The following is a 121,896-nucleotide window of genomic DNA, read 5'->3' on the forward strand; positions in this document are numbered from 1 at the left end:
TCATCCAGACAGAAAATCAATATGGAAACACTGGACTTAAACTACACTTTAGATAGTAATGAACCTAACAGACATACACAGAACGTTCCATCCAACAGCAGCAGACTACACATTCTTCCCAAGCACACAAAAACATTCTCCAGGATAGATCATATGTTAGGTCATAAAACAAGTCTTAACAAATTTAAGAAGAGTGAAATCATATCAAGGATATTTTCCAACCATAATGATATGAAACTAGTAATAAATAACAGGAGGAAAACTAGAAAATTCACAAATATGTGGAAATGAAACAACACGCTTCTAAAAAACTGATGGGTCAAAGAAGAAACCAAAAGGAAAATTTTTTAAATCTCAAAACAAATGAAAGTGAAACACAACATACCAAAACTTATGGGATGCAGCAAAAGCAGTTCTAAGAGGGAAGTTCACAGAGGTAAATATCTACTTAAGAAAAAAGAAGGACCTCAAATAAACAATGCAACTTTATACCTCAAGGAAATAGGGGGAAAAATAAGTCCAAAGTTAGCAGAAGGAAGGAAATAACAAAGATCAGAGCAGAAATAAATGAAATAAAGATGAGAAAATCAACAGAAAATATAAATAAAACTCAGAGCTGGTTTTTTGAAAAGATAAAACTGACAAACCTTTAGCTAGACAAAAGAAAAAAGAAAGAAGACTCAAATAAAACCAGAAATGAAAGAGGAGACTTTAATACTTTTGTATACCACAGAAGTACAAAGGATCATAAGAGACTATGATCAACAATTATATACCAGCAAAACCCTAAAGACTCCACCAAAAAACTGTTAGAACTAATAAAGAAATTCAGTAAAGTTGCAGAATAAAAAGTCAATATACAAAAATCAGTTGTCTTTCTACACACAACAAACTATTGGAAAGAAAAATTAAGAAAACAATCCCATTTATAATGGCATCAAAACAATAAAATACTTAGGAATAAATTTAACCAAGGTAGGTAAAAGGACTATACATTGAAAACTATAAGAGACTGAGGGAAGAAATTAAGAGGGATGCAAATAATCGTATAAATATCCCATGTTAATGGATTGGAAGAATTAATATTCTTAAAATGTCCAACTACCCAAAGCCATCTACACATTTAGTGCAAAATTCCATTGGCATTTCTCACAGAAATAGAAAAAAACAATCCTAAAATTCATATGGAACCACAAAAGACCCCAAACAGTCATAGCAATCTTGAGAAAGAACAAAGCTGGAAGCATCTTACTTCCTGATTTCAAACTATATTATAAAGTAATCAGAATGGTATGATACTAGCATAAAAACAGACACATAGACCAATGGAAGAGAATTGAGAACCCGAAATAAACCTAATTTATGTATATGCTTATAAAATATGTTCAACTAATATTTGACATGGGAGCCAAGAATACTTAATGGGGAAAAGATAGTCTCTTCAACAAATGGTGCTGGGAAAACTGGATACCCACATGTAGAAAAAAGAAATTGGACCCTTATTTTATACCACTCACAAAAATTAACTCAAAATGGATTAAAGACTTAAATATAAAAGCTGATACCATAAAATTCCTAGATGAAAATATAGGTAAGAAACTCCATGGTATTGTTCTTTGCAGTGATTTCTTGGATATGACACCAAAAGCACAGGCAAAAAAACCAAATAAACAAGAGGGACTAAAACTAGGAAGTTTCTGCACAGCAAAGGAAACAACCAACAAAATGAAAAGGAAACCCATGTAATGAAAGGAAATATTTGCAAACCATATATCTGATAAGGAATTAATAGTCAAAATATGTAAGGAACCTATACAACTCAATAGCAAACAATAAATAAGTAACCTGATTAAATAATGGGCAAACGACCTAAATGGACATTTTTCCAAGGAAGATATACAAATGGCCAACAGGTACATGAAAAAGTGCCCAACATCACTAATCTTCAAGGAAATGCAAATTAGAACCACGAGATTTCACCTCATACCTGTTAGGATAACTATTCTTAAAAAGAAAGAGAAAAAAAAAAAAAAAGAAAGAGATATCAAGTGTTTGTGAAGGTATGGAGAAGTGGGAACCCTTGTACACTGTTGATGGGAATGTAAATTGGTGCAGCCACTATGGAGAACAGTATGGTGGTTCCTCAAAAAATTAAAAATAGAGCTACCACATGATCCAGCAATCCCACTTCTGGGTATATATCTGAAGGAAACAAAATCAGTATCTCAGAGAGATACTAGCACTCCCACATTCACTGCAGCCTTATTCACAATAGCCAAGATACGGAAACAACATTAGTGTCTAGAGATGGATGAATGGATAAAGAAGATGTGGACAATATACACAATGAAATATTATTCAGCCAAGAGAAAGAAGGAAATCCTGTCATCTGCAACAACATGGAATGAACCTGAGGGCATTATGCTGAGTGAAATAAGTCAGACAAAGAAAGACAAACACTGTATGATCTTAGATGTGGAATCAAAAAAAAAGTCAAACTCCTAGAAACACAAAGTAGAACGATGGTTACCAGGGGCTGGGGGGCATGGAAGATGGGAAGACTCTGGTCAAAGGTTACAAGACTTCAACTCACACCTGGTAGAATGGTTATCATTGAAAAGACAAGAAGTAACAAATGTTGGAGAAGATGTAGAGAAAAGGGAACTCAATAGTTGGTGAGACCGTAAACTGATGCAGCTACTATGGAAAACAGTATGGAGATTCCTCAAAAAATTAAGAATAGAACTACCATAGGATTCAGCTATTCCATTTCTGAGTATTTACCCAAAGAACACAAAAACTCTAATTAGAAAAGATGCACGCACCCACTATGTTCACTGCAGTATTATATATAATAGCCAACATACGGAAACAACCAAAGTGTCCACCAAAGGATGAATGAATAAAGAAGATGTGAGATATATATATATATAAAGAAACGAAATTGAGTTATTTGTAGTGAGATAGATGGACCTAGAGTCTGTCATACAGAGTGAAGTAAGTCAAAAAGAGAAAAACAAATACCATATGCTAACACATATATATGGAATCTAAAAAAAGTGATTCTCATGAACCTAGGGGCAGGACAGGAATAATAAAGACACAGACATACAGAATGGACTTGAGGACACAGGGAGGGGGAAGGGTAAGCTGGGATGAAGTGAGAGAGTAGCAATGACATATATACACTACCAAATGTCAAATAGCTAGCTAGTGGGAAGCAGCTGCATAGCACAGGGAGATCAGCTCTGTGCTCTGTGATGACCTAGATGGATGGGATAGGGAGGGTGGGAGGGAGACGTGAGAGGGAGGGGATATGGGGATATATGTATACATATAGCTGATTCACTTTGTTATAGAGCAGAAACTAACACAACATTGTAAAGCAATTACACTCTTATAAAGATGTTAAAATAAATAAAAGAAGATGTGATATATATACACAATGTGGTACACACACACACATACACAATGGAACACTACTCGGCCATAAAAGAGAATGAAATCCTGCCATTTGCAACAACATGGATGGACCCTGAAGGTATTACGCTAAGTGAAGTAAGTGAGACAGAGAAAGCACATACTATTGATACATGATTCACAATACGTGGAATCTAAAAAAACAAAACAATCAAAATAAAACAAAAACAAACTCATAGGTACAGAGATCAGATCAGTGGTTACTAGAGGGGAAGAAGGTTGGCAGGTGGGTGAAATGGGTGAAGGGGCAACTGGATGGTGATGGGTGGTCACTAGACTTGCAGTGGTGACCACTTTGCAGTGTATGCAGATGTTGAATTGTAATGCTGGACACCTGAAACATACAATTTTTTAAGAAGTGTACAAGCCTTCAGTTATGAGATGAGTAAGTTTTGGGGATCTAACGTACAGGGTGGTGACTATAGTTAATAATTTTGTATCATGTATGTGAAATTTTCTAAGAGTAGAAGCAAGCATTCTTACCAAAAAAACAAAAAAACAAAACAAAACAAAGATGGTACCTACATGAGATGGTGAGAAGGGAGAAGGGAACCAGAGTTGTAAGCAACAGAAGTAAGAGAAAGAGAAGGTGCAGGTGCCACTGTGTGATGCTCAACAGGCAGGCGTCTCCTCCAGGCCTCGGTGAGCTCAAACCCGGGGCCCCAACGGCATTTCACGCACAGCGGTGCGCACATAGACACATAGAACGGAGGCAGCAGAGGGAACAATGGCTGTGATTGCCCCAGGAGGACAGTCATCTGCTAAAGGAGCAGAGGGGACGATGTGGCTGTGGAGGTGACGAGCTTGCTTAGTGGCTGCTGTCCTCCTAAGGCTGGCACCCCTGAGCTGGGGGAGCGAGCCCGCCGAGACACAGGCCGACCAGCCTCCACTTGCCCTGCCTGCTCCTGAGGCCCAGGGTTCCTTCCTGTGAAGGAAGCCTGGAACGCATCTGTAGATCAGTGCTGTCCTTAGAACTTCCTGCAATGATGGAAATGTTCTCTAAGGGCCCTGCCGATACAGCTGCCACCAGGCACACGTGGCTACTGAAATGTGCCTGCTGAACAAGGGCCTGGATTTGTATTTGAATTAATTCGGTACATGTGGCCAGGTGGTCACTGTACAGGACAGTGCAGTTCTAAAGTTCTGACACTCTGGGTAGAAACCAAGAGGCTTGGCATTGCCATCTCTTCCTTTAGCTGAAGGTACTCTTTGGGAGAGGAAGGCGGCCCTGGGCTCCGGCCTGCAACATTAGGACTGCACGGCCGGGACCACGGGACCTCCACCCGGGACTTAAAGGTAAAGGGGGTCAGGGGGCCAGAGAAAGCTGTGACACAACAGATGTGACACAGAAAGAACAACATAGGAGAAAAAGCCCCAGAATTTTCCAAGGAAATTAACTGGGAGCGGGCCACGGTCCTCATGACTTCATGCCTCCCACTGCTGGTCACCATTAGGCTGCGGAGATTAGGAGGAGCGGGCCGGGGTGGGGGGAGAAGCGCCCAGAGCCACAACGAGGGGGACTCACACCTGCCCTCGTCACCGGGTCCTTGGACCACCCACAGACACCTCCTTTGTCCAAACCCAACAGCAGTCAGCCTCCGGGAAGAGCAGGGTGGACAGAGCGGAGAGGGCAGGGAGGGGGTCTGTCTGGGAGGCGTCACCAGGCCCGGCGGGTCACCTGGGGATGGGGTTCGGGGGCCGGCAGAGGCTGACGCCAGCTTCCACTACTGCTCGCTTTTTACTGTAAATGGGGTGAGATCTATACCCTTCACAGCTCTGGCCAGCTACCTCGCCTCTCCAAGCCTCAGTCTGCTCATCTGTAAAATGGGAAAATAAAGGGCTCTGGTGATTACAAGGGGTGACGCACGAAGGGCTTAGAATAGCTTTGGTCATGGCTAAGTGCTCACTTTAAGTTAGTTATTTGTTTCAAACTCAAAAAAGGCAAAATAAACATTGGAAAAGGGGATATGGGGCCCTGCGGGAGGTGAGACACAGACTAGGTTCTCTGAATGAAATGAAGTTTCAAAATTCTGAAACAAGTTAAATATGCAATTAAGGAACAGACTTACCACTGATAACTTTGAAAAAGATTCTGAAAAGAAGAGAGGGGACAGAAAACCAAACACGTCCAAAATCCCAGTTTCAAAAAGATGGATTCCAGACACATCGGGCCAGCTAGATGTATACTCCTGAAAATATTCTAGAACCGATGATGAAACAGATCGTTTGTGAGCCTGTGGAAAAGAACACAGCGATCATCGGAAGCCAGCATGAGTTCACAAGTAACAGGCTGTGCTGTACTAATATTTTTTGACAGGATCATTGGATTAATCACCAAAATACTGTGAAAATAGTGTAGTTTGATTTCGGCAAGAGCGGCGACATGAGGAGGAGTGTGGGGTGAGTGAGAACATAACTGATGCATCTACTGATCTGTAAGAAGATCTCGAACAGGGTGCCAACTCCGCGCTATGCAGCGCATTTAGCCAAGACCTGAGTAAAGACAGAGAACTCATCTGAAGATGACGCAAAGCTGGAGGAATAGCCGGGATGACACTGGGACCCAAGAGGCCTGCACCCAACAGGAATACAATTAAGTTCTTCATTGGGGATCTTTCACTGGCCAGTGATTACATGGGATACACGTGGGGTTTTAGACGTCTGCAGGCCTGGTGTGAGCCAAAGAAGGGATGCAACCACTGCAAGAAAGCAGCTTCCATCACGTGGGGCTGAGTCATCTCAGGGACCTGCCTGGCGTGCCTGGGGGCGCCACCGGGAGGCCCCGCGCTGAGCGCCTGGCGTACTCTCTCCTTTAACCCTACGGCCATGCGCCAAGTGAACAGATGGGGGATGGAGCTCAGAGAACAAATCACGTGTAACTCCAAAACCAGAGAGGGAAGCTTTCTGATTTGTCAGATTTCTGCCCTTTTTCAGCCAGGCACTTTCGGAATTCTTAATTTGCAATTCATTGCTGATTTAGGTCTTTTAAAAAATAGAGTTAAAGCACCTCATCTCAGAAGACATGGACTAAATATCAAAGGTAGAGCCTCCCATTGATGGTATCAGAGATGAAGATGGAAAATCAGTTTTGAAGGGAGTAGGTCTCCGGCCGCTGCCATTCATGTTTTGGTTCTCTCCTGGGGTATAGAGTTTTTAGTGTGTTAAATTTTTAGAGGTTCTGGTAAACAGAACCTTAAATTCTCATTAGCAAAATATCTTCTAGTGATGGTATTTCAGATTTGTTAAACTCTTTTTTTTTTTTTTTAAAGATTTATTTTTTTATTGATTGATTGATTGATTGATTGATTGCCACGTTGGGTCTTCGCCTCTGTGCTAGGGCTTTCTCCAGTTGCGGCAAGCGGGGGCCACTCTTCATCGCGGTGCGCGGGCCTCTCACTATCGCGGCCTCTCTTGTTGTGGAGCACAGGCTCCAGACGCGCAGGCTCAGTAATTGTGGCTCACGGGCCCAGTTGCTCCACGGCATGTGGGATCCTCCCAGACCAGGGCGCGAACCCGCGTCCCCTGCATTAGCAGGCAGATTCCCAACCACTGTGCCACCAGGGAAGCCCCTAAACTCATTTTTGATAATATATTCCATACTTGTAGGGGGCCTTGAAATAACTTTTCTGGTTTTGACTCTTGCCCGAGGGGCGGTGGGTTAGAGGCTCCGCCATGGAGCTGGCAGTGTACTGGGGCGTCTGTTGGAGGGGCTGCAGCTAACAGCCCCTCCGCAGCAGGGGGGTGGGCTCGGCCCACCTTCCAGAGGAGCTGAGACGCTCAGGACGAGGTGGGGCTGGCCAGGGGGAGGGGGAGAGCAGGGGAGGGCCAAACAACCGCCAGCAGGTGGGCAGCCTGGACTCAGGGAGGGGGCATGAGGGGGGGCACAGGCAGAAGGAGGCTGAGCAGGGATAGGCCCCTCGGGGGCAGGTGAGCCGGCCACTGCCACGCGTTCAGGCCTCATCACTCTCCGTCTTCTCCAGGACGATTTGTTCTAGATCTTCAGCAGTTTCTCACACGATGTGGCCTTGAGAGTGAGTGCAGCTCTGCCCACTGGGGAGACAAGGCCTCTGGGCAGTGGTGTCCTGGTCTCAACAGACCTGGGATGGATGGAGTCCCGGCTGCACTGCTGACCCTCCACGTGACCTCGGCACGGCTCCTCCGTTCTCTCTGCCAGTCGGCAACCAACTCCACTCAGGATGCCACCCGGCAGAGAAGATGCCTTCGCGAGGACCGCCGAGGTGCAGTGATACTGTGGAGTGTCCAGCCCTGGAAGGCGCCTTTATTTGGTCTATGTTTCGGGTCGACAGAAGAGCTTGGTCTCCTCTAAAGTAAACCATGAAAGGCAAGATTAAACAGCCCCCGCTAGCCAGGGTCATCAGGCAGTGCTCTGTTTAAAGTCCCAGGCCTGTGGTCTGCCAAGACCTCTCAGGAAAGCCATACATGGTACGATTCTCTCCCATCCTCATTCGAGCAATGTTTTAATGGACAATAAACAGCAAGCTTTATAAATAAGCAGAAAGGAGGAGTTGGAGATGTTGGGAGGGACATGAAGACTGGGAGTTCTACACTCTGCAAGCAGAACTGCACCCAAAATCTAATTTTAGCCATTTGTCCCACAGCAAGAGTTGGAAATGATCTTCAGAAGGAGAGTGAAGGGAGCTGGGGGAAGGGAGACATTAAGGACCTCTTTGAGGCAGCTGTGGATGTCATGGGGTTTCTTCCTGAGCTTTCATTTTTTCCTTCATAACCTTGCCTTGTGGTTAGATCTGACCCTCGCCAGCCGGTCTTTAGTGTGTACACGCTGCTTCTCTGTGGCTAGGAGTCGAAAGTGACCTTCAGGATGATGCAAAAGCCTCCTTCCACCCAATGCTACAAAAGTAGACATCTACCATCTTTCCTGCATACTGTGAGGGAGGGAAGATTTTTAAAATACAGTCAGCCCTCCATATCCGCGGACACCAAACTGCCGATACAGAGGGCCGAGTGTCCCACATCATTTTACATAAAGGACTTGAGCACCTGCGAACTTCGGTGTCTGCAGGGGGTCGTGGAACTCTGATGAAAATAAGTAAAAGCTCCCGCCACACATAAGTAGGCTCAGGACTTCTGCTCCAGTGCTCTCAACATCGTCACCCCCTGTTGAATTGCGTTGTTTCATTTATCAAGCCAGCGTCCGTGTTAATGACACTTACACCCATGGCTCCCAGTTTTGTTTCTAACCCAGCGTCTCCTCCACGTCCTTCAGATCTTCAGAGTTCTGGTTTTTTCTCCTTGTCTTCCCTTATCTTTTTCGGACCTTTCAGCAAGTTGACCACACGCCGCTGCTCACACTCCGATGTGTCTGAGTCCCTCTGAAGTGGGATTTGCGAGCCGGGTTGTGAGCGACGAGGGTCGTGTTTCACCACCATCCACACGTCGAGCATGCGGGCTCTTCTCTCTGTGCGGTCCTCTCGCCCATCACCCCACGACAGGTTGCATCTACTCACTGAGCCTGAGCTGCTCTGGTGATCAAACGTTGTGGCAGGAAAACGTCTGACAAATCTGTTCAGCAAGTCCACCACCCTACAGCTGAGTTTACAACACTGGAGCTTCAAGTAACTTTAGCGTGAATCTGAATTCACTCTGTAAAAGCCAACAGAGACCACGGAAATGGGAGAGCTTCCCGGACCTAAGTGCCCGTGAGCTGGGGGAGCTGACCAGGCTCTGCATCCGGGACGGCATGATTTCACACCGAGAGGTTTACGCCGTCGAGGATTCTACTGGACCATCTGCATCGGGTCAGAATAAGGCAATTTGGCAAACCCCTTTCCAGGTCTATGTTCCAAGTACTTGAATGTACACTGGAGATGTGATTTGAGTTTTTGTCCCCTCATGTTTTCTAGCTGTGTTCTTATCTGAAGCAGACAACTGGGTCAGAGGAGAGGGACTCAGACGTTATTACAAAGTCACAGATCAAGTGTCAGCATTGCCACCCTGAACACGCCCCACCTCGTCTGGTCTCAGAAGCTAAGCAGGGTCGGGCCTGGTTAGTACTTATATGGGAGACTGGCTGGGAATAGCCGGTGCTGTAGGTTTTTAAAAAAGTTTCAGCATTACCAAAATGCCAAATAAGGACGTCTCTTCTATAGCTAGGCAAGAAGTATTTCAAGAGAGGATAACTATATAAGCATTAGTATATTATAGATATGTTATATAAATGTATATTATGTATGGCAATAGATATATTACTGTTGACATCCCATAATGTCTAAAAATGATCACTATCGTTGTACCACTAGATCAAAACTAACCGAGCAACTCTTTGCTAGAATGTGGTTCTTTCTTCATGTTACTGTGGGGACTTGGATACACGGACAACCATGCAGCTCCTGGAAAAAGGGCAGCTGTGTGGTCTGACATGGTGAAGCCTCTCCCCCACGTCCCAAAGGTAGACAAATCAGATGTGGAGCTGCACGCACGTGGTATCAGTCATCTGGCCTTTCTGAAACAGGATTCCCTTCCCACATACACTCCCCGTTCCTGCTGTCTTGTGTCCAAGGAAAAGGGCATCAGCTATACATCACCACAGACAGGCTCTCACCATAGAACAAGGGGCCTGTGTGCACCACTCAGGGAAGCCCTCTTGCATAAGAATTATTTGGAAAGAAGTACATACATACAGAGAAGGGTCAGACACATTGTATCTCTACAGACAAAATCCTTAAAAAGAAACATAGCAGGATTTGTTTAAGAATAAAGTAGTCTGTTGAGCTTTGGAGTTTATTTCTGTTTAGAAAAAACAGATAAAATTTACAAGATGCAAAGGTCTCACATAATACATTATCATTGATGACTATTCTCTTTACACCCTAACAGGAGCCCTGGCTTAGCCAGTGATGGGAAAAACACAGACAGCAGGAATGCATTTGGGACCCACCATGGAAATGCGGAAATACACCACAGTGTGAAAGGGGGACTCGATGACAAGTGATGTTGGGCCAGCCTGTTCCGAGAGCAAGCTGAGACATCAGAGGGACCAACACAGCCGTTCTGAGGGGGACGCTTGGGTGTATTCCTTGCCTGCCCTGTGCACGGGGCACCTTCCCCACACTGGCAGCACCCCCTCCTCTACTAAATCACAGCAGCAACAGAAAACGGTAACGCTACTTTGGTGGGTTCATTTTGTTTTGTTTTTGTTTTTTCAGGGCTATTCAGGTTCCCAGTTTCTTATTTCCATCTTCCTTTTCAGGATTCAGTTCCAAATCCTTAAAGTAGTAGGTGCCTAGCATCTTTCATGAGTTTTTCAGGATCCAGTTCTGCCCAGTGATAATGCACTAAAAAGAACAAAGATAAGACACATTACTCAGAAGAGTCCCAAAATTTGCCTTCAATTCATATTAAAATACATGACCAAGCACAACAAAATAGCTGGAGATATCCTTTCAAGTTCTTACAATGACAAGAGAATGACAGTGTTTCACTTTACTGTGAAAAATCTGCTGTGTTGTCATGTATAAATCCAAATACCTTCTCACCAAAGAGACGCCAATTTATTAGAACTTCACCTTTAGAGTTCAAAAAGCCACCAACCAAATATCTGGGAATTAAACAACACACTTCTAAGTGGACTCTGCATCAAAAAGAAGTCACATGGAAAATTAGAAAATATTTTAAGGTGAATGAAAATTGAAATACAACAATCAAAATTTGTGGCATTCGCCTATAGCAGTGTTTAGAGGAAAATTCATAGCTTTCAATGCATACATTAGAAAATAAGAAAGCTTTTAAGTCAATAATCTGAGTTTCCACCTTAAGGAATTAAAAGAATAAAAGCAAAGTAAACCCAAAACAAGCAGGAGGAGGGGAATAACAAGAGCAGGAAGGAATGAAGTTTCAAACAGAAAAACAAAAGAGAAAATAAATGAAAAGGTCAATAAAATTGATACACTTCTTGTCAGACTTACCAAGAAAAAAGAGAAAAAACAAGTTAGGAATATCAGGAATCAAAGAGACAACGTCAATACAGATTTTACACACATTAGAAGAATAAAAAGGGTATATCACAACTTTATGCCCACAAATTAGACATGGATAAGATGGACAAATCCCTTGAAAAAAATACAAAAGTCTCATTTCCACATCCTTTTAACAATGAGGGAGGCAGAGGGGTGGGGAGCCTAAAGAAAGCGTAGGGACAGTGTACAAACTAAATGCTTGTTCTTGGAATATCTTTAATACTGCTCAAAGGAGGGTAGGTTCTTCGGTATAAAATGTCCAAGCGTCCTGCGTTTCCTTTTGCGATTCTGAACCCACAACAAAAGCCAGCTGGTTGTGCCAAGATTTGTGTGGCAGGCGTTTGTCATCCAAGTTTAACTAAATCCCACACTTCACACAGCAGTTTCTATTCCCTCAGACCTAAATTCTAATTGGATGAACTCCAGTAAACTCAAAAGATTACAGTCATTTGCACGTGGTGATGCCACATCTGTGAACATGCTTCCAGATGTACTCAACACAGGTCACGTTCTCAAGAAAGGGTCACGTTATGAGCAGACACCTCCATGGAATGACCAGCCTTCCATTCTTGAGCCCAGCTTGACACCGAGGCTCACAGGCCCACACGGGAAAGGCTGGTTGGAACTGCAGCTTGTCCATGTTCTTCAGGTCTATCTGGACCCACACAAGGGATCAAAATTTCCCCCAGGCCTACCCTCGTGCTCTGAACCCCGGCTGCCAAAGTACAACACTACTTCCTAGGAGATATCTGAAAAACCACAAGGGGAATACACAACCTAATTCCTGGAGACCGTAATACTCCCATTTTAAAGTCAAGAAAAGCAACCCACTTGCTCCTATATTTTAATCAAGATGTTAACCCAAACTTAAGAACCTGGGGCCTTTTAATACCTCTTTCCTCACCTGCAATACTAGTAACCACAATCCTGAAATGAGTTCCCACATTCCACCTTTGGGGAACTCTATCTTCTTGGCACAGATTAAAACCTTTGCTTTTGAACTTAAACTGAGCTTTGGGATCCTGCTTGAATACATTATTCTTTTACATTTGCACCAATTAAATACTCTACATGTTTTAATGAACTGCGGTAGTAAACTTATGCCTCAAATGTTTGCTGTGCAGATGGAGATGGTATGGTTTACTACAGAAGAATGAATGATCGAGAAGATGTCCATGATAGTCTGTTCTATGACAAAAGCAGGTACCATTATGCAGACAGTATGTCTCTAACTTTGTAAAATTAGAGAGACATAGAATCACCTGCTTAGAGAAAATGTTACAGACACATTAAGAAGTGTCTAATAGCCTGGCACCACCATTTCATGGCCTTATGAAAGAAGCTGCTGGGGTGGTTCTCTTTCACTGCATTCAACCGTTGGGGGCAGCAGGGAATAGACCAGGATCAGGAGCAAGGGATCCCTCAACAGCTTGTTTAAACACAGAGTCTCTCAAAGATGCTGACTTCCAGCTGATCTGTTTCTGGCTTCAGGCCATTCGAGCAACCAGAAGACGTGAGTGCTAGTCAGGATACGCACACACCACAGACCAGCTCTCCAAACCACGGTCAAAAGAACCCAGCCCAAGTTTTATTGATTTATTTACTTCCAGTCACAGGTGGGAATCTAATATGAGCTCAGTTACACAGAAAAGGCAGGCTGTTCCATGGAAAAACATGAGTTGTTGGGAATTCGATGTTATCAATGAAGGACTCACGCAGCCCTTGTAGCATGTTAGGAAACCCAGTGAGGCCTCCGCTGAACTGTCAGAGCAGACACTCCTCTGGCGCGTGAGTGCTGCATGCGGGTCCTGACTTGGCGGTGAGAACATGGGGACAGTGATGCCATTTTTAACTGAGAAAGGAAAGCTTGGTGTGAACTAATAAAGCAAGCAGGAAAAAAAAAAAAAAAAAAAACCAACTGATGTCACCTGATTGTGGAAGGAACAAACTCTGACAGCAGTTAGTTTTTGTTTTTTGGATTAAATTCTACCCCATGTAGAATTTGTAACGTATATTGTATATATTTAACCATGTCTGTCTTACCGAACTTACAGTGGTTCAGATGACAGTCTCAAACCTTACTTGGATCCCTCTAGGCTGGTGCCGCCCAAGCAAACTTTCTGCAGTGACTGACTGTCCTGTATCAGCTCTGTGCCACATGGCAGCCACCAGCCGTATGTGCTACTGAGCACTTGAGATGTGGCTACTGTGACTAAGGAAATTAAACTTTATTTAATTTTAATTCATTTACATTTAAATATCCACATACAGGTAGCGCCTACTCTATTAGCACACTCTAGGTTATCACCAAGCTTAGCTCTGCACTTGAGCAGTAAACAGAATCAATTATTATGGCCAGATTCTTGCCAATTTATTTCTAATAAATAAGGCAACTGAGGAGCAAGCCTGGGCATGAAGTAAATCCAACCCCCCCGCCAGGAAAGTGACATAATATGCCTGCTCCGTACCAGCGAGCAAGCAGAACAACATCCTGTATAACAAAGGCCAGAACAACACTTACGGTTTGGGAACAGTAATCTCCTCCCAGTAAGACGAGGGAAAATAGGGCAAAATATAACGTTGGAAGAAATACTGCTTAAAATTCCCCAAATGTATTGAAAGACATACATTTATAGATTCCAGAAGCTCAGAAAACCCAAAGCAATCATCAGAATGAGACTTAGATGTTTAACACAGATGCTGGAATTATCAGACAAGGAAGAATAACTATGATTAATATGTTAAGGGCTCTACTGGGAAAAGTAGACAACGTGCGAGAACAGATGGGTTATGTAAGCGGAGACATGGAAGCTCCAGAAAGAATCAAAAGGAAATGCAGAGCGCTTTTGACAGGCTCATCAGCCAAGGGAGGAATCAGTGGGCCTGAAGACAGGTCATTATAAACTTCCCAAACCAAACTGCAAAGAGAGGAAGGAACGGAAAAAGGAACAGACCATCCAAGAACTGTGGGGCAGTTGCAAAAGGGGTAACGTACACACACCAGAAGGAGAAGGCAGAGAGAACAGAGAAGTAACAATGGCCAAGAACGGCCCAAACCTAATGACAGGAGACACTGAATCACAGATCCATGAAGCAGAGAACACCAACCAGCAAGCACACCTAGGCAAATCCTATGCAAACTGCAAAAAAACAAAGAGAAAAATCTTGAAAGAAGCTGAGGGCGGAGTGGGAGGAGGGGGCACATGGCTGCGGATTACAGAGGACGTCTCAGAAGAAACTATGCCAGCAAGGGGAGAGTGGAATAAAATATTTAAAGTGTTCAACCAAAAAAACCACCAAACCAGAATTCTATACCAGCAAAACTATCCCTCAAAAGTGAAGGAGAAACAAAGACTCTCTCTGACCTGCAAGAAATGCTCAAAGAAGTTCTTCAGGCAGAAGGAACGCGATACGGCTCCGAAACTTGGACTGACATAACGAAAGGGACAGCATCAGAGATGAAATTAAGGTAAAATAAGATCTGTTCTTTTTCTTATTCTTAGTTCATCTAAAAAACTACTTATGAAATGATAACAGTAACAATGCATTGGGTTGTGGAGCACATGAAAGTGACGTGAGTGACACGAGGTCACGAGGAACACGAGGGAGGGAACACTGGGAGATGCTGCCATGAGGCACCTGCACAGGTGAGGAGGCCAGGCTGTTTGCAGGTGGGCTCAGATTTGTTAAAAAATGTATACCGCAAACTCTGTTATATCCTATAAATGACATAATTGTGAATAACTCATTGACCTCACAATGGAAGGTATCATTTCTCTTTGATTGATATGTCACATAAGATAGATTATTGTTTTCCACTAATTGCATATGCTATCCAGGCATTGTTGGGCATCCTAGAATTCTGTAAAAATTTCCAATTATCCTCACATTATTTTTCAAATATTCCAGATCTTAGTAAATATAAACATCATGGATTTTAGAAAGCATAGGCCCATATAACAGTGAATTTGGATTAAATAATATTTTGCCACTGTGTTCTTTGAGAATCTTATTGTATGTTCCTTCAATATCATGAAGTAACACCATGAGTGTTTTGGGGATTTCAGTATTAGCTTATGCCTATGAAAGAAGAAAAAAAAATGTATACTGCAAACTCTAGGGCAGCCACTGAGAAAAAGTTGTTTAAAGTTAAAAAAAATAAAAACACTACCTCAGAGGCATAGTGTGTTTTATACCATGAAATACGCAGGGACTGGAAAAGTGGTATGAATGTTGACACAGGGAAGCAAAGTGAAGCTCTGGGAATAAAAGATCCCACCTTCTACAGGGAAAAAAACAGTGAAAAGTGATGGAATAGCCTTTTACAGAGCGCGCGCACACACACAAACACACACACCCCTGCTCTAGCTCATCAGGAAGAAACGTGCTCGGCCAGGACATGTCTCACTATACAGACAAAGGTCAAGTTGGAAAAGCAAACAGACGGCAGCTTCCAAAACGCTTTCCTTGCTTGGTTTCGAGGGCTGACATCTGAGGACAGAAACACGGGGTGCTGGCCCGAAGTGCGCCCCTCTCGTGCACACACTCACGATGGCAGTTAAGTCAATACTCAAACGAGTGGATACTGCAGCCTGTGATCACAGGCAGAAACCACACTCTTTTCATGAGAAGTAGCCCTCGTTCCTTTAGATGTGGGCCAGAAAGGGGGGAAAACTGAGCTGCAGCCTCACAGAAAACCGTGAATCCTCCCAGCAAGATGAGGAGCCCGAAGGAATGAGACAGAGGACAAAGGACAAGTTAATTTTAGCAGTTTCACGTCCATTTGGTAAAATAAGAAATGTCTGCAATGTGACAGAGAGATGGTGGCACCCTGGGGAGGTCCTCTGAACCAAGGAGGTTTGAGCTCATTTTCAAAGCAGCATACACCCAAGATCATGCAGCTTCTCATTCCATTTTCTCTCGCCTCTTCTTTCTCCCTCGTGCCTCAAAAACTCATAGCTGCTCCCCTTCGGGCCTGTGAGGCTCCCCAGGGCTCTTTCCGTTTTTAAACAAAAGTAAATGAAACCTGCAGCAAATGAAAACTGCAGCTCCCCTCACTGGGGGCGGGCGGGCTGCTGTTTTTCGGTGGAACAGGGCCAATGCCAAGGTTACCTTCTGTCTGTCACCATGTAACTCAGCTCTTACAGACATCTGAATACTGGGTGGTGGTTCTGGGGGTCGACTGGGATGACAAAGTCCAGCAGAAGGGGCAACAAAAGTCCACGGGCAGCAAAACCCCCAATATATCCGTGGAGTACCAGCTGTCGCTTAGCCTAACCCCTTTAAGGTCTGCAAATCCGGGAGCATGGCTAAAACCCGGGTGCTCTGCCGGGCATGGTGGCTCGTACCCGCCTGCATCTCCCCACGTCGCTGACGGGATGGGCTTCACCCACTAAGTTCACAGAAGAAAAACCAAGGAAGCAGAAATTACATAACTTACTCACTGTCACACAGAAATTGGTAGGATGCAAATAAGCACCTGACGAGGTTCTGAATCGCCGCTGGGCCCACTTTATTAATTAGCATAATTAGAACCGCCCTGTGCACTGTCTTTATGTGGCACGTTTCACCCCCCGATTTCGGATTTCTGGATGGACCGTAAATCAGAAGCACTGGTGGTATTTCTGACGACAAAACTGACCACGTCAACGATGAGCAAATCCTCATGATCTTGGAGGGGAAGTTTTACGTAACATAAATGCCCCATAAAAGGTTACTGTGTGTTCATGAATATTTAACATTATTTATACACCGAATTCCACATTCAGAAGACTCTCCCTAACTTATAACAACTGTTTCAGTTCACGAATGAAAACCAACGGCTTGAGGCCAGAGCATCAAGGTCCAGAACAAGGTGGGGCTTGTGAACAAGGTGGGGCGACAAATGAGGCCGAGTGTGAAGGGCTGCCCTGTGACTCCGGCTTCACGCTCACCTGAGTGTGTGACACGTGTGAGCCCAGACCCGCGAGCACGGCTGTCACCTCCCCGGAGTTACACTCGGACAGAACATGGTGACTGGGGAAAGTCAACAGGGCCTTCCAGGACTGACAATCCCACACGGCCCCCCATAAAACTACGATTCAGCAACCCCTCCTTTCCAAGATCTCCACCCGGCCCGTCTGCTCTACTCACGTCTGCCGGCCGGTCCGCCGTGGGCTCAGCAATCTCTCTCAGCACCGGCAGCAGACATCCTGGGGACATTCCACAGGAGACTCCTGGCCCCCACCCCCTTCAGAAGGCAGAAGCCATCTCACGGGTGTTCTCTCTCGCCATGTGGCACCTCCAGGGCGAACCCAAGGCTGACTTGATTTGAACCACAGTCCACAAGCCGAAGGCTCCAGACCGCACGCCCGGCCTGGCTCCTTTGGTTTCTGCAACTGCCCTGTCGCCTCCAGCCTGCTCCCCACGGCTGCTGGGGTCACCTTTCGAAACCCGGGATCTGACTGTGTCACTTGTGCACTTGACAGCTTTCAAAAGGTTCCCCATGATCCCAGGACAAAACCCACATTTCTCCGAGTTGCACACCGGACCCTGTATGGCCCGGGCCCTTCCTCCGCCCCTGCCTTCAGACAAGCTCCCGAAAACAGCCCCACGTCCCTTCCCTGCCGCCTCTGCCCGAACCCACGACTCGCGCTCCTTCTCTCCTCTCCGCTGGGCCACTCCCCGCCCTCGGCGCCCGTCGCCCCATCTCTACCAGCCCTTCCAGGTCCTGCCCTGGACCCCTGGTTCCCTGGAGCCACGGCCACGTCCCTGTCCGCCCAGCCCACAGTGCTGGCACCGGCGCACTGCCCGGCGCTCTGGCGGGACTGTCCCCTCGCTGCTCCCTGCTCCTGTGAACGCTGCCATGTGATGTGTTCACGGGGAAGGAACTTGAGCCGAGGGCCATCGGGCGGCTGGGACAAGCTCCAGAGGCCTGTGACCTCCAGGCAGGGAGGTGGACCCGAGCCACAGGGAACCGTGAGGCACTCCCGTCTCGGGAAAGTGAACGGGCAGTGCCGTGCGGGGGACGTGAAGGATGCAGGCTGTGAGGGGAGGCCTCCCGCAGCTGCTGAGAGCGCAGAGGCAGGAGCTCGCGTCTGGAACACTCTAGAAGCGCCAGGAGCCACAGTCGTTGCCTGAGGCGGGCGCGTCTCAACCCTTCTCTCTGCCCCGGAGGCAGCCGATCTCAGGAAGCCACGAGGAGCCGCCATAAAACAAGCTCTGCCTCCAAAGCCACCCTATCCTCTACCCCGACTGGTGCCCCCGACGTGAGGCGCCGACGCAGCTCCAGGGGGGCCCTACCTGCGCCCCGGCCCCCTACGGCTCCCGCTCCGAGGACACGTCCCCCTCGGCCCCGCTGCTGGCGCTGCGGTCTTCCTTGCGAGGAGCGCTTCTTTCCTTGCTTGATTCAGAAGGCCCTTTGGCTCTGGTTTTTTCTTTCCTCTGCTGTTGCTTTTCAAGCTTCGACAGCTGGTTATGAAAAAGAAAAAGATTATTTTACAAATGTAAACTCGTGCCTGTATGTCCAAAGCACCAATTACTTCACAGGCAGCAACCACTAAAAACGCTTTCTGTCTGATAACACGGGGCATCGCAGTGGCTCCGACGTGCCAGATCCCACACCAAGTGTCTGTCTGCCAGACGCCAGCACCCTTAACACAGACTCATCAGACGTATGACGTCCGTCAGATTTCCCCACCACTCAGCCTGTCTCGGGGTTTTGGGGAGGGTCCACTAACAGCCTTCTTTGACAGGCTGAGCAGAGCCTGTAAATGAAAAGGCTTTTAGTCTGTTATTTTTTTCTTTGATGTCTCTATAGCTTTTTCTCACCACTTTGTCTTCCCACTCACTGTTTTGTCCACCATTTGCTGAAGGTGAGAGAAGGCTGTGAATAAAGTACATCAGGCACATGGGACATCGTCTCGGCCCTCGGTTTGTCCTGAGACTGAAGCCTGACTCATCCACAGCCCAAACCCTGGGTGCTCCCGGCGAGCTGCGTGGTGGCTACACGGGGACACTGCCACAGGGCACACGTCCCACAGGCCACCCGGGGCCACTTCTGCCCTGGGTGTCTCCCCAGCTTGTTCAGAGACCACAGACCGGACAGCGGAAAGACAGATCCGCAGACACTCTGCACAATGGTTCGGCCACCCCAGAAAGACCTGCCAAGAAACTCATCCAAGGAGATGGGCCAAGCCATGGCCACGGGATTTTCTTGGACCATAAAAACCATCTGTAACAAAGCTTGACACACAGCAACACCCAGGTTCATGGGCCTCCCAGGCCAAGTCTGCAAACATTTTCCCATTCACGTGGAAAGGGGAAAACAGGGAGGGGCCAGCTGCTCCCCGCTGGTCTCTGCCCCGTAAAGACGCAAAGAAAAGTTACTGTAACCAACCTGCCAGATCATCGCTTTATTATTCTCAGACTCTGAATTAAACCTTTAGGTAGATCAACAATCAGCGGCTCTCAATTTGGCCCAGAAAACCAGGTTTATTAATGGTGGGCTTATGATATTATCTCCCCCACCTCCCAACCCCAGGTGCCTGAACAGCTGTAGTAAACAACTGGCTTGGTTAACAAGCTAATTCAATTTTGTGAATGAAGGCTTCACTTCCCCTTTGACCCAGGACTCCCTTCCCAGAAAGCTCGCCTGGATAAATTCCCTCTCGTGTTGCAGGAAAGGCTCCTGTGAATGTGCACCGTGGTATTGCTGGTATTTAGCAAGAACCTAGAAACAACCTTGAGTGTCCACTGTAGGAGGACAGGTAACTAGAATGTGGCAGTCACACAGAGCGATATCTAGAGCAGGTGGACATGTACCAAAACAGATACGTCTCTAAACCCACGTTAGACAAACGAAGGTAAGCTTCAGAGGCCGTAACAGTAGGATCCCATTTTCACAAAGCGCTACGTGCCGCTAACGGGCAGATGGAGGACGGACTGGGAGCGTACAAACCAAGTTCAGTTAACTTTGGGGAGAAAGAGAAGAGAATGGGATCATAGTGGGATGAATATATATGGCCTCCAACTGTAAGTGTCAGCTTTCACTTCTATAACAACAAAACCAGCTCTAGAACAGAGCTGCTGACCGCTGTCAGACGTGGACTGCTTGCTACTGGCCCTCGGACCACTGACGGTAAGACTCGTGCCAGGATCTAAACCAACACACAGCTTCCTTCGTCAACAAAGTCTTGCTGTGAAAAAGTATCACTGCTAAACTGTGCACTCAGTGGCAAAGCTGAGCTCCTCTGGCCACGGCCTGGTAAAAAACAGCTCAGGTACAGGCACAGTGAACAGGATGATCTTGAGCAAAGATGACAACAGGCTAGCATTTTTTAATCGAGATAAAATTGACAGACAACATTATATGAGTTTCAGGTGTACAATGTAATGATTCGACACTTGTATACACTGCTAAACGAAAAGGTTAGCATTTTAAAAATCTGAGTAATGGCTACACAGAGTTCTTTGCTATATATTTCCCTCTGCACTATTATTTTTCCACGAACGATTATTTTTCCATGAACAATTATTTTTCTCTGTGCCATTCTACCGCAGATGTGGGAGGAATTTCCTTCATCAAGATGCCAGCCTTCCTTTCTTGTTTCCCTTTTGGTGTTAAATGCTCTTTCTTCTAAGAAATGATTAGGATGGTAAATGGGGGCCCTTCTGTCTTGCTCTTTTTCTTGCAAAATGATCTTGGATGCACAACGTGAATGTACTTAACCGTACTGAGCTGTACAATTAAAAATGAGTGGGATGGTAAATTTTATGTTATATTTTACAACTAAAAAGAATTTTTATAGTGATATGATTGACATATAACATTATATTAGTTTCAGGTGTACAACATAACGATTCCATAGCTGTACATACTGCAAAATGATCACCTCCGTAAGTCTAGTTAGCGTCCATCACCACAAAAACTTTTTAATGACCTTAGAAAACATGAAGTTGGCAACTCGTGCTGGCCCCCTTCCTTTTTTATATTTCATGTCCCTAGTTCATGAAATCCAAACATCTGGGAATCAGTGTTCGGCAGGGAACTGTGATGGTCTCCTTCTGCTGTCAGCAGTTTACATTCACATCAGTGTCTATATGTGTGTTTACACGTGTGTGTTATACGTGTACATATCTGTAGGTGGATGGATACGTCTACGAATACACATATATAACCGTGAACATGTTCCAAGTTAGACGCTTAGAAAGCATGATCTTTATTTCCAAAAGAGGCCCTCTCAGTTTTGTTTCCCCTCTTTAGAGGTAAATATAAAAAAAATGTTGACTATCGCCAGTGACACAACCAAACCAAGGCTCCCGCAATGCTGAGATTCCATCTCATGCAAAGGCTTGTTTGTGATCCAACCTGTTATTCGCTTTCTACTCTTTAATGCTGCGGAGAAGCCAGATCCTGGCAGGGTGATGGGGAATAATTCCCAATGGAAGCAGCCTTCCCAGAGGCTGCTCAGGGCCCCACGGCACCGTCTTGACTCTGCACTGGCCCAGAGGCGCCATCAACGCCGAGCCAAACTGCAGAAACATTAGCGCGACCTTACACCCCAGTTCCATCCCTACCGCCCTGGACCAAGCTTGTGAATCACTGAATCACGAGTGACAATTACCGAAGGGACAGGCACAGCCCGAGTTTCTGTAAACGATGTAATGCTGATTCTCTTTCATTATTTATCTTAAAACAACCCAACCACATATGGCTCCACGCCTCAAAGTAAAAGTTCTCTGAGGGAACATTGTGAACTAACCTAATAAATTTAAGCCTTTTCTCGGAAAACTTGGAATCCAATGCAGCCAAAATGTGGAATTTACATCTTAAGGCAAGAAAGCAATTGGATTTTCCTTTTTTTGAGGAAACAAATGAGAAAGAAAGAAAAAGAAGAGAAGAAATTGGGGCTGCACACGGATTCCTGTAGCATGTCCACGGCTTTCAAGTTAACGAGCACACTTACGTCAAGGAGAATAAAAACCGCACAGGCCTGTGAACACAGGACCTAGACACCAAAATGGAGGACTTTTGTTTCTTTGTTTGTTTGCTTTTTAATCATCTGAGAGTGTTCATATTGCAAAGGAGACACTGTCCAAACCATACAGGCTCTAGCGCCTTAAAGAGAAACCCAAACCTTCCAAAGGCAACTCCAGGCACAAGCCACCGCCAGCGGCCAGGTAACCGTCCCAAGGCCAGCCCATGCCTCTCACGGCGGATCTCTGAAGAGGGGGGGCCAGAGGAGGGCGGGCTGGAATATCTAGACCCAAACCTCCCTGACTCATGCCTAAATCCACTGAGAAAATAAAGAACCTTCTTTTTAATTAAGATGACCATGCTCTGATTGCCTAATGTACAAATAAACTAGTTGAACAATGCTCTATCACGGGGCCTGCAAATGTAATAATGCCCTGAGGGACCAGGCAGAAGCAAAATAAGTGAAGTAACTATAAGACTTCAGGGCAGGATGGAGACTGCGGCCACACTGCAGAGGACAAGCCCCGCCCACCCACCCCCCCAAGCCCTACCAGGGCATTCACATTTTCTTTTTAAACAAGCATCTGCACAAAGGTATAAAGTCAATGGGGTAGATAGAGTCCCCCATAGGTACCCCGCTTTGCACCTCCGCCCAGCTGATCCCGACTGCTCTGAACAACCCAGGAACAGCTGTATTCTCATCAGCGTCCCCTGGAGAAGCCACTGTCGGCTGCCTACACTACAGCCATCCTCCAGCTCCCTCCTCTCTCCCTGCTGGCATGAGCAGCCTTCTACGCAGAAGTAGCAGTCTGAGCCTGCTGTCACATGGGCAGGGGACAGCACTCACAGCCACCAGGACCTGAGGACCGCCAGGGGGCTTCAGAGAAAGGTTTCTCTCTCAAATAAACAGAGGTGCATGGAGACCTGGGGGCGGACAAGGAGCTCTGGAGCGGTGGCAGCTCTTGGAAGGAAGATGGGGTGTCCAGGGGTACAGAGAAGCCTCTGGGGAGGGGTGGAGCCGAGCCGGAGGAATCAGGCATCCTCTTGGGGGGGGGGGTCACTAAGCTCCTCCCTGTTTCAGCCACACTCGGCCAGGTTTGGAGCACGTGCAGCTGAAAGCAAAGCATCTCATCACACACTCATCGAAGTAAAGGAGAAATGGGCCTTCAAAAGGGTGGGGGGCTTGCTCAGGTGTCATGCACAGTGTGCAAAAGGCAGAGATGGGACCAGGCCTCTAGACGCCAAACTCCGTGGGCAGCGGAGGACGGGCTCTGAGACATGTGAGTTACTCCCACCTGCCCCGGTCTTGCTCATAGAACAGCGCTGCTGAAGCATCTCCAAAGGCAGATCCCTTCACCCTGTGGGCTGGTCCAGCGGATGATGACATAGAACATTAAATGAAGGAGCACCTCCAGGCTGCCGTGCACACCACAAGCTCCCAGGACGCGCTCCGCGTACAGTCAGACTCTGGGCGTCCCCGAGATTCCACGTGTTCAGGGGAAGCTCAGCCAAGGGCTCTGCTCTGCAGCTGGGGACACCCATCCAGGCTGGAAGGGTTCAAAGGAGCTGGCAGAGAGATCTGTGTCTGCAGTTGCCACCACCCGCCTGCCTCTTTCGGGAACATCCAAACCACCCAGCTGCCAGGCACTAGAAGTGGTTTTGGAGGGGTTCAAGAAAGATGGTTTCTTTGCAAATCATTTCCAAACAAAACAGGTGCCCAGGAACCCCTGATGGAAGGGTAATTCTCTGAGCGAGACGATGTCTCAGACTTGCTTCCAACACGATTTGGGGAAATGATGTGAAAAATTACAGCTTCTTGTAGATGCTTTTGTATGTTCACATAAGTCCCACAAAAACTATTTCAGGTCTTCCTCTTCTTCTTTTTTAGACTACAGTTGACTAAAAGGAGCAACTCCTTCCTCAAAGGGCCCAAGAATATAACCTGAAATTTTAATTTCATCCCTTTAAAGTCTGTCTTCACACTAGGGAAATAAATGGCCCCTTAGATTGTGACAACCAATTTGTCACCTTGAGCATTCCGAGAAGTCAAGAGCAGATATTATCACTCCCAGATTGCTTCTGAGCGCAAGGGAAGTGGAGTCAGTTGAGAGAGCAAGCTCAAGGCTATGGCCAGGCAGTGGCCAGGCTGGGAGGAGCCTCAGGCCACCAGACTCCCAGCCGAGCCTCCAGTCGACCTGGCTCCTTTGGGGCCGAAGCTCACCTGGACAGGGGCTTCTGAGGTTAGCCCCAGGTCCAGGGCAGCCAACCCTGCTCTGATCTTGCTAGGGCGATGCCAGGTACAGCCCTGCCTTTGAGTTATTTTAATGCTGGTTATTTCCTGCCAGACTGTTCTGTCCCGTGAATGAGCAAAATCTAATTAGAGAGTGAAGAAAGTAACAAAAGAAAAGCGCAAGCCCCATGAAGTCAGTTACTAGGATTTTTACAGACCGTGATGTAGATGGAAAGGTTCTGTTCCAACCAACCCTTTGCAAAGATTCCAAGAAAGTCATAAAGATCAAATGTCCCCTCTGCAATTACGTTGTAAAATACCACAAGGTATGATGGCTCCGTGGGCGCTGGCCCACACCTGTGGCCCTGCTGACGTCAGAAGGCACGAGCGGGTGACCACAGGAAGCTGCAGAAGAAGGACATGGCTGGCATGTCCCCTTAGAAGGACAGGAGCTAAAGGACAAAATGCCCCAAACCCACCAGCCCGTGAACCCTTTCCAACAGCACTAGAACCTTCACTCCACGAGGCTCGCTGTCTTTCCTGTGTCCACCAAGTCCTACCGCCAGGAAAAGATGCCCTGACTGTGCCGAGTCATTGAAACCAGTGTGTTGACCATTCTCTCACCCTGCAGAGCACGCTGACACCAGAGAATTGTTTTGCTGAATAACTAACACGTTCGAGGCAGTAAGCAAGACGCACCGTGGAGTGGAGCAATCCTCCGCCTCCACGGGCCTCCTGGGGTCAGGTGGAATCCCGGTGCTCCGCTCGACCACACACACCGGAGGCGGCCTGCCAGCACCGCCTGGAGATGCAGGAAAGCCCAAGAGGCCCCGCACAGCGACCAGAGCAGCCCACAGCCCCTCCACGTCAGGCGGGGACCCCTTCAGGGGTGGACCCTTCAGGGAATGACGGAGGTCGGCGCTCAAGGCCGGGAAAGGGCGCCTCCACCCGAGCCCGATGCCCACGTGCCACGGGCGGGACATCTCCTGAGCTACTGGACACCCCTGGGTCCATGACCTTTTGCTTCTCCCTGCTTCTTTGCGCTGCCTACAGGCCAGAGGGCAGAGAGTGGGAAGGGGGAAGAAGAAAAGGCAAATTCCCATCAGCCTGTGAGACTCGCAAAACTCCAAGAAGACAGAAGTGTGAATCTACGGTAGAATTTTGAACAATCTGTAGAAACCTACTTCCACAGATTAGCTCTAGTTGACTAAGCCATTTTTTAAAAAGCAGTTGGAATTTATATTTGGGCAACTTTGTTTTATCGAATTGTAACTTGATATAATTTCATATCATGTGATAAGTCTGAAAGCTTCTTTTTTAAAAATGTCCTTGTGTAATGGAAAATCTGACAGAACACTCAAAGAGGATGTTTCCATACACTCCGAAGCATCTGCCATTATGTCAACTGTCATGTTGTGTTATTTTTAAATCAACTGGCTGCTTAATAAAAACATTACAAAGCAAAGTGCACACATGGTACCTAATTTTCATACATTATTAACTCTGCTTGAGGTTTTCGTGGGAATTAAAAAAGGAAAAAGTCAGGCAAGGAGGCATCCGCGCAATCTAATTTTATTTTCTAATTCCCCATTGTTTACAAAAACCCTCTTAGGCATGCGAAGTGGCAGTGAGGGTGGGGTGCCCAGCTGCCTTTCGCATTATCCTTACTCTCCTCTCCTCCCGTCCACGCCCACGCTGGGGCGGCTTCAGCCTTCAGGACCCGGGGCGGCTTGTTTCGGGCCATCATGGGATCAAGGTCAGTAAAGGCGTGGGTTTCTCGATCACCGCGGCAGAGGCTGTCAGGGCCTGCATGTCCCCCAGCCCAGAGGTCCCGGCAGTGTCAGCCCACGACTTCTGACCTCCTCCAGCCTGAGCACCTGCACCTTCGGCCTGAAGATGCCCCCGGGCCCAGGGGGGGCACCTGGCCTGAGTGTGGGTGGCAGACACGTCTGGAGGCAAGCACTTCTGGACGTGATCTCGGCCAGGGGGAAATGAGAGCTAGGGGTCCACCTCCAGCCCCCTCAGGCCGCACGGCACCCACCCTGAGATGTGTTCCATGCGGCCCCCCAGGGGGTGCCCAGGGGTCACCGACACGCAGGTCCACCTCCCCGTCTCGCTTCCACCCCTCACCATGCTTCCTGTACCGGGAAGACCTGTAGCAAAAGCCTTTCACTTCGGGGTGCATCCAAACCAGAAGCATTTTACATGCTTTGAAATGAGCCACATTTTAACGTGATCATTTGTTATGTGTTACAGGCCCTGTGTTAACCAGTGTTCTCCACTGGTGGGCACCCCAGACACAGGAGGGCCATGGGGGTGATGAGGATTCCACCCCCACTGAAGGCACTGAGGGATGCAGTACAGTCCTGTGACATCTCACTATATACGTGAATCCTCTGAAAACTGGTCACCCATATACATGGCAAACGATACATTCTAGCAGCCAGGATTTTTATTATGTTGCCCTCCGTTCCCTAACCCCACTGGGGACAAGGTATCAACTGCACTTCTAACATGACACAACCCACTCCTGTGGCCTGGGCTCTTCCTTCGATGGGGGCTAATTATAAAATTTCGAGAGTAATGGGCGAGAAGTTAACTATTTCCCCGCCACTGAGGAAGCAGCAGTGGCTGTGGCACTCGGAGGCTGGAGTCCGGCTTCTCCTGCCCCACGGCCGAGCTATCAGCTCCCCCTCCTCTCTAGGCCGCTGCTCTTTGCGGGCAGAAATAACAGGCACCTACTTCATCAACATCTGCATTAACATTATCAACACATATATGTGGACCCTAGAAAAATGGTACAGATGAACCAGTTTGCAGGGCAGAAATAGAGACACAGACGTAGAGAACAAACGTATGGACACCAAAGGGGGAAAGTCGCGGGGGGGAGGGTGGTGGGATGAAGTGGGAGATTGGGATTGACATATGCACACTAATATGTATAAAATAGATAACTAATAAGAACCTGCTGTATAAAAACATAAATAAAATTCTAAAATTCAAAAAAAAAAAACAAACCAAAAAACCATCTGCCTCAGGCTGGAGTCTCTCTTGGCACGTGTCTGCTTAATAATCACGGGCTGTAGCGAAGTTTCAGGAGACACTAAAACAATTTCAGCTTTGGTATTCCAATGCATAATTGGTACCAGAAAACTGTTCACGAGCATTTTAAGCTAGTAGTGTTCCTTAAATGATTCAAAATGTTTCTTCAATTTGCAAGAATCTTAAAAAAGAGGGGAGACCTTTTCTCTGCCCCACTGGGTCTTACATGTTGTACAAATGCCAACAGAACAGATCTGGAACAATGAAGAATTATTGTGCAAAATAATGAAGACGTGGGACCCAGAAAAACAGTGCACACAACCTGAAGAGAAGTCAAGGCCAGGGTGCTCGGCAGCCGGACCGGGGGGCAGGGCAGGGGGTGGCCACCCGTCCGCAGGGCAGGGGAGTGGGGCGAGCGCTCCGGAGGACGGGGCTCCCGCAGGAAGGGCCTCGAAAGAGAACGCCTGGGCTCAGAGGTCTGGGAGCAGGAGGAGAAAACACAGTGCTTCCAACAAGATTTCAAGAAGAGAAGAAAGACAAGTACATACTCCCAGAAAAGCAAAAGGCTGAACAAGAAAAAAAACGATAGGGTACGACTTGGGCCCTGTGGTGACCCACAGTCACAGGGTCATGGCAACATAAACACTATTTTTTGATTCCATTAAAATGATATCAAAACGCTGGCAAGATGGGAGGGTGTGAGGCATGAGCAGTGCTGGCTCCCCCTCTACAGTAGCATGAAATAAATGATGTCAGAACTTAATACATCAAGAAGCAGTAGAAGTTTGGGCCTCCCTGGTGGCACAGTGGTTAAGAATCCGCCTGTCAGTGCAGGGGACACGGGTTCGAACCCTGGCCCCGGAAGATCCCACACGCCGCGGGGCAACTAAGCCCGTGCGCAGTGACTACCGAGCCTGCGCTCTAGAGCCCGCGTGCCACATCTACTGAAGCCCGCCTGCCTAGAGCCCGTGCTCCGTAACAAGAGAAGCCACCGCAATGGGAAGCCCGCACACTGCAACGAAGAGCAGCCCCTGCTCACCCGCAACTAGAGAAAGCCCGCGCACGACAATGAGGACCCAACGCAGCCAAAAATAAATAAATAAAATAAATAAATTTATTTTAAAAAAAAAAGAAACAGTAAAAGTTTATTATTTAGGGACAGAGGGGGAAGCACCCAAAGAAATAGCTTAAAATATGTTAAAGGCACTTGCTTATGGGGAAGAGGACAAGGATGAGGGAAAACAGGCAGAAAAGGTTATTTTTCATTACAAGCCTTTATGTACTAAATGATTTTTAGTTATGCACATAATTGCTTTAACAAGCAATTTAAAATTTGTTTAAGAAAGAAAACACATACAGTAGATATAGTTAACAACAGATCCAAGACTATGGAAAAAAATTAATGACTCAGAAAAATGAATTCATGTAATCCTTCCAATACTCAGAGGAAAAGACAATAAGCAAAGACAACAGAAACTTATAAGTCATATGTAGGATGGGAGACAAGGAGAGATCAGAGCAGATACCAAAAAAGCAATAAGCAAAGACATTACAGAAGAACATCCCATGAGCTCCAGTATATCCTGGAGGTAACAACAGGGAAATTTAGGTAAAGAAATCCACACGGAGGGCACACCACTAAATGCCAGCAGGGAGCCAGGATGCAGTAAAACACTGGTGACACGTGTGTTGGATGAACGAAGGGATGACTGCATGATGACAGACAGATGCGTAGACAGAGGGAAGGAAGGAGGCCAGCCAACCATCGGGATGACACCTGTAGAACCTGAAGGTAAAAGCTGGCGACCCAAACATTCCCGGATCAACCAGGACGTTCCCAAACTTGCAAGTATCCAGAATGTTTTATGGCCATTCCCACCCTTAAAAAATAACTGCATAAATAAATTACAGAAGAACTCCAGCCTCTTGAGAGAGTAATAAAGAAATTGTATTAAGTAATATAACCAATAAAATTGAGTGACAAGTCCCAAAACTAACTGGTGAAGAAGAAAATATAAAATATAAATGAGAAATTAAACTTATCGGGATCTAAAATTCAGATTCACAAGCAACTTTTTAAATGGGATGAAACACAAATGCCTAATAAGCTTATGAGAAAGAGTGCCACTTCACTAGCAATTGATGCAAATAAAAACAACGAGATAATTTATGAGTCATCAAGCTGACAAGGATTAAACAATGATAACACAGCCTTCGCAAGGGTTTAAGGAAAGGAACACTGAATGCTGGTGATGGAGAGTACATGTGGACCTCAGGGGTGCAATGTGGCATGGCAACGCACATCTCAAACACTAAGTGTCTGCACATTTTGACCCAATAATTTCACCTCCTGGAATTTATCTCGTGGAAAATAAGTGGCTTCGTGCACAAAGACACATCCAAAAGGGTGTTCACTGAATTGCTTTTTACAACAGTAAAAACTGTGGAGCAATCTAAATGTCCACAGAAAGAGGATTTAAATAAATTATGAGACATTCTGTACGGACTGATTTACCATTTGAGGTGTTGCTACGGAAAATTTATGGCTGCAGCCATCAAACCCTAGAATTCCCCTCTCTTCACCAATTAAAAAAAGCCGCTCTTTGAGAACAGTACAAATGCAGCTCCGAGGGCCTGTCTGGTGGCGGAGGGTGTTGAAACGAGAGGGTCCCACCACTAGGCCGAGCCCGACAGAAAAGAACGACGTGCAGCAGACAAGCCCCAACAAGAAAGCCAGGGACACACACGTGGGCTGAAGCCGCTCGGGACAAAGGGGTGGGGGGACCAGCACAAAACACAGCACCGGGGTGTCTCAGGGGGAGGCAGGGGGTTGTGAGGGGAGGGCCCGGGACGGCCCTGGGTGGCAGAGGCTGGGGCTCCCATCTGAAAGTGGGGGGCGGTCACCCTAACGGTAGGCTTTGTACACACGCACGTTACATACGTCCTTTTTCAGCGACCACAGATTATGCAATAAATGTTTCTAGAACACACACGAGCGACAGCACCTCATCTTCAGCCACTGCTCTGCCCAAGCGGCTCCAACAACCTGACTGGCCTCCAAACAGAACAGGTAAGGAGAAAACACTACTGAGCACAAACTTCTCGAGTACGCAGCCTGTCAGAGAAAACGGCACTTCTGCGAATTCAACTGAAACCTCGGCTCCAGGCGCCCCGAGCAGGGGCGGAGCTCCCGGTCCTGGGATCCAGATGGAGATCCCCCGCTAGGAGCCAGGGATACAGCAGGCAAACTGTCTCAGAAATCTAACGTTTGTTATCACTATTTTCTTTATGAATGCCATTTGTGTGGGAGAAAACGTATTCATAAAAGCGCCCACTATAGTTTTGGTATAAACAAAGGCTGCTCCACCCCGCCCAGAGATACCTTTGTCATCAGCCACAAGTCCCTTTTCAGGAAGCCACCAGGAAGTCTTGCCTTCTGCGAGGAAGTTTGCTAACAATGAAATCAGAGAACAGAAGTAATGCTCAGAGCCACCTTACTTTCGAGATTCTCCTTCCTCAAAAGACACGTATTTCTAGACAGACCCAGGAACAGTGCAGGTGCTTTTCCTAACACATCAGCACCGCCCTGCACTATGAGAAAGACCTGTTTCACCCCAAATGGGCACTGCTGTCAAGGTTCTTATGTGAAGAAGGTCCATCCTTCACCCTGCCCTGACTGCCCTATGAAAGGGCTACACTCTCCGTGATCAGTGTTTCTTGACTGCAGCAGTAGTGAGATTTGAAGCCAGATGGATGCTCTGTCGTGAGGGCCGTTCCGTGGACTTTGGGGTGTTCGGCAGCATCCCTGGTCTCTGCTCACTAGAAGCCAGTGGCGCTTCCCCTCCCCCAGCTGTGACAACCAAATATGTCTCTAGACACTGCCAAATGTCCTTGGGGTGCAAAATGGTTGAGAAATAAAAATAACTTTTAAAAACAAACACAAACAAATAAGAACAAAAACGCCGTTCTTAGAATTGCTGTAAGTCTCTCATGTTTGCCGTTGGTTAAGTGCCCTTTTTTCCACTTCTTGTACAGACCCTTTCAAAACCTGAGTCAAGCAGGGCTCCTGCACTGTTTTTCTGAGGTTCCTGCCCACATATGCAGGTAGGCTGAGTGCCCCGCTGTCCTCCTGTTCAGGGAAGAGACCCACTGGAGACCAAAACGACCAACCTGTAAAACTACCTACCTACCAACTACCTAACCTACTCCGGTCAGCATTCTTAGGTACGGACAGACAGCCAGAAACATCCAGATACTTGAGGGGGCATCCACAGCTCAAAAGAGAAGGATCACGTAGAATAAACAGAACAACTGACTCTGAGCAGAGATAATTCGGCAAATAGAAATGAACATTTAAAAATCCAATCAGAAAGCATTAAGAAGATATGATACCCCCCAGAGGACCTAAAGAGCCATTTTTCTAAAGAAGACATACATACAGATGGCCAACAGGCACATGAAAAGATGCTCAACATCACTAATCATCAGGGAAATGCAAATCAAAACCACAATGAGGTATCAATGAGATGAAACAATTCTGAAGTGAGTACTGAGATTTGCTTCAAAATAAAACCAAAGGTGAGAGGGTTGATGGTATCAGAGGTGCCATAACTGGGTGATGATGACCTGGACGCTGGGTCCATTGGGTTCTATCTGCTATATTTGTCTAAGCTGTTGAAATGTTTCCATAATAAAAAGTTAAGGTCATTTCTCATTAACAATATAGAACTAAGCTATGTAATTATTGTTAAAAACAAATGCATCAGCAGATTCTAGAAAAGCCTAACAGAACAGTAAAATTCAATGTGTGCTTTGATGAAGTTTTACTGACTTGCTTATATATATGAGCCATAAATGTGTTCATACCCATTTCTCTTACATCAAAAAAAAAAAACATTATCAGAATAAAGATGTTCACTTTGGCATTGCTTACAATTGTGAAAAAATTAAAAATAATCTAGATGTCCAACCATAAAGGAAAGATAGTAAGTTATAGTACACTGACTTAATAACTAATATACAAACATAAAAATGCTAAATATAAAAATCAGTCATCCTCACCAAAGATATTTAAGAAAAGATTTAACTGGAAGAAGTCCGTGGTGATTACACCAAAACAAAGATTATGTGAATATTTGGAAAAGACTATAAAGAAGAAATTAAAATTGTTGCATTAAGAAGAGTACATTGGCTCAATGGTTTTTTTGTAATGTTGTTTAATCATTTTTAAAAGATATGCTCTGTCTTGAGTACAGGATTTTCCTCTAGGGCTTCCCTGGTGGCGCAGTGGTTGAGAATCTGCCTGCCAATGCAGGGGACACGGGTTCGAGCCCTGGTCTGGGAAGATCCCACATGCCGCGGAGCAACTGGGCCCGTGAGCCACAATTACTGAGCCTGCGTGTCTGGAGCCTGTGCTCCGCAACAAGAGAGACCGCGATAGTGAGAGGCCCGCGCACCGCAATGAAGAGTGGCCCCCGCTTGCCGCAACTAGAGAAAGCCCTCGCACAGAAACGAAGACCCAAGACAGCCAAAAATAAATAAATAAATAAATAAATAAATAAATTTATTTAAAAAAAAAATCTATAAAAACACGGACAGAACAGGAGTCTGCACAGCACCCCCTTTACACCAGGGATTCACTGGGAGCATCCTCTCGGCCAAGTGGCATCCCTCGCGGATGCTGGGATGGAGCGAGGCAGCTGCACCTGACCCCGCGGTTCCTGTTCCCAGAAAGGGCCACCCCTCCCCCTGCCTCCAGCTGAAGTTGCTTTTCAAGCTTCTAAACCATTTCTGTGATGGAAGAGATTAGAGTAGTACGAGTCTCTATCTAATGCTGGGTGCTGAGCACTGGGTTTTACAAACACCTCTTTTCTCTGCGCCTCTACCGCTGCTCCGCAGGACAGGTGCTAAAAGCCCCACTCTCCAGATGGAAGAAAATGGAGCTCAGAACACTGACGAAACCGATGCCAAGGATGTGCTGGGCTGTTTCTCTGCAGCACTAGCCACTCTCCCCTTTGGTAAAACATGCTGTCCCTGGACGAGAGGGACCGTCCCCAGGAGCACCCGGGGCCCCAGGCAGCAGTGGGCACAGATGTCCTGATGTTTATTACACAGGGGTCTCCGTGAGTGCCAGGCCTTCCCTGTTTCTCACGGTGGCCCTGCGGTCAGAACAGGGCCTGACAAGGAGACACTCAGCAATACCTGCTGGCTGGATAAATAAAGCTCATCCCCAAAATGCCTTCCACAGCCCTTCTGCTAGGATTTGCTCTGTGACAGAAATGTCCTGGTCTCTGCTAATACGGCAGCCACTAGACACATGTGGCCACTGAGCACTTGAAATGTGGCCTGTGGGGCTAAGGAAAAAAACATTTGTTGTACTACCATCCTCATTTAATTTTATTTTTAAAGTGAAGTAACATTGGTTTATAACATTATATAAGTTTCACATATACAACATTATATTTCCACTTCTATACACCCTACAGCATACTCACCACCACTATGGAAACCAGTGAGGAGATTCCTCAAAAAATTAAGAACAGAACTACCATATGATCCAGCCATCCCACTTCTGAGTATTTACCCAAAGAATACAAAAAGACTAACTGCACCCCCTGTTCACTGCAGCGTCATTTACAATAGCCAAGATATGGAAACAACCTGAGTGCCCATCATCAGATGACTGGATAAGGAAGATGTGGGGTGTATGTGTGTATACACACACACACACACACACACACACAATGGAATACTACTCAGCCATAAAGAAGGAAAGTGTTTTTATTTTATTTACTTTTCGTGAATTTAAACTTCCACAGCCAGATGTGGCTGGTGCCTGCCCCCGGGTCAGCCGGGTCTAACCTATCCTGTTCTAACGCAGCGCCATGCCTTCCCAACGATGCTGCAGACCTCTGCTCCCACATCACCCTGCACAAGTCTGCTCCCATGTGGACACCACACTGGCACTGAACACACAGTGGGTGTGAAGGTTGGTACCTTCAAGGTGTTTAGTTAAGGAGCAAGAAGAGAAGCTAAAGGAAATAAGCATGACTCATGCTGAAGATGCAGTTTTTGGACAAAAGCTGGTAGAAAACAACAACATTATTCACTGACCACTTTCTCTTCATTGATATAAGTGAGTCTTGAGAACAAGCAGCCCCTCCCTTCCCACCCACCCCCAACTACCACAAGGAAGAGGCACAGAAGGTCAGAAAGAAAAGCAAAGAATAATTCTGTTACCAAATTTACCAGTTATCAAAAATTTGAGTCATGGTTACTCAGGTGCCAATTAAAAGCAGAAAAGATGAATCTATATCCATGTCATGTTTCCAGAAAATGTGCAAATGTACAAGCAGCATATATCAAATTAAAAGAGTTCAAGGTATGAGGTATTTTAAGGAGGAGGGCTGATTAATTCATCCGCAGCTCTATCCTGTTGGCAGGAAGACCATCAGGCAGACTTTATAAAAGTAAGTGGAACTCCTAGCCGGGTGGTGTCAGCTGCTACGACCCCAGTTTGGAGCCACAGTTCTCTCTTCCAGCCTGATGAGCCTGCCTCCAGGACGTCCCTTTAGGCCACTGGCCTCACGGACAACCAGACCAATGGTTGGCAGAACACCTGTCCTCTTCCCTCAACGACCCTATCTACTAGTCCGGCTAGTCCTTGCTCTGGCGAAATCAGTCAACTTTGTGACAAAGGCAGAGGAGACGACCTCTTCTTCCTTGATGAGCCCCAGACACCCCCAAGTGCCCCAGACGCATGGCATTCCCACTGGAAAACAGCCAGAGGAAGCAAAGATACAGAGAGCGTGTAGCTGATATTAATACCAACACACCACATGCCAGAGACTTACCCCTACGAAGTCAGAAACCATTTCATTACCTCCATCTCTGACAAAGAAAGCCTCCAATCTGCAAACATCATGTTACTATCTAATCACACACGGAAGAGGGGAACCTCCTTCAGTCCTTGCACTGGCCATGGGCACGCCGAGTGAGGAATAAACTACAGAGAAGGGCACGGTTCCGACATGGCGCACACATCTTTGGAATACAGTAGGCACTCAATAAGAGTATGCTCTTTTATACACTCGGCGCTGCACCTTAAGTTGCAAGCGAGGTGGTCATGTTTGTCACAGGCACACTTTGTCTGTCTTCTGCCTCTATTCGTGGCACTGACACCAAAAGGTGAGGGGCAGCCTGAGAGCTGGCTTGATGGTCACCAGGCATGAGGTCCTCCAAGCAGTAGGGCCAAGGGTGCAGGCAACAGGCGGGCAGTGCCTCGCCCTGCACTCGTCCACGACAGTCACCACCAGCCACACAGGGGTATTTAAATTGAAACTTAGTGAAATTAAATGTCGAGCTCCTCACTCACACCAGCCACATCTGAAGTGCTCACTAGTCACAAGTTGCCGGCGGCTAACGTGCTGGACAGCGCAGACGCAATACACTCCCAACATCACAGAAAACTCTACTGGACGGTGCTAGTCTAGATGGTTTTAAACAATCATAAAACTGACTAAAAGTCACCCTGGTCCTCACTGTCAACGTGCACTGGCAGTTGTAAACACTATTAGTGACGAAAGACTCCTCCCTGCCCCCTGACGCCCCCGCACACGCCGCTGTCCAAATAAATCTCCCTGGGGATAGGGGGTCACTCATCCACAAGCAGACGAAAATCTCAGCGCATCACTGCTCACATGAATGCTAAAAAGGGGGGGCGGGTGGGACGGCTAATGTGTATTCTACCCCCTTTTTCTGTCCCTAACAGAACTACCCTAAAGAAAGTCTACAACTGATTCTACAAAAATCTGGAGAGAAAACTGGTAAAAGAAGTTATAAATACCGAATTGTGTATAACCCCTGAAAACGGCACATAACATATATACAAGGGGGTGGGGTGCGTAACACAGAGCAAACTACTTTTCCTCTATCAGACGGACCCATTCATAGGGGAGAGAAAAGGCAACTCAGATCTCAAGGGTCTCGCTACACGGTGGGATCCAGGTCCCAAAGACAGGTCTAAAATAGAACCCGACTTCTTTCCTCTGGACCAGGCTGGAACCCACAGGGCCAGGGAGAGCTGCTCAGCTCTCTATTATGATCCAGGCATTAAACATTGATGGGCTACGGGCCTTTTCCTAGCAGAATATTAAAAATGCACACACTGCTTCTAATTTCAACCCATGATGGTCTGTAATGCTTTCAGAGGGTTCTGCATTTTTGATTTCTTCTTCAGTCCTCCCCTCCTGGCCACTGGGGCTCCATCTCCCTCCCCCACCCCCATCGTGGGTGAGCGGGGGGCCAGGACTTCCGAGCTCCCCAGCACAGGGCTCTGCAGGATCCAGCGCTGTTTCCCCAAGAAGGAAGTCTTCGCTCAGGGAATTTCTGTGAATGCATCGTAGCTAGAAGTCCAAACACTAGGAAATAAAATGAGAGCAGAAAACAAAAATAGCATTCAGCTACCTATTGTAGGAAAGTAAACTGTTCCGGAAAAGGGTCCTTCCAGATGCTCAAAGGGTGACTGTTTACACACCGAGTGTATTTAAATGCATCTAAAAACTGTGATGCATTTCCCTGCCATTTCAGAAGAACACCCCAGAGTCACCTGCTCTCTTTCTTGGGGCCTTTTTGCACACGTGGCTTCTGCCCCCGGGATGCTCTTCCCATCCCACTTCACCTCATTCATGCTCCTCATTCTTTAGCTCAACTCTACTTCCTCAGGGAAGCTTTCCTGACACCCCTGTTGAGTCCAGGACCCCAGATTCACATTCACATGACCCCTTGTATTTACACCTCATGGCATTTACCGCAGTTGACAATTATGTACTTATTTGTAGGACTATTTGGAGAACGCCTCCCTCACCCCCACAAGTCTGAACCACCAGTGAGGAATGGCTCTGTTTTGTCCCAGTACCGTGCATGGGACAGCAGGTAATCAATCAATAAATATTTGAAAGACGAACAAATCAACTACTGAATGAACAAATATCTTTTGAGAGTCAAGGAAATGTGTTCTTGTCCTGAGATGTAACTTCAGCTTTGAACACAGATGGCGGGGGTATGGGTTTTACTAACTCAGAGGGATAACCAGCCCCTGGCATGAGACTGTTCTTCTGGGAAATGGCCCTCTGCCTAAAGGTAGAAACGACTAACTGAACGACCTCAGAAGTAGGAGGAGAGGAGGTCAGGAAGACTTGCATAAAGATTAAGGAGGAATTAAGATTAAACAGCCTTCTGCAAACAAGTTTTCTCAAATTCTAGAAAACTGCCTTCTTCGTTGCTGTCAGAAGACTGTGAACCCATCATTCAAAACACTATATTTATTTACTACAAACATAATGAACCTCCTTTTTCTTCTCTATTTCACTGAGTCCGGCCTGGGTTGCCAGCATGGGGAAGTGCTTGCTTCCTGATCAGAAGCTCCTTCTGTAATAATCCACAGTCCTAAATTCTAAAGCAGTTCCGATTTGAGGCCTCACATCCCCGGCCTGGCACCCCTCACCTCCTTCCCACCAGCACCACCACCCTTACATCCCATGTGCCCTGCTAGACACACTTTTCTTTGGCTGTTTCTCAAACGCACCCAGCACTGCCCCTCTCTGGGATCCACACTGGCTGTTCCCTCCACCTGGAACGCCTGTCCCAAGACACTGCTCCTCCCTCCCTCAGGCCTTGATGCAAACGGTTCCCTAAAAACGCGGCCCACCAGGACCCCCCCACCCCATCCTTCCCGGCCTTACTCTCCTCCATCACATTCATCACCACCTGACACATCTGTCTATGTGTGTACTGTTTCCCAGAGCTCCACACACACACCCCCAACACACCAAGCATGATACACACTCTGTGCATATCCTGTTTTGCTCACTGCCATATCGCAGTGTCTAGAAGCACCTGGCACAAAGCAGGTGCTGGATAAATATCTGTAGAAAAACTGAGAGAGTCAGCTTCTCATGAAATCTCTTTCACAAGAACATCTGCTCTAACCTGGTTTATGAGTAGTCCAAGCCACCGCCCCCTGCAAGGAAGGACAGGCTGGAGACAAGGCAAGACAAAATCACTAGGAAAAAGAACACTTTGATTTTAAAAAAAGAAGAAATAAGAAACAGGCAATTCACACACACACACAAAATACAGATAGCCAGTAAATGTATTTTTTTTAATATTTGTTTATCCATTTATTTATTTGGCTGCATCGGGTCTTAGTTGAGGCACACGGGCTCTTCGTTGCAGCACGCAGGCTTTTCTCTAGATATGGCACGCAGGCTTAGCTGCCCCGCGGCATGTGAGATCTTAGTTCCCCCACCAGGGATTGAACCCACGTCCCCTGCACTGGAAGGTGGATTCTTAACCACTGGACCACCAGGGAAGTCCCTGGTAAATATTTTAAAAGAGTCAATCTCACATATAAGAAAAGATATGTAAGTTACACTGAGATCACTTATCACCTACAAAATTGACAAAGATTTTAAAAGCATACACAAATATTGGCAAGAACACCCTGCTGTTAGGAATGTAAATTATAAGCCTTATGAGGGCCAACTGGTAATATCTAACAAAAATATATAAGGAAATATAATAGAAATTCCACTTCTAGAACTTTACCCTACAGAAAGTACCAGAGGTGTATGCAGAAATATACGTACAGACACACACTACAGCATTGCACCCCCTGCCCCCCAAAAAAGGAAACAACTAAATACCCAACTATAGATTCTTTTTTTAAGTTGTTATAGTCACATCATGGACTACTCTGTGGCCATTTACAATCATGATAGAGAGGAATAGTTAAAATGGGGAAATGTTTATATAATAACTGAGTGTGCACAGAACACAAACTATGGCTACTCTGTTATCTTGATACAGATAAATAACATGTAATTTATACACGTAACTATGTGTCTCAGCCTGGGTCCCGGCCCCCCGCACGACGCTGACCCTGTGCTCGGGAGGTACAGACCCAGGTGGCAGAAGTGCAGCCCCAGAGAGAGGAGGTGAGACCCAGAAGCGCCCAGCAGGCTCCTGGTTACCAGGAGCCCCCAGAGGCCGCGGGGCTTTGCTGGGAGGAGGGGGCCCAGGGCGGCCTGAGCGGGGGAAGCGGCGGCTCCTCTGCCAGGCTCTGTTGCATCTCCTGCCCCCAGTGTCAGTGTCCCTGCCCCACACTCCGGGCGGCATCACCCGGCGCCCCCATTAGTCCTCAGTGACGCGGTATCAAAGCACAAGCTCTTATGTAGCTTTGCGAAAAGCCAAGGCAAAGCGCTAGGTATCAACTACCCTGTTTCTCTGTCCTCTAAATTTGCTAAGTGAACTGGGTGAGTGCGGCCACCACAGGCGCCACGCGCCCTCGAGCCATGGTCACCCAGGCCGGAGGAGGCAGCCGCCTGTCCCCGATGGCCCCTCTGCCCCTGCACCGTCCCCTGTCACCCGAGGCCACGGACCCACAGCAGGAGCCGCTGTCTCTCTCACACGCTCCTCCCGCAGACCCCTATGGCCCCCAGCTTCCAGCGCCTTTGCCCCGCCCCGCTTCCCCTCCTTCAGTGCCGCGAGGCGGGAACTGGCTCTGGCCCTCAGCTGCCCTCCATCTAGACCCCCTCCCTCCTTCCAGAAGCCTCTGTGGGGACCCGTTCTCAGGCCCCATCACTTAGACAGGGGTTTGAGAGACTCTGGCTTCAGCTCTGACACGTGCAGACCCTGGGCACCACTCCCATCCAAAGAGAGAAAGCAGAAGACACTGAAAACCAACCACTCTGGTTGAACCGAGGTCGCAGAGTGAACCACCACCCGCGACATGAGAGACGGGCGCCCAAAGACAGACACAGCGAGGCCTGCCTGCGGGAGCCGGAGCCACGGGACCGGGGGCGCCGACGGGCTGCTGGGCACGGAGCGTGGAGCCCGGTGCGCGCTGGGGTCCTCACACTTCCATGTGACCGACCACCAGGAGCTGCGCCGCCGGCTTCCACGGGGAAGACCCCGCCCACAGCAAAGCCCCCTCCTCCTCCTCCTCCCGGGGGAGCTGGCCCTGCGGAGCCTGACCTCAGCTCTGGAAAGGGAACTGCTCCCACTCCAGCCTCTCCAGGCTCCCCGTCTAAGTGCGGCCGAAAAACAGAGCCACAGGGCTCAGGGCTTCAGCGAAACAGACCAGGAAGGAGGCGGGGAAGGGAGCCGGGTGTGGAGGGGGAAGCGGTGCCACAGCCCAAGACACAGGCTCGCTTAGGGCCTGACACTCACGGGGAGACGGCCGGACGCTCCTCCTCGCACTCACCCCTCACCGCCCGGCACGGGCTCCGGCAACCACGAGGGCTCACAGCGCCAAGGGCTGGAGACGGACCTTCTCCAAGGAGGAGAAGGGAGACAACGATGAAGACACCTCGGGGCCGGGGCCTCTGGCGCCTCCAGCTACAGCAACTGTTTCGCGGAGACGACTCCAGGCTCACGAACGTAAATCCTCACGTCCAAGGTCTCTCGACCTCAGCACCTATGCCTTCATCGACACGCCTGGCCTTCAACAAAAAAATTACAAGGTGTGCAGGCCTGGGCTTCTCAAACCTGGCACACATCTGAGAAAGGCCCATTTTCATGACCGGCCTGGGGAGGCTCCGGGGAACTGAGCCCTTGGAACCTTCTGAACGATGAAGAGTTCTGCCAGCTTGAGGCCCTGTGTCACTCTGTCCAGACAGTTTACTTAACAAGGTGATTGTGGGGAACAGCTGGAGCTTCAGTAACTGAGGTCAGCCATGCACGTACCTGTGCCCACGTGACCCACCTGCAGGACAAGGCCGGGCCACTCAGGACAGAGCAGAGTTCCCCGGTTGGCAGCATTTTGCACGTATGGTCACACAACGTCCCTGGGGAATGAAGCACCTGGGGGACACCTGGAGGCTTGCACCTGGTTTCCTGACTTTACTCTGTATCCTTTCACTGTAATAAACCATAACCACAAGTATAACAACTTCTGAGCCCTGGGGGTCCTCCTAGCAAATCACTGAGCCTGAGGGTGGTCCTGGAGACCCCAAGACAGAAGTGAGACATGTCAGAAGTGGGATTCCCTAGAACAACTGACTCACAGAACCTTTGATGTCTGGTGGCTAATGAGTCATCACGGTACAGACGGCAGCAGTGCTGTGATCACTGCTGGGGGTGAGTTACCACTGGAATTTAGAAATGATGGATCTAACTCCCAAGGAATTGGCTCACTGGACATATAAACAATGCAAGATGATGAGAAACAGCCTACATGAACAATCCTTTGATTACTGTTAGCTGGGATAACTAAAATGAAAGTAACGGACCGTGCTGGCTCAGATCCCAGCCCTGCATCAAGCTTGGATTTCGGGCAGTCTGAGCTCTGGCCACTAGCCTCATGGTCACTACCAAATGGAAAAACTGTGCCGGAATAACAGATAGCACCTCTGTGACTTGCGGTCAGTCACCAAGAAGGTAGTCCAAGTGGCCAGGGGTCAGGGCAAAACCAAGAAAACTACTGAAACTGAAACCAAGGGGTGTACAGTGAAGGAGCTATCTCATCTTACAGGTCAATATTGCCAGATTCCTGAAGAATTTAGCTAAAATCAGTTGCCCCTTGGTTCTGAATACCGCAGAGCAGAGGTGCACGTCTGGGTCACTGCTGGGCCCACAGCTCACGACTGAACAGTCACTGATGCTCTGACATGACGAAAACACACAGCGGCCTGCTCCCAAGGGGACAGCCAGCCTGACAGACTGGACTTGGGCCACTGTAAAGTTTGCTGACAAGAAGAAGGAGAATTATCCTGCCCCTCCTTTAAATGCAAAATAGAACACCCCAGATGAAGTGGCTGATATACTGCATGCGAAGCCGTTCTGGACTGGCTCTATGATAACTGGGATGTACATCCACATGTGTGCCCTTTACTGAGGTTGTGAAAACTGCTGTGATGAAAAGGCCCCTTAACCTGCGGCCCATGTAACCTCACTGCTACAAAGTCGAGAACAGTTTGAGACACTGTATCAGATTTGCTGTCTCAGCTTCCTCTTAAGGGTCCTTAAGATGCTAAAAAGTATTAGAGCGATTCACAAGATAACAGGGAAAGACTAAAGGGGTGGCCAAGAGACCCCTCCCAACAGCATGGAGTCTCTAAATGGTTATTAAGAAATAGGTGAATAAGCTGGACATTGACGGCGTCGATGCAAAGGTCTCAATGTGACGTTACCGATGGCGGGTCAACAGACAGACACCCCCGCTGGGCCTCCGACACTGACAGGACCCAAATAAGTCTGCTCTGCTTCCTACAGCCTGGAGGAATTGTAAAAGCCAGAAGGCAAGGGTGGTGATGAGAAGGCTGACCCCCGATCACTGGGGTGATATTGTGACCGATTAGTCAGGAGGAGAGTTGATGAAGGAGCCAGTCTCTCAGCCTGAGCCCCGGCTGAGGACCCAAGGCCACACGCACGTGGGTGGGTAAAGGGCCCGCGAGTGGAGAAGCCTTTCTGAGGCCCCCTGATATGGAGCCCAGTGCCCTGTGACTCCAGGACCCACTGGTGAGGCCCTGACTGGGAGGATACGGGGGTGCAGTCTGGGTGAGAAGTAGAATGTCTGGACAGACTTCATGTGAACTGGCCGCACCCCCCTTAGCTGAATGTACTGTGGAGGTGGATATTACGTCTGACTGGGGACACGTTGCCTACCTCGTACCATTAACGTGAAACAACACAGAATACCTGGTGGACAAAAAGAAATCACCGCCTTAATTAACGACACGTTAGAAGTACCAGCATGTTCTCTGTGTAACAGCTCCTGTGTGGCCTGAGAAAGACACGGGTGGCTCGTGGAGATGAACTGCAGGGGATCAAGGCTTGAATAAAGTAGTAACGCTTACAGCATCAGCAGTCTGACAGGATTCTGACAAAGAAAAAGTGCAAACTACAGGAGACATTCAGTCGTTGATCTTGTAAATTGCATTCTTCTCAATACCTACCCCAAAAGAGTCAACTGTGCTTCGCCTTCACATGGAAAGAATCCCAATTCACATGCACTGTGTTGCCACCGTTATGTGAATTCACCAGCTACTGCTGTAATCTGGTTAGGAAGGGTCTGTACCGAATGCAGGTCCTGAGCGTGATAACACTACACGTTGATGATATAATATCAGAAATTGAAGTGCAAGCTAGGCCTGAATAAGGCAGTGGTGACACACATGACTCACAGAGTCTGGCCGATAAACCCAGCAAGTGCTCAAGGGCCCAAAGGAACAGTCAAGTTCTTAGGAAGAACTTGGGCAGGAGCCACCCGTGCTATTCCTCAGGGAACTAAAGTAAACGGCCGCCCTTGCCAACCCTGGGAAGCAAGCGGGAGGCACAGCACCTGGTCAGGGTGCTCAGGTTTGGGGGACATATAGCCCACATCTGGGGACACTGCTAGCTCCAAACCGTAAAACTACCGCAAAGACGGTCACGCTACAGCACGCAGTGTCCAACAATGGGCAAAGACACGTCACATCAAACAGACACACATAACACAAACATAACACACAGACATCAGACATCACACATATCACACACCACCCTCAGAGGAGGAGTCTGATCGAGGATTGAAATGGGCAACTGAAACATCTGTTATCTAACATAGGAGATAAACACGTCTCCACGAACGTGTGCTCAGTCTCTCAGCGGACCAACTACACTTCTTTTTAAAACTTTTTGTGACCACCCTAGAGCTTACAATATGCATTTTGTAGCTAATCTAAGTCCACCTTCGAATAACACTGCAGTGTTAACGCCTGGAGTGCAGGTCCCATGTAAGGGCATCCCAATTCCTCCTGCCCATCCCTGGTGACACAGCTGCCCTGCAGCTCACCCACCCACATGCTAGCATCACCCGGGGCATCATTACTATTACAGATTTAAACACACACAGCTAACTTTTGGATCAATTAAGAATAAAAAAAGTTAAACATTTATCTCGCCTTACTCTATTCCTTCTCTGATACTCTTCTTTATGGAGATCCAAGTTTCTGACCTGTATCATTTTCCTTCTGCCCTGAACAACTTCTTTTAACGTCTCCTACAACACAGGTCTGCTGGTGATGAACTGTCTCACTTTTTGTTTGTCTGAGAAAGTTCTTATTTCGCCTTTACTTTTGAAGGGTAACTTCACTGAATGTAGAATTCTAGATTGGTGGGATTCTCTTTCACCACTTGAAATATTTTTCTCTACTCTCTTCTTGCGTGCATGGTTTCTCACAAGAAGCCCCTCTAATTCCTATTCTTTTTTCTTTTTTTTAAATATTTATTTATTTATGGCTGTGTTGGGTCTTCGTTTCTGTGTGAGGGCTTTCTCTAGTTGCGGCAAGCGGGGGCCACTCTTCATCGCGGTGCGTGGGCCTCTCATCATCGCGGCCTCTCTTGTTGCGGGGCACAGGCTCCAGACGCGCAAGCTCAGTAATTGTGGCTCACGGGCCCAGTTGCTCCGCGGCATGTGGGATCCTCCCAGACCAGGGCTCGAACCCGTGTCCCCTGCATTGGCAGGCAGATTCTCAACCACTGCGCCACCAGGGAAGCCCTAATTCCTATTCTTATTCCTCTCTAGGTAGTGATGTTTTGTTTCCATATTGAAAACTTTCCAGTAAAACACCTTCCTCCAAAAACAGACACCCTCTGATGGAGCCCATAAAATTCCCAGTGAGGTAAACCTTGAACAATATGTGCAATCCAAATTAATGGGGCTCAAGTAGATGACCTCTAGTCATAAAGGCATCTGTGAAAGGCCTCACGTGACTGTTGCATTGTAATGCTTAAAAGAATTCCACACCTTGCAAGCAAACCAGGCTGTAAATGAATCTGATTGCTGATAAGATGCCCCAAACTGACACACAGCTCAGTATGTCCAGCTGGTATCTGACCCAGAGATAACGAACTCCCATCCCCCTCAGGAGGCTCCTGTGGGATGGTGTGTGGCTCGGGACTCAGGATCACTTAACCACCAAGCACTTGCCAGACCGAAAAAAAAAAAATCACTGGGATAAAGAGTAGACAATGCTTACTTCTTGCAGCTGGCTATTTGTCAACGTCACGGAAACAATGGTTAAAAACTATATGAGCCCAATAAATTATCGACACACATTCAAAACAGAAGCCTATCCATGGTGGTTTTAGGGACAAGGAACCAACTGGGAGACTTTTATAGTGTAGAAAACTGTCCTTGTGATCAACTCACTAATTCAGGGAACCATTTTAAGATGATGTTGCCAGGAATTCCCTGGCCGTCCCGTGGTTAGGACTCCGCGCTTTGGCACCACGCAGCCAAAAAAAAGAAGATGATGTTGCCAAAGTTTAACCCACCATCCACTCTGAACGGGATTCACTCTATACTTTGAGCCCCTGCAGGACGGGCTCCCACTTGCTCCAGGTCGCCTTGTGAAAGGCCACTGTCTCTGCTGCAGAAAGTAGCTGCGTGGTTGGTCTGCTGTCTCCCCAAGCCTGAGGCCTTGGCCACATGGCCTGTCAGGAACCGACACAGCAGGAGGGGCGGCCTGTGTTCTAATCAGGACCCAGTTCCAGAGGCAGCGGTGCCGGGGGCTTCGTTATCCACCCCTTGGCAACGGGCCGTGCTCCAATAAATGAATGTCACAAGTAGGTGCTCAGGGGACTTCCCTGGTGGCGCAGTGGTTAAGAATCCGCCTGCCAGCTCTATTTACAATAGCCAGGACATGGAAGCAACCTAAATGTCCATCATTGGATGAATGGATAAAGAAGATGTGGCACATATATACAGTGGAATATTACTCAGCCATAAAAAGAAACGAAATGGAGTTATTTGTAGTGAGGTGGATGGAGTTAGAGTCTGTCATACGGAGTGAAGTAAGTCAGAAAGAGAAAAACAAATACAGTATGCTAACACATATATATGGAATCTAAGGAAAAAAAAAAAAGGTCATGAAGAACCTAGTGGCAAGACGGGAATAAAGACACAGACCTACTAGAGAATGGACTTGAGGATATGGGGAGGGGGAAGGGTAAGATGTGACAAAGTGAGAGAGTGGCATGGACATATATACACTACCAAAAGTAAAATAGATAGCTAGTGGGAAGCAACCGCATAGCACAGGGAGATCAGCTCTGTGCTTTGTGACCACCTAGAGGGGTGGGACAGGGAGGGTGGGAGGGAGGGAGATGCAAGAGGGAAGAGATATGGGAGCATATGTATATGTATAACTGATTCACTTTGTTATAAAGCAGAAACTAACACACCATTGTAAAGCAGTTATACTCCAATAAAGATGTTAAAAAAAAAAAAAAAAAGAATCTGCCTGCCAATGCAGGGGACACGGGTTCAAGCCCTGGTCCGGGAAGATCCCACATGCCGCGGAGCAACTAAGCCTGTGCATCACAACTACTGAGCCTGAGCTCTAAAGCCTGCGAGCCACAACTACTGAGCCCACGAGCCACAACTACTGAAGCCTGCACGCCTAGAGCCCGTGCTCCACAACAAGAGAAGCCACCACAATGAGAAGCCCACGCACTGCAACGAAGAGTAGCCCCCGCTCGCCGCAACTAGAGAAAGCCCGTGTGCAGCAACAAAGACCCAACACAGCCAAAAATAAAATATAAATTAAAAAAATTTTAAAAAGTGGACGCTCAATAGCAAATTAGTGATTTGTTAATCTGCATAAGAGGTTCTCACCAATGACATAAATGGTGTGCATGAAATGTGGAGTGGCTACAATATTTGAGGCAAACTCCCCAACCCTGCATAAATAGAGTGTAAGAATCTGCCTAGGTGTGTAGTTCTCCGTGCCTGGAAAAGGTGCCCCAGGTTCCTTCGCCCGTGAGCAATGCTACGTAGTCTGGTCCTGCACCAGGATCCTAATGCAGACCCAGGGACCCAGTGCAGACCCTACAGGTAACAGTTCCTGCCTCTAAGTCTAGAAGATGCAGCGACTGCTTGAGCATGGGGGCTTCAGCAAGCTGACAGGACAGGGGGAGAAGCTGTTTCGTACCTGCTTGTTAACACATGTCTCTAATCAATCCTGTGGAGAATCTGGTTTGATGACTATTTCCATCTCATCTTGCAGAGAGGTCATGGGGGAAATAACTAACCCTCACCCACCTCAAACATTCTGGTAGTGATTATTACCCACCAAAAAGAATATGAGCGTTGCCATGGCCAGGTGATTAGGTCGGTCCCAGCAGCGGTTTATCCATCTTCCCTCCTGTCCATCAGACAGGTCAGTGTCACATATAAATCAGAGGGTAATTATTTAAAATCTCATCTTAATATCTGTTCTTCAAAAAACGGACCTCAAGTTCCAGACTCCCTAGAAAATTACAGACAGCAGAGGCCAATGACAATCACTACCACAGATGGGATGTGCGTCACATGGCTCCCAGAGTATCATCAGAGAGCAGAGAGCAAGGCGGGGATGAGTCACTGTCAGGCACTGTGTAACAGGACCTCGTTCCACACCGTGAACAAAGAGGCACCTGCCCAGAAGCACGAACCACAAGTATCATCGCCATAGCAACTGTTGTCAGGCCAACAGGCCTTTTCAGTTGCAATCAAAGAAAATGTAAATCAGGAAAGCTTTCAAAACTCAAAAGTGTGGCCTCAGGAAAACCAGGCTCACTCTTGGATTGACTTCAGGAGGACGTGGCTCTTGTGAGACTTAACTCTGACAGCAAATTTGACATTTCTTTAATATTCAAATGACTTAAAGCCTGGGGTCTCGCCAGCATTTCCTTCCATTCCTCATGAGCCATCCTACAGATGGTAAAGCCTAACATGGAGAAAAGCGCTCTCCTAGAAAGTCAAGGGACAGGAGAGCAAGGAGAAGACCTGTGTCTGGAAGAGTTTACTGATTCTAAGTCCAAAGTACACTGAAAAGAAATGAAATCAATTCTCTATGGGGAGCCGGGGTGAACAGGGGAGGGACGGGATGACACAAGTGGGGAGGCTGGGGAGGTGACAAGGGGCAGGACAGAGGCAGGTCGAGACAGAAAATGAGCATGACACCGAAAAGGTAAAATGTTGTCTTCCTGGATGGTAAATGGTTCATCCCAACATCAAGCATTTAGACAATATTCATTTTAAATCCTGAAAGTTTCACACATGTTTCAGATCTCTTCTTTCACAACAGATCACAGTTACAATATGGCCTCACCTGTAATCAAGTTTCAAAATACAAATTCCTTGAAGTGTATTACCGTGAGTGTGCAGAAAACGGCAAGCGAGTTATCAGAACTGCAGAGACACCACATCTCCAGCGAGAGGTGGTGAGAGGCAGGCAGCGGGTTAAACTAGGAAGACTCAGTTCCAAAGAAAGAACAATTTCCAGGCGGGAAAACTGAATTACCACTGGGGGTGTTAACAGTCCACCCCGAACCTGGAAACCTCTTACAATCAGCTCTAGTTCCTCCCGTCAGGTGACTGGGCTTGGGGTGCCTGCAGATGCCGGCCGAGGTGGGGCTCCCGGCCCTCCCAAGACGCCTCCGACCCGAGGCCGTCAGCGCCAGATTCCTCCCGCGCACAAGCAATCTCTCTCTACTGCCTCCTTTGCTGCCCTATCTTGGCGCCACGGACATATGGGTCTTGACTGCCTCTTGGTTTCAAATTCTTTTCTATGCCTTTCTTTTATATTTCCACCCATAAGGCTCTCCTGTCATCTCGAAAACCTCGGGAAAACCTGCATTTAGCACTTACTACCCAAGAGACCAGAGCATCAAGGATGCAGTGTTGTAGAATCAAGCCCCCCTCCGCCCTCTCACCACCCGTGTTTTAGGAAGATCACACTTGTGTGTCCAGTATGGAGAGTAGAGGTGTAATTTTTAAAAAGAAGCAACTCTATTTCTCAAATCACTGCTTAAGACTTTGGTAGAGCAGATGCTCCTGAATTGTGCCTTTGTTTGTGGATGTATTTGGATAAGAGTTTAGCAAAGTCAAGGAAAGGGAGGAAAATAGGGCGTTTGGGGTCTCGTTCTCACCAGACTCAGCCCCCCAGTTCTCTGCCCTCCCCGCAGTAAAGCTGAAGCAGGTCTCCTTTGAGCTGTGGCGATGTGTGTCTGCGGAAGGTTCTGACATTTGGGGGAGTAAGACGTCTTCATTAAGCGGTGCTGGCTGAACACCTGGAGCACAGGGTGGACACTGGGAGCCACTGAGCCGGTCTCAGCCTCCCGCCCCCAACGCCCTGTGTCCAGTATCCTGGATGATAGAAAACAGCTCCCCAGAGAAAAACAAAACAAAACAGTAAAATAAACCAGGAATGACTCTTCACTGAAATGTTCCCTGAGTCATCAGTGCTGCAGAGACAACACGGGTTCTTCAGCATCAGGTTCAAAAGTCAGGGCTCCGGGTCACAAAAAATGCAGCCCCTTCTCACCTCCTCGATGGAAAGAGCTCTGTGTGTTTTCTTTAGGGTGACAGAAACAGCACACTGAAGCTGCGAACATTTAAATGCACACAGGCTGTGAAGGGTTGTAAAGTTCTTGAACCCAGGCAGAGAAAACAAAAGCCCCGAAGAAGAAAATATTTACTCCCCCATAAAGGTCACGTGCAAGGGAAGTTTTTCAGTTGTACATTACTTATGACTGGGATTAACTACTTGGTCACCTGAATAAAAGAATGTATACGAAATGCCTGTTTCTGCTTTTTTGGAGAGGGGAGGGGCAGTTAGTAGGAATAAGAACAAGAGAAATATGCTGGGAAACAGGAGCTGGAGTTGAGTAAACGGCAACTCCCGGCGCCTACCGAGTCCTGCTCTTTCGGGGCCTGGGCCGGAATTCTTCAAAGGACCAGCAGGTCTCTGTCCAGGACACACGAGCATTGGGCACCAGGCTGGGATCCAAAGGTCTGTCCATCCCTGAGCCCTAAGTCACACAGCACAGAAGCCGAGAGCAGGTGTGACCAAAATGCCCTCCGAGGAGCCAGCAAAGGGGTACAGGACGTCGCTGCCCCCCGTGCTCTGAAGCTACGCCCATCACCCTGGGGATCGGCACCCCCGTGCTGTGCTCTCTGCTCTTCAGCTGGACAGAACCTGCAGGCTGGGGTGGGCAGAGAGAAGTGAGGGATGAAACGTAACAGTCAGTTTTCCGATTTCTTGGCTCCATCGTTGGTGGAGGAGTTGGCTTCTCGCAGGGCAGGCTGCGTGGGTTTCCGCTTGAACGGCGTGGCCGTGCCTTCCACGCGGCCAGGCTCCTCCCTTCCCTCTGCTGCCTCAGCACAACTTCTTTGGGCAATTAGGAATTAACTGACATTTTTTTCAGTGAGGCATACTCCGAATAAACAAAATTTCTGTCTTTTTCCACTTTTTAACCTATCAAATTGGCAAAAAATTCACATTGATGTGAAGAGCCCAATGCCCGGGAAGGGGCGCCTGCTACAGACATGACAGAGGAGGCTCTTGATAAAAGCATCACACCCTGAGTGTGTGTCCAGTGGCTGCAGGTCTGGGAACTATGCCAAGAATCAACCCGGGGTGCGGGGCGAGACTTAGGACACGATGCACCTCACCGCAGCACCGCCCCTAAGAGGAGAGGCTAGTACGTGACTTAAATGTCCAACAAGTGTGAGTTAGTTAAATAGACTAGGATTCATCTCACGGCAGGATAGTAGGCACCCATGAAAACTGAGGTTGAAAAGATTATTTGAAGATGTGCAAAAATGTCCACGATATCATCAGTGGAAAAATTAGGTTATAAAACAGTACAGAGTGATCCCATTTTGCAAATTTGGGATCAAAATAGAGGGCATGTGGGAAAGCGCTACACAGAAAACAAGACTGAAAGTGTATTTTGGTGCTGTGGAGGGTAGAATTAAAAGGTGATTTAATTTTCTTCTTTGTAAAGACAAGATTAAGTATTATCACTGATTTTAAAAGAACCACGTTTGAATAAAATGCTTCTGCCACGCACTCAGCAAGGATGAAGCTTTCCTCTATGATGTCTGGGCAGCCACCCTGCAAGCTTCCAGGTTATGATTCATTATGTGGTACCCGCACTCAGTAAGCATTCTGTTCATCTTTAAGTTCATGATGGGGAGACAGGATGGATTTTACCGACTGGAAGGTACATTTGGGATGGTGTGGCGGCCAGTCTTCAAGATTCTTCAGGACCTTGTGACCCTGTGTAGCCACACTGCACAGGGCTGGCCAGTGTACCCACAGGACACTGCACAGATGACAGCGTGTGATTTAGAGGGAGGGCTCTAGGGAAAACCAGCTGCCATGTTGGGAGGACACCGGAGCAGCCCTGTGGCAAAGTCCCCATGGCAAGAAACTGAGGCCTCCTGCCAACAGCCAGCGCCAGCTCTGCAGCCCCGAGGGCCACGTAGGAAACAGGCCCTGCCAACATGGTGACTGTAACCTAACAGGACATCCCTCCCTGGCAGAACCACCCAGCTACACAGTCCAAATTCCTGACCCACAGAAACTGTGTGGAAAACGTTTACTATTGTGTTGAGCCGCTCAGTTTGGGGTAGTTGGCTACGCAGTGCTAGCTAACTAACACAGATGGTCTGACTTAAAGCACGATCCACATGACCCAGGCAGGCTTCACTTCTCAGGGGCGGGGGGGTCCTCACCCGCATGGCTGCAGGGAGGTCTCTGCACAGGCGGCGGCTCTGCAGGGAGCTCCCCAGGGAACAGGGGCGGGGACGCGTTTCTGTCACTGTGGTCCAGGGCTCCTCCGGTGACACCTGGGAGGCCGGCTAGCTTCCAGCAGTGCTTGCTGAACACTCTCAATGGGACAGCAGCGGAGGGGCACCAACCCCCCCAGAGGAGACAGCACCTGAGCTTATCAACAGACAGCGCTCTGAATCAACCTGGGGTCATAAGATCACACGTGCGGCCCCAAACTACAGGCCAGCCCACAGCACGGATGACCTTCTACAAAGAAACACTCGAAATTGTGCCCGCCGCCCAAAAGTGTCTCTGATGAACTTTTAACTCATCTGGACTTTTTGATTTGTGCTCCTAGTTCTTCTACAATCAAAATTATTTTTAACTCTCAATGTTATGACCATATTTTAAGTGACATGGGTTAACTGCCCTCCCTATGTAACTGCTACAAGCAGTTTGTAATTTAAACAGCATTTTTTCCATTCCCCACCCTACCCCTTCCTTTTTTTCTTTTTTTTTGTCACAAACTTTTGGTAAGGTTCTCAGAGTTGTCAGTTACTTTAAACACTGCAATGCAAGCAAACACTGGAAATCAAGACAACTCAGGTTTCCAAGTCAATAAAATTATTATTGCTCAGAATAGTTCAATTGCAACAGTTTCCATGTATATTTATATCATCAAATCAGTAAATTGGAAAAAAAAAAAAAAGAAAGTAGGAGAGAAGTACCTCTGATATAAATCTACGTGGAAAAATAAATTGAGCAATGCAAATACAGGGGAAAATGTAAACTTGAGAAATTTAATTTGGTAACTTAGGAAGAGAAAAGAGGCATCTTCTCCCCTTTATTACCAATATTTTTGAAAAAGTGATTCTGAAATGGTTGGTATCAGAATAGAATATAACAAAATGTTTTAACTGTGAATTCTAAACAGAAAACTATCTCAATGTAGGGTTTTATTTCATTTTGGATACTTTGTTTTTTTTGGAGAAAAAGGATCAGATAAATGTTGCCAGAACAGGTTAGCAGGACACTTGGCTGAAAAATACTCAAGCCCACGCAGCCATCAAAGACTCCTGTGCTTGCTTCCCCAGGCATAAGCTAGAAAAGCCACTTCTCCTACCCTGCAGAAGTGAGGCTTTTAGTGTCAATTTAGACATGACCCAGGTTTTAAAGGGTTGAAGTTCTTCTGAAGACGATGAGTGACGGTATTTCAAAGAAACTGCACTCCCACCTTCCTCATCAACTGGCACGGACGTTATTCTGTAAAGGGCAAGAATCATAAACTTGACAAGAATAATTTCCATCACTCTAGACCTTTCCCTTTTTACTACATAAGAGTAGGACCATTTCAAGAGTTAAGTCCCTCCCACTGCCTTCCCCAATAAATGAATAACAACCCCAAAATAAAATATGACTCATAGACATGTTCTACCATGTTCGCTTCGATTTGTAGCATTTTTCACACCAGAAAAGGTTTGACGTTTTATTAACCATAAGGTGCTTAGGTGAGTTCAAAAAAAAAAAAAAAAAAAAAAGTTGATCAATTGATCTCAAATGGTTTAAAACATCACGTAAAAACAAAAATCACACTAACATCCAAGAAAACCTCAGAATTTCAATTTAAGACTTGAATATCCTGGGCAGATTAATCAGCGTGGCTATCAATTAACACTCACAGATGATGACAACACCATGGAGACCAGGTGGCACTCCACCAACAAGCTACTCCCTAGGGACAAATGACATCTGGTCACTTGTACACTCTGTGGCAATTCATTCATCAGACAAGCAGTTACTGAGTGAGTAAGACAGGACCCAGCTGGACGACAGCAGATGCTCATCCCCTGGCTCAGAAGCAGGAGACGTCCGTCTACACCGAGGGAGCCTGATGATGGGTTGAGCAGCATCTGCCTGTCTTCCCATAACAGACATTTTCTGTACAATCGTAACCACACAGCCCCAAATCAGCCAACGTATCGATTAGCCAGAAGGAAACTGCCGGACCACAGGACTCATCATGACCACTTCCACTGATGACGCGATGCTGAATTACTAGGTTTAACCAACAAGTTCCCCCAGCTATCCAAAAATTTTTAAAGGCAGGGAAGACGATTCAAATAATATAAAAGAATAAAGAACCTTTAAAAGAATTCTTTTATCCTTAGAGGCTTTTTCTGAATGTAAAATTCTTTAAAATACAGAGTTACAATATTATTTTACAAACATTGCTATGAAATACCAATTTAGGAAGTATATTTTGGCACAAACACGGAAGCAAATCTTTTTTTCGCAAGTTAGTATTGATAAGCTTTTCTATGAGCGCCCAAATTCAAAGAACCAAAAATAATCACTGGATTATTTAGCTGTGGCATGTAAACCAAACTCACGTCCAAGTCTGAAGTCAGCTTGGTACTTTACAAAGGGATCAAAGTTGCAAAAGCCTTAACTGGCTAATAAGGTCTCTCTAAACAGGATGACGATTTTCTTTTTAATTTTGCTGATGTTAAAACAGTGGTAACTTGGCTTCTGCATTCTTAAAAGCCATTCTGCAAGGTGGTTTGGTATTGGGATAGTTCTGGAATGTCCTACTGACTGTAAATGGAGAGCTTTCTGCCTGCTGGCCGAGCTCTTCAAGTTTACGTTTCCTCCCCAGCAACCTCATTATTCTCCAGGACCAGGTCTGGAAAGGGCCAACGGGTTGCTCTGCTCCCATGGCCCACAGCTCTTTTTTTTTTAATGTAGAAATAAATGTCCTGCAAATCATCAGAAATTAAATAAGCAAATACAGTCATGCCAAAATCTTCCTTTTAAAACATCTGTTCTAACAACAACCAATTAAAGTGATGACAGAGCCTATAAAAAATAGAACAGATGACCACACTGATGCCGTTTTTAATGCCTGTTGCAACGAACAGCACTGGAGTGAGGGGTCCAGCTTACTCTGGTGCAGCCTCTCGGTTATGAAGTCGAGGCTTTGAAAACAGTATAACCCACAGTGCAATTGGCCAAAAACATGACGCTGCTCCGCGCTGATCGAGATGGGATGAAGGCCTTGGGAAATAATGGAAGGGAGACCATTTACAGGATACTCTTTCATTCATCATAAGGATCAATTAAAACCTCTGTGGGACCCCAGATCCTTTACAACTGCTATGTTTTAAACGTTTTTTCATCAGATGTTCTCAATTAAATAAGCCACGAAAGTAAGAGAACAAAATTTACACTGTAATCAGACCAAAGTCTCAGAATGACATAAATGCTGCAGAAGGAGAGAGGAGCCCCCCTAAACGCCCCCCCCCCGGCCTGAGGACAGCTGTGCAGGGCGGCCCCTCCCTCCCGCCAACGACACAGGCCCCCCACGCTCCGCGGGTTCAAGCGCATCTACACCTTGGAGACGTTTCGAAGAAGGCTGACCAAGGAGGGACAAAGCAACCCTCATCCCCACTTCCGCGAGGCTGTCACCGCGGGCAGCCGAGACTCGCGGAGCCAGGCCGCGTCCTGAGCGTCAGGAGCACGTGGATGCCCCCCCAGGGCACCGGACCCACAGCGGCCTGTGAACAGACAACACTGAGATGAGGTCCCGACACACAGAAACCTGAGCGAGTTTCACCCCACTGGCTTCTTTGTTCTGCTCGGCATGAAGCTCCCGGGGACGGATGGAGAATGAGGCAGGGGCCCAGGAACCCCGCATCCTCGTGCAGGGACACAGAGCAGTGACCGTCTTCAGGTCTAACAGACAGTGAGTGCTTGTCGACTGCCTGTTCTGTGATCGGTGATGGGCGCTCTGGTTCTCTTGTGAAAGAGAGTTTATAATTTAATTCAGAACAGGGCACGAGCTCTAGAGAAGTCAAATGGAAATAACGTGCATCTCAGGGCAACGAGAGTGGACACACGGCCGTGCGGGGGGAAGGGGCTCGAGCCCCATCCTGGGGGTGAGGAAACCAGTGAGCTTCTGCTGACGCTGTCGGCCTCCCTGACGCAGGGAGGCCGTGGGAGATGGGCCCGGTGACCCAGGCGGGGACGGGCCGAGGTCCCATCTTCCCCGAGGGCAGGGGAGCCAGCGGACATGTGGCGGGATGGCTGTGATCAAAGATTTGAGAAAGATCAAGCAAGCCCGGGATGCGAGGCGTGGCAGAGGAACCCTTCGTGCAGACCCTCGGGGGGCAGTTACAATCACTCCAGCCTGCGGTGAGCAGCCCGCACGTTCAGCGAGGACACGGGAAGGACGGGTCACCCGGGCGACGGTGAGGGTGAGAACACAGCGAGGGCCCCGTCACCACCGGCCACTAGTGCTGTTACAATTACACCCGAGATGCTAAGGAACAGGCCCTGGTCATCCGTGAGAAGCAGGAGGCCGAGGAAGACGGGCAGGTCCCAGGGGCCCGGCCAACAACAGAGGCTGAATGTGACCTGGAAAAGGAACACGGCCAAGGAAACACTGGGGCTGACGTGCTTCTGAGCAGGACCGTCTGGCCCAAAGGTCAGAGGGAGCCGCTGGCCCGCAGGAGGTGGCAGCACCAAGGACAGACCCCGAGGAGTGTGGCGTCCCTGCCCACGGACGCCCGAGTCCAGAGGGGCGGCTTCCGTGCCCTGTGGCCTGGGAGGCTCCTGGGAGGTGGCCTCAGGGACAGCGCTCCCCACCGCCTCCTGCAGGTGCAGCGCTAAGCCCCCGCGGGCTTGCTCTCGCCCGGTCCCCACAGTCTTGAGGATGCAATCATATGTATACAAAGGGGTCCCCGCTAAGGCAGTCTGCAAACAAGTGGTCCACGGTGTCCCCTTCCCTAACCGCTAAAGAGGATGGAGCCAGACACCGGGGGGCTGCACCCCACAGAGAACCCTCTTCTAGGGAGACTCTCCCCATGTCCGAGATGCTCGTTAGCCAGAACCAAGGGAAACAAATATCTGAAAACAAGGCGCCACAGCTGCAAAAATGTTCAATTCAGTAACATTAAAGCTGAAAAGAAAACCTTCTGGTGACCTCATATTCAGCTATAAAAAGCAGCAGAAAAATCTGGAAGAGGGCAAGTAAAGCTATTTAAGTTTCCTCATAAAAGGACAGTGGGCCGCTCAGAAGAGATCGTGGTCTGTGTAAAAATGAGAGCTGTGTGGCTCACTTCGCTCGTCAGTTCCACCGTGGCTCCAGACCCGGAAGGACACCAGCCCAGAGTCACACCTCATAACCATCACGGGAGGGCTGTTTCTGCGACAGTGACCACGTTCACACCACGAGCTCCCTGCCGGGCCACACTCAGGATGGGGCCCTGCGACAAGCAGGGGGTCAAGCTGACTTGACCCGACACAGGGGCTGCTGCCCCAGGGCCCAGCCCCCCGCATCCTCACCTCCAAATAATGCAGAATGTGGCTGTCACTCTTCAGGGCTTACGCTCTCACTCCAGAGTCCTCACCGAAAACACAGCTGCCTGCTCTTTCTCAGAGCTGGTTAGGAATTGACCTCACTGTTTTACAATTTGTGTATTTAACACACTGGCATCCCATAAACAGAAATCCAAGAAAATTCAGAACTCAAAACAGCTTGCCAAAACAAATCGCACAGTCAGGTAGCATGGAGCACTCCTTTCCACAGCAATATCCCAAAATGTGTTTTTAAGTTTCAAAACATAATTCAAAAATAGATAATAAAAACTTGTACTACAGACAGCTGGTATCTGAAAAAACGTAAACACATCGACAAACATATGTTGTTCTGTTCAACAGGATTGCAAGAGCCAAACACAGACATGTGCAACACCTTCGGGAAGCTATATGAAAAACGACGCTCCTTGTTTCCTTATGAAAAAAGCATTGGCAGCCTCAGACTAAATTTATTACCTGTACGCATGTGCAGGTATTTTAATAAGTTGCCCTGTGCATCTTTGCACCTGTAAGCGTTTCTCATTCGGGCCATGCAAGCAATCCCAGCCTGATGAGGGCGGGTCAAGGACTGGGCCGGTGCCAGAGACAGGGCAGCAAAGGGACCCTCCAGAAGCAGAGGTACAAGCAGCCGCATCCTCGTAGGGAAACGGGGAGGGCGCTCGGATCAAAGGGCACCAGAGCCCCGGGACTGCTGGAGGCTTTCTGAGCAGACCTGGCAGGAGTCAGCCCCCACAGTTCAAGAAAACTGATGTTAAGCAAAGACAAGTGACCGGCAGTGTTAACACAGAAAAGGGAGTCGGTTTAGGTAGGGCAGGTAGATCCTTGTCACAGTTACTGACGATGACCCGAAAACGTGGCCAGGCAAAGAATGATGCCCTCGTTCCATGGACAACATTTACTAAAGCTCCTCCTATGTGCCAGGCAGCTCTCACCTCCAAGGGACATTCAACCAGTCCAGTGCATCCTTTCCAATGAACTCGGAAGGCAACTGTCGGCAGGGAGGAGCCACGTCCCGTTCACCGAGCCCCAAACCCCCTCTGCCTGCCCCTCAGCGACTTCAGCTCTGGGGAGGCCCCCCTGGGCCCCTGGGACCGCAGCGGCCTTCTGTCCAGGGGGAGCTGGGGCGCCTTTGAACGGGCAGTCCCCGCGGCATCCTGGAACACCTGCTACTGAGGAGAAGACAGCCCTGATCTGATGGGTACCAGCTGCGGGGAACAGAACACCAAGTCCACGGCGCCGCAGAACCGCGGCTTCAGTGCAACGCAGCACCAGCTGAGGGGCGAGGCGACTGCCAGGAAGCAGGAAGTCCCCGCCGCCCCAGCCCTCCACACTTGCACATCCTCTCCCGCACCTGCCCGAGGTCAGGGAGCTGAGGCAACCACACCTGCCACGCATGGTCAAGTCCAGTGGAATCCACGTGCCCGCTACTGCTTAAGGAGCATGGACGTCCTGCTCCCCTGCCCCGCCCACGATCCACACTTGCAAATTCAGCACAAATCTTGTTTCCTTCAATTCTGGGTTTCATTTATAGGGGCTGGAAACTAATGTGCTTTTTGGCTCATGTAATGAGAAAGATCCTTTGATTAAACACACACACACTCACGCTAATTCATCTTGTGAGGCAAACAAAACAAAACTATTTTCCATGTTGTTTTAAAAGAAAATTAAGTAGACAAAGTGTAATCACTAAAATACATCAAACTCTGCTAAAGATGACAGAAAGTGGGAAGAAAACTATATAATAGGAAGGTGGTGCAATGAAACTAAAAATCAAATGTAGGGAGGAAGAAACCAATTTTTCTTACAGAAGAATTCCAAATAATTAGGGTTACCAGATTTAACAAAATACAGGACGCCCAGTTAAATCTGAAGTTCAGATGTCACAAGGGACATACTAACACCAAAAAATTATTCACTGTTTATCTAAAAATCAAAGTCATCTGCGTGTCCTGCAACCCTACAAATAATACATGTAGATATTTCCGCCCCCAGGAGGTGGAGCTCACTCTTCCCTGAACCCCTTCAAGGTGGGCTGTGCTTAGGGATTCACTTCCAAAAACAGAGTAGGGAAACGGAAAAACAGCAGCCCTGCAGCCGAGAGACCAGCCAAGACAACACCAGCCAGGAGACCAAAGCTCATGTCACGTGGATGTCACACAACCCCGATACGATGAGACACAAAAGGGCACTTCATGTCAGTGGTGCTCATTCCAAAAGCCCATAACCCCAGTCTAATCACAAGACACGTGGGACAAACCCAGATGTGGGGGCATTCTGCAGGGTACCCGGCCAGAACGCCTCAAGACTTCAGGGTCATGAAAAATGCTGCGTTTTCCCTCTGTTAACTGAGAAAGATGGAGAAACTGTCCCAGACAAAGAAAGGTAATGGGGTGCCCTGGACTGGGTCCTAGAACGTAGAGAGGGCGTGAATGGAAGACGGGTGAGATCCAAACAAAGCCTGGAGTTTGATCGGCAGTCACGCACTAATGTCAGTTTCTAATTTTTACAGACGTGCCGTGGAAATGCAAGAGGGTGACAATGATATACATGGGTGGGAGGTATCTGGGAACTCTCTGTGCTCCTGGCAACACTTCTGTAAATCTAAAATTACTCCAAAATAAAATTTTACTTTAAAAAAATCAGATGTAATGGAATGAAAGGGTATCAGGGAACTGCTTCAAAATTCTCCAGCAAAACATAGGGAGGAAGTTGATAAAACAAGACTAATGAAGTGCTGATAATCTTAATTTTTAAAAGAGTTTTTTAAATAAGAATTTCTTTAAAAAGAGACATGAGCCAATGGCAGAAGACGATGACTAGAAACTTCACACGGGAGATCTCTCAGGTCTCACCATCCCTATCACTTTCTGCCCCAAGTAGGTCCTTTGCAGTTTGCTGGGACTGTCCCAGGGTCAACGCTTCAAGTCCCGTGTCCCAGAGAAGCCCTAGGTGCTGGGCAAACCCGGGCCTCTTGATCTCTGACTCTCTGCGTGTGTGTGAATATGTGTCTGTCTCATAAGCACAGGCACACAGAGACACACACGTGCACACACGTACACACGCACACACATGCATACACGCACAGACACGCGATCGTACACGCGTACACACACAGCGTGCACGAACACATGCGTGTACACATGCGCACATGCACACAGGCACATGTGTACACACTTGCACATGCGTGCACACACGTGTACCCGCACGCACATGTGCACACACACGCACATGCACACACACTGGGACTCTTGAACTGAATACACAAAAAGCTGGGCACACCTCCAGAGTCCAGGTAACTCACTTTTACAGAAAACTCTAGAATAAAACAGCCCTCCCTCCACTCTGCCATCCACCTACCACAACAGGTTTGTGCCCAATATCACGCCCGGTCTGTAAACACAGAGCCACCTTTGTATACATCCTTCCACAGCCTCAGGGAGGTTTCTAGGGCACCCCAAAGTCCTGGGAAAGGCCACCCTATAAGCAGTCTGCTACCCAGAGGAAGTGTGGTTTACTGAGCACAAACCTGAACAGTGAGATCTGGGCTTTTTCGGGCTTGGCCTGCATTGGCCTGAGCACGGATGTCTGTAACAGAGAAGCGGGCTGGCCCCGCCATGGCCTCTGGCGTCCTGACTGGAAACAGATGCTCCTGGCACACAGTCTGGGGCGCTTGCCCATCTCACACCTGAACTGAACTGGAGACCTGAACTGGAGAAAACTGAAATCATTTGCCCACAGGGGCCAGGTAAGGAGACCGATGACCAGCTTCTCCATGAGGGAGTGAGGAATGCGGCACGGCAGTGACCATGCCTCGTTTACATGCCGACCATGGCTGCCGTTTACTGAGCCGTTATTACGTGCCAGGCACACACCGCTGGGACCCAGCAGAAAACGCCAGGTCGTAGCTGGGGGCACAGGGGCTTCAAGAAGAAAACAAAATTATGGTCAAAGGATTTCTACCAACTCAGATTTACACATTTCCAAATATATAACATGAAGATATAAATATAAACATGACTGAGGCAGTGTCCAGATTGGAGGAAACCAAAGAGACATGACAAATGCAACATGGGTCCTGGAACAGAAAAGTGGGGAAACTGGAGAAATTCACATAAGGGTTGAGGATTAGTAATCGTATTGTACCAATGTTAATTCCTTACTTTGATAACTGTGTCGTGCTCAGGTAAGATGTCAACACAGAAGGAGCTTGACGAAGAAACTTATTACTATTTTGGCAACTTTTCTCTAAGTCTAAGACCATTTCAAAATAAAAAGTTTGAAAAGATACATTATGCAAGGAATATTCAAGGGATTAAAAAAATAAACCCTGCAGATCAGATGCATTCTTTTGTAAAGATATTCCAAGGTTACTGCAAAGACTATGAAAATTGACTTTCATTTCCTTTTTAGACTTCAGACTACAAAGTAACCCTTGCAAACAAAGGCAGCAAAGGATGTTTGAGCCTTAGTGTTTGTAGTTCGTCAAACGCTAAGGACATTTCACTTTGTTATCAAAGCCACTTGTCACATTCTGAACTCAGGGGCACCATCCAAATGGACTGTGGGCCAGGCTGGGTGAGCCAGGATCTTCCTGGAACTCAGTGTGTTAGGGGAACCCTGGGCCTTAATGAGGGGACAGTGGTAGTCCCCTGGGGTCCTGGCTTTGGACACCGTCAGGAAGGAGTCTGCGGTCTGTGCTGGCCCCTGTGTGTGCGACAGGGTGTGGGGACACCACGTGCCGGGCCCTGCATGAGGCCCTTCCACTGGAGCGCCCTGCACAAGAGGCCCGCCTTGTTTTACAAACCAGGAGAGGTCCCCGGAAAATCTGAATGGCCTGCCCCAGGCAGAACTACCACCACTTCCAGGGCCTGATGGGAATGCAGGTCTGACCCTGCAGCCAGCGTCCAGCTCACAGCAGAGGATGCCTGAGGATGGCTTCCCAACCATGACCTGGGTCACCAGGGGCAGTCACTGGTGGCATGTGGGCAGGTCAGCCGCCACCAGAGGGCTGAGTGGACACCTTGCCAGCACAGGCCTTCTGAGGACACTGCTGCAGACAACGCCAGGGCCCTAGTAGAGCAACCAGTCATGGGAAGGGACTCTGGGCACAACTGCCAACACCCCTACCCCAGCCCCCCAAGGACCGGCACCCCCCAGCAATGGTCTCCACCCTCGGGAAGCATCCAGCCCACTGGTAAAAGGCACGGGGCGTGTGCCCCCAGTGATGCACATTCACTTACGTATAACGTACATACATCTTCTGTGGAACTCGCACACTAAGAACGTTATAAATGCCCTAAAAATAGAATGTTTTAAAAATCAGATGCATATAAATAGGAGTGGTGATATTTACTTCCCATTCTCCAAATGGCGTTTCTTCCCCACAGCCCACTCTGGAGGCCACTGGTGTATTAAGCCTGTAGCCCCTGCAGCCTGTGTGTCCGAGTCCCCCTCCTGGAGGAGGGGGAGGGAGGAGGTGGGATTTGAGGCTGGTGGGGGCTCTAACCCAGCTCCAGATGCCCTGTCGGGGAGAGGCCCACAGGCCTCCAAACAGACCAGCTGCTGGCCTTGGATCACACACCTGCCTCCCACCCCAAGGCACTCCACATGACTACCAGACGTAGAATGAGAAAGCAGCTGAGCATGTCATTTCCCTGCTTAAAATCCTTCCAGGGCCCCCCAAGACTTTGAAGATAAAATACAAAGTGCTTAAAATGGTGTCCAGAGCCTGACCCAAGATCCTCAATCAAATCAACTCCCCCAGTCACAGCCACCCCCAGGTACAGGACCAGCTTGGAGGGTGGCTCCACCTTGAAGCCACTGCAGGGCCAGAAGAAGATGCAGAATGATGGGTAGGACTGCTCAAAGGTGGTCTAAGCTGCCCTTATTGCTCTAAGCAGGACTTAAACAGCCTGGCCATGCCTGGGACAGAGCCCTACGACAGGAAATGCTCAAAGAACACTGAATCAATGAAGGACTGCCAAGAGGGATGGACGGATGGATGGATGGATGGATGAACAGATGAAGGAGTGGATGGATGGAGGGATGGACAGATGGGGAGGTAGTGAAGCAGGAGGGGGAAAGGGACCAGATTTGGACTCCTGCACTGCCTCACCGGCTCACCCAAGAGTGCCAGTATTGCAATAGCCTTGGCAAGAGCAGGGGAACAGCTTCCTATAAACCCTGTATTAAATACTAAAATTCATCTACAGAGAAATCACAAGAAGCCATTTCCTGAGTCTGCTCCCCCAGTGTTGCATTGCTGCAGAATCTGAGCTGTGCTGGAGGATCTCCCATCACAGGGGACAGTACAAGAAGCAGCAAGGAGCTGGCCCCAGACACCAACATTCAATCAGAAGGCGTTAGCACAAGGGGCATTAAAATGGCCACCCCCCCCCCCCCCCCCCCTTCACTGGAATGTCTTCAAGAATCTACAAGTAAGGACTTCCCTGGTGGTCCAGTGCTTAAGACTCCATGCTTCCACTGCAGGGGGCGCGGGTTAAATCCCTGGTCAGGGAACTAAGATCCCACATGTCATGAGGTGCGGCCAAAAAAAAAAAAGAGTCTACAAGTAAGAAGAACACTTTGTTATGCTGGGGAGTGGATATACCAGTGTCTACTATCTTACTCCTTCTTATTTGTCTTAAATAATTCACAGTAAAGTATTTTTACTTGGAAAACAACGTACAGAAAATGAGCTCGGCTCAGAGAAGCAATTCTGTTCTGAAATTTCTTTGAAAAAAATAAATATTTTGATTTACTAAATTAAATGCACAATCCATTTTGAAAGGAGCATAGATCAAGGTACTTAGTCAACTATTGTCAAATACTTTTTATGAAACTTTTCTCCCAAACTGGATCATGAAAACAAGAGTTCTTCAGGATACCAGCCCTATTAAAACCTTGTCAAAGGAAAAGCCATTTCTCAGAGGGGTTAGCAATGCCCTTCTGACCCAAGTAGGATGACAAGGGGCCGGGGAACTGGGAGGGCCAGACCACTGGGCAAAGCCAGAGACACATCGTTCCTGCCGAGGCACGAGCCCTCCCCCCCAGCCCTGGACCTTTATTCCCCATTCCTGGTACATAATGAAGGCAATAAAAATGATTTCGAAATAAGAGCCATAAAAAGAAAGTTAATTTATCAGTAATTCAGCCTCCCTGAGCCACAATGGAATTATCTGAAGCAGCTGTATCTGTTCAACAATGTGACAAGAAAGTCAGTAGTGACCAGATGGCTGTTTTATATCTGTTTAAAAGGAAAGCAGAACCAAAAGAGGGGGAGGGGTATAATCTGACCTCTATTCTTATCTAATTTGAGATGTCAGTACATACAGGTGGCCATTCTTATCTAATTTGAGATGTCAGTGCATACAGGTGGGCCTCAGTCTTTTAACTAGTGCACAGTACCCTACACTATGAACGAGGTGTAATTTGTCCAGCCTTTCCTCTACTGACTAGCATTTTGGTTGTTCCCATAATACTGTACGGAGCATCCTTGTACCAACATCTTCGTGCACAGGTGCACAGACTTCTGAAGGAGATGCTCAAAGCAGTGGAACTGCTCAGTCAAGTTCTATCTGCTACTAATTTTGATTAACATTGCTAAGTGTCTTCTAAAACGCTTCACCCGCTTGCTGCCACCAGCAGCGTATCACAGCCCCACTTCCTTGTACTCTCATCAAATGACGCCATCAACTTTTAATTTTTACCAGACAAAACAACGGGATCTTCTAATCTGCACTTCCTGCATCATGGGTGAGATTAAGCCTCTATTCAGACCTTGGTTACCATTTGTCTTTTTTCTGGGAACTGCCTAATAATAGCCTTTTCCCAGTTTCCTATGTGTTCTGGCCTCTTGTTTGTTATGAATTTGTAGGTGCTCTTTATAGACTCTAAGAATTAGTTCGTTATTTTTTAAAAAAGAAAATGTTTCATAAACGGAGAGACATACCATGTTTATGGATTAGATGCCACAACACAGTAAAAAAGAGAAGTTTCTGCAAATTGATTCAGAGCGTTAATGCAATTCCTATCCAAATGCCAGCATGGTTTTCATAGACATAACAAGCTTATTCTAAAATTAATGTGGAATGGCTCAGGGTCTAGAAGAGCTAAAACAAGTCTGACAACGGAGAATAAAGTGGGAGGAGTCGCTGTGCTCAACATCAAGGCTTACTGTATAAACACCAGAGCAAAGCAGACAGTGTGGTGATGGGGGAGCGGCAGACACATGGAGACCCCAGAAACAGACCCACACAAATAAGTCCAACCGATTTTTGACAAAAGCGTAAAAATGGGGGAAAGACAGTCTTTTCAACAAATGACGCTGGATCTACTAGCCAGCCATAGGCAAAAAAAGAACAACCTAAAGATGGATGGATTACATCAGTCTCAATGTCCTGATTGTACCATACTTCGCAAGGCTCTGCCATTAGGGGAAACTGGGTGAAGGTTCACAGTATCTCACTATTATTTCTTACAACTGCATGTGAACCTATAATTACCTCAATAAAAAACTCAATCAAAAATGTTGAAAATATTTTCTCCTAGTCTAACATTTATCTTCTGAATTTCTTTACGTTATAGGAGGGTTAATTTTTATCTAGTCAAATTTAATTTTCTCTTAAATGTCTCCTGGATTTATTGAATTTTTTTACATTTTTCAATTTTCTCTAAGTTGCTAAAATGAGCAACTAGTACATCTATTTAAGTCTTTTTTATACTAAATAAACGTATTTTTTTTGCAGGTTCTCATTAGTTATCTATTTTACACATATTAGTGTACACATGTCAATCCCAATCTCCCAATTCATTCCCTCACCCCCCACCCCCCGCTTTCCCCCCTTGGTGTCCATACGTTTGTTCTCCACATCTGTGTCTCAATTTCTGCCCTGCAAACTGGTTCATCTGTATCATTTTTCTAGATTCCACATATATGTGTTAATATACGATATTTGTTTTTCTCTTTCTGACTTACTTCACTCTGTATGACAGTCTCTAGGTCCATCCACGTCTCTACAAATGACCCAATTTCGGTCCCTTTTATGGCTGAGTAATATTCCATTGTATATATGTACCACAACTTCTTTATCCATTCATCTGTCGATGGACATTTAGGTTGCTTCAATAGCTTTGTGTAGACAGACATAATTCTAATGAACAAACCTTATTTCAAAATAATGGATATCAAATACCTACGATAATTCAAGCTTTTCCCACCTATGAAGTGAATTTTCAGAAATCTTGGCCTGATGTGAAGCTCACTTTGTAGCCATTTCTCCAGGTCTGCCGCTCGTGGTCCAGGGATCCAGTCCCGGACCACGTAAACCACCATTAGGCTGAGAACCCTGAGTCAGTTCTCACATCCACACCACGGGAGAGGCAGAAGGGGATCCTTGGACTGAAATACTCACCTATGACAAGGAGCTGAGGCAATAATTCAGGACTGGCCAAAGGGAGAGGGCAACAGGGCCAAGGCCCAGACGGAAAGGCTGCGAGGAGACCCCAGACGCAGGTGCGGCCTGTGTCTCAACCTCCTTACGGAACCGGGAAGGCTCCTGCCACCAACCCAGGGCTTTCACCTCACAGCTCCTTGTAATAAAGATGCTTAGTCACCAATGCTTTTATCCAGCAAACAAAAAAATAATAATAATCCTAAGATACTGGGTCTGAACAACATAATCAGTTGCTTCCAGGTTTAAGTACTGAATAAATATCAGTGCATTTTAATTTTTTAATATTTATTTATTTATTTGTTTGTTTGTTTAGGCTGCTCCAGGTCTTAGTTGCGGCATGCAGGATCTTTAGTTGCAGCATTCAGGATCTTAGTTGTGGCATGCAGACTCTTAGTTGCGGCCTGTGGGATCCAGTTCCCCAACCAGAGATTGAGCCCAGGCCCCCTGCATTGGGAGCACGGAGTCCTACCCACTGGAACAGCAGGGAAGTCCCTCTCAGTGCATTTCAAAAATCTTCCTCATTATCATAATTAATATTCCCACAACACACCGTACAATTCACGCATCCCCTCGCACTGGACTTCACTCTTCATGACAGCCTGTGAGACCTGCAGGGCAGGGATCGTCCCCACCGTGTCTGAGGAGACTCGGAGCCCCTGCAGGAAGCAGAGGTCGGAGCTGGGTCCACGCCTTCTGACCACGGCTCCACTTCCACCACCAAACCTCAGTGCAACCAGGCCCACCTTCTGCTGATGGTTCTTGATTCTGTTCTGTTTTTCATTAAAATCCAGTAGAGGTTACCCAACCTCTACAATGAGGGAACGGTAACTAAGACGACCGCCCTGTCACTTCTGCTCCATCTCCCACCGCGGTCGTCAGCCTCCAAGACGGCCCGGGAGCCTCACCTCCTGGAATTCAGGCCATGTGTGCCCGTCCCCCTCCCCCACAGAATAGGGTCAACGTGCGTCACCAACGGGATCCTGAGGAAACGGTGCTGGGTAGCTTGAGAGGCCAGGTCCTGAAGGACACTGTGGCCTCCACCTCGCTCTCCTGGGCGGCTCACTCGGAGAAGCCAGTGGTCACGTCAAGCAGCTCTACGGGGAGGCCCGTGTGGACAGGGGCCAAGGCCTCCTGCCAACAGCCAGCCTCAAACGGGCCGTCTTGAAAGTGGGTCCTCTGATAACTGAGTGATAACTGAGTCATTCTGCTCTGTACACCTGAAACTAACACAGCATCGTAAATCAACTAGACTCCACTATAAAATAAAAATTAAATTAAAATAATAATAAAAGAAAGCAGATCTTCCAGTCACAGTTCATATCTGAACTACAGCCTCACAAGAGACCCCGCGTCAGAACTGCCCACTAATGAATTCCTGACTCGCAGAAAATGTATGACATAATACAAGTTCATGGTTGTTTTAAGCCACTAAGGTTTGGGTAATTTGTTACACAGCAATAGATGACTAATATACCCGTATTTCTTTACCAGAGTCCAGGCATTCAGTAGACTTGAATTAAGGCAGCAGTGAGAATGATTTTCTGCTGATTCATCTTAGATGCCCTCATTCTGATCCTTTGTGTCCAAGCCCATATTTGGATAACTCAATTAATTAAGGTTAGCAGTGCTATCTGTGGCCTTGGAGGAGATTATGGAAAAGTGTTGATCTAAGAAGAGTTTTAGGTCATATTTATCTTAAAAGTCTCCAAGACTATTGAAGGTTCTTTGTTATCGTCTAATAAATAAGAAAGGCTTTCCTTCTTGTTTTTCTGGCATCCTGTCAATAGAGCAGTAATGCATAAACTACTGGGTTACAGGTTAGTCAGCAGTGTGGGGCCCAGACTGGGGTCTTTGGGTGATTCTCAGTTCATCCTGTTCATTTGTAAAGAAGGGGTACCTGGAATTCCCTGGCGGTCCAGTGGTTAGGACTCCATGCTTCCACTGCAGGGGGTACAGGTTCTATCCCTGGTCGGGGAACTAAGATGCCACAAGCCACGCAGTACGGCCAAAAAATAGAATAAAATTAAAATTAAAATTAAAAAAAAAAGGAGTACCTGTGAGCAAAGAGAGACCACCCATCGGTGTTGGGGATGTGCAAACAGGAACCTGAGAGCAACTCTGGTTTTACTTGTCAAAGTATCTCCTTTGACAAAATACAAATAAGATCTGTGGATTGGAATTTATCCAGGGGAAGCTGGGTGAAGGTATACAGGTCCCCTGGGTACTATTTTTTGCAACTTTTCAAGATAACAAAGTTTAAAAAATAAAATACATTTAAGGCAACAAAAAAAAGAATATTGCCATTAGAATATAAATGACGCTAAATCCATTCCTCGGGCTCAGATGCCAGTTTTCCAGAACACATTTGGAAAGACTATTCTAACACAGCCATAGTTAAGGAGGGGACTGAGACACAAGGAATCTAAGCTTGATTTCAAACCTCCTTTCCCTTGGGTGGGCAAAGACTTTAAGTGTTTGGACAGGCAAACATGGGGCTGGAGGTCAAGGGCGGTCAAGTATACAATGTCCCCTTCCTTGCCAGCTGAGGACAGGCACAGCCACGGTGCTTACCCAACATCCAAGCACACCCCCACGCCCCCCATGAAGTTAGTGACCCTGACAGAAACGTGAACAGAGGTGATGCATCAGAGCTGGTCAGGTGCCTCCACCCCTCTCTCCTTCTGCCGGGGAGGCCAGTGTTACGAGCTGGAGGGAGCCTGGATCCCTGAGTCAGCAAATGGAGCAGACCCCTACCAACCCAGGCGGTACTTCGGTGATACTAACTTTTGTCGTGTTAAGCCATGGAGATTTCTGAGTGTCTGCTGTGGCAGCTAGCATTTCTTAAGATAGTCCCAATAAAGATAATTCCATTCAGAGAATAACTAACCTAGAACTTCTAAGAAAAGAGCAAAAGTGCTAAAATTTAGCAGGTCATAATATCTTCATAGGGAAGAATGAAAATATCCAAGCCTCCTTCATATGTAGATGTTCCCTCCATAATCCTACAGAAATACTCACGTGAGTACGAAAAAATTTACATACAAGCATGTTTACTGCCACACTGCCTATTCGTGTTAGCAAAAAAAAAAAAAAATTAAACTAAATGCCCATCAAACAGGGAAAGAATACAGCCATTCAACAACCTATTCTCTGTGGTCCCCACACACCTCTCTGATGTGTGCTCTGCTAGACTCAATCAGCAGTGCCCACAGCCCGGCCACGCACAGGGACACCCATAAGATGTGAATTTTCTGTGACGGATGATAGTCACTGATACAGGATGCTGAGTACACGGGGATTTGTTACACTACCCATCCTCTCTGTGTATGTGAGTTCGAAGTTTTCTATAATACAAAGTTTTAAAAATGTAAATTTTAGAAAAACTGCCATAATTAAAGCTGACTAACCCTTGCAATAATCAGAAATGATTATGTTCACTAAAAGAGGCAAGAAAACTAACCCAGGCAGATAAAGCAATTGCTCTAGTGCCTCAGTGGTTAGAATGGGCTGCTGATTAACTCATTAGTCTACGAAAATCACTCACATAAATTCAGTGGTAATCGAAGCTATTTAGATCTAGATTAACTTAAGAGAGCTCATGACCTTGTTTGAAAAACAAATATATTGAGTAGGAAGCATTCCCAATGGACCCACATTTTCTAGACTATATTGTAGACCCTAAGATTCAGTTCTTGTTTTGTTGTTACTAAAATTAAATTTAAATGGAATATCAAAACATAGTGAAACAAATTAATAACCAAAAATACTCTTTGAAATAACTTTATATTTTACAGATAAAATACAGAAGCATGATCCATAAACATTTATTCATTTTCCAACTCAATGATTACCTTTCAAAATAATAATGTGCCAAAACTAGTTATTTGTTGTCTTCTTGATGACAGCCATTCTGACAGGTGTGAGGTGGTATCTCATTGATGTTTTGATTTGCATTTCCCTCATGATTAGTGATGTTGAGCATCTTTTCATGTGTCTATTGGCTGTTTATATGTCTTCTTTGGAGAAATGTCAATTCAGGGTCTCTGCCCATTTTTCAATTGGATTGTTTGTTTCGTTGCTATTGAGCTGTATGGTTTCTGTATATAATCTGGATATTAACCCCTTATCAGAGATATCATTTGCAAATATCTTCTCCCATTCAGTAGGTGGCCTTTTCATTTTGCTGATAGTTTCCTTCACTATGCAAAAGCTTTTTAGTTTGATGTAGTCCAATTTGTTTATTTTTGCTTTTGTTGCCCTTGCCTGAGGAGACATATCCAAAAATATACTGCTAAGATCAATGTCAAAGCATGTTCTGCCTATTTTCTTCTAGTTTTATGGTTTATGATAAAGACTTATGATTAAGTCTTTAATCCATTTTGAGTTTGTTTTTGTATATGGCGTAAGAAAATGGTCTAGTTTCATTCTTTTACGTGTAGCTGTCCAGTTTCCCTAATACCATTTATTGAAGAGGCTGTCTTTTCCCCATTGTATATTCTTGCCTCCTTTGTCATAGATGAACTGACCATACAAGTGTGGCCAGGGTGTGGAGAAAAGGGAACCCTCCTGCACTGTTGGTGGGAATGTAAACTGATGCAGCCACTATGGAAAACAGTATGGAGAGTCCTCAAAAAATTAAAACTAGAACTACCGTAAGATGCAGCAATTCCACTTAGGGGTGTTTACCCAAAGAAAACAAAAACACTAATTGAAAGAGATATATGCACCCCTATGTTCATTGCAGCACTATTTATAATAGCCAACATATGGAAGCAACCCAAGTGCCCATCAATATATGAATGGATAAAGAAGATACAGTATGTGTATATATATATATATATATATATATATATACACACAGACACACACACAATGGAATATTAAACCGCCATAAAAAAGAATGAAATCTTGCCATTTGCAACAACATGGATGGTTCTAGATGGTATCATGCTAAGTGAAGTAAGTCAGGCAGAGAAAGACAAACACCATATGATTTAATTTACATGTGGAATCTAAAAAACAAACAAACAAAGCAAAACAGAAACAGACTCATAGATACAGAGAACAAACTGGTAGTTGAGGAGGGAGGGAGGAGGTGGGAAAAGATGAATAAGACTGAGGTACAAACTTCCAGTTACAAAATAAATAAGTTACAGGAACAAAATACACAGCGTAAGGAATAACAGTCAATAATACCATAGTAATTTTGTACGCTGACAGATGGTTACTAGACTTATCATGATGATCATTTAGTAATGTATTTAAACGTCGAATCACTATGTTGTATACCTGAAACTAACATAGTATTATACGTTAACTATCCCTCAGTAAAATAGATAGATAGATAATGGTGATCTTACCAAAAAGAACACTGTTAATACCGATTAATGCTCAAAAAAGGAGGTTCTTTTAACTTTGTAAGGCACTTTCATTTGCATATGATTCCCTTATTAACCTAAACTTTTACTCAACAAAATTGTTTACAGCCTGTCAAACATAGACAATACTTCTAACTGTGACATACAGAGGCTCTGGAGATGGGCCAGTGATTCCCAGAACCTGGAGAAATACAACAGAATAAGTAAGCCCTGAAAGACGGCTTTGCAAGCAGCTACTGAGGATTCTGGTCAACACCATCCAACTTTTGGGGAGAAAAGGAACAAACAGACCTGTAAACCTCAGTGCAACTACAAGTGAACTGAAGGTCAATGGCAAGGACATGAATCCACTTCTAGATCAGCTGACTCCTGAAGGACCAAACGTCACCCACTGGTCTGTTTGAACAGACCATGTTATAAATCAGAAAGATGGTAGTTAAGGAAGCTCAGTCAGAAGAAGCCTGAGGCAGGATGACCTAAAAGACTGTCTTCTGTTGGAACCCAGCTCACTCACTTAGTGGCCGCGTCCCATGACCTTGAACAAGTTAATCAAGGAGAGAATTGAGCTTCTCCCCTCTCACGGTGGTTGTGAGGATCATACGCATGGATGCAAAGCTTAGAAACTGTTAGTTCTCAACTTTGTTTTTATTAACAATGACAGTCTGCTATTTATTATAATCCTCCTTCATGTATAATAACTTCATTTTTCAAAAGCAAGGTTTACTTTTAGAGTTATACATTTCTCCACCCCTCCCCCTCAAAAAATTCTCAACACTTTTATTTTTAATTTTTATTGGAGTATCGTTGATTTACAATGTTGTGTTAGTTTCAGGTGTACAGCAAAGTGATTCAGTTATACATATACATATATCCACTCTTTTTTTTTTTTTACATTCTTTTCCCATTGGGCTATTACAGAGAATTGAGTAGAGTTCCCTGTGCTATACAGCAGGTTCTTATTAGTTATCTATTTTAGATATAGTTCAACACTTCTTTTTTTTTTAAGCATTTTATTTTATTTTTTAAATTTTATTTATTTTTTTAACATCTTTATTGGAGTATAATTGCTTTACAATGGTGTGTTAGTTTCTGCTTTATAACAAAGTGAATCAGCTATACATATACATATATCCCCATATCTCTTCCTTCTTGCGTCTCCCTCCCTCCCACCCTCCCTATCCCACCCCTCTAGGTGGTCACAAAGCACCAAGCTGATCTCCCTGTGCTATGCGGCTGCTTCCCACTAGCTATCAGTTTTACATTTGGTCAACACTTCTTTTTTAAAAAAAGAAACTTCTGGAAAGAACAGCAAAGCTACTATGCAAAGAGAGAAGAGAGTTTAGAAGTTGATGACTCCGTGTCTGGCTAACTTGTAAACAAGCAGACTGGCTGTCTGTTGAGCTGATTTACCTCTCATATTATTATACGCCCCTGGTAAGTAAAATTACTTGTATTTCATAAGCTGCTTTCATTTTTTAGCATATTTTTATTTCACACTCAAAACACCAAACTCAACTTTCAAACATTCGTATACATTAGATCAGTATTTAAGTTCAAGCAAAGATAATTCATGAATCTGGTCACTATTCTTCAATTAATATTAGGTGACATGGTACTCAGGCACAATATATTTGTTAAATGCCGCATCCGCAAAAATTACATTTCTGCTCAATATTACGTAACAACCTAAACGCGAAAAGAATTTGAAAAAGAACAGATACATGTATATGTATAACTGATTCACTTTGCTGTACACCTGAAACTAACACATCATTGTTAATCAACTATACTCCAATATAAAATAAAAAGTTTAAAAAAATTACATTTCTGGGCTTCCCTGGTGGCGCAGTGGTTGAGAATCTGCCTGCCAATGCAGGGGACACGGGTTCGAGCCCTGGTCTGGGAAGATCCCACATGCCACGGAGCAACTGGGCCCATGAGCCACAACTACTGAGCCTGCGCGTCTGGAGCCTGTGCTCCACAAGAGAGGCTGCGATAGTGAGAGGCCCGCGCACCGCGATGAAGAGTGGTCCCCACTTGCCGCAACTAGAGAAAGCCCTCACACAGAAACGAAGACTCAACACAGTCATAAATAAATAAATAAAAGAACGTGAATTTCTTTAAAAAAAAAAAAAAAAATTACATTTCTAAAGCAAGTCAGCCAACACCTGCTCCGAGCACCTGTCCTCCAACCCTGGTGCCACTGTCCCTCCCACCTGGGGGTGCCCACAGCTGAAGGGGCCAGTGCACTCCCCAAAGAGACCCAGGTGCCCGAGGGGGCTGGGAAGGTTGACCCTGTGAGGGGCCCTCTACCTGGCATCCTTGACCCCATGTCCTTCAAGACTATACCCAAGGTGAGGTACCCGCACAGCGACACATTTCACAGAGCTGGGCCCAGGAAGTCACCGCATGCATCCCCAGAAGGGTCCCCTCACCCCTCACCACCTGCCGAGGCCTCCAGGCTGCACCTGGCTTGGTCCAAAGGCTGGATGGGCCCCTCCAGGCTCAGCCCGCTGGTTCCCAAACAGGAGCCAAGCAGGAACCAGAAAGAAAAAGCATTGCCTAAGGATCTGATTGACTTATTCTTCCTAGGAGCTCCTCTACCAGACTGAAAACATAAAACATAAAACATAAATGAGACTTTTCCCTCACCGCTTTAAAGAATATTTCACTCTTACAACTATTATTTTCCAGGTAACATTTAATGAGAATCCCCCAAAATGCCTAGAAGTGCACTTAATGTTAAGGATGGGGATATGGGGATATATATCCTTATACATGCACATAAGGATATGCAACGACTTGAACACAGAATCACTCTATCTGAGTGCCCGCACGCCGTCCCCTTGGCCACAGCTGCTGATGGTACCACGCAAGTTCCAGCTCAGCTGACAGCCAGGACTCCCCCCCTCAAGCAAGCACTGAGGGTCTTTTTGGCCCGGGGCCTTCTCAGAAGTCACGGGAACCTGCTGGCCTGCCTGGAAAGCCAACAGGGGTGGGCACCAGTAGTTAAAGGCCCCATCTCCATCCTCTGGACAGACAACCCCGGAGGGCATTCTGCACCCTTTAATAAGTGGGCTGGGCAGAAGTACCGCAGATGCACATCTGTCTCTGTATAACTGTAAGAATCTGCTGAGCCCCATGCCCTAACCCTTTGGAGTGGCTCTTGGTCTCGATCTTGTGATGCCTCAGAAGGAGGATTTCTTACCAGATCCAACAAGAACAGTGGTTTTCAGCATTAGCTGCATGTTGGCTTCTCCTGGGGAGCTTTGAGAAGCTCTGATGCTCAGATTACCCCCCAGAAACATCACACTGACCTGTCTCAGGTGGGGCAGGCTGCCTAGGGCTCACCCTATACCAGGACCCAGGAGTTCCAACCTAACCAGGAATACAGTCGGCGGAGCCCCGCAGGGAGGGCCAGAAGATGCAGAGACTCTCAAAGGGACCAGTCTTGAGAGGTTTAAGATAAATCCTCTCTTAACAGACTGGCGGCTGCCAGAAACGTGGGGTGGGGGATGGGCAGAGTGGATAAAAGGGGTGAAAAGGTACACATTTTCGGTAATAAAATAAATAAGTCCTGGGATGTAATGTACACCATGGTGACTATAGTTAATAATACTGTACTGCATAGTTGAAAGTTGCTAAGAGAACACATCTTAAGAGTTCTTATCACAAGAAAAAAGAAATGTGTAACGATATATGGAGATGGATGTTAACTGGACTTGTGATCATTTCACAATATATACAAATATTGAGTCATTATGTTGTACATCTGAAACTAATATAATGTCATGTGACAATTATATCTCAATTTTTTAAAAAAGATAAATCCTCTCTTTACCAGAATGTATGAGAGATGGCAGGTCCCTGAGAGTGGGAGGCAGATAAATGAACTACATACCAACAGACAGTCTTTGCTTTTATATAAATGGAATCACACTACATGTATTCTTTGGAGATGTGCTTGCTTCATACAATAACAGAGCTGCTATGTTTTTCACACAAGTTCATAGATTGCTACTGCGTTCAATTTTTAAAACGAACCAGCCAGTTGTCATAACACCTTTGATGAAAACCCACCTCGTGCACGCTATCTTTATTACAAACCAAACTTCTCATAGACAATTGGTCTCCCTTTCAGGCCTCTCATCTCCTTGGTGATAGGTTTCTTGCTCAGCCAGCACCATCTGTTTTTATTAACTGTAACGTTGTAATACATTTTATACTTAGGAAGGCCAGTACACTCAGTGAGATGTTTTTTAAATTACATTTATCTCTTTAATTCCACTGGAATTTATTTTAAGGTATAGTAAAATGTAAGGATGTTGGGCTTCCCTGGTGGTGCAGTGGTTGAGAGTCTGCCTGCCAATGCAGGGGACACGGGTTCGAGCCCTGGTCTGGGAAGATCCCACATGCCGCGGAGCAACTAGGCCCGTGAGCCACAGCTACTGAGCCTGCGCGTCTGGAGCCTGTGCTCCGCAACAGGAGAGGCCGCGACAGTTAGAGGCCTGCGCACCGCGATGAAGAGGGGCCCCCACTTGCCGCAACTAGAGAAAGCCCTCGCACAGAAACGAAGACCCAACACAGCCAAATAAATAAATAAATAAAAGAACTGTCTAAAAAAAAAAAAAAAGTAAGGATGTAAAATGATTAATTTTTCCACAATTGCCAACCAGTTGCCCAATTACTGCTTATTGTGAAATCCCTCCTCTGCCCTTAATGTGTAATGCCTACTTTATAACATGTCATATTCTTACACAGTAAATATCAAATATTCAATTCTGAACTGCCTTCCCTTATTCGGTGGAAGATCCCTGCCCTTTGGGAACTTATATTCTAGCAGGGGAAATAAACGATAATTTTTTTAGGTAACCGAAAGTTACAGTTATAATATTTTAGAAGGTGATAAATCTTAAAAAAAGAGCAAGAAGTGGGGCGGGTAGGAGGCCCTGGAAGTACATAGCAGGCTGGGGTCAGGGGTAGGCTGCAGTACGATGCTGGGTGATCAGGGTGGGGGCCGGGAGCGTGGGCGCTGGGGGGAGGAAGAAGAGGAGCAGACTGCAATATGACAGAGGGCGCAGGGCTGACTTCACGGGCGTGTGATCACAGCAGGCACACGGGGTCTTGTGCTCAGAGGACCTGCACTTGGTCCACTGCTCTGCCACTGCCATCGTGAAATTCTTAATCATTTTATCTCCGACTCCTGTGTTTTGCAGCAGAGTCCAGTGGGACGAGGGAGCATGCGCGTGAGCAGAGCAGATGTGCACACGACGTGTGTCTGCCGCCCCATCCACACACAGCATCCTGGAGCACACGGTGTCAGGCAGCAGGTGTCAGGTGAGCGTGTCAGGTCCAGGACTGAGGAAGCGGGGTGCTGACAGCCCGGAGAGGCCACGATTCCCACTGAACCAGAACTTGCTTTGAATGCAGAAAGCAGGCGATAGTGTTTAGGGTGAAGGTCTGACGTGGCCACTCCGCTCTCACCCTTGTCCAGAGAGGGCTCACTTCCGCCCTGGTCTCTTTCAGGGCCCTGGGGACAAATGTGAGTAGGTACCCATTACACTGGCACTTCCCGGCCTACAGACCCGCAGCAGCAGCCTGAGGTCCCAGACGGCATCACTTCAAAGGCCGAATACTCTGCATCCCTAGAAAGGATGCAGAAAAAACCCTCAGGATTACTATCCACACCGGAATCCTCATGTGATGACTGAAACACGTGATGTCCACTCTGCTGTATGCTAAAATGCTGACACAGAACTTCAAACACACGGACGATGAATCCCCGGGAGCCCCAGATGAGCTTCCTGGTTGTGGTTACTATTGCTGCCACTGTCTTTCAGGATGTAAGCCTTTTTCTCCTTTTTCTACCCACAATGCAGGTATCAGGACTTAAAAAGTGAAAGCCACATTCCCACCAAACACAACTTTAGCCAGGAACAGGAGTCCAAAGCAGTTTAAATGTTAAGAAACCTCCGTGGTTCCTTTTACTCCACTATTAATAGACAGGCCAGGAGGAATGTTATTTAGCATTAAAAGCAAAACCCAGGAAACACCCACCAACAGAACACAGAGACTTCACTTCTAGGTACTGAGACCATGTCTCTCTCCTAAACTTGTAGGAGCTGGTGTTTGAGTGGATCACGCTTTTCTACTCCTGGGGAGAAGACACAGCCGGCCACACGCTTGCTTCCGGCCGAGGCTGTAAACAGTCGAGGACTCTGCAGTCCAGGGTGGCCCGCAGAGCTCTCCCTGCAGGTGTGGGTGGGGATCAGGAGACAGCGCGTTTCCATTCCCACAGGTGAAAAACGAGACGCTTCAACAAAACTCAAGAGGCTGCCTGTCACTGCCGCGTCTCTCTAAGCCCTGAATTTACGGACTTATTTATCTTCGGAGAATTCTGTTTCCCGTGGCTTGTGAAGCCAGCTGGGCTCTGACCTGATTCCCTCCCTCTCCTTCCCTTGATTTGCCAAACGTCACGCGTGAGCACAGAGCTGATTTATCACAGGTCTATGCTGGGGCCTGAAGCTGGCTCGGAATGAACTCCTGAAGGCACTTTTCACGTCACCTGACGCCAGAGCCAAGGAACGGACCCAGCTGAGAGGTGAGTCTCCCCAGGGGCCAAGCAAGTCTTTCAGGTCCATTATCCTTAACCTTCGGTGATTCCTCCTCCTGTCTTGTTTCATTAAATTCTATTAAGAGAGACATGAAGAAAGACTAAAAGGAAAGCTGGCTGCGCCTATGTGGTAGTTTATTCCCAGTTCACATCTGGGTGGTAGGCCCACATTTTCTGCTTTGTAAATCTGACTGGTTTTCCCAAAATACCTCTCTCTTAATAAAGCTACACACTTTTTTTTTTCGGCCGCACTGCACGGCATGTGGGATCTTAGTTCCCCAACCAGGGATGGAACCCTCACCCCCTGCATTGGAAGCTCGGAGTCTTAACCACTGGACCTCCAGGGAAGTCCCTAAAGCTACACACTTTTGAGGCAATTTCATCATTAACAATAATTCTCACTCAGTGAGACAGTAACGTTGAGCAAGTGTCAGTAAAACTCCCATTTACTGACTGGGATGACAACTTTACCAACTTAAAGATTCTAGACCCAACATTCACACTGGCTAAAGTTGAGTGTTGTTATATTACTCTCCATACATTCAGCATGTTTGAAATATTTCAAATTTTAAAAATAATAATAAAAGTCTGTTGCCTCGAAAATCTACATCCACAAAAGAAATGTAAACAAGGATGATTTTTTTTTTTAAAGAGATTGGAGTTTGTTTATTTATTTATTTATTTATTTATTTATTTTTGGCTGTGTTGGGTCTTCGTTTCTGTGCGAGGGCTTTCTCTAGTTGCGGCGAGCGGGGGCCACTCTTCATCGCGGTGCGCAGGCCTCTCACTATCGCGGCTTCTCTTGTTGCGGAGCACAGGCTTCAGAAGCGCAGGCTCAGTAGTTGTGGCTCACGGGCCTAGCTGCTCCGCGGCATGTGGGATCTTCCCAGACCAGGGCTCAAACCCGTGTCCCCTGCATTAGCAGGCAGATTCCCAACCACTGCGCCACCAGGGAAGCCCCAAGGATGATTTTTGCATCATTGTTAGTAACAGCAAAAAACTGCCAACAACCCCTAAGTCCATCAAAAGGAGAACAGCTAATCAAAGGCAGTGTATTCACATGACAGAATCCTGTCTTGCAGTTAAAATGAATGAACTAGCTGTAGACATAACAACACAAACAACATTGCTGGTGGGAAAAGCAGCCTGTTTCAGGACAGTAAATGTAGAACAATACCAACAATACCATGGAGGTCAAGGGCATGTGCACACACACATGTGCATGTATGTACACACATCCATCCTGAATGTAATCCTAAGGAAACCCAAATTGAGAGACATTTTCAAAATAACTGACCTGTACTCTTCCAAAGAGTCAAGGTTATGAAAGTCAAGGAGAGACCAAGGAACTAACGTAGAATGAAGGAAACTAAAGACGTATGACAATTGAATGCAACATGATTCTGAACAACTGCAAAAGACCAGCTATTGGGATAACCGCTAAAACATGAATGGGGTCTGAGGACTGGATGGTACTAAAATGCCAATGATAGTTTTTCTGATTTTTTTTTTCAGCCACACTACGCAGCTCATGGGGTCTCAGTTCCCCAACCAGGGATCAAACCCGTGCCCCCTGCAATAGAAATGTGGAGTCTTAACCACTGGACCGCCAGGAAATTCCTTAGTTTTTCTGATTTTAATGGATGTTTGGTGGTTCTATAAGAGAATGTCTTTGCTTGCAGGAAATACAAACTAACATGTTCAGGGGTGATGGGGTATCAGGTCAGCAACTTACTCTCACGTGGCTCAAGGAAAGTCACTGGTACTGTTCTTCCAACTTGCCTGCAACTAAAACCTTATGACATTTACTTTACACCATATATAAAAATTAAGTGAAAATAAACATGAAAGGCTAAATTATAAATCTCTTACAAGAAAATATAGGAGGAAACCTTCATGACACTGGATTTGGCAACAATTCCTTGGATATGATACCAACAGCACTGTCCACAAAAGAAAAAATAAATTGGACTTCATCAAAATGTAAAACTTTTGTGCATCAAAGGATACTATTAAGAGTGAAAAGGCAACTCACAGAATGGGAGAAAATATTTTCAAATCATATACCTGATAAAGGGTTAATATCTAGAATAGATTAAAAAAAAAAAACTCCTACAACTCAACAAAAAAACAGCCCAATTCAAAAACGGGCAAAGCACTTGAGTAGATATTTCCCCAAGCAAGACACACAAATAGTTATTAAGCACATGAAAAGATGCTCAACATCCCTGGGCATTAGGAAAATGCAAATCAAAAACCACAATGAGATATCACCTCATACCCATTAGGGTGACTATTATTTAAAAAAAAAAAAAAACAGGAAATAACAAGTGTTAGGGAGGATGTGGAGGAATTGGAACCCTTGGGCACTGTTGGTGGGAATATTAAATGGTGCAGCCACTGTGGAAAATGATAGGGCAAATCCTCAAAAAATTAAACAAAGAATTATGAATATGATCCAGCAATCCCATTTCTAAGTATATACCAAAAAAAAATTGAAAGCAGGGTCTCAAACACGTATTTGTACACCCATGTTCATAGCAGCACTATTCACAATAGCCAAAAGTGGAAATAACCCAAATGTCCATCAACAGACAAATGAATAAACAAAATGTGGTCTATACATACAATGCAATATTATTCAGCCTTAAAAAGGAATGAAATTATGATACGTGCAACAACACAGATGAACTCTGAATACATTATGCTAAGTGAAATAAGCCAGGCACAAAGACAAATATTGCACAATTCTACTTACGGTGGGTCTCTAGTAGTCAAAATCAGAGACAGAAAGTAGAATACTGGTTACCAGGGGCCGGGGGCAGGGGAGAATGGGGAGTTAGTGTTTAATCAGTAGAGGATAGTTTAGGAAGATGAAAAAGTCCTGGAGATGGATGGAGGTGACGACAGCAAAACAATGTTAATGTTCTTAATAGCAATGAACTGTACACCCAAAAATGGTAAAATGATTAAAATGGTAAGTTTTATGTATATTTTACTATAATTTTTTAAAAAACCATATGACATACACACACCAACAGATACCATGTATTTTCTATGAGTGTGTGTAAAATGTGCGTAAACATATTTTTATTAAGTCTAGAAGAAAACATATGGAGCTTATTAATGGTGTTACCTCTGGGAATGAAAGATTATAGTCAAAAGCAACATTAATGTATCTTAAACTTCTGGTTAAACTTCTAATTTTTTAAAAGATATTGATTTTATATATTATATATAACAAAAAATGATAATAAAGATGTTATTTTATGGGCTCATGAGAAAAACAGAAGACAGGAAAAGAAATGTTTCCAAAAAAATATCTTTCTACCCAGGAATACTATAAAAACTTACTAATAAAAAAAAATAACATTTCTGGGCTTCCCTGGTGGCTCAGTGGTTAAGAATCTGCCTGCTAATGCAGGGGACACGGGTTCAAGCCCTGGTGTGGGAAGATCCCACAAGCCGTGGAGCAACTAAGCCCACGCGTCACAACTACTGAGCCTGCGCTCTAGAGCCCGCAAGCCACAACTACTGAAGCCCGCGCACCACAACTACTGAACAGGAGAAGCCACCGCAATGAGAAGCCCGTGCACCACAATGAAGAGTAGCCCCCACTCGCCACAACTAGAGAAAGCCTGCACACAGCAACGAAGACCCAACGCAGCCAAAAATAAAAAATAAATAAAAATTTTTTAAAATAATAATGATCACATTTCTAACCTGGTACTTTCCAGTCAATACACTGCTGGCACGAAATTTTTTTAATGACAATAAGAGACTCTTCCCCGTAGAAAATGAAGGGGGCAAAGGGACAACATGAAATGAAAAAAAAAAAGGAATCCACAGGGCATAAGGCCAGATGAAGTCTGGATTTTGAAATGAAATCTTATAGAAACTGTCCTTATCCCCCAAGGTTTCATGAGCCAGCAACGACACCGACAGTTAACAGCGGCCTCTGCCCTCCGAGCTGTCAAAGCGCCTTGGCTCCCTGACAGACCCTGGCTCGGCCCCCACGTGGACACCGCGACCCCATGGGGTAGGAGGGGTGGAAATGCAAACAAGGCCACAAATTAGCTCTTCCTGTCCCACAGAAACGGAAGCTGCAGGCTGCACTTTCACGGTTAAAAATGGAAAAAGAAACTGACTTCACATTTTACGGAAAGTCGTCAAAGGAATACATTTTCTGTGAAGAATCTTCATGGAAGAGCTATTCTTCTGCGTTTCATATTGATAAAAATAACGAAGGCTGGGGAACAAGGCAGGCAAAAGCAGCCGCTGTGAGATTCTGGATCTGTCACCAGGGAGGGGTACCCGGTATCCAGGCTGGACCACCTCCTCCAGCCCTGGAGCTGCTGCGCCCTCCTGACAATTACTCCCCATAATTCCTAAGAGCAGTGAACACCGGGAGACACACTCTTCCAAAAATAAACCCTTTCTTTTCTCTGACAAGCTCTGAACACTTAGAAACTGCCCTGACAATATAAGCTAAAATGGTACATAAAAATCAAATTCAATATAAATGTTGATTCTTGGAGTTTTCACAATTTCTTCTTATAATTAAAGTTTTTTGCATTAAGGGGAAAGCTGGGCCATAGTGAAGCATCACGCTGACCTGAAGACAGGGAACTGAATCCCTAAAATCTGCTCTTTTTGAACCACATCAAAAAGAGGTTCTGGTTTAGCGTCCAGCCTGTGCGCCGGGTCACTCAGGACCAGGGCAAGTGTCACACCCCTTGATGACGAAATGTCTGATCTTAACCTAGAAACTCAAAGAAGCTCGGAATCCCCTCACCGTCCTGCACGGAAGGCAGGAATAGGGTCCTTCCTGTAGTGACCGGTGGGGGCTGGACTTTGCAGAGTGTCCTGACGCTCACACCACGAAATAGAAGATTTCCAACACGAGTCTCTTCTAGGGAAGCTCCACTGGGGGTGGCAGAGCGCCAGGGCGGCCAAGACCCTCCAGGGGAGTCCAGATCCTGTCCACAGCTCTTGGCCACCTGCTGCAGGACCTCCTAAGTTCCCCCCACCTCTGCCCCGGCCAGCTCTACAATCCAGTCTCAGCCAGCTCTGTGAACACACACACACACATGTAACCCTCTAGTAACCCTCCAGCTTGCTGCCAGTAAAACCCACACTACTCACCCTGGCCGTGAGGCCGGGGTCATGGCTCTGCCTTCGCGTCCACTCTCTCCCTGCACCCCTGACCTCCCCCTACCACTCCCGGGGCTCTGCACCCGCCAGCCCCTCCATCCAGCACACTCCTCCCCATCTCCACGTGGCGGCCCCCCCAGCTCAGCATCCGCACCCCCAGCTCCTGTGCTGGAGGTGGCCCCTCCCAGCAGCCCTCTCTACACTTCTCCCGGCTTTGATTTCTTTATAATATTACAGTTTTAAATTATACCTGCTTGTGTATGTTTCCCACTAGAATGCAAGCACCATGAGGGCACAACTTTGCCCAGCGCTGTTCCCGATGCCAGGCCAGCAGCAGCGCACACCCTGTGAGTACCTGCTGGGTGGGCAGATGAGTGGGTGGTAGGTCGGGGAGTGGACAGATGGATGGACACAAGGGTGGAAGGACAGATGGAGAAATGAACAAACAAACTAACAAAGGAGAAACATGGCTGGTATTCAGTCCGTGGACCACACCACGCACTGAGGGCTCAGAGGCAGGAAGGCCTTGCCTGGATGGCACTGAGGTGAGCGCCTTGGATGAAGCCCTGTCTGAAACAGACCTTAAAGATGGGGAAGACAGCAACAGGTAAAGAGCGAGGGCATTCATTTCAGGGGGATGAACAGAAGCACAATATTCAAGAAACAGTAAATAACCTGCAGGAAACGAGTCCTACAGCTCAACGCGAAAAGCCTTTACCATAAACCCAACAAGGAATGCACCGTAAAAGATGAACGTTTAACAATGTCCCACGTGTGTTTAAACAAAAGTGATTACTCAACTGCCCATGAGGCCTCGACATCATGCATCTCATTAAACTGCAATTCTCCAAGCAAAGACTGAGGTGCTGATCGTCCCGGGTTTTTATTCTAGTCCAATCAATAAGCCGACCAGTGAGTAAGGCATTCCATGTCTGGTACCCAAAAAACCAAGAGAACTATAAATTGCTTTTCAACTAAAAACTCTAAGAGGCTACAGCACTACAATCTCGCCCACACTGAGGGTTCATCTCTCTTAAGAAACAAGTTATTCCACTAGCACAGGCCTCGGTGCCGCTCAGCAGAGGGCCTGTCATCCGTCACGAACGTGCTGAGCCGCTGTCACTCTACTGGCTTTTCCTGACACATCTGTAATTGCGTCGAGAAGGCCCCGTGCCCTGGGAATATTTCCATCACCGCTGGGGGGTGGGGGATGGGTACTGAGGGGCAGTGATGAATGACAACGGCCTCATATGTGACCTCAATAATCAAGCCCAGCCAGCCTGCTTCCTGGCAGCTGCAGTAACACAGGTTGTAAAGTATTTTTAGACATTTCAGCTGGGGATGGAGCGTGGTGCAGAAGAGACCAATGCCTGGAGCAGATTAAAATGGCAACGTCCGACTGTCCAGTTGCCTCCGGCCCAGCAGTTCTTCTACATCAGTGTCCTTGCGGGGCACAGGAAGAACTGGTTAAAAACACAAACCTGCTACTCTTCTGCCTTCCACGTCCAGACACGCCAGGAACTCGGATGCAGAAAACCTGGGGGCGGGGGGTGGGGTGGGGTGGTGTCCAAGACTCCTCCCTTTAATACAAACCCTCAGCGGCTTAAAGTCGGTGGTCCTGAGTGACTCTGGTGGAGAGAGAATAGTAATCCTTGAACCCAACTGCCCCTGGCCCCCCAAGCATCTTCACTTCCTTGGGGCCTTCGGAGGGTCTGATGAAAGCCCTGGAACCCCCCAGCAAAAGCACTGGCGCGCACAGACACAAAGAAAACCTGGGTGAGCCCAGGGTGGTTCATGAACCCCTAAAAGCCCACTTGACCCAATTCACACCCCACCCTCCCATCTTGACCTTATCTTAAAGAGCAATCAGATTCAAAAAAAGATAAACCCTTGGTCAGTCAGGCTGACAAATGTTGGCAAAACACCTCTGGGTAGTTAAGGGTTTTATTTATTGAGCAGTCCTTTTTAAAAAAATTATAGGAAGAGCTTCACTTTTTATTTCTTTGACTTCCAGATCATTCTTCTCTCTCTGTTAGTAACGCAGATGTTTGAACAAGGCTTTCTACAAAATACCGCTGACTGGCCGAACGTTTTTCTACAATTACCCGGGACTATGAAGCTCCTAATAAATTAGCTAAAAAGCTAAGAATTCCCAATTATAATCCTGAGTCTGGATGATTACATTACTGCTGTGCTCAATGTATAATCCCTGGCAGGATAAACTTTACCTCCCTCCCTTGGGAATAAAGAAAGCTGCTAGTTAATCTTCAGTAGGCCAACTCAGTAAAGTAAGGAGTTTGTTTTTCTAACACATCCCCAAATGAGATTAGAAGATTAAAATAACTAAGAATCTGCCCAAAACACATACACAGGAACAAACAAAGCCCTTAAGCCTTAAATGCACTAACCCATTAGTGCCCTGAGAGAGTTATTTTAAGCAAAACAGATGTTTTTCTCTAGTTGGAGATTAAGAAATGTTTCATGTGTCGAAGGTGGAAGAGGAGAAGATTGCAGTTTTTAATTTACCAGCCATATTCCAATAGCAGGAAACAAACTCTTTTCAGTTTTCACAATTTCGGTGACCCATTATGGACTGAAGAAGCAAAGATGAAGGTGAGTCGACTGATCAATTCATCAATGGGTCTCCAGGCAGAGCCAGTCATGTATCTCTTGGAAAGGCTTCTTTTTAACTCTATGGTATATACTGAGTTTGGACAACCATCTATATAAAAACAAATTAAAATGCTAAAACAAAAGCAAGCCCTTGCAGCTCCCCAACTCGGAAGAAGCCAGCCTGGGTGGAAACTTCTACGAGGCTCCCAACCCTTCCGACCAGCCAGACACGCATGCCCCGGGCAGGGCGCCCGTGCACCGATGGCACCCAGCAGGGGCCCTGGCTGCTCGAGCAGAGAAGCCCCCCAGCCTCCATACCCGGCCCCTGGCCAGACGGTTATGCAGGAAAGTGGATGTTCGCGCTGAAAGGATGAGAAAACCAGCGGTGATGCCCGCAGCCCCAGCGGTCTGGCAGGTGCCAGCCCTGCCCCGTCGGGAAGGCTTCCGTACAAGGTGAGGTCCCGGGACTCAAGGTCGCCAGCAAACCCACGGTGACACGGTGACAAAGATGAACACAAGCAGCAACAAAAACTCTGTGATGAAGCTCTTGCTAAGTTCCCGCTTTTGTCTTAGTAACACTTCAGTATAAACAAGGCAGGACCCTCGGTCATCATTTGTCCAATAAATCAACGTGACACAATGAACCAGCGCCTGGAGTGAAGGACAGGATCCAGCGCCACTGTGGCAACCAGACCCAGAAGCTCGCTCTGTGGCCCGGCTCGGGCCACGCAAAACCTCACGCTGACACCAACAGAGACCGGGGAGTTCGCACCAGAGTTCAAGCCTAAAACAGGACGAAAAAGGGAGTACGTACATTTAAGTAAACGTTCTTCCATGAAGAAATGCAAACGTACGGGCATCAGTATAACTCTTCCTTATATTCAGAACACTTCTCGTCAGACCGTCCCTCATACTGAACTGTGCCGTAACTCAGACCCACCTTTGTGCACCTGCGGTGGGGCTGCCACTTGTGTCCTGGCCTGTCCTCCGCTTCACCTTCTGCATTCTGCAGCACGTGTTACTGAAAAGTACGGGTAAATGAGGCTGACCGGCGTTCCCTCTGCACCCCCTCTCTAGCCCACACATTTCCTCCTGACCCCACAGATGACCCTACAGAAGCCACCAGTGTCTCAATCTCGACGTCCCAAGGTTTCAGGGCAAAGGGATGGGTGCTTGCCGATAAGACGAGTGCAGAGAAAGTTACAGACCAAGTGAGGGTGATAATCAGAGAAGCATGAAATGAAAAGCTCTGGCACCATTCTTCACTGGTCAACTTATCCCAGAGATCTGTCAATAAACACATGAGCCAGTTCAAGGATGTGTATTTGAAAGTTCATTTTTTCATCTCCTTCCAGCCTTTCGATTCAGTGAGGTTTACAAGCCCACTAAATCAATGAAAATATAAATACTTAATGGCAACACTGTGAACTAGGTGGGCCCTGGGCCCCAGGAAAGAGCCCTCCAATTACGAAATGCCCTCCTGGCGGGGAGAAGCCCCCACCTGCTCTCACCATGTGCAATCCCAACCCCGTGAGACTCAGGAAACCTCCCCCCTCCAAGGGAAAGCAATTAAGATGAAAACAAGGGCAACAGTAAGCTTCTCCCCTCGGGCGGACTGGCAAGGGTGTTGAAATTTCCCTGTATCTAGCCACCCACGGAAGAACTCACGCACTAGCCGATCTTCTCTACGTTATAATCAGGATGTTCCTGCCAGAACCGTGTTCTTCCACAGAAGTGCCACGGGGAAGACGGCCTCCGTCTGGTGGCTCTGCTACTGCTTCCACCGCCTGTTCTTGGAGGGCTGTCCCTCAGAGCGAGCACTACCCCTCTTCTTCCACTTTCTCTCCGTCGGGAACATCAGGGGACCCACGCTGCAGCCCCTACTGCGCTGGGCACGGTGCCCATGCAGCCATGGGAAATATGCCGGGGCCGCCACTTCCAGACACGAGCAGAGACCTGGTTAAGGCGGGCACACAACTAGTTGCCTTTACCAGCCCAGTCTTCACCAGCAGTAGCTGCATCACCCATAAATAGAGCTCTGGGACTCTTAAAAACAGGATGGGACTCTTAAAAACAGGAATTTAGCCCTATTTCAAGTGCAAGTTTGGAAACAACAACTGAGAATGCCTCCTCCCCCCACCTCACATCCTTAAAGGTCAGCAAAACCACCAGTCCCCTGGGAGTCCAGGCCAGCTCTGTGGCGACGGCACTGCCAGAAGGACATTCACAGACACACAGCTCATGGGCCCAGGACACACAACTCCAGAACAAACTGCACCCCAGGCTCAGCCCCAGGCAGTGAAAAAGACTCAGAGCAATGGGACAAGTGGCTGACGGGGGCTCACTGGGGTTGAGGGGTCAGAGGATACCCTCCGAGGAGGAGACAAACGCTGAGACAGAGTCCAGAGGCAGGGGAAGCAGGGGTCTTGAGGGGGCTGGTGCAGAGCAGGCCGTGAGCCACAGCAGCCAGGCACGTGGCTCAGGTTGGAACCCAGATGTCTCTGGAAGGCACTGAGGGGTTTAAGGCAGAGCATGAAGTGGTGTGCCTGTGATGTGTCCCAAGTTGTCAGACACTGTCCTTTACCCCCATCACTGTCAAGAACCTTCCAGGTTTATGCTGCCCTGAATCTGTCCCCGGAGCAGGGACCGGGTCACGGCACTTCCTCCCCCCCCAACACACTGTCACACACTAAAAAGACACCTGATGCCTAAATACACACACACACACACACACACACACACACACACAAAAGGACCTACTGTAGAGCAGGGAGCTATATTCAATATCCTATAATGAACCATAATGGAAAAGAATATGACAAAGAATAGATATATGTATATGTATAACTGAATCACTCTTCTATACGGCAGAAACTAACACAACATTGCAAATCAACTATACTTTGATTAGGAAAAAAAAAAGCACACACACACGTTGTTCATTTGTTCAGGTTTAAAGAACCTGTATTTTAAAACACAACACAAAAGTGAACAAATCAGCTATAAGCCCGAAGAGGAAACCTGTTCTTACTGAGAGCGGAAAGGCAGACAGGCCACCCCCGGAGCCCCCTGTGCCTGCCTATCGGTACCTCCTGACAGCTCGGGGACAGAGATCTGGGCAGTTTATAGGGTCTGAGGCTTCTGGAGTCCATTAACTAGAACAAGTAATTGAAATTGACTCAGGACAATTCCTGCATTTGAAGAGAAAGCTCCTAAAAGATTCAGAACTAACGAAACTAACTTTCTTATCGTTAACAAGTTAGCATGGCCTGTTAATAAGTTTAAATGGTGTCTTTTTCTTTACGGTAAAGAAGAAAAGAGGGGGTGCTTGCTCAAGAAGGTTGAAGAGCCTAAAGATTTCATGTATTGTTCTATCACTTCCAGAAAAATATTTAGAATGAAAAAAACTTGACTAAATTTTCTCTCCAAATACAGTTGAAGCAGAATAATAAATCAAAACAACAAAACAGTGATCAAATAAAAGCAGAGGGAGAACAGCCGGGGGCAAGAGGAAACCGGGAGAGGCCGGTATCCTGCGAAACCAGGTAAAGATGAACCTGTCAAGTGCACAACTTCAGTGTAACCACAGGGAAGGAAACCGAGGAACATTCTACAGAACCAGCAGACCAAAGACACGAGGACCGGGAAAGGCCGTAAACACCACGTGGGATCCCAGACTATCCTGAAACAGATGAAGGACACTAGAGAAAACTAGTGAAACTTAAGTAAGGTTGTAGCGTAGCCAACAGCATCGTATCAATATTAACGTCAACATTTTGATGAGCAGACTGTGATTACATAAGACGGGAAATTTAGGGGATGCCAGGTAAAGGGCGTATGGAAACTCTGACTCTTTTCAACTTGCCTGTAAGTCTCAAGTTACATCCAAATAAAAAGTTTAATTTTTCATGTGGACTTTTCACTTGTGATTTTCTTTCATGTTATCAGTAATTCCAGGAACCTCAATTATCACCTTTCAAGCCCAGCACTACTGCGCCAGATGTGTTCCTGCTTCTCTATCAAACCAAAGAATCAGTAACATAAAAGAAAAGGTCTGTTCCCCTTGGAAATGATGACTTTGAACAGGTCACGGAGCTTTACGTTTCCATAATGCTCCCCGCCACCCCTGCATCCTTCCACTTCAGTGTCCCAGAAGGCGGGGGCGGGGGGAGAACAGGGCTGCCCGCCCCCAGCTCTCACTCCTCCTGCCCTCCTGCCTCTCGAAGGCCATTGAGCAGCTGCATTAATTAAAGCCTTCAGAAGTGCTAAGCACCTATGAGAAGCACACAGCTCACGAGGACTAGCACAGATTTCCTTTCTCTATTTTAATTAAATTTTTTCTGAAAGCTTACAGAGTTGGCAGCAAATCCAGGTCAGACGTCGCTTTAGAAAAATAAGGATTTACAAAGACCCTCAGGTGGCACATCTACCCACACCTGGGATAAACCCACTCCACGCAAGCATTCCGCACTCGGGAACCGGGTCCGGCCGAGGCGAGCCGTGCCGCTCCTCTGCTGCCACCCAGCGGCCTGTGGGCGCCCAGGCACCTCGCCCGGGACCGGCCTGGAGGAAGACTGAGCTCTGGAATGGAGTCGGGAGGAGGCAAGGCCGAGGCACAGAGGAGACCCCGGGCGACAGGTGCATTCTCCGGAAGGGATGTGGCAAATAAACTCTGGGTTACTACAATGAGGCGTTTTCTCCACCTCAGACTCAGAAGTGCTCCAGGAACTAAATCAAGGCCAAAAGATGTTACCGGCTCCCAGGGGACAGACCCGACCCTTGACTCTGGGCTTACCTGCTTTGGGTCGGAGGTAGCAGCACCAGGAGCCGGAGATTCCAGTTCTATGGTCACAGGCCCATCGTTCTGAATGTGAACTTGCATGTAGGCACCAAACTTGCCGTCTGTAAGAGCAATTCCAACGGTCACAAGAGTTGGAGACCTCACATTAAAGCTGACCTCGATCAGTGTAATCAGAAACCCGGGAGCAGGACCACCCAACTCCCCCCTCTGTGCCCCCAAGTAAGGAAAACACAAAACCACATGGCAGAGGTGCCTCCGCATGCCCTGCAGACCTGGCAAGAGGGCAGGGTCAGGGAAAACGTGGGTTAACAGGCCTGTGAGACACTGAGAAGGTAAAGTGTACAACCACCGTGGAGGTCAAGTTCAAGCTGAACAAACCCTGCAAGCCTGGAATTCCACTTTGGGGCGTCTGCTCTAGACTCTCGTATCCAAAATGAGACAGCCAAGGGTGTTCACTCTGGCAGTGTTTATAAGACAGAAAGTGGACCCAGTGTGACTGTCCCGGAGGGGAACCAATGCAGAATCTCAGCCTGAATTCTCCCACAGAATACCATTCGGCGGCCACACCTGTCAATGCAGCAAATCTCAAACCCACAATGTGATCTTTTTTTTTTTTTTTTTTTTTAAATTTATTTATTTATTTATGGCTGTGTTGGGTCTTCGTTTCTGTGCGAGGGCTTTCTCCAGCTGTGGCAAGCGGGGGCCACTCTTCATCGCGGTGCGCGGGCCTCTCACTATCGTGGCCTGTCTTGTTGCGGAGCACAGGCTCCAGACGCGCAGGCTCAGTAGTTGTGGCTCACGGGCCCAGCCGCTCCGCGGCATGCGGGATCCTCCCAGACCAGGGCTCGAACCCATGTCCCCCGCATCAGCAGGCAGATTCCCAACCACTGCGCCACCGGGGAAGCCCCACAATGTGATCTTTAAACAGCGGCGAGGACACATCAGTGCGACACCATTTAGATGGTATGTTCAAACACCAAAACAAATTCTATCACTTGTGGAGAGAGATGCATGAAGAAACAAACACGGCAGGAAGACGAACGGCAAAGGCAGGGCGGTAGTGACATCCACACGGGCGGGGCGGTTGAGAGACACGTGAAGCACGAGACTGCCTGGCCGGTGAGCCCCCGGTGTCTGTTCTCTGCATGTTTCCTAACGAACGTTTTTAAACAAATCGAACACTGTAGGCAAAAAGCTTAGGAGGCTCCCCCAGAACAACCTCATACACGGCCCTGTGAGCGGCCCGCGGGCCCCTCTGTGTAAGATGCGGAGGGGGGGTCCCTCACCGTGAGGCCAAAAGGCAGGTCAACCTACAGAAGGTCCCACAGGCCAGAGAACCGAGGGGACACCTCGGTCCTCGCAGGACAGGACTGCCCAGAGCTGGGGGCCACTCGGCTCCCCTGGCCCCACATCCCGCCTCGCCCCAGCGAGGCTGCAGCGCCATCCTGCTCCCCGGGGTGCGTCCCCAAAGTGGCCACGGACCGCCCCAGAAATGAGCGCCTCTCCATGTCCTATTCCGAACCTTCTAACCCAAACCCACTCCGACTGTGTCTGATCAATCAAACTGTGTCTGATCAACCCCCGAATGCGGAACGACGTTCTTCGCAAACGACGCTTGTAAAGAAAGCCCAGCACACGCTCTGAGAGCTGGTGCCGCGCAATCATCCGAACGTTGCCTCCACCCACCCGAGAACTTCTGATGTGCACTGGGTCCAAACGCAGCCGACGACACATGCGGACACCTGCTCGAGTGACTGCACACCGTTCCTGATCAACCCAACAGGGAGAAGGTGCCGGGTCCACAGAGTAAAGACAGTGTGAGCCCTCGGAGTCCGAGAACCATCAGGAGCCCTTCTGCTCCCTCCCACCATGAAGGAGCAGAGAGAGGGTGAGATCCATGCCCCGCTGAAAATGAACTCACAGCAATGAAGCGCCAGGCTCGGTGCTGGAGACCAGAAGACCCTGCTCAGCTCAGGGGCGCGGACAGCCCGGCACTCGTGACCCAGGGTCTCACAGGGGACAGATGGGTGCAGGGTGGTGATGATGCGGCACCGTTCAACCCTGAGGAATCCCGACCCTGGAGGTCAGAGTCCCCCCCTTAGGAGATGGGGAGGGAATCAGAGGGGCTCCCTGGAGGAGGCTCCACCAGGTTCAGGATGTGAAGGGCAACAGGACTTGGGCCCAGCCCCCAACCAGCTCCGAGGCCTCGGCATCCCACCTGTACCACAGGGAGACCAACCAGAACCCCTGGGTCATGGTGCAAGTTCAAGGGGACCGAGCACAGAAGCGCTCAGGGCCACGGCCGGCACGGGCCTGTGCAGAAGCAGGGTCTGCTCTCAGCATCACACTCGGGGACCACCCCTGCATGCCGGCCCTGGGGGTCACCATGCACCACAGCAAGGACAGGCTCTCAGGACCTGGAGGAGGGAAACCTGTTTCATTCTGGTGCTCCCCACACTCCCCTGGGCAGGGAGTCCTCGCTTCATGGGGTGGACGACCTCTGGGAGACAGGCTGACCTCCGGGGAGATGGCTGACCCCTGGGCAGACAGGCCGACCTCCAGAGAGACAGGCCAACCTCCAGGGAGACAGGCTGACCTCTGGGGAGACAGGCTGACCTCTGGGGAGACAGGCTGACCTCTGGAGGACAGGTCAATCTCTGGGGGACAGGCCGAGGAGAAGAGCAGCCCAGGACGGGCCTGGACCAGGAGCCCCTCCAGCTCCCTCCCCAGAGCAGCTCTGCTCCGGGGCTCTGGATACCAGACCCGCTGCAGCAGCAAGGGACTCCCACCAGCTCAACTCCGCCCCACCTGCTGGCACTCGCTCCGATGACCCTTGACCTCACAGAGGGTCTCAGCAGAACAGGCACAGACAGTAGCCCTGGAAACCGAGAGAAGACGAGCTGTGTGCCCTTTTTAGAGGCAAGATGAATCTAGTTCCCACTGGGCAGCCAGTCATGCTCAGATAACGGTGACTTCCTGTGACCTCCCATCAGATTAAAGTGGCCGCTCAAATCTACAGAGCTTTTGTGTTATCCATGGCAGAAGAGCTAAAAAGACATCAGCTGGGATGAAATCATGTGTTTAATTGCAGGCTAAAATTACGGCTACAATTAGGAGCAAATTTCAGCTCCTGCACTCCTCAGGGAAGCTGAAGGCAGACTCAGGAGGAAAGGAATTATTTCCGACCTTGAATTTCTGTTGCCAGGATATACGGCATATGCTTCACCGTGTTTATCATTCCAAGTAGCAAGAAATTTATTCTCTTTTCCTGTTTTTCTTCAGTTAAGAACAGAACTATTATCTGAATTTACATTTGTACAGACAACAAATCCAAAGACACGTTTTAAGAGATCTTAAAACGGTAACATTCTTTTCCAGTCCACATCAAAGAGTAAATAAAGCCCCCAAGAAAAATTACATTGGCCAGGGAAAATAAAAACATTTTTTTAAATAATCTTAAAAGACAGAAACATATCTACAAAACTACATCTAGGCTCCAGTGATGATATAATCAAGTCATTCTTAAATATAAGTCCCACATGTTTCCAGCAGGAAAACTCCCCACTGGGGCCAACCCTGCAGGGTCCAAGGGCTCTACCAGCCCCAAACCAGAGCACCCCATTTACCTGCAAAGGCTGACGGCCTGCCACCACCCAACGAGAAGCCCTGCCCTGACTCTCTGTGCCCCAGTCTGTTCCAGGATGACAGCAGGCCAGTCACCACAAGGAGGGTGCAGGCGAGTTAGTACAGGCAGCGCACCGGGCCCAGAGCCCGGCAGTCAGCGCGCAGGAAACCCGGTCACTATAACTGCTATCACTCCTACCACTGTCCGTGTGTATATGGGCAAAGGGGCCGGGGTGGGGGGAAGTATATGAACAAAAGGTGGGGGGCGGGGGGAAGAGCAGAAAACCAAACTGAAGAAGATGCTTTTGAAGAAAACTGGGGAGAGCCGAACGCCCTGCACACAAGTGTTCTCTGCTCTCCAGGGCCGGCCCTGCGCAGCTGGGACCCGGCTGGGGCTCGGCCCACCTCCGCAGACGGTCCTGGACACCCGCGCCAGACACTGAGCCTCAGGCCCGCCCACCTAAGCTCCCCACCAAAGGCGGCTCCCTCTGCCATCAGGATGCATCCTCACCGCCCAGTCTTCCTCTCTGTTCTCCTTTCAACCTGCTCTGAGCCTGGGCACGCAGGGGAGAGGGGTTACTGATGGGGACCCCAACATCGAGTGACAGGCTGGGGACCAAGAAATCAAGCAAACGTGTGGAATCGGGGGCTCAAAATAAGCAGGTGGTGAGGCTAGGGCCATGGGGCTGGAGGAGTTTGGTCCCCGTGGGAGTGTGGCCCTGGGGGGCGCATGGCGCTAGGGCAGCCCTGTCCGTTCTACAGAGTCCAATTGCTTCCTGGCCCCCGGCTCCCCAGAGAGCTCAGCCCAGGGGGGCACCACCACTGGGGTAAGGATCCAGCTCGAGGGGGCCTGGAGAGCAGAGACCGGGGCTCAAGGAACGGCGTCTCCTAAGTACCTTGGCTGGGGAGACACTCAGTTGTCAGAAACAGGGTACATTCCAGGCCCTTTGCCTCAGAGCGTGAGGGCCAGGCCCAGGTGGGCAGGTCAGAACCACCATCTGACTCCATGCCACATTCAGGGTCACAGAGGCCGTGGACAGCATCCTTGACCGGAACCTTGTGGCTTCTCCCTGGACCCGAGTCCCTCCCAACTGCCGGTCTCTGCTTGGCTCTGCGGTGGTTCAGGCCTTGGAGGGAGACACCCGCTCTAGGCAGCAGGCATCCGGGGACCGCGACTCCACAGTAAGAGACACTGGGGGACAGGCCCTGTGGCCCAGGATGGAAAGTGCCTCCTCGCAGGAGAGTGAGGGCACCTGTCCCCAGAGGGGCGTCCCCAATTCCAAACCGCAGACCTAAGGACAGGGGCAGCTTCTGGGGAAACGGACATTAAGATGGTAAATGTCTAGGACCAAAACTAACCCCTCACTGGGAGGTTAAATTCCCGTCCTAGCTGGAGCTCTGAAGTCGCCCATCCTGCACGACAGGGAGGCTCAAGGCAAGGTCACCCCTGACCACCAGCTTTGCTCAGACTTCCCCGGGCTCTGCCGGTGTCCTCGGCGTCCTGCTGCCCGGGATAACCGTGTCCAAGGCTGCCTGGTCTCCTCACTGAGGCACGAGAGAATGACGCAGTGTCTGAGGCCCTGAAGGGCCCGAGTGGACCTGTGTGTGACAGAGCCAGGCCAGGGCTCTGAAAGAACCTACTGCACCAGGCAGACTCCCCTCCCCCGAGAGCAGCTGAGTGAGAAACCAGGGAGGGCAGCTTCTGAGCTCATCCGGCCACGGGGTCTGATTTCAGGCTTTAACTCCTTTAGATTTGAATATGACACAGAACTTAAACTTGACCTGTAACTTTTCCCTGGGACTGTGATAATGGGCGAGGGTTTATAGTTAAGCTCAGGGCCTCTCCATGTCGTTGGCTTTTTATTATGAGTTTCTCATGTATTTATTTATTTATTATTATTTTTTTTTAATATTTATTTATTTATTTGGCTGAGCTGGGTCTTAGTTGCAGCATGCGGGATCTTCGTTGTGGCATGCTAACTCTTAGTTGTGGCATGTGGGATCTAGTTCCCTGACCAGGGATTGAACCCAGGCCCCCTGCACTGGAAGCGCGGGGTCTTAGCCACTGGACCAGCAGGGAAGTCCCTCTCATGTATTTATTATTGGAATATATTAATATCGTCACTTCACCTCACTGCAGAACCTCTCGTGTGCTGGCCTGGGCCAAGGCTGGACACGGTTTAGGACACAGACTAGGGAAGAAGTCTTTCACCTTGGGAGCAGAGTGGCCCTGGAGGGGCTTCACAGCAAGGTTCTGACCCAATTCAGGGCCTCTGGGGACAAAAGACACACAGCAGGAGCAGCCTCAGTGTTTAAAGATGGAGTCAAAGGACTGAGCCTGTAAACTCTGACCCTCATCCAGAGGGAGCCTCTGCTCCGGACCACCTGCCATCGGCTCCCGCCACCTCCTGGGCTAGAGCCCCAGGGCTCAAGTGGCCGGCAAGCCCCCCACCCCCATGGACACATATATATGTAATTGTTCTTGTATCTGTTGTTGAGAAGACAGAGGGAATCCCAAAATGTTTCCCAAACCTGAAAGCTTGTTCTAACCTGAGGATCAGCATCCATGGGGGAGTGACTCACTCGGACTGCTGTGGAGGCGGAAGACCCGCTAGGGAGCTGTCGCGACGATCTGGGTGGGAGGAGAGGCGGCGGCCGGGCCGGGGCGGGGGCCGCAGACGCCATGTGTACCTGCTGGATTGTGTGTGTATGTCAAAGGTCAGGCCCGCGGGATCTGCTGATGGGGGAAAGAGGAGCCAAGCAAAACTGAAGTTTTGGACCTTAAATGCACCTATTAGGAAAGAAGACTGAAAGTAAGTGAAGTAAGGAACCAGGAAAAGAAGCCAAATAAACCACACACACAAAAGGTGCGCAGAATTGCGAAAGTGAAGATTAAGGGAAAATAATAAAATATCAAACAAAAAAATATAACCAGACTTGATAAATTAAGAGCTAGTTTTCTGGGGCTTCCCTGGTGGCGCAGTGGTTAAGAATCCGCCTGCCAATGCAGGGGACACGGGTTCAAGCCCTGGTCCGGGAAGATCCCACATGCCGCGGAGCAACTAAGCCCGTGCGCCACAACTACTGAGCCTGCACTCTAGAGCCTGCGAGCCACAACTACTGAGCCCACGAGCCACAACTACTGAAGCCCGCACGCCTAGGGCCCGTGCTCTGCAACGAGAAGCCACTGCAGTGAGAAGCCCGCGCACCGCAACGAAGAGTAGCCCCCGCTCTCCACAACTAGAGAAAGCCCTCGGGCAGCAACAAAGATCCAACCCAGCCAAAAATAAATAAATAAATAAATAAATAAATAAATTTAAAAAAAAAAAAAAAAAAAGAGCTAGTTTTCTGAAAAAATATTAAAAACTCTGATAGAGAGCAAAGGGGGAAAATACATCTAACAAACCACAATGAGAAAAGGGTATGATTCTAGATGCAGAGATCGTTCTAAATCACCCCCCAAAAAAATCTGTACGCTTCCTCCCGATGCATTTGAAACTCCAGATGGAAAGGAGACACAGGCAAACTGCCTACAGGGGCTCAAGGGTCCTGGGAATCCTGACCAGGGCCGTGACCAAGGAAGGCCACCCAAAGGGCTGGACCAACAAGATCTATTAAAATAGATACTTCCTGTTGATTAAATTGGTCCAGACCAACGGAAAACGATGAAAAGCTTTCCAATTTATCCTGCAAGGCTAGTATTACCCTAATATAAAAACTGGATATACAAAAAAAAAGCATAGCCCACTTTCCCCTTTGAATACAGAGGCAAAAACTGTACAGGAACGTGTGGGCAGTTTCTCGCAGGCACACACACCAGAGGAACACGGTGCAGTGACCAGTGAAGGGTGAGTCAGCACAGCTCCTGATTAGGAAGGGCATTCACCAGGTTAACACTTAGAGAAAAAGACACTGGAAAAAAATCAACTCCCCTTCCTATTTAAAAATGAAACACTTGGCTAGCAAGGGAAGCTCGCTCCTTTGAACTTGAGAAAGACTATGTGGTGACCTGCTTTTTCACAGTCGAGTAACGAAGGCACCCTGATGACCTTTCCCGCCTCCCAGGCAGCACAGCTGACACTTAAAAAGATGGACCGACTAGGCAAACACCTCAGTGATAACTGCTGCAACAAAGACCAGGGATGAAGCTAAAATCAGTAGGCGGGGTGTGTTGAATATCAGGATATTGGCATAGTCTCACAGTACCTCCACACAGGATATTTACACAAAGAGGAAAAGAATAACTTGACCAGAGAGAAATCTGGCAAATAAGCAGACTGATCGACAGCATGTACCCAGGATCTAATGTACAAGATCACCTCCGTGGTGTTCCTACCAAAACGCACAACCTCAACCTAATGTCGAGAAGACTTCAGGCAAACACATGCTGCGGGACATGGACAGACAAACTGACCAAACATGCCACCCTTCAGAAGTGGCTACAAAAGACAAGGAAGGACCCAGGAACCGTCACCCCCTGGAAGAGATTAAGGAAGAGACGCAACGACCAAATGCAACGTGGGTTCTGGACTGGATACTGGGACCAGGAAAACGACACCAGTGGGAACACTGGCAGAATTCAAGCAAGGTCTGTAGTTCAGTTGACAGTGCTTCAGCAAAGTTAATTTCCTGGGCTTATTAAGTGCACTGTGGCCATGTCAAATATTATCAACAGAAGCTGGAGGAAATAGACTATTTTTTTTAATTGGAGTATAATTGCTTTACAATGTTGTGTTAGTTTCTGCTGTACAATGAAGTGAATCAGCTCTATGTATACATATATCCCCTCCCTCTTGGACTTCCCTCTCACCCCCCACCCCCAATCCCACCCATCTAGGTCATCACAGAGCACTGAGCTGGGTCCCTGTGCTATACCGCAGGCTCCCATTAGCTATTTTACACATGGTAGTGTGTTTATGTCAAACCTAATCTCCCAATTCGTCCCACCCTCCCCTTCCCCCTCCATGTACACATCTCCATTCTCTATGTCTGCATCTCTATTCCTGCCCTACAAATAGTTTCATCTGCACCATTTTTCTAGATTCCACATATATGTGTTAATATATTTGTTTTTCTCTAACTTCACTCTGTATGAGTCTCTAGGTCTATCCACATCTCTACAAAAGACCCAGTATCGTTCCTTTTTATGGCTGAGTAATACTCCATTGTATTGGGTTGGCCAAAAAGTTCGTTCAGGCTTGATAACATCTTACGGAAAAACCTGAATGAACTTTTTGGCCAGCTCAATTACATGTACCTCATCTTCTTTATCCATTCCTCTGTTGATGGACATTTAGGTTGCTTCCATGTCCTGGCTATTGTAAATAGTGCTGCAAAGAACACTGGGGTACATGTGTCTTTTTGAATTATGGTTTTCTCAGGGTATATGCCCAGTAGTGGGACTGCTGCATCATATGGTAGTTCTATTTTTAGTTTTGTAATGAACCTCAATACTGTTCTCCATAGCAGCTGTATCAATTTACATTCCCACCAACAGTGTAGGAGGGTTCCCTTTTCTCCACACCCTCTCCAGAATTTATTGTTTGTAGATTTTTTGATGATGGCCATTCTGACTGGTGTGAGGTGATGGTGGTGTAGTTTTGATCTGCATTTCTCTAATAATTAGTGATGTTGAGCATCTTTCCACGTGCCTCTTGGCCATCGGTATGTCTTTTTTGAAGAAATGTCTATTTAGGTCTTCCACCCATTTTTCAATTGGGTTGTTTTTTTGATATTGAGCTGCCTGAGCTGTTTGTATATTTTGAAGATGAATCCTTTGTCAGTTGCTTCATTTGCAAATATTTTCTCCCATTCTGAGGGTTGTCTTTTCATCTTGTTTATGGTTTCCTTTGCTGTGCAAAAGCTTTGAAGTTTCATTAGGGCCCATTTGTTTATTTTTGTTTTTTATTTCCATTACTCTAGGAGGTGGATCAAAAAAGATCTTGCTGTGATTTATGTCAAAGAGTGTTCTTCCTATGTTTTCCTCTAAGAGTTTTATAGTGTCCGGTCTTACATTTAGGTCTCGAATCCATTTTGAGTTTATTTTTGTGTATGGTGCTAGGGAGTGTTCTAATTTCATTCTTTTACATGTAGCTGTCCAGTTTTCCCAGCACCACTTATTGAAGAGACTGTCTTTTCTCCATTGTATATCCTTGCCTCCTTTGTCATAGATTAGTTGACCATAGGTGCATGGGTTTATCTCTGGGCTTTCTATCTTGTTCCATTGATCTATGTTTCTGTTTTTGTGCCAGTACCATTTTGTCTTGATTACTGTAGCTTTGTAGTATAGTCTGAAGTCAGGGAGTCTGATTCCTCCAGCTCCGTTTTTTTCCCTCAAGACTGCTTTGGCTATTCGGGGTCTTTTGTGTCTCCATACAAACTTTAAGATTTTTTGTCCTAGTTCCGTAAAAAAAGGCCATTGGTAATTTGATAGGGACTGCATTGAATCTGTAGATTGCTTTGGGTAGTATAGTCATTTTCACAATGTTGATTCTTCCAATACGAGAACATGGTGTATCTCTCCATCTGTTGATATCATCTTTAATTTCTTTCATCAGTGTCTTATAGTTTTCTGCATACAGGTCTTTTGTCTCCCTAGGTAGGTTTATTCCTAGGTATTTTATTCTTTTTGTTGCAATGGTAAATGGGAGTGTTTCCATAATTTCTCTTTCAGATTTTTCATCATTAGTGTATAGGAATGCAAGAGATTTCTGTGCATTAATTTTGTATCCTGAAACTTTACCAAATTCATTGATTAGCTCTAGTAGTTTTCTGGTGGCAGTTTTAGGATTCTCTATGTATAATATCATGTCATCTGCAAACAGTGACAGTTTTATTTCTTCTTTTCCAATTTGTATTCCTTTTATTTCTTTTTCTTCTCTGATTGCCATGGCTAGGACTTCCAAAACTATGTTGAATAATAGTGGTGAGAGTGAACATCCTTGTCTTTTTCCTGATCTTAGAGGAAATGCTTTCACTTTTCACCATTGAGAATGATGTTTGCTGTGGGTTTGTCATATATGGCCTTTATTATGTTGAGGTAGGTTCCCTCTATGCCCACTGTCTGGAGAGTTTTTATCATAAATGGGTGTTGAATTTTGTCAAAAGCTTTTTCTGCATCTATTGAGATGATCATATGGTTTTTCTTCTTCAATTTGTTAATATGGTGTATCACATTGATTGATTTGCATATATTGAAGAATCTTGCATCCCTGGGATAGATCCCACTTGATCATGGTGTATGATCCTTTTAATGTGTTGTTGGATTCTGTTTGCTAGTATTTTGTTGAGGATTTCTGCATCTATATTCATCAGTGATATTGGTCTGTAATTTTCTTTTTTAGTAGTATCTTTGTCTGGTTTTGCTATCAGGGTGACGGTGGCCTTGTAGAATGAGTTTCGGAGTGTTCCTTCCTCTGAAATTTCTTGGAAGAGTTTGAGAAGGATGGGTGTTAGCTCTTCTCTAAATGTTTGATAGAATTCACCTGTGAAGCCATCTGGTCCTGGACTTTTGTTTGTTGGAAGATTTTGTCACAGTTTCAATTTCATTACTTGTGACTTGTCTGTTCATATTTTCTATTTCTTCCTGGTTCAGTCTTGGAAGGTTATACCTTTCTAAAAATTTGTCCATTTCTTCCAGGTTGTCCATTTTATTGGCATAGAGTTGCTTGTAGTAGTCTCTTAGGATGCTTTGTATTTCTGCGGTGTCTGTTGTAACTTCTCCTTTTTCATTTCTAATTTTATTGATTTGAGTCCTCTCCCTCTTTTTCTTGATGAGTCTGGCTAATGGTTTATCAATTTTGTTTATCTTCTCAAAGAACCAGCTTTTAGTTTTATTGATCTTTGCAATTGTTTTCTTTATTTCTATTTCATTTATTTCTGCTCTGATCTTTATGATTTCTTTTCCTTCTGCTAACTTTGGGTTTTGTTTGTTCTTCTTTCTCTAGTTCCTTTAGGTGTAAGGTTAGATTGTTTGAGATTTTTCTTATTTCTTGAGGTAGGCTTGTATAGCTATAAACTTCCCTCTTAGAACTGCTTTTGCTGCATCCCATAGGTTTTGGATCATCGTGTTTTCATTGTCATTTGTCTCTAGGTATTTTTTGATTTCCTCTTTGATTTCTTCAGTGATCTCTTGGTTATTTAGTAACGTATTGTTTAGCCTCCATGTGTTTGTGTTTTTTACGTTTTTTTCCCTGTAATTCATTTCTAATATCATAGCGTTGTGGTCAGAAAAGATGCTTGATATGATTTCAATTTTCTTAAATTTACTGAGGCTTGATTTGTGCCCCAAGATGTGATCTATCCTGGAGAATGTTCCGTGCGCACTTGAGAAGAAAGTGTAATCTGCTGTTTTGGGATGGAATGTCCTATAAATATCAATTAAATCTATCTGGTCTATTGTGTCATTTAAAGCTTCTGTTTCCTTATTTATTTTCATTTTGGATGATCTGTCCATTGGTGTAAGTGAGGTGTTAAAGTCCCCCACTATTACTGTGTTACTGTCGATTTCCTCTTTTATAGCTGTTAGCACTTGCCTTATGTATTGAGGTGTTCCTGTGTTGGGTGCATATATAATTGTTATATCTTCTTCTTGGATTGATCCCTTGATCATTATGTAGTGTCCTTCCTTGTCTCTTGTAACATTCTTTATCTTAAAGTCTATTTTATCTGATATGAGTATTGCTACTCCAGCTTTCTTTTGATTTCCATTTGCATGGAATATCTTTTTCCAACCCCTCACTTTCAGTCTGTATGTGTCCCTAGATCTGAAGTGGGTCTCTTGTATACAGCACATATATGGGTCTTGTTTTTGTATCCACTCAGCGAGCCTGTGTCTTTTGGTTGGAGCATTTAATCCATTCATATTTAAGGTAATTATCGATGTGTATGTTCCTATGACCATTTTCTTAATTGTTTTGGGTTTGTTTTTGTAGATCCTTTTCTTCTCTTGTGTTTCCCACTTAGAGTTCCTTTAGCATTTGTTGTAGAGCTGGTTTGGTGGTGCTGAATTCTCTTAGCTTTTGCTTGTCTGTAAAGCTTTTGATTTCTCCGTCGAATCTGAATGAGATCCTTGCCAGGTAGAGTAATCTTGGTTGTAGGTTCTTCCCTTTCATCACTTTAAGTATATCATGCCACTCCCTTCTGGCTTGCAGAGTTTCTGCTGAGAAATCAGCTGTTAACCTTATGGGAGTTCCCTTGTATGTTATTTGTCATTTTTCCCTTGCTGCTTTCAATAATTTTTCTTTGTCTTTAATTTTTGCCAATTTGATTACTATGTGTCTTGGCGTGTTTCTCCTTGGGTTTATCCTGTATGGGACTCGCTGTGCTTCCTGGACTTGGGTGGCTATTTCCTTTCCCATGTTAGGGAAGTTTTCGACTATAATCTCTTCAAATATTTTCTCGGGTCCTTTCTCTCTCTCTTCTCCTTCTGGGACCCCTATGATGTGAATGTTGTTGCGTTTAATGTTGTCCCAGAGGTCTCTTAGGCTGTCTTCATTTCTTTTCATTCTTTTTTCTTTATTCTGTTCCACAGCAGTGAATTCCACCATTCTGTCTTCCAGATCACTTATCCGTTCTTCTGCCTCAGTTATTCTGCTATTGATTCCTTCTAGTGTAGTTTTCATTTCAGTTATTGTATTGTTCATCTCTGTTTGTTTGTTCTTTAATTCTTCTAGGTCTTTGTTAAACATTTCTTGCATCTTCTCTATCTTTGCCTCCATTCTTTTCCCAAGGTCCTGGATCATCTCCACTATCATTATTCTGAATTCTTTTTCTGGAAGGTTGCCTATCTCCACTTCCTTTACTTGTTTTCCTGGGGTTTTATCTTGTTCCTTCATCTGGTACCTAGCCCTCTGCCTTTTCATCTTGTCTGTCTTTCTGTGAATGTGGTTTTTGTTCCACAGGCTGCAGGATTGTAGTTCTTCTTGCTTCTGCTGTCTGCCCTCTGGTGGATGAGGCTATCTAAGAGGCTTGTCTCCTTTGTTGTTTTTAATATTTTGTCTTTGAATTTAATTTTTGTTAGTTTGACTAATATGTGTCTCAGCATGTTTCTCCTTGGGTTTATCCAATATGGGACTCTCTGAGCTTCCTGGACTTGGGTGACTATTTCCTGTACCATGTTAGGGAGGTTTCTGACTATAATCTCTTCAAATATTTTCTCAGACCCTTTCTCTTTCTTTTCTCCTTCCGGGACCCCTATAATTCGAATGTCGGTGCGTTTAATGTTGTCCCAGAGGTCTCTGAGACTGTCCTCATTTCTTTTCATTCTTCTTCTTTATTCTGCTCCTCGGTAGTTATTTCCACCATTCTATCTTCCAACTCACTTATTCGTCCTTCTGCCTCAGTTATTCTGCTATTGATTCCTTCTAGTGTATTATTCATTTCAGTTATTGTGTTGTTCATCACTATTTGTTTGTTCTTTAGTTCTTCTAGGTCCCTGTTAAACATTTCTTGTATTTTCTCGATCCATGCCCCCATTCTATTTCCGAGATTTTGGATCTTGCTTACTATCCTTACTCTGATTTCTTTTTCAGGTAGATTGCCTATTTCCTCTTCATTTATTTGATCTTGTAGGTTTTTACCTTGCTCCTTCATCTGTAACATATTTTTTGTCATCTCACGTTTTTTGATGGGTGGGGCTGTGTTCCTGTGTTGTTGGTTGTTTGGCCTGAGGCACCCAGCACTGGTGTTTGCAGTCAGTTGGGCAGAGCCAGGTCTTGGTGCCAAGATGAGGACCTCTGAGAGAGCCCACACCGATTAAGATTCCCTGGGGTCTGAGGTTCTCTGTTAGTCCAGAGTTTTGGACTCAGTGCTCCCAATATAGGAGCTCAGGCCCAATCCCCAGCCTAGGAACCAAGACCCCCTCAAGCTGTGCAGCGTGGCAAAAAAAAAAAGCAACAAAATGGCTAGGGAGGTCCAGGCTGGAAGAGAAATTCAGGAGTCACCAGCACATGGATAGCTTTTAAGAATTTAATTTTTATTTTATTTTTTTGGCCACATCATGCGGCTTGAAGGATCTTAGTTCCCTGACCAGGGATCGAAACTGTGCCCCCTGCAATGGAAGTGTGGAGTCCTGGAACACCAGGGAATTCCCTAGATGGCTTTTAAAAGCCATTGGACAAGATGCCCAAGGGCCCAGTGTAAATGAGAAAAGTTCAAAGGCCAGAGCCCTCTAAAGTTACAAAGCCGAGGAAGTAGGAAGAAGTAACCAAGGACTGAGAAGGGGCAATCGGTGAAGCAGGAGGAAAAGCAGGAGAGTGCAGAGTCCTAAACGCCCAGTGAAGGACTACTGTCCCACAGAGGAGGGAGGAAGCAACAGGACTAAACCTGCTGTTGGGCCGCTGAGCTGAGGATAAGAACTAACCTGGCCAAGTGGAGGGCACGGCGCCTCGCCAAGAGCAGTTACAGCAGTGAGAGGGGCAAAGGCGGTCTGGAGTGGGATGGGGGCAGACAGCCCTCCAGAGACCACGCAGTCAAGTGGAGCAGAGAACTGGGGCAGGAGCTGGAGGTGCGGCTGACAGGCTGTCTCCACGATGGGAGGACCAACAGCACATCTGCAAGCCAGTGGGGATGGTCTGGGAGGAGGGAGCAAAACTGACTCAGGAGACAGAAGAGGGGGCAGAAGAACGTCCCTGCTCAGTCCCTGCACAGGTGAGAGCGTGGGGTCAGCCACCTCGAAGGAAGGCAGGCCGGTTCCTGGTGCAGATGCTAGAAGGTGGAGCAGACGGAATTCTGGAGGTTCTCTTCTGAGTGCTTCCATTTTCTCAGGAAAATGAGAAGTAAGGTCAATAGCTAAGGTGAGGATGGAGCTTTCAGGAGAGAAAACAGTCGAGTGAATGAACAGGCCGATGTATCACAACTGCTCAGTCAACTTGCAGGTCAAGGTCATGACCGTGAGGCCAGTTGATGTGGACGTTGTCTCCAGCCACATTCAGCTGCACGGGTCCAGGGTAGGCTGAGGGCTGGTGTCCTGCCAGGGCTGCAGTTTGTCCCAAAAAACAGTTACGGGAGGTAAGGAAATATGCTAAGAGTAATTATTATCATGAAACAAAGGAATTATGAATTTATAAATTTAATGCAAATCAAATAAAAATAACAGATTACTTTCTGGAACTAGACAAGCTTATTTTAAAATGCATATAGAAAAATAACAATTAAGAATAGCTAGGGGAATTCCTTGGTGGTCCAGTGGTTAGGACATGGTGCTCTCACTGCCAGCGGCCCTGGTTCGATCCCTGGTCAGGGAACTAAGATCCTGCAAGCCACGTGGTACGGCCAAAAAAAAGAATAGTTAGGAAAACTCCAAAGAGCACTGTGGGCCAGACACACCTTACCCGATATAAAAGCACAGTAAAAATCCAACAAACATGGGGGACTAATATCCCACATCCCACAAGCTGCACAGTGTGGCCAAAAAATAAATAAGAATGTAAAAAACCATAAAAAACAGAATAAAATAAAAAACAAAAAATAAAAATAAAAATAAATAAAAAAATAAAATCCAACAAACAGTTCCAAAAAATGACAATCAACTAATTAAGGATGAAAAATGACTATCTAGCAAATAATCCCCTAAGCAAGGTCAAAGGACAAATGACAAAATAAATGAAAAAATATCTGCAAGTCATAGCTTATGTAAAAAGCTCACAGAAATAAAGAACCTGAACAGTTCACAGAAACTTAATACAAGTCACTCAAACATCTGAAAAATGTTCAAACACACCCTGCACATTAGAACCACGATGAGATGCCATTTTCATCTATAAGGTGGTAAAAACTCTAGAAGATCAAAGCTTTGGGGATACTGCAGCCTCACACACGCAAAAAGGTGCAGTGCCGACAGAGCCCACCTGGCAGACTGCGGCCTGGCCCAAAGCTGTCACGCAGGAGTTTCATAGAGACGTGTGACTGATTATGGCCAAATCCATGCATATTTTCTGTTCGTCCTTCCTTTTCTTTTATTCTCTTCAGTATTTTGAGGATCAGCTTCCTCATTTCTCTTTTTGCTTTACACTTACGCTATGTCATTTCTGTAGCTACCATAATTGACCTTCCCTCTGTCCAAATGGCCAGTTCTACCCTTTTTTGTTTTTAAATCCTAGCTCTTCATGATTTCCTTGATTTGCTTAGTTGATTATTCCAAAGTTAACAACCACCTGATTTTACCAGCTCTCCTTTCCCACCTAAGTGTCTGTGTCACCTAAAACCAGGGTCAGTGACAAGGCAGTGGTTCAGGTCCCTGAGGACACGGCACAGCACCTCACATACACGGTGTCTGTGCTCAGTTGTTTTGTGCGAGGAATACCTCTGGGTCCAGGGAGATGAGGGCAGCCTCATCCTGGCAGCTGTGCTGCCCCGTCCATCCTCTTCCTCTCAGACTCCTTCTACCTCCTGTTCTTATTCTCTTTCGTCCCCTTTATCTCTTTTCCTGAGCTTCCTCCATACTTCTGGCCATGAATTGCAAGACCAGCTCTTTCTTCTTGCCCAGCAGAATCTATTATAGCAATTCAATCGGAAGAAATAGAGGCAATTTTTAAAAAGAAGATGCAGGTATAGGTGAAAAGAAACTCCCTTCACTGTTGTCACCGTCCAAAGACTTGAAATAACTCAGGATGAAAAGAAAAGTCTGAATCTTTCAGCAGGGGAAATAAGAAGAGTTTAAAACCTTATTGATTTAGGGTCTGCATATTCAGATCACAGCGAAAATGTGATCCCACATTGTGATTTCCTAAATTTACATGAACAATAATGCCTCTGGCATCACAGCCATCACCAAAATACATAAAATAGACTTCCACTGAAAGCCCACTCATGCTGCTAAAATGTTTTAAGTAGTAAAAAGAGAAGAAAATTAAGCAAACCCATGAAAAATTAAACACTAACCATGAAGCAAAGACTAGACGTGGTCTTCCTCCTTCTGGCACCTTCTCTGCGAGATGCACCTGTAGGGGCTGGGGTATGATGGGGTCCCCCAGAGGGAAGAGAGGGGAGGCAGGCAGACGGCTACTGCACTCCTGACACGTCCTTCCACATTTCTCTAGCGCTCTGCCGCCCACGACAGATCAGCCCCGCAGGGAATACGCAGGTAGCTCTTTTTAATACCGTGGAAGCTTCTGATTTGCTGAACAAAGCTGACGGGTGAATGCTTTCCTGGGTCCATCACAAACGGCTCGGAGTTGGAACAAGACGCTTGAGAGTGGAGATCCCTCTTTTCAACTATTCCATTCTGGTATAACATTTGTTTTTTTCCTAACTATAAAAGCAATGCATGCTCAAATCTCAACTATGAGAGTGGTGAATGACCCCCACTGAACGGTGCTTTCAGTGTTCATGTGAAGGATGGAGATTCCTGGCTGCAGAGGGCCCACTCAGGCTGGGGGTCCAATAAAGCACCCTTAACCTCAGGCTCGTTCTGCAGGAGAGGGGAGAACTGATGGATTTGCGCGGTAGGGTTTTCCCCCTACAGCAATTATTTGAAGAGGGCCCAGAGAAAACCCTTTGAGAGTACCAGAGTTACGAGCTGGGGGGGAGTAAAGATGGCCACAAACTCTGACACTCCTTCCACTGCAAGGTGGGTCTCCACCCCTCCTCTTGAAGCTGGGTGGGCTGAGAAACTGCTCTGGCCAACAGCATCTGGGGAGTGACGTGGGGCCACTTGCCAGGCCTGGTTCACGGGCTGGCGCTTCCACTTCCTGTCCCTTGGAGCACCCACTGCTGGCACCATGGTGGAAATCCAGCTACCCCGAGAAGCCAAGCGATGTGGGGAGGCCCTGGGGGATAAGATGAGGTGGGTGCGGGGAGGACGGTCACCCTCAGCCCCACCTCACCTCCCATGCTCACAGGACTGCACCTGTGCACCCTGCACTGAGGACCCCACCTGGCTCAGGTAGCTCCGGGCACCTCCCTGCTGCATGGTGGCTTCTAGGGTGACCAGCTGCCTCAGTTGGCCCTGGACCAAAGGGTTTCTGGGAATGCAGGGTTTTCAGCGCTAAAACCAGGAGAGTCCTGGTAAACCTGACCTCTGCTCTGAGGTTCATCTGTCCAGTGCTCCAGGTCAGGGCAACAGAAGGGGAAGAGGCCCTAGAGTTTGGGGAAGAGAAACAAGCGGGGGTGTTTCCACTGCGAGTAGCCAGGGTGCTACTTAGAAGCCCAGTACACGCATCAAGAGTTAACGACCCTGCAGGTGGGAATTAGTGTGAAGGGTCAAGAAGGTAAACAGGGAACAAACACCATCAGCCACGGCTATCTCAGGACCCACCCCTGTCGGTCAGTCATTCAAAGCATGCATCACACTGGAATGACAGAAGGTTCTGGCCCCACACTTGTTTCCGTAGAGAGAACTCGCTCATACACAAGTGGTAAACAAGGGAGTGTGTGCACAGCACAGAGGCTGCACGGGGTCAGAGCTGTTCCCAGGCAAAGGCAGCGGGACGGCGGGGGCACGGGAAAGCCCCCGGCACCGGCAGCAGCAGCTCTTTGGACTGCATCTTATGAAAGCGAAAACAAGCGTGCACACCCTTCTGGACCAGCCACAGGTCATCGGTGGTTTGCCGTGAGCTCTGGCAGTTTCAGAGGTGGTTTTGCAGAATGAGAGGCTCTCTCTGCTCTAACAGAAGCAGCCACGTGCCCACTCCCTCCCCACCGGACTGGAAGCTCCTTCACAGCAGGGACAGCACCATATACCCAGGGCCCCGCCCGGGGCAGGCGGACAAACAGTGACTTACGGACACAGGAGGCACAGAAATGACTTGAAAGAACCGGTAAAATCTTCCCCAACGGAAACAGGACTAAAATTCTGGATTAACATCACTGCTCCGAGATGTACGACCACCTGGCCTCAAGCCTTCCTGCTCCCCTCTTACTGGACCTACTTGAGTCTGAGCAGCAGAGAAGGCATCCCAATAGATGTGATGAATTCAGAAGGATAATGAAAAGGAAAACAAATCAAGAGGGGGTGAGTTATAGAATGAAGCTCGGGCTCTAGAGACGCCAGCTGGTTCCATTCCCGGCTTTGCCACTTAGACGCTGAGTGACCTTCCTCGGTTACTCTGCCGCACCTCAGTCTTCTCATGTGCAGAATGGGGGTGATCCCAGTGCCCACCTGCTAGGGTCATTGTGAGGGTTCAGTGACGTAAGCATGAAGAGGGTTTACTCTCGCACGGCGCCTGTCACATACTAAGCCCCAGACAGATGTATTCTGGCATGCTTTACACTAATACTAATAATAGTAACAATTATAATAAAAATATGTGAGGACCACACCATAAACAGCTTGCCCTCCAGGGTTCCCATTCCACACGGAACCCAGGGAAAGCGCTTGGGGTCACGGCACCGAGCAGGCCGGGAGCCAAGATCAGCAGACTCGCCATCCAGCACATGAGCCACGGCTGGGCAGTGCAGAGGAGCTGCAGCTGGCGAAAACGCCAGAAGGCAATGGGTACCAGTGGAGGCGCAGAAGCAAGAGAGAGGAGTAAAAGGACAATGACCCACCCTCCATCCAGCCCTTAACAACACGTAAGAGAAGCAGATTAAATACGCATTTGAAATAAGGTTTCAGTCATTAAAGAGGAAGGGAGTGAAAATAAATGTCTAATTAAACTAACAGCCAAGACATGGAAGCAACCTAAACGTCCACTGGTGATGAAGGGATAAAGAAGATGTGGTCTAGCCACACAGTGGGATTCCAGTCAGCCACAAAAAAGGAGGAGATCCTGCCATTCGTGACGACATGGATGGACCGTGAGGGCTTTACACTGAGTGAAAAAAGGTAGACAAAGAAAGACAAACGCTGTCTGATCTTACTTATATTACGAAACCTAAAAAAAACAAACCCATAAATACAGAGAAGAGACTGGTGGTTGCCAAAGTTGGAGGGTGCAGGTGGTCAAAAGGTACAAACTTCCAGTTAGAAGATACCTAAGTCCTGGGGATGTGAGGTACAGCATCCTTACCTTAACTGTCAACCCATGTGAGTTGATGGCTGTTAACTTATTGTGGTGATCATTTCACAATGTATGGGTATATCAAATCACCATGTTGTACAACTAAAACTAATGGAGTGTTATAGGTCAATTATACCTCAATAAAACTGGAAATTTTTAAAAACTTTTTAGGGTTAGGGTTAAATGTTTTAGTTTTTGAATTAAACTCCTTTAAGCCTTAAAGTCACTAAAGAGGTCCTGAAAATCCTAAAAGAAAGAAAACGTATTTAGCAGTTTGTGTTCCATCTTCCCTCCAGGTCACAGGGGACTTTCCATACTGGAGCTGGAAGCCAGAATCTCAAAATTTACCAAAAGACAGCAAGCATGTAAAACACGCTCCCTGCACTTCGTTCCACTAAAGACCATAAAGGAGATAAAAGGCGAAGAGTGAGTGAGGCCCTGGGAAATCACTGTAGTGCCTCTGAAAGCCCAAAGGAGCAGAAAATAAATTCTGATTAAAACCCATGGCATAATTCATGTTGATTTTTCATCAAAATGATCAGAGATATCATATCCCATGAGCTTAAATTCTGATCCATTATAAAATTATACTGTTTACAGTACATTGTTTCAGGCACTTCATATAATTACCTGGATGAAATACAGATTTTTTTCAAAACGTAAAAGGTGTTTTTAGGAACACAAAGCACTGAATAATAAAACGCTCCTCTTTAAGGCTTTAGATGAAAGTGGTTTTGTTTTCACTCAAGCATTCGTTCACGACCATCACTGTTCTCCCATGGAAAGGGCCCTCACCTGTGCTTTTATGATATTCTTTTTTTTTTTTCCCTTTTTTTTTCCTTTTTTTTTTTATATAAATTTATTTATTTTTGGCTGCGTTGGGTCTTCGTTGCTGCGCACGGGCTTTCTCTAGTTGCGGCGAGTGGGGGCTACTCTTTGTTGCGGTGCACGGGCTTCTCATTGCGGTGGCTTCCCTTCTTGCGGAGCACGGGCTCTAGGCGTGAGGGCTTCAGTAGTTGTGGCACGTGGGCTCTAGAGCACAGGCTCAGTAGTTGTGGCACATGGGCTTAGTTGCTCTGCGGCACGTGGGATCTTCCCGGACCAGGGCTTGAATCCGTGTCCCCTGCACTGGCAGGCGGATTCTTAACCGCTGCGCCACCAGGGAAGCCCTTTCATGATATTCCTTCTGCTCATCCTTCAAAGGACTTCAGTGCATCCCCAAATACGTCTGAGATTACTCAGAAATGGGATGATTCTATTAACATCAAGCAGAGAAGACAATGCTGGCAGCATTAATCCTTGGCTCAGCCAAGAAAAATTATTATTCAAAGCACTTGACTTAATTGCTAATTCTGGGAAGAACCTTGTTTGCAGCAAAGCCACGACGGACAGAGGACCCCAGTGGACATCCACGATCGGATGTGCCAATGGAGTTCTAAACTTGGATGCTCCCAGAAGAAGCGAATATATTCTGCTCTACCAGGACCCAAGGAAAGAGCAGGATTTGATTTAAGGCGAGAGGGTCCTGATCACATAGAATCCATTTGTCCTTTTGGCAAATGGACACCTGACACAAGTAAGAGGAGAATTAAAACGAAAGGAAATACCAGTGAGGGGCTGGAACATCACTCCTCAGAGCACGAGCCATCTGAGAAGCTGACGGCCCTCAGAGATGTGGGGCTCTGCTAGAGAGCTCCAAAGTCATGTCGTGACTTTTATTACTTACAGTTGAAAACAGGCCCAATAACAGAGGGACCTGGGTTTGTCTAACCCACTGAGAGAAAGTTAAAGTGTAGGAAACACTAGAGAGTCAACTATTAACAACTACTCAACATCTACGAGAGTCCGACAGCAGCAGGAGCAGCTGCAGTCAGACTCGGAAGCAGACATCCTGCTGAGCAAGTTCTCACCCTGAGGTGCGTCACCAAAGGAGGCTAAATACGCTTCCCAGTAACTCTGAAGGAAAAGCACACGAGCAACATGAAAACAGACTAGAAACACACCCTCTTAAGAAGATTCATAAGTTCCGATTCATAATCCTCCCACGAACCAGGCCCACTCTTCTCAGGCGTTTTCTAGGCTTAATCTTGATCAGTCAGGCTTGGCTGGCAGTCCCCACGACACGCCGTTAAGCCTACACTGTCCAAATGACAGCCGAGAGCCACGCACGGCCACCAGGCGCTGGACATGTGGCTGGTGGGAATCGAGATGCACTGGGAGCCCGAAAGACTTCAGTAAGAAGAAGGATGTGAGTTATCTCATTAATAACTCTGTACATTGACTACAGGGTGAAATCAGAATATTGTGGATATATTGGGCTAAATGAAATACAGTTTTAACATTAATTTCACTTGTTTCTTTTTCTTTTTTTTTAATATGGCTCCTAGAAATTTAAAATGACACATGGCTCCCATTTGCGGCTGGCAGCTGTATTTCTCTGTTGGGCAGGATAAGCAACCGACATGAACCACCACTGTATCAAGTGCACTGCTGGGTTGCTAAACATTCCAAATGTGGACAGAAGAATGAAGAAGGGTAAACGGTACTGGGGCATTCAGAGGACACGCACAACAGCGGTGGTGGCAGCAGCCCTTATGCTGTTTTAAGAAAGCAATAAGCGTAAACAGTGAACTTTCTGGAAAAGGAAATGTTGCATCTGCAGATTACCTCTCCCCTGCCGGGAAGTGTCCAGGGGACGCCCTCCTGGGCGCTGGGCTCCCGCCTACCTTTGACAAGCTCCGGCCGGTACGCCTTGCGCAGCTGCTCCAGGAAGCCGTTGTAGAAGCCCTCGGCCTGCTCTGAGGGCATCGCCAGGTGGAAGTCGGGCTTGTTCCCCTTGAGGACGCACTGCAGGGTGAACTGGCTGATGCACAGCACCTCGTACTGTTTGTCCATCACGCTCTTCGACCAGTGTTTCCCACTTTCATCCTCAAACACACGCAGGTTTAAGATCTTCCGGACCCTGGGGGAAAACAGGGGTGAGAGCTACCTGGAGAATCACAAGCCCCCCAGACACACCCGCACCCCCAAATGTCACCAGCACCCTGCTCACTAGGGACACTGTGCTGGCTCCATCGCTTACAGGAGGGGTGACCTTAGGCAAGTTACTTTCTACTCTGTGCCTCAGTTTCCGCATCTGTAATAGGGGTAATAATAGTCCTACCTCTTAGCGTTGATTGGTGATTTCCTTTTTTTTTTTTTGTCAGCCCCTCCAATTCATAGCAGCTTCCGGTGGGAACCGGATGTGTCAAAACATGGGCTCAATTCTGATTTTTTACAGAATTCCATCTTTACACTGGAATAAATGATGCCCCGTTTTTATACCCTTTCTTGGAACGTCTCAAAATGAACAATTCAGCAAATACCCTGGAGAAAACTCATGGTCGTTGCAGATATGCAAAAAGATCTGGGGAAAGACACCTTGACAACTATGTCACATGCTCCTTACGCCCCAGCGGGGCTTTCCCTATATCCGTGGATGACAAAGGACGGCCACCCTGGCAAGGAGGAGGGCCAGGTAGCATTTATAAGGTCAGACTTGAGACGAATGACAAAGAACTACCTCCGTGAAAGCTGCAATTCCACCATTTGAAGCCACCTTTTTGGATGATGTTGAAGACACGTTCAAAGCCTGAACAAATACTCATTCGCCGACACCTTACATGGGCACCCTCTGCGGTGGGCGCTATTCATCACCCCTTCTCCACAGCGGGGTCCGCCTTATGTTGAGTCATTTGCTCTTAACAAGGTTAAGTACTAGCTCTCCATTTTGTCAGAGCCACGGAGAGATTCAGACCAGTCCGCCGGCTTTTAACCACTACACCACTTCGCCGCCTCTTTGCGTATCCAGGGGACAGCTACTAAAATACCAACATCCGTGAGTGTTATTGAACCAGCCATCAACACCTTAGCGGGAGCTTGGTTCCAAGTCTGGTTTTCAACCTAATACAAAAGGGACAACTGGGCAACTGTCACATGTAGCCTCTGGGCACCAGGGGCAGAGAAAATGGATCCAAGCATCTGAAGTACATGTGCAAAGTGGTGCGGGGGGAGAGTGAACATGAGGAGGGGGAGGCTGCCTGTACTAAGGGCCAACAGCAATGACAAACCTCCCACCTTAGTAAAAAGAGCACTGGCTCCCAGGCCAGGTGGCCTAGGTTCTAATCTGGAGTCAGGCTTTTTGCTAAGGACGTGTGCATGACCTTCGGCAGGTAATGTAACCTCTCTGAGCTCCAGATCCTAATGTGAACGGTGAACAACTGGGCATTCTTAACATGTGTAAACAGCGCCCAGATCATACTGCTCAAACTGAAAACATAAAACATTCCTATGAAAAGAAGCTTGGTTTTCACACTAAGAGAATGGTTCAAGGCTGCAGCAGCAAACAGGGACAAAGGCTACGCTGTGCTCCTGCCCTGTCGCCGACTTACTGGGTGACGGCTCTTCCTCGCTCTCCCCATCTGTGACACAGAGATAACCACACTGCACCAAAAGGGACATGGGTAAAACTGACAGAGTCTCACTTTAGAGGAGCAAACTACTATGGAAGTTCCATATATGTATACATATATAATTTCTTTAAATAGCTAGCCAGCCAGCTAGATGACCAGCACATGTCCCACTAGAAAGGCAGTGACGTGGAAACCCGCCTCTTACATGTGCTCCAGTTCCTTCTGCGTATCTTCCAGGGAAATACCCAGCAACACGCAGATGCCCCGTCCGATGGCACTTATCTGTTCTCCACCAACTGGAAAGGAAACAAAAGGGAAAACCAAACAGGTGCCGTGAAGCACATTTGAGCATCCACTGGAAAGTTTAAACATCACACATACTTCTCGTAACTTCTTTGGCAAAGTCGGTAGGTACTGAAACGTGAAAGGGGTTACGTCAATGCAGTATGATAATCATACTTTGTCCATTCTGATTTTACATTTGGAATGAATGAGTTGTGAAGTGAACAACCATTACACAGGATTTTCAGGCCGTGTTTTCATCTGTGCTACCTTGGTTGAGACCCCTGAAACTTTCTATGAGTTTGCCCATCTGTAACAACAAATGTTTTTCTCCCCAGAGAATCCAGCTCTGCTATATTAATTCTCAAAAAGGAGATGCCTGCTTTTCTTGGAAATCAGCAAACCTGATAACACAATACACAATGCACAATGGAAAACATTTATGTCATAAAAATAAAGAAATGATTTCTCTACTTATTGCAGAAAAGATAAATATATCATACATGAAAAACTGTTTAAAAGTTAAGCTTCCAGGGACTTCCCTCGTGGTGCAGTGGTTAAGAATCTGCCTGCCAATGCAGGGGACATGGGTTTGAGCCCTAGTCCGGGAAGATCCCACGTGCCACGGAGCAACTAAGCCCGTGCGCCGCAACTACTGAGCCTGCACTCTAGAGCCCACGAGCCATAACTACTGAGCCCGCACGCCTAGAGCCTGTGCTCCGCAGCAAGAGAAGCCACCGCAATGAGAAGCCTGCGCACCACAAAGAAGAGTAGCTCCCGCTTGCTGCAACTAGAGAAAGCCCACACACAGCAACGAAGACCCAGCGCGGCCAAAAATAAAATATAAATAAATAAATAAATTTAATTTAAAATAAATAAATAAATTTTTTAAAAAATAAAAGTTAAGCTTCAAGTCAGCAAACTTCTATTATTTCCCAGTTTATTACTAGGGTTGCATTCTAAGCCAATGACCTCCAAATCATTTTGAGTGATGCACCCCATGCATAAAAAAAATTCTTTGAACATAGATTCCTATTCCAAACATTTGCATATGTATTTAGCGTCAAATATACACTCTACTACCATTAGACAGTATCTCAGTGCTGGTACAGTACTTAGGTCAAGACACATCATTATGGTGGTGAAACTAAATCCATATTTCAAATGTTGATCTTCATAATTTTCAATTTTTGTGGCCAACTTTTTGCCAAAGCTCATTAGATTATTGATGTTTGGTTATTTTATTGTATACTGACCTAATGTTCCAATCAGGAGAAAGGTCAACTCTGCCATTTTCTTGTTATTTGCTTCTGCTAGATAATAATATTTATAAATATACCTGACAAGGCATCACAGACTGTACCATGCTGCCACATCCTGCAAGCTAAGGGAAGAGTGAGAAACCCTCTTCCTGCAGGTGTCTGACAAGGGACCATCTGACAAACACGAGGGGAGCACGAGCATCAGTTTGTCCCTGAAATAACTCTTTTTTAAAGAATATTTATTGATTTATTTATTTTGGCTGAGCCGGTCCTAGCTGTGGCACGCAGGATCTTAGTTGCGCCATGCGGGATCTAGTTCCCTGACCAGGGATCGAACCCAAGCCCCCTGCATTGGGAGCACGGTATACTTTCGTGTATAGAGCAGTTTTAGGTTCACAGCGAAACTGAACGGAGGGTACAGAGATTTCTCATATACCCCCAGCCCCACATGCAGTCTCCCCACTATCAACGTCCCCCTCCAGATGGTACATTTGTTCCAAATGATGAACCTACACTGACACCTCATTATCACTCAAAGTCCACAGTTTACATGAGGGCTCACTCTTGGTGTTGGACGTTCTATCGGTTTGGACAAATGTAATGACACGTATCCACCATGACAGTATCGTACAGAGTAGTTTCACTGCCCTAAGGATCCTCTGTGCTCCACCTGTTCATCCCTCTAAAGCTTTTTCTATAATTAGGATTATCTTCTTAGAATAGATTCTCAAAAGTAGAATCACTAATTGAAGTGATTCAAATCACTATTTGAACAGTTTCAACATTTTTATAATGTGGTATTATCCTAATAAGAAATGAATTATGCACCAAAGCCTTGAGATGACACAATTCGCTCTCTTATTTTGGAGAAGTTTTGTCCCTCCTTCAGGCAGAAGAATTAGGAGGTTAAAGGGATGTTTTATTATAGACAAATGGATTTCCAAGGGGAAAAACTTGAGAATCACCATTTTAGACAAAAGGTCACAGGGCTAGAAAAGACCTGAGCTATTTGGTCAATGTTTATTTGACACCATGTATAGTGGCATCACCCAAGACTTCCTCTTTGAGAAGAATTCACCAACTCGCAAATGAACACATTGAAACCCAACCAATCTCTTCCCAACATTCTATGATTCTATTCAGATTTCGGCTTATAAAGCTGAGTGATGGACATGGGGGTTATTGTACTATTCCATCTGTGTAACCACATGAATATGTTTGAAGTGTTCTGTCATAAAGCTTTTAAAATTAGATTATCACAATAACCATGCTAAGGCATCAAATGTGCCTGACCAAGCTCATAAAGTGAGCCTGCCACGTAATACGTGACTCCTAATACTCTGTCCCACCTATAAAACTGGAAGTGACATTTTAGAACCTTTGAAATAAAATGCCGTTCGAGAAAGGCCACACAGAAGTGAAGCCAGTCAGTCACATTCTAAAGGAATCAGAAAATCTCTCTCCATTACAATGCAAGTAGAAGGCAAGGCTAACTCAAAGTTTCCTCCAGCACCGTGAGAGAATTCCATCTTATTAACTCTTTCAGACAGTTAATTTGTTGTTTTTAACTAAAAGCATACAATTTAAATAGTAAACTAAGATCATTCAAACTATTCAGCTAATCTCACAGAAATGTGTTTTTGATATTCCAGATCAGCACAATGGAGAGTTCTCCATTCTGATCAAAACTTACATTCTCCAAAGTCTGCTCACTGGTCATCATGACCGACCACATAGGCTGCAAGATTCTTCTCAAAAAAAGCAAGAAAATCTTTTCATCTATGAATTTTCCCAGTTTTAGTGAAGTTACCTATTAATTAAAATGCTAAAAAAAAACCCAAAAACAAACCCACTTTGTTTTAAAATTCCATAAATCCCAGAGCTATACTATCCCTTATTACTCCAGGACGATATCCAAAATCACTTATCAGAACAGCTTAGAAATCATTAGCCAGGAATGAAAAGTAGAATCTCGAATCTAAATATATGGTTTTACTGAGTTTGATTGTTTCTTAAGGGGATTTTGTTGTTTCGTTTTTAGATTTATACTTTCCTGGACATAGAAACACACATTATGGTATAGGCTTGAAGGAAAGGATATCTAGAACTACTTGAACTGAAACAATATTAGAATTCTGCCAATAAAAATAGGAAAGACTAGAAGACAATGTAAAGTTAATCATTCAAAAAAATTTTAACATCTATACTATCTTCACTCGAGGTTTTTTTTTAAATTGGAGTATAGTTGCTTTACAATGTTGTGTTAGTTTCTGCTGTACAGCAAAGTGAATCAGCTATATGTGTATATATCTCCCCTCTTTTTTAGATTTCCTTCCCATTTAGGTCACCACAGAGCATTGAGTAGAGTTCCCTGTGCTGTACAGTAGGCTCTCATTAGTTATCTATTTTATATATAGTATCAATAGTGTAGGTGTATATATGTCAATCCCCATCTCCCAATCCATCCCACCCACCCCTTCCCCCTTGGTGTCCATTCGTTTGTTCTCTACCTCTGTGTCTCTATTTCTGCTTATCTTGGCTTGAGTTTTTAAAAGGACTTCCTTCTACCTATTAATCATCTGGACCCCTGATGTTCAAACGACCGCAGTGTTCAAGCCATGACTGATGGTTGCGTGGCTCGGTTCACATGAAACTGGTGGAAAAGAGAAACATCTCATCCTGGATCCTCTGGGTTCCCACCCGGGTCACGTGGGCAGACACGGTCAGAACCCACCCCTACGAGCACCTGTCACGAGCGGGCACCTTAAGGGAGTCAAGCTCCAGGTGAACCGGGACACGGAGAAAACCGGCTAGAAAGAGAAACGCGGAGCAGAAGGCTGGGGAGGGGGTGTGTGCCCCGGAAACGCTCCGCACGCGTCGTCTGTGCAACACCGCGTGGAAGGGCGGGCCGGGGGATGCTCGGGGGACGCTCGGGGGATGCGGGAGGCCACCTGCGCTCCGGACTAAAGGAAACGCTGCAGAAGACGACGAGGCGCGGTCACCGCGACACTAAGCGGAGACCCTGCAGCCCGTGGACGGCGCCCCGGGACGGCGGGGACTCGGGGCCGCGGGGGCCGGGCTCGCGCGCGGCCGGCGGCGGCCCGGGGGCGTCCAAGCCCGGCCCGGCCCCGCCCGACTGACCTGTGACGCTGGCCCGGGTGACGCGCTGCACCACGGCCTTCATGGCGACGGCTGGGGCGAGCGGGGCGGCGCCGCGCGGCTTCCGGCCTCGAGACTCCGCGGGCTGCGCAGCTGCCCGCGCCCTCTGCCGGGGACACCTGGAAGCGCGCTCCGACCTCCCGAACCCGCGAGTCGACGGCCCGCCCACGTCGGCCGCGCCCACCACAGGTTGGTCCCGCCCATCTGACCTCTCCGTGTGGCCCCGCCCCCTCGAGAGGCCCCGCCCCTCTCGGTCCGGCCCCGCCCACTCTTGGTCCCGTCCCGCGTACAGCTAAATGAGCCCCGCCCGGACGCTGGGGTCCCGCAACCCCCTTCCCCGCCCCCACACCCCAGCCCGACTCACTGGTGCCCAGACAGTAGTTTCTGGCCCGGTTTCTTTTCACAAACCCCGGCCTGAGAGACAGTCATCCCTGAATCCCAGCTTTGTCCTGAATCCTAATCCTAATCGTGTGCCTCCTTCCATGTTTCCACCCTTCT

The 121,896-nt window shown here is 47.0% G+C and overlaps 1 protein-coding gene across 2 annotated transcripts; it reads right to left on the reverse strand.

Moving 5' to 3' along the window:
* Positions 1-10,218: 10,218 nt before the first annotated feature.
* On the reverse strand, positions 10,219-121,552 carry DTD1 (D-aminoacyl-tRNA deacylase 1). Of its 2 annotated transcripts, XM_036827269.1 has the most exons (6): positions 121,381-121,549; positions 116,901-116,991; positions 114,971-115,206; positions 91,675-91,781; positions 18,756-18,923; positions 10,219-10,793 (listed from the first exon to the last, which is right to left on the reverse strand). In XM_036827269.1, the coding sequence occupies exons 1-5, from the start codon at positions 121,421-121,423 to the stop codon at positions 18,771-18,773; spliced, it is 630 nt and encodes a 209-aa protein (XP_036683164.1). In that variant the 5' UTR covers positions 121,424-121,549; the 3' UTR covers positions 10,219-10,793; positions 18,756-18,770. The 2 variants fall into 2 exon arrangements, with proteins under 2 accessions (XP_036683164.1, XP_036683165.1); XM_036827270.1 differs by lacking the exon at positions 18,756-18,923 and having other exon boundaries at positions 121,381-121,552.
* Between the last annotated feature and the right edge of the window lie 344 nt (positions 121,553-121,896).

This window comes from Balaenoptera musculus, chromosome 15 (assembly GCF_009873245.2).
Source record: "Balaenoptera musculus isolate JJ_BM4_2016_0621 chromosome 15, mBalMus1.pri.v3, whole genome shotgun sequence".
Taxonomy (NCBI): domain Eukaryota; kingdom Metazoa; phylum Chordata; class Mammalia; order Artiodactyla; family Balaenopteridae; genus Balaenoptera; species Balaenoptera musculus.

Coding starts and splice junctions, on each gene's coding strand:
- DTD1 (XM_036827269.1), bottom strand. CDS start 121,423: ATGAAGGCCGTGGTGCAGCGCGTCACCCGGGCCAGCGTCACAG. Junction 91,782..114,970: donor CCGGCCGGAGCTTGTCAAAG/GTAGGCGGGAGC, acceptor TTGCTCTTACAG/ACGGCAAGTTTGGTGCCTAC. Junction 18,924..91,674: donor CTACCTCCGACCCAAAGCAG/GTAAGCCCAGAG, acceptor TTTCATAACCAG/CTGTCGAAGCTTGAAAAGCA.